Source organism: Myiozetetes cayanensis, unplaced genomic scaffold (genome assembly GCF_022539395.1).
Source record: "Myiozetetes cayanensis isolate MyiCay16 unplaced genomic scaffold, myiCay2020 scf1, whole genome shotgun sequence".
NCBI classification, from domain to species: Eukaryota; Metazoa; Chordata; class Aves; order Passeriformes; family Tyrannidae; genus Myiozetetes; species Myiozetetes cayanensis.
Genome location: NW_026086604.1, coordinates 29768287 through 29912465, shown reverse-complemented (window position 1 = coordinate 29912465; position 144179 = coordinate 29768287). Strand labels below are relative to the sequence as shown.

Sequence of the window (144179 nt, the reverse complement as noted above, 5' to 3'; positions counted from 1 at the left end):
AATTTGCAGATGACACCAAGCTGAGTGGTGCTGTTGACACATTTTAAGTGTGCGATGTCATCAGAGGGATCTGGACAAGCTCAAGGAATGGGCTCATGGGAATCTCATGAGGTTTAACAAGACCAAGGGAAAGGTGCTACACTTGGGTTTGGGCAACCCCTGCTATCAATACAGACTGGGGATGAACAGATCAAGAACAGCCCTGCCAAGAAGGACACCGGGCATGCCGGTGGATGAAGGGCTGGATGTCAGGTGGTAGTTTGAGCTTGCAGCCCAGAAAGCCAATTGTGTCCTGGGCTGCATCTAAAGCAGCATGGGCAGCAGGTTAAGGGAGATAAATCTGCCCCTCTACTCTGTTCTGGTAAGATCCCACCTGAAGTACTACATCCAACCACGGGGTCCCCAGCACAGGAAGGACATTGACCTTTTGGAGTGAGTCCAGAGGAAGTCACCAAGTTGATCAGGGGGATGAAGCACCTCTCCTATGAGGAAAGGTTGAGAGAACTGGGTTTGTTCAGCCTGGAAGAGAGAAGGGCTTCAGGGTGGCCTAATTGCAGCCTTCCACTACTTAAAGGGTACTGATAAAAAAGAGGGAGAGAGACTTTTTATAAGGGTATGTAGTGATAGGCCAAGCTGCCATGGGTTCAAACTGAAAAAGAGAAGGTTTAGATTAGATATCATGAAAAAATTTTTTACTGTGAGATTGGTGAATCACTGGAACAGGGAAGCTGTGGATGCCAAATCCCTGGAGCTGCTCAAGGCCATCTTCTATGGGACTCTGAGCAATCTGGTCAAGTGGAAGGTGTCCCTGCCCACGGGAGGGAGGTTGGAACTAGATAATCTCTAAGGTCCCTTCCAACCCAAAGCATTCTATGATTCTATGATTCTATTATGTTAAGGGAAAAATAACTCCTAAGGCAACCTGTAGAGTTATACACATATATGCAGTACAGGGAAGGTGTGCAACCTCTGTTCAGGTCATCGCCTCATAATTGTGGCAAACTGCCACTAGAGGGAGCGGGTACGGTTCTTTATAAACACAGGCAGCTGCCCTGTAGTGCAGAGGATGATGACCTTCTCTTGAGTTTCCTTTCAAAGTGAAGTAGTTTGCCAGTCTCTTCACTAAAACCTCATGACAAATGTCTGCTGTTACATTTTTTCCTCTTCGCTTTCCTTCGTGGAATAGTTTTTTTTTATTTGAGGTACAACTGGCTATTTCCTATTTTATCTAAAATTCTTCCTGCAATTAGTATTAAAGTCTTTGAAACAGGTTCTGTGTTCTGATGAAAGTACATGGGGTTCTTATAGCTGATCAATGTTTCCTATGGTGGCAATGAGGGCAGTGAGCTATAACTCACTGCATAATTAAACTAAATTTGAGAGAAACAAAGAGAAATATTAATTTCCAGTGTTACTTGAAAAATATAATATGGAAGAAATATATAGAATATGGATGAAAAAATTATCAGTGTTCAGAGCTACAATAGCACTAGTGGACTGGATAGAAAATAAACAGAATTGATAATAAGAACCTCATTATTTCACTTTACTTCTAGGTTTGTTCTTCTAGGCACCAATAATACAAGTGTTTTGGTGAAGTTTGCCTTCTACACTTTCTCTGAAATAAGGGTATCATTCCACAGCAAAAATCCAGAGTTGATTCAGGATCTCCACAAAAAGTTACAAAGTAAAAGGAGCAGGATTCAGAGAAAACTATTTGAAGGAATTTAAAGATATTATGAAAGGAAATTCAGAAATTAGGCTGGTTTCCTCCATGTTTCACTGTATTTTCACTAAAGTATGTATATGTTTAATATTAAATGGTTAAGTGAAGCCCTGACAGAAAAACTGCTAAAGCAATCTCTTGCATGTGCAGCATGGCTTGTTTCTGCACACAAACCCTTCTCAGTGTTGCAGCAAAGGAGGGAACACAAGGGCACATGTGCATTGGTCTAGTTCCAGGAGAGAGCTCAAGTTATGATTTACTGTAAGACCAAATCTTTACTAGACTGTTAGAATCATCTGTGAACATATTATAGTAATGTCTATACTGTCTGTCATACCAATCAAATACTTTACAGATGTCTGTATATAATTTTTATTAAGAAATTGTGAATAATACTTTTGTTGAGATTACACTGTGTCATTGAATGCAGAAATGCATAATAGGCATGAGAGTGTTACCCCACCTCATGTCAAAGCTTCGATTTAGCAAAGCAGTCAGTGACACTTTCCAGGTACTTAAAATTTAGAAGTTCTTTGTCTAAGTCTACATGAACAGGAAAGTGGTTTGTTTAGTTGAAAAATACTGATGAAAAAATAATAAAATTAGGTTTTGCTTTTATCAGTTCCAGAATTTATGAATTTAAAAATCTAAATTCTTTAACAAAACTGTTATATAAGAAATACACACCTATATTTCTGTATCTACGTCTATATATATTGGTTCTAATAAACTGTATGAAAAAATTCAACTGATTCTAAGTTTTTTCAGCAAATTCCATGACGAGGCAATTAAGGCTCCGTAGTATGTAAAATCCAGAACCCAGGTATGTATTTGCTAGACTTTGCTAAAAATACTTGTAGTGATACCAGTGGTAAGTATTTCAGAACACTGCCATATAAACAGATGTTACTGAACAATGTCTAATCATCACCATTGCAGTGGCTTTCAGTCTTGAAGTACTTATTTCCAGTTCCTTGTACAACTTCAAAAAATCATGCAGACAATTCCCAGCTGCTCAGCTGACTTCATGCAAACTTACTACACACTGTCTTCTTTTTACTGCCATCTTTATGTCCTCTTGATGATCACTTTCTGATTGGCCTTAAAACTGATCTTACCTCCCAGAAACCTTGTATTATCAACCAGAAAAAGAACAAATAATACAAAATATTATGTCTAATTTCCAGTTGCTTAAATATTGTCTCTTGACCCTAATACATGATGAAACCTTCTAAGGGACATTGTTATACCTCGATCTGCACATAAGTGTATTATGTGTAAACTTCTCAGGGAAGTAGATTCATGACTGGCTTCTTCATTGCCATAGCCTTTGTGTCTTCCTTTTCATATGCGTAAAATGGGTTAAAAATTGTATGAGTCTAAAGTGGGCAAAACATTTTTATTCTAATGCATTTGTATTTCATGTTCCTTTTGGACAAGTAGAAAGAAGCAAAGAATAGAGCCCTCAGCTAAAGGTGCTCTGTGCTGTGCCAATTTATTCTCATTATAGAAATCCTCCAGGAGAGGGAAATATTATGTGCCACGTAGAGGAAGATGTAGAGAGAACACCTTATATAAAGAAATGAGTTTCAGACTCATCTTTAACTGTTCTCTGGTCGACTATAGAAACTGCCTCCACAACCCTGATGCTGATATGTATTTTCTATGTATGTTATTATCAGTCAGAAGAAAGATAATGCTGAGTACTCCGAGGTACTAGAATTACTGTCTGAGCATTTCACATAGATTTTGTTGCTATTTGTTTTTATTCTGAATTTCCTGTTCAATTTAGTGCTTTGGCATCTTAGTACATCGAACCCTGGGGTGCCTCCAGGCTATATCCTTAGCCCATTCTGCACAAGAAATTAAATGAAACGAAGAAAATGATTGCTCTCAGCCAGCTTGCGCTATCTGGGAAATGGGATTTCCACCACCCCGCTGGTATGAAACATGAAAACAAAAGGTTGACCAATATGAAAGCTAAAGCTTGAATATATTTTCACCTCAACTCTTTTTGTGGAACAAAATGTTCTTTTAGAATTTCTTCTACATATTGACTTATCTGAGTAAACAGCCCCTAGTTAATAATGCAGAACACATGGTCCTGTTTTGATAAGCACATCCCCAGGGATTTATGCCATTCAGTTTGAACAGAGCTACTAGTCATATATTTTTGTAGCAAAACCTGGGCAGCTCTGATGTTAATTTATGGTCAACAAAGACTTTTTGAATCCTTTGCTAATCATTATTAAAATGAAATGTGAAGTACAGTGATTTTAAGGACTATATGAGGTCTACTCAATCAGATAATATTTAAAGCTGTCATTCAGGATTGGGGATTGAAATAATAAAGTCAGAACAATGCTCTGGATCTCATTTGGGTAAAAGGGCAGAGCGCACTGCATCCATTTCAATTCCATATTTCTTAGTACCAAGATATATATCAGGATGTCCTAACCTGGAGATGGGAGTTGCAATTTCTTTGAAAACAGAAGGAAATGTTAGTGATACAACACTTCTGGGCCAACTAAAAAGTGGAGATAAGGGGTGTGGCTGCCATAAAATAGCCCAATGCTATTTAAAGTGCAGTAACATGCAGTAACTAGCAAAATGGGCTATGGCTAATACAGCCTATTACAAGACTCTGCCTAAAATCATCTAAGATTTCACAGCTGATGGACAATGCACCTGATTCAGTGCTACTGTGTCAATGCAAATCATTGCCTTAGAAATGTGACTTAAGGATGTTTATTTTTCACATGAACAGGAAAACTCTAGTAGAAAATGTTAGAGGTGAAGCATTGGAAGTCAAACAAACATTCCCATTGCTCTTGCTGGAACTGAAAACTCTTAAAGAAAGCACATTTACTGTATCACAAACCATCAACAAACTACTACATGTTCCAATACAAACTGTGTTTTATTGCTGTGAATTTTTGTCTAAGTGACACTGAGCAAAATCGAAATCCAAATCCCTCTAGCTTAACTCCTGGTTATGAGAATAACTCTTTTCTTTCTTTCTGATAAATGGGAAGCAGAAAACATGAGCTGGTGATGAAATGGAATGAATAGTAGAAGGAAAGGTGTCAATTTAAAAATAAAAATAAAAGTGAGACCATGTGGAGAGTGGCAACAGCAATAATTATTTGTATAACAGAGCTTATCTATCTTGCTGTGCAGGAATATGAGGTTTCAGAATCTTTCCATTAAAAGAGAAAGTCTCTCATAATTCTCACTATAATGGTCATTGCTGAAAAAAAAAAAACCCAAAAAAACAAACAAACAAACAAAAAAAAAACACCAAACCAAAACAAAACCAAAAAAAAAAACCCAAAACATTCTGGTCCATATATTCCTGTTTGGGTTTTTTTCCAAATATTATTTACTATTCTTATTTATTTTCCCTTCCTCATAATGATTAATAATGTTCTTTAAAGAAAAGATCCATGGAAATTGGTGACTAAATCCTAATATACTTGCTTGAGCTCATCTAGGAAAATTAATGGCAAATCAACATCAGGAAAAATATCAGAATAGTAGTTAATCTTCAGGTTTTCATTTCTTGCAAGCTTTTTGCACAGTCCCTCTCTTTTTTTCAGCAATAAAATTGAAACAGTTCTGTTTTGCAATCTGGGGGTATGATTAGTTCATCTAAGTTCTGACAGCACAAATGCATTTTCAATCTGCAGATCATTTTCGAGGAGAAAAATTAGAATCTGCAGTTTTTACAACTGTACTGATTTAGAAGCAATCTGGGTGTAAAATATATAATATTACTTCTGTTGGGAAAAATACATAAATTCTTATTATTGTAATATTAGCAGTAACCAAAAAAGTTCAAAATTATGCTAAGGACATTTCAGTTGAAGAATTCAAAGTTTCACACTAACCCTGTAATTCCTGTTTCACAGCAGTTTTAATAAACAGTTTTCTTCCTTATACTGTGCTCTTCTGTACCTACTGTGAGAGACAATAGACATCTGGGACTGAAATGAACACTAAGCTGCAGGTCAGCTTGTATATGCTGATTCTTAGGATTATAACAAGAACTATTCCTGAATTTCAGATTGAAATACCCACTGAGATCTCATAAAGAACTATTTAAAGCCTCCACAATAACTTTGCAACAAAAAGGTCAAATAAGAATTGCAAGCAGAGAAGCTGCTGGAGATCCGCAACGAGATTGAAAGTAAGGAAACTGAAACAAGCCAAAGACAACAAGCGTGTTATCAGCCTCCCATCTACTCTGAGAGATTTATAAAAACTTTGAAGGTCCTCTGGCTAGCATGCAACTCTCCCCCTTAATCTCTACAGGCTATATATGTTTAGATGATTCTAGGTTAAAGCAAGTATTCTGCAAAGAAAATACATTTGCTGCTGGTTTTGGTAGTCGAAATTATTATTAATTGATAACACGTCACATTTCATAGCCTCTGCTCACAGAAGCACCCCAAAACCCGGCTAAACACCTACACCTTTTAGGAAGCAAGCAGCCTCCTTACTGCATTCACCTGCCTGCTACTAAGGTGTGATGCAGTGAGCCACACATTCCTGTGCTGTCTCTGTGCAGGTGCTGCACAGTCTCTCTCCAGAGAAGCTGCTGTTTTCATTCAGCGGTAGCTGAGATGTGACACAGATTCAAAGACACGCAAGGCCACACAATAAGGACTAAATGGTCTTTGTAAACTCTGTTCAAAGGAACGTAAGAAGTTACTCTGAGGTATTAGAAAGGTATGTAATGCCATTGTGCCAGGATGAGGCAGCCCTCACTTTTTACAAGCCTGTGATGCAACGATGCACTCATTGCATCATACGAAGATACAAGCTTTCGTTATGAGCAATACAAGCTTTGCTCTAACTAAGGACTAAGTTTTGAACTAAGATCTGCCAGAGCTAGGAAGACTAGAAATCAGACTTACTGAACAAAAGCAAAAAATTAATCCAGACTTCTGAGCTGTTATTGCCATTTTTCATAGTTCATGTTTACATGCAGACAGTGAATTTAGTTTTAGCTAAAACCATGGAGTAGAATTGGATTTTCTTTTAGTAATTTTAATTCCCTTAGTGAACTAATTTAATATGTATTTGTGCGGCTTCCTTCTATCCTGTCCAGAATATTTGTATGTGGATGACCGTACTGCTCTAACTTATTAATATGCAAATCATATGGGGCCATATGGGGCCATAGGGAAACACATAAATCATGATGTTTCTTGAAATAAGCAAAAAAAAAAGGCATTTTCATTTTGATTTTATTCAGGATGTAGTGTGGAGTGTTAGTAGTAGCTTTAATAACTCACTAATTAGGAGATCAAATGTTTTTCTTTGATTTTCCATTAGGAAAACTTGCAAAAGTTTCAAGAAGGGAAAATTTTTCGCAGCTCATGGAAAAGCTTAAACAGTAAAGCCCCTTTCAAAAGCAATTACTGCTAATGCAATTTTACCAGAATCCAGTAGGCTATGCTCATGCTCTGATTTTCCAGCTGAGACACACCTGGTCATCATTCGCTCTCCATGCAAACAGAGGAGTTGCTTTGTTTCACAGATTCAGACAGTTCTGTACAGCTTATTTCCACAATATGAAACATTTGCTTGTTCCAGAGAACACATTTCACGACATTTATTTCTAACACAAATTCCCAACATCCGTTTTTCTAGAAGAAGTGACTGGAAAATACTGTGTCCTAACTGAGTATTATAATAGACATAATTACTGCTGGGATACCAAAAGCAAGCTGGCTTCCTCACTTCCAATTGTCCAAGAAAGCAAAATCTCCCTGGTCAAGGTAATTAAGCTGTCTGTCAGCTTTATCACCTCAGTGACAGGCTCTCCTCATTTCAGCTGGTGTTTGTTAGGTAGGATTTTCAAAGAACAGAAGCCTTGTGAGCCAGCACAGAAAATAATTTATACCTCAGCATCATTTTCTGAATAGATCTTAATCAATTTTACTGTAAGATCACCTATAAATGGGGTCATTCAGGAAAATTAAGATGATTAAGCTAAGGATTCAACTTCCATATGCACGTGCATAAACACTGTAAATATCACGGGGATGGGTTCAAGCGTGAAGCAACCAGAAGCTGGAGTAGTCTAAGGACAGTTTACTCCTGAGTGCATGCATCTTTTCAGCTTTAATACTCTTTAACTGGCTTCACAATGCCAAGCAATTTATGCTAATTTGTCTTATTGTTTCCTTACTTTCCTTACTGTCCTTAATGGTAAGAAGCTCAGACTCATACCCACTAATGGGTGTGTGGAATTTCCTTTGGAACTTTTTTTTCTTCTGCAGTAAGCTTTCAGTTAAGAGGTATCCTAAAGGAAGAATCAATTCTTAAACGCCTCTCTGAAAGAGCATTTGATTGGATTTCTACCTGAAGGTTTTACTGCTTTCAGACGTGGGAAAGAAGTTTGATACTTCATGCTTGCAGACTTTATAAGAAAATATATAGAATAATACAAACATGGCTGTTTTTATGATGGGATAGTGGGCTGAGGTGGTCTTGCAGCCTTACTTTCAACCACTGCTTATTGTCTTATTCAACAATGAAAGGAAATAGAGTAAAGGTTGAAGTCTCCTCCACTCCTTGCAGGACTTCTGCCTTGGAGTAACAATACAAAATACACAAAACGATTTTATAGTGGTTTGATGCAAAATACAAAATTATGCCTGCATTTCTATTGCAGAATTGGTAATGCCAGTGCTGGTTGCCGCCCTGAAGGTCTCTACACAGACAGGTTTGCCTCTGCATGCCACTGCCCTGCACCTCTGCTTTTTGATTCTCAGAGACAGGACAACATGTGTGGTGTCAGAGAATAAGGGATTGAAGATAATCTGTATTTATCCATTCTTTTCCCTCTCTCCTCTCATGTCTCCCCTCCATGAGGTAAGAATAGAGCTTTTGTGTGTATGAGATTAATGACTGAAGGCCAGAAGGGTTGCAGGGGATTTCATATGCTAACAGATGCAGGAGACAGGAGATACAGTGTCACCTTGTCTTTGACACTCACCTCCCAGGCAGCTCCCAGAACTCCTGTACAATTGTGACCACTTGCACAGTAGGGACAAAAAAGTTTAGTGTTACCAAGTTCTGGCATGGGTACTGTGTAGGATTCAAATGGCACTCCCTATCATTAATATCAAAGAAAGGAAATGGGAAGGTTGCACAGTTCCTAACAGCTGCAGGCTAAGGGGAATGGGCAGTGAAGGAGGTGAGGTAAGACAAAGCTGAGTCAGCACCAGGGACGACACCCATCTGGCACTGGTAAAGATTAAGTCATAAAGAGTTTTGTTCAGATTCAAGAAAATCATGAGGAAGAAGAGGATACCCTTCACACATTGGTCTCCTGTCGGGGCAGCAAAGCTAAGTTCTGCAAAAGGGCAAACAAGCAGCGTATGCAGAGTATGCTTTCTCACATCATGAGATGACTGCATAGGTTGCCTTTGAGAATCTTTGAGAATCATTTTTTACTCCTTAAAGGATAGAAAAGAGTTCTGCCAGCATGTGCAGCACTGTTTGCTACCAGATTTAGGCTAAGCTAAACTGTGTTTATATCTCAGAGGGGGACAGATCTTTGACAGGGGGGATAATTCCAACCTGTCTCGCTCCAGGGAGCTGAGACACTCCAAAAACATTACATCACCTCTCTGCGTTGTGGACTGCTAGAAGTACAGTATTGTCTTTGTGATGTATCAGGATGCAGATTTATATTTAATGCATAATTTCAGGGGAAGAACAACGCTAAGCAAATAAAGAATGCTGCACAAACTGAAGCACTCACAGCTGAGCCAGGAGCTGCTTGAAAGGCTTTCAGTATACACCAGTAACATGGCTCAATCAGTACCTTTCCAGGCAATGCTATCTAACCACTGGGTAAAAGGTTTCAATAACAGAGCACTGGCAGAGTATATTGACTGTTTGTCATTGCACCAAGATGTGCACCAAGATGACTTTACAAAAAGCTGTGTTCATATCAGAACAAGCCACAAAATGCCGAGGAAATCAATAGGTCACTTTGCACACCTTCAGAGCCAGTGGTATTATGAGAGTCACACTGAACTGATGGTTATTAACCCTGCAAAATTAAAAACTCACTTGAGTTCACCACTTTTGGTGCACCAAGGGAGGTAAACGTGACCAAAGGACATAAGTTTATAGCAATTTAAGGATTTGTAGCTGTCCTTCTGCTTGTCTGAAGCTGATTCTTCTGAAAGGTAGACAGAGAAAAAGCAGCCTCTTAGAGATTATTGTTAGGTTGTTTATCATGAAAGTTGTAAAAGAACTTTACAATATCCTATCCCTGCTTAATTATATCATATGTCCTAATATTTAGGGACCAGTGAAACCTAAAGGATTCACAGTCAAATAAGGCTACTCTATAGGACTTAAGAAAGAAGATGTTGATGACAAAAATCTTAAAAATCAATACCGTCTGTCAGTTTTACAGAGGGAAATGATATAGATGAGTTCCACAGTGTTGGACTGGAAAAGCTACAAACTCCCTCACTCCTCATTCCATTTAACATACCTGTACAATTTATTTTGAGAATATGCCATACTCAGTAGGTAGAAATGCTAGGGATACATTGTGACATTCAGCTCTGTATAACTTTCTCGTTCGGTAGACTTACTTTCTACTGATTGCCAACCAATAAAACAAATTGCAATAAACTACCTCTCTCTGGCTGGAACCTAAGAGGGGTTAGCACCATGACTGTGAACAGCTGGATGAACTAAACTTGGGCTCAACAAGAGCAAATTGATAGGCATAGGAAAACATTTTGGACAAGTAACCAACACTGTAATAAAATTTTTGCTTGAGGGACAGCTGCTCTCATTTCTTAAGATGGCAGGCAGCCTCATCATGGTTCTGCACTTCTCATTACACCATATGACAATAAACACCATAAAAGTCTTCTTTCATTTATGACCAGCCATGCGATTGGACCTTCTCATAGCAGAATCTGACCTGGCCATGGTTATTAAAATGTCTGTGGCTGGGTTTGCAATTAACTGAATTTGAATGCACTGTGCTGAAATTGGCCTCAGACAGTAGTATTCCCCACAAGCAAAACTCTATATGAAATCATAGGGACCCACAGATTTAAGACCACTCAGTGGCTTCTTTTTTTTTTTTTCCATTAAATTCTTCAAGTGATTTTTCAACCCATCCAACTTTTAGCATCCATAGAATATCTTATGGCAAGGAGTTCCAGAGCTTAAACAAGTAATATTTGAAGCAGTCTTACCCTTATAATTATTTTGAGCCTGCCTTATATTGCTTCTTATGTTCCCATTTTTTGTAGTGTAAGACAATGTTCTGTTGCTCTCTATTCACTTTTTAAATGCTATTCATGATTTTACAGAACTTCATCGGTTCTTCCTCCTGCCTTTTCAGGCTGAACACATGAAGTATGCTTGTTGACCCTTCTTACGAAAAACATTACATAATTTTGATCATCACTGTTTTCTTTTTTTTTCTGTACCTGTTCCAGTTCTACTATATTCTTCTTCCAATGGGAAGACTGGAATTATACCTGTTTTCCAAGATGTGAGCTCCCCGTGGATTTGCAAGGTGTATCAATAATGTTCTCTGCTTTATTGTCTATTTCTTCTCTAACAATTTTCAACACTTGATTTGCTTCTTCACAGCTTCTGAGCACTGAACTGATGTTTTCCTAGAAACATCTGTTCTAACCACAAGGTCTCTTTCGTAAATGATAACGATCAGTGCAGAGCATATCAAAGGAATTTTTTATTTCAGTGAACTAAAGCTTTTATTCCATATCTTTACATGTTGGTAACAGCTGGACTGGTGATACTTATTTTTAAATTCCATTTTTTAAGTGAAAATATCTTATGTTTTGATTTAGTGGAAACAAACAAGATTTACACCGCCCTCTAAAAAACATTAACAATCTTTCATGGTGTAAATGTAAAATAATGAAAGTATGAAAGAGCTGCAAATGCAATTTCTCCTTCATTGAGTGCCTGTATTTCAGAACAGTAAACATAAGGACAGTGAATTTCCAAACAACCACAGAAAAAGCTAAGTGTGTAAGTTGAGTGGGTCATAAGAACTATCCAGACTTTCCATGTCAGCTTGCTGTTCATTGTGAAGTCTCCATTATAAAAAAAGAATTAGAAAAAAAAATAGAATTTTAGTAGACTAATTCTTAACATCTACCAATGACCTGCTCTTTAGAAGTAAAAACCACCATAACTTGAACAGTCTCTAAACAAAACCTCCGATTTCTGCACCACAAAACTTTCTTGAAGGAAGAGAGGCCATCTCATTAACTCATAGAAGTTTTGCTCCTACTTTCAGCACTCTATTCAGAGAAAGTGTCATTAATCAGCTTTCCATTAATATGGGTGGCTGTATCTTGGCAGCAACATTCAAATTACTCAGGGCTCACAATTTAGAAATATCCTCACCACTACATTGAATGGTGATTTATCATTATTGTGAGCAGATGTTAATTAGAGCAGAACTACAGGCCTCACAATTTAATCATATTTTAATGTTTTTTTAAGTCCTATGAAAAATATTTCCAAAAAAATATTTGGTGACAGACTGATGTCATTGAACTGATGCCTTGGTTTTTCAAACTTTGAAGGGTCACCAGTTACGAGCAATGTTTCAAAATCAAATCTCATTTTATAACACTCTGTACCATAACTATGGATGAATAATGGAAATCAATACAAAGGCAGGAACAGAAGCTGTAGAAAATTATTTTGGTTAAATCATTCATTAGTATAATCTGTTATGTAGAATGTAAAGATGACCAACAGCTAGGATTTCTTTTGCCTATATTTTCTTAAAAGAAAAAGAAAATCTTTAATGAAGCTGCAACCAGAAATGTATTTTCATAACTGTGAGCTGAGATACTGTATTTCTTTAAGTACCTATCAATTTCAAACCCAAGTTTGCTCAGCATGAATAAGGCTCTCCTAATAAATCATCCATCCTTTCCACTCATGCATGAAATCAGTGTAACATGCATGACAAAAGATAACAGATTATTACACCAAATCAAAAAAGAATAGCGTATACCTGTATTTTTCAGGAAATATGTTCAAGTAGGATTGTTGTCTCTGATTAACTCTTCTGCTTCACGCTTGACACTGAAAGTTTTATGGAATAAAATTCAGTTTGAGTGAAAGAAAAGACTGAGCTGTGTTAACATGGCATTAGCTCTGACATCATAGCTAGCATAAAGTTCCATGGTTGCCAGGTTGTTTGACTACCAACTTCTGAAAATTAACGAGGGGAAAAAAACCCAAAATACTAAACTGGTTTAAAAGCATTAGAAAGGAAACAGAAACACATTTTAAACTATTTTTGCTAATTACACGGTGGTAGCTGCGTCATTTAATGTATTTGCAAACTGTGGCGCTGCGCTGACACCTAGCGGTATTCGTCGGGCTGCAGTGGGACCCTTGGGGGGACCGCCACGTGCTTGGTTGTGTCCCCAGGAAACCAGCATCATCTTCATCTCTAAGAAATCTGCTTCAAAAACTGCATGAAACACTCTTGGAATGGATGTGTTCACCATCTTCAGCCACATAGCGGCCTGGCTTCATGCAGAATATAAGGGCACATTTTCATATTGAGGAAAACTCAACTGGAAGAGAAAATGGGAAAGCTCACCTGGAGAGGTGCAGCAATGGACTGCAAACCAACAAGGAAGCCCATCAGTAGAACACAAAATGTTCTCTTTCACCTGGCCAATTATTCATGCACATAGAGCAAATAGCCTGAGTTTACCACTGTACAACAAAACCCAGCCTCTCTCTGCAGTCATACACCATAGTCCAAAGTTATGTCTGAAGAAATTAAAGAAACTGTTGACCCAAGTGATGTATATCTCATTTAGCCTGACATCTTCCTCAGATACTTCAGTGTGGCTGATGTAAATAAATCACAGCTCTTCAGTTTTACCAGGCTGCTGTACATTTATACAGTGAAATGTATCCTCAGGTGTAGATCTGGAGGCTTTAGTGATAGGTGCATTATATTCAGCATTTCACTATATTGAAAAGTTTAATAGTACCAGTCTTTACTAAGTTACAAATATTGAAAAAATTATTGTAACTTCTCTAACCTGTTTTCTTCTTTTCGTTAAGCCTTGAATTACTTGGAATTTTCTGACACGACTTACTGGTTGAATAGCATTTGGTGAAATTGATTAAGTATGGATTATGGATGAATAATAATAAAAAATGAGCCCCTGGTGGTCTAGTGGTAAAGGCGCGGCGCTATCACCGCCGAGACCCAGGTTCGATTCCCGGTCAGGGCCACTCCCGGGCAGGTGGAGCTCGTTAGCCCTTAAAGGCAACCCACCTACGTCCTAAGGACCTCGCTGCCACCGTCCAAGCTCGCTTGGCCCCGGCAGATGAACCTTAGGATTAAAGGGTGGGCTCAGTTCCGCGCACACTGTGTCTCACCTAAAAAAAAATCCAATGGGCAGGCTGGAAGGTGTAAAAACCTTCCCCGGATCTTCGCTTGCGAAGACTGGCCATTATATTATTACTATTATTATTTATGGATGAAATCATAAATTCACCCAGTGAATTTGAAGGGTATTTTGCCTTTGAGAGAAAGAGGATCCAACCTTAGCTTTAATTTAGTTACCTGACAAAAGTAATTTAATGATGCTTTTTCAAATATTGTTCAATAAAAATAAAGAGGGCTGATTCGGTTTTCATTAATTATTACATAGTCATCGAATCCCATGGAAGTACTTTATCACATATGCTGGTATAGTTAAAACAGAACAGAACTCTCCTTGATAAGAGCAACCAGAAGACAGACGATCTGTTTAGAAAATTAGGTTTGGAGAAAGTTGTTGACATATCATTATTGTTTGTAGATCTACATCTTTATACAATGAACCCCACAATTACAGTAACATTCCCTATATTATTCAGAAAACTATATAAGCTCATCATGCAGCTCCTGTTCAGACAGGACATTATTAAGCAGACTTCCCTTGCAGCACACATGGAGGTTATTAAGCCTGGGGTACCATTAGGGAGGCTGAGGAAGAAAAAGGGATTTATAGGAGCATTGTACCTTTGAATCAAATCTGTGTGGATATATGTCATCCCTTGTGAGGGCTTCTGAATACATTCAGTAATTTCAGCCATTTTTTAAAAAGGACTGAATTGCCAAAACTATTAATTTCAAATCAGTCTTCTGAAAATCAGAAGATTTTAGGGATTTCTCCTGCCTCTCCCCAAGGGAGATGCTGGCACACTTCTGTCCTTCTGGAGCCTGCCTGGGAAATTACCAGGGCTGACACCATGCAGGTTGGCCTGCAAAATGCTGCCATGAGACAAGCCGGTATGTGAGGAAAGGTGCAGTCAGAGTGGAGAGTCTGAGGAACATGTGAGAGTACAGGTGAAGCAGGTTGGAGTTGGCTGCAGGAAAAGTTCAAAGGCCCCGAGGAAAAGGTCTGTAATGCTTTTTGCTTGTCCCTACAGGTTTCATAAGGCCTGTTCGTTTTTTGAGAAACTCTGTTTGTAACTTCAGATATCAATGGGTTTGATCCACATTGTAAGGTTTGCATGCTAAGAAATGCAAGTGGTGTAATTTTCAGGGCCTAGTGCAGTCAGTTTCTCATGGTTTACTGAAGAAGAAATGACTACTGGATAGACTTGGAGGAGATATCTTGTTCTTATTCTAACTGGAATACCCATAGATCTAAATGTCTTAGGATCATGTATTTCATAGAAAAACTTCAGATGTTGAAATATTTACTACACTATATTAAGTTCAGTGCTCAAATAGCTTATGTAAAACAATAGGTGTTTTACTGAGAAATGGATCATATCAGCATTCACTAAGACAAGGATCTCTGTAACAAGACAGTCTTTTTGGGTTGATCAAATGTACTACATCCTTGATGGCTTAAGGTACTGAGAGTACAGTACTTATAGAAGTACTTTTAAAATACACAATGCCATAAAAAGCTTGGAGGTGGTACATTCTTTAAAAGTGAAGATATACTTTTAGGAGAAAAAGAAAATTCCAGTAATAAATATATTAAAAAATTATTTCTAACTGTTGAAAGGACATAAAAGAAATAACAGGGAGAATGTGTTTTTTAGCTAATCAACAAGCCACACCTTCTTCTATTCTAGTTTGTGCTTGGGACAGATTTACTAAAGCTGAGGTAGGAAAAAAAAAGTGAAGAAAACATTTCTCTTTTGGTTTGTCAATGCTGAAAATGTTTACACCTATGTTTTCAGCAGCTAGAACAATTTTAATAGCATCTGACTGTGAATGAATTTACAGATTTCTAGAACACATTTTTACAACTAAATGACCTGTTTGAGTAATTCTCTGTTTTACAACTGCTGCAGGTAAATTTAGCATTGTTAATAAAAAGTTACAGTTGTCACTTAAACAGAGAAGAGACAATTAAAAATAACTATGTTTTTCTTTGATGATTTCTCTTTTGTTATTGGTGTCTTTAGAAGTGCATGAGGTGACTCACCTTCTCCCACCTTCTCTTGACTAACCTTTGCAATATCTTTTAAAACACCAAAGAAGCAAATGTATGGCTTTGTTCGTGTACAATACCAACTTAACACTCACTGAGATCAGCTGAAAAACTCAGCATTGTATCTACCGAGACAGACTAGCTCACAGATTTTTCTGAGATGTGCAGAAGTGTACAGAGATGATACAAAGATGGATCAAGGTCATTTCTGGAGTAATAACTTTATATACTGTCCTGGGGTATTTTACTACTGAAAGCACTTTCAGATTACAGGCAAAATAGCAGTCCTGAAGACCCTAATATCACTCCGAACACCCTAATACCTTATTTCCTAGCTAAACAAATTTTGTAAATCCATTATTATGCTCTACTAATATACCTCCTCGTGCAAAGTGGGCAAAAACTGCTATAATTTGTTCAGACAAGCAGGCTGAAGGTCAGATCTGGAAGCTGTTCTTCTGCAGACAGGGTACAGCCCAGACTGTTCTGATTTCAACCAAATATACTGGGAATCAGCTGCTGTTGCTCTAAGGTTTGTCCTAAGGTTTTGCATTTGATGGGGTTTTTTGAAGGGGATGTCTGTGGATTTTTTGCATATCAACTTTCCTTTTTGTCCCTTTTTTAACCACTGACTTGGATCTTTGGCTGAAGGTATTGGAGTGAATACATAGACTAGAAATTATACTTATTAATCTGTTAAAATCAAGATTTCTAAGGGCATGGAGATGCCTCATTTTCAATCCATTTTCTTTATGCTACCTGATAAATCCTTTGAATATCTGTCTCAAGCTGTCATTAACCAGTGCTCAGTTAGACTCCTGCTGTGTTCTGTGTATTTTTCTCCCAGCAAAACACTCTGGCCATTGTGCAAGGAGCACTGCCATCCAAATATGTCATATCTCTGAAGATAGTCCATGCCAAAATGAATTTAAGTTATACCTCAACTTAAGAATAAACAGCCTGGATTTTCTTTCAGCAATCTGGTTCCTAAAACTGAAAAGCACTTTCTAAAGCAGCATTTTTTTTTTTTTTTTTTTTTTTTTTTTTTTTGGTGACAACAAGCTGTGGAAACAGTCTCTCATGTTTTTATGAATATCTGAATCTTCAAGTTATTCTTCTTTGACTCTTCTTCTAACATTATGGTGCTCACTCTTCAGCAGTACCCTAGCACGTGGCTTTGCTGGTAACCAAAACAGGTCATTTACAATACACAGTCATAGGAACTGCTAAGTCTGATATATGGAGAGTACTGAAAAACATCTGATGCACTGATTTTCAAAAATAATTGGCTCACATGGTACAAATCAAAGGAAGACAAGTGCTTTCCTTTCACTGAGGTTCCTAACTGATATTAAGAAATATTTAGTATATCTATTAATTCTTGCTCCCAGTATTAAGTGCAGAGAACATTCAAAATCTAGATCACATTTTTTTACATATATCAATGAAAATCATCTCTTTAAGAGTAAGTCAGTTATTTACATTCCTGAATAGTTATTTAGGTTCCCAAGTTCCTTTAAATGTGACAGATTGCAGCCTATGTACTTAAATGGGATGTATTTGGAGAACTATAAAGAACTACTCAGGAATTAAGAGTAAAGACTATTCAGGATATTTGAGTGACTGTTCTATGAGGGAAAATAAAAAGTTTAAAAAGTTCAAATAAAATTCTAGATAAAATTATTGGGCTGGGTCTATGAAAAAGTGAATAGCAGATTGTGACAATGCAGTGATACAATGCTGGGTTTTGCCAGGCTTTTTATACTGATATTTATATTAAATGGACACAAATATTTGTGGTTCTGTGGCTCTAGCAACATTTTTCTCCAGTCTCTTCAGGTTCACTCTGTCTCAGACACATGACTCAGAACTTCTGGCATGTAGAAATCTTCCCAAGTGCCTTCCAGGAGCTTTGGTCTCCTTCCATAGAGTGACTCCACAGGAACGGGTGTTCCTCTCCCCCATCCTTAACCACATTTGAAGACATCTTTACATAACTTCATTCAAAACCTGAAAAAGAAGCTCAGATTGTTCCTGGGCTCCCTGTAGGAGCAAGTTTGACCTTTTCATCTCTATATTTAACTTAAATATTTGTGCAGTGAAAAATAAATCCTGAGTATTTTTACTCTGTTTTCTGGAAATTTAGAATATTAGGTTTACATTTTCCTTAATTTTCTTTTCTTTTTCTTATGACTTGAGGTGGCTGGGACTATTCCATCTGGCTATGCTGCTTGGTTGGAAACAATCAGTTGGCAGCTGGTCCCAAGTGGTTTTCGCCAGGGCTCAGTACTGGGGCCAGTCCTGTTTAATATCTTTATGAATGATCCAGACAAGGGGATCAAGGGCACACTCAGTCAGTTTGCAGATGACACTAGGTTAGGTGGGTATGTTAGGTGGGCAGGAAAGCTCTAAGGAGGGATCTGGACATGCTGGATCGACGGTTTGAGGCCATTTGTGTGAGATCCAATAAGGACAAGTGCCAGGTCCTGCGCTTCAATCACAACAACTCCATGTACTGCCATAGACTGGGGATGGGTGGCCAGGAACCTGCCCATCAGAAAAGGACCTGGGTGTGCTGGTCAACAGCCAGCTGAACATGAGCCAGCAGTCTGCCCAGGTGGCCAAGAAGGCCACTGGCATCCTGGCCTGGATCAGTAGTGTGGCCAGCAGGATCAAGCGCAGTGATCATGCCTTGTACTCAGCACAGGTGAGGTCACACCTCAAATTCTGTGTTCAGTTTTGGACCCCTCACTACAAGAAAGACATGGAGGCACTGGAGCATGTCCAGAGGTCAACGGAGCTGGTGAGAGATCTGGAGCACAGGTCTTATGACAAGCAGTTGAGGGAACTGGGGTTGTTCAATTTGAAGAAAAAGAGGCTCAGGGAAGGTCAGGGAAGGTTTAGATTTGACATTAGGGAAAATTTCTTCGTGGAAACGATTGTCAAGCATTGGAACAGGCTGCCCAGTGAAGTGGTGGAGTCATTGTCCCTGGAAGTATTAAAAAGATGTGTACATGTGGCACTTAGGGACATGGTTTAGCATGGATTTTGTAGCACTGGTTTAATGGTTGGACTTGATGATCTTGGAGGTCTTTTCCAACCAAAACATTTCCATGATTGTATGATTTAAAATATTTTCAGAAAAATGTGAAAACTTGTTGTTGTAACGAGATTCAGGAAAAAAAATAAAATTGGGATGTTTTGGGTTTTTTTCAGGGAATGAAAAAAAAAATGAAAAAACCCCACCAATTTCAATTTTATGGAAATTATGTATTCAGGGTAGCTTTTGAATATTTTAGAGAGAAAATATTTTACCAAAATGCTTTCTTTTTTCATTTTAACCCAGAACAAAATTTGAAAACTGGAAGATTATGTAAAAAACTGAAAATACAGTTTTGACCTAACTCAGGAAGAGATAAAATGAAAGAAGACTAATCACATGCAGTTTTAACGCTTTTTCCTTTTAAGTGTTTTTTTCTTTTTTTTTTACTTATTATTATCCTTGATTAATCATATAATATAATAAGTAAAACTTCTCTATAAAACCAAAAATAATTTCTCTTATTTTCTGCACAGAAAAATCAAGTAGGAAAAATTGAGTACAGAATTTGCATAACGGAGCTCACTAGTGCCGCGTGCTTCATATTTGGGATGCTCTGTGTTCTCTTAAGATCTGTAGTTCTGAGGCCTTTTCAAAAGGTTGACCTGAATTACTAACTCCAACTTTAACAGCAAGGGAGAAATAGTGGGTCTTTTGAAGTTAATAGCCAAACTTTCAAGGTTTTCAAGGGAGCTAGTTTTTCATCACAAATCTATCTAATGTAATAAAATCTAGACCATTTAATCCCTAGTCCTGGAATTTAAGCACTGGACTTCCTTTTTACACTTACCACTGAATAGTTTAGAATTGTAAAGAGAATATTTTTTCCCCTATTGATGTAACATCTCAGGAATTGGCAAATCTAGGTGGTCCTACCACCCCTAAGAGAACTAAAATTTTTTAATGGAAATTGGAGCATAGATGAATGAGCTAACAGCAGGGTTCAATTTTAATGACAGCAACAAGGAATTCTGTAATTAAGCACATTAAGGCAGAACAACCTCTTTGAATTTCAGAACATCTCTAGTTCATGCTCTAACATCCGTTTTTCTTACATTGCTTTAATCCGCATCCTCCCTTCAGGCATCTTACACTAAGGGCTTGACAGACTCCTAGCTGACAGTAGCTGGCATCCTTTTAATTGACAAGGGAGACCACTGTTGAAAGAGATTGGGAAGAGCATTCTCTCTTCCCTCAGGGTCTAAATGCTCTGCTTTTGCAGAACTCCTGCAGGACCTGCGAGCTATAAACTTGACCTGAAAACACAAGTTTTGCAGAATCCAAGAATAGCCCACCTGAGCTTCTCATATGCTTTAGACTCTTTTACTCTGGATTTTGCCCAGTGTCCCAAGGAAAAGAGGTTTGGTATTTTATTCATCATGGGACTGTTATTTCAGCAGAAAGTGAAATAATTCCATTTTCACAAAACAATTAAGCATATATTTATGCCTCACTGAAAGCACATGCAAATTAGGGTTTATCTAAAACTTCTTGTGCATATGGTTATGAGGTGTAAGAACACATCCATATTTTTAGCTGCATCAGGCCCATTGAATGCACCTTTGAGAAACATAAACATGATATAGAAAAGTGTTTGTATTGTTCATAGGCAGTAAGAAAATATTTTATGCCCCATTATACCAAATGTACTCACAAATTTGTCCTGCAGTTTTGCTGGCTTTCTTTGACTAACTTCTACCATATGCATAAAAACTGTTTGGACTGTACACTTCTGGGTTAGGAACTTTACCTTCCTGTTAGTATTCAATGCATCTGGTGCCATGTGAGTAAGAGCAGTGTTTTTAATCACTTGTTCAGCCACTTCCATGATCTCAGTTATTTCACTCAGTTTGCTGTCTATGATTTATCATTCTTGATTGTATTTAGCTTGCTGAATAGCCATTACCTGGTGATCTGCTCAGATTAATAGTATGGATGCTTTCCAAAGCAGACTGTTTGATGTCTGTTGTCAATGTGCTACATTTTTTGTGATCTGTTCTCATAACCAATATTCATGGTTAGGTGCTGCTGACTGAAACATCACACGTGGGGTTCAAGAAAGACTGAACTCCAAGTTGTCAGGGCTATTATAATGATGGTAGAATGATTATGATTAAAGCTAAAATGATATTTCCACTTCTGCAGCCAGTGTTCTTGATTTTATTATTTGAGCCTTCCAAAGAATGAAAATGGATTATCCAGATGATTTTTTTCCCCTTTCTTTTTTCCTAACAAAAATCCCCAACAAACCCAATGCTCTAGTTCCAATAATCTATTCTTTCTTTGCTTCTAAGACAGCTTTCTTTGCTTCTAAAACCACCTTCTGTGGATAAAATTCTAGACAAACTAATGTGGTCAAACAAGCAACTGATAAAGATGTAAGACCCACACTGGGCCTTGTTATTAACAGACTTTTGAAAATAGAAGCCTTGCTGAGATGTCTGAAGCCATTAATGGCACTGATATTTCTCATTATTGGCTTAACTCTGTATCGTATTTGCTAATAATTTTAAATTCCAATACCTCCTTCAATTCAGTGGGGGCATTGAGCTCGTTACAGATTAAAAATGAAAACTAGAGAAACTTCTGAAACAGCAGGAATTATTACTACTCACAATCATTGTCCTTCTTTACTTCCTTGCTGTACCTGTTGGTTTTATTTGCTGAAAATAGAAAAGCAGACCACGTGTTCAAAAAAACTTCACATTTTTCGTCAGAAAGATATGCTCTAGGATACTGTATTCTATGAGGAATTGGAAGCCTTAGGTTTAATACTGGAGAAAAATATACGGAGTGTAGTGACAAGAACAAAATAAATGTTACAAATCACTTTCAAGATGAGATGCACCTATCAAAGAAGAATCTTCTCAAAGGGAAGTGGTCTCCTCTAGCAGCTTATTCCAGGACTCTTAACCTGGACCCTACAGTGTCCAGCACTCGCCTGGCACACTGTCCCCAGCAGAGGACTCCCCAGCACCGACAGACACTCAGCACTGCATTCCCCCCCCACCTACCTGCCGCCAGGACAATATTTGTTTCCTCAACCTGCAGGAAGCTGAATACATAGATAAACCACACTATTTTGCACACCTCTGTTTTGAAGAGCTGTCCAGGATAAGTAATGTCGGCTGGTGTTGTGAGAGTCTCTAATTATTTTTTTGCTCAGAAACCACATGCAAACTAGTTGGCCCTTGCTGTCTCTTGTCATCTGATGTTACAAAGCAATCTACACTGTCTGTGAGCTTCAGAACACATACTGACAAAAGAAGTAGTTTCCCTGGTAACAAGGACCATATGAAAGCTCTCAGAACATATCCTCCCCAGGAGTTAATTTGTTTCAGATGGGAAAGGTGATTACTTATAAGAAAAAAGGGAAAACAGCTGAGCTATTTAAAGATGAAATAGTAAAGAGTAAGCAGTGTTATTTGTTCCACTTCCACTGTTTTCATTCATATGCACATGATATATATGTTTATATATATAGAAATATATACATTTTTGTATGAGCTATCATTGCATAAGTGCTAATACAAGCATGCAATAGACTCAGTAGTAAAGAACTTCTCTGAGGTCTTCATTACAGCACCAAAAGTGAAAAAATAATTTATCAAATGTAAGTTTGAATATTTCACAAATATAGGATACAAAAATACGAAAACACTACAGAACATATGAATACAGGTCTAGCCAAAAGATTAGGATATGCAATACAATGGGATTGTCAAATGTAAAGAAATAAAAAGCAGAATAAATAGTGGCAACAGTCTCAGTAACATTCAAAAACAAAGCTGTGTATGTGAGTATAATGCTCACATGCAGATAACTCTTTCAGGAAACATGCAGATAACTCTTTCCTCTAGCATAACCAGAAGTATTATCGATCTAATGGTCTTCCAAATGTGGAGAGTGGGTTACTAATGATTTATGTCTCACTAGGCTTTTCAAACAAATGCTGTGTGACTGTGATTGAAAGCAAAAATTGCTTGTGCATTTGAGAGCTGGAGGGCAAATGGTGTCCACAACTGGGTATGGTAGAGGCAAGGAATTGTTGCACAAGTAATTTTGTTAAATGTGATCAGTGCAATTAACACTTGGGATGAGCACTGTATCCAGAGTAGGTATTTTTCAACTGCTTATTCATTATATCCACAGAGATCCTTTGTTGTAACATTTCAGTGAATGAGGATTCCTCTATGCTTTATAAAGACCCTTCTCTTGGAAAAAAAAAGTAAAATGAAAGGTCAAGACATTGCTGGGAAGTAGAGCAGCAAATAATTCAAATATCTTTAAGCTGAGAACTATGACTACCTAGACGAGATTATTGAAACCAAAGGGTTTTCTTTGTTGGAATTTCAGAGTTTTTCATCAGCTTGGGTATTTATGTAGGGTTTGTTCTTTTTGATTGTTGTAGTTGTTGTTGTTTGGGGTTTTTTTGTTCGCTTGTTTGTGGGTTTGGGTTTTTTTTGTTTGTTTCCTGGTTGGCTGATATTTTTTTGGTTGTTTTTTACAGACCTGTGGGGAAAAAAGTGCAGAAATTACAGATTTGCCTTGGCCTTCACAGAACACTAAAATTGTTAAAGTTGAAGTAGGTGAAATTATAAAGGTCTTGATCTCTATATGCTTATCAAAACTGTGATTATTTATCTGCTTTTTTTCGAGAGAGTACAGCAGTAGCAATTCCTTCATAAAGTTACATATTTTACTTTTTCTTGTTAGTTCTCAACAGTATTAGTTCTTTCAAGTTTTCATAGACAGTGTAAATTTTTTTTCTGTTTCAGCTAATGAAGGTATGAAAATTAATACCTGCCTGAGAAAGTTATAAAGAAGCAGTTAATAACAATGGATATATTTCAAACCATTTTATTGAGTAAAAAACCTAAAGATGTGACACTGTCTCTTTAACATCTCTGTTCCCGAAACAGAAGACGTGAGTTAACTGTTCCTACAATTTAGCTATATATTTAAAATTTATAGAAAGGAATTCCTATAAATCGTACGTTCTGCAGTGTGCCACACCTCAAATTATCTGGAAACCTGAGCTGAGCTCTGGCAGGAATCTGTGCTTTTCTTGCCGTAGAGTTCTGCTTTCCTGGAGTACGTGTATTCCAGAATTTCCTCATGCTCTCAAAGTGTTTCTGGTTACAAATCAAGACAGTCCTTCTGGTTTTAAAAGATGCGACTGACTTGGAGTAAAACTTTGAGGAATGTCTAGAACGTCTTCTCTCAATTTTAAAAGTGATTTAGGCACACTAGTCTAGAGATATATAGAGTCACCAAAAGATTTCCAACATGCCTGAGAAGCTAAATATTCTTCTGCATGTACCCATACTTGGGATGAACTGTTCTATAATTCAACTCTCCTAGATCCCAATGTGAGTGATGTCATGGTTTAGGAATGGTATTCCCCAATTTAGTGTTTCCACTGAAACACTCCAAACCATGTGCCACTCACTCACTCTCCCCTCACCCTCCTCCCCTCTGCTGTTTCCAGTAAATTAAATAAGAAATAAACCACAACAGCAACAATATTAATAACAGAGCATAGGAGAGAGGCAAATGATTCACTCTCAAGTGCTCACCACACAGAGCTCAGCAATACCTGACTATTCATCACATTCCCCTCCCCGCCCTTCCCTGCCCCTGACGTGAGGTAGTATAGGATAACCTCCGGGTCCTAGCTCTGCCCCTCCTGGCTACTGCAGAAATTAACCCTGTCCTGGCAGGAGCCAGAACTTGAGATGTCTTAAACCTTTCCATCAGCTTTTCTGTCAAACTCTTTCTATCTGCACAGACGCTGGTGATGGATCAACCACCTGGGACTGAGTTTGTTTTCGTATGAACCACTGTAGACACTTTGAAAGTTTAAAATATTTCTTTCTTTTTTCCCCCCTTTTCTTTACAGCACAACCCCTGTAATATCACATAGTAAAAGTATTTAGAAAGTGTATTGGCTAATGTACATGAAATGAGACACCTGATTTCTGTCTCCTTCTCAGAGTCTTTCTTACTACTAAAAGTCCTTGAATTCTCTCAGGCTTGTTTTCTAGGGAAGATAAAATCTCCCACATGTTTATCTTCCCACTTTAGAGTCTTTGCCACTACTAAGAGTCTGTGGATTGAGGAGCCCAATCTCCTTCAAGGAAGATAAAATCATATTGTCATTTTACTGCTGTACTTTCTTTTTCTGAAGGGCTGCCTCCTTATAGAAATGACCTCTCTCTTCTAAAATAATTTGTGACACATTTTTCATTTCTGTTCTTTGCCTGGTAATTTCCATTCCATGGCTGCCTTCTCTCCCTCACCCATTACTTTTGGACAAAGAGTCATTAAAAGTCAATTATGTAATTAGTAGCAACCTCATTGCCCTGCCAGTTATCATGGAGGAACTCCTTCCTGTTGTCTTTGAGGTTTTATTTTGCTGTAAAGTGGAGGTTCTAAAATACAGATGACAATATCATAAAGGAAGATGACAAATTAAAAAAGTAAAAATTAAAAATAAGTGACCGCCACTATTAGTATGGAAATATCTTTTGCTCTCACACTAAATATTAATTATTCTTGTTGCTTTTGAGGATTTTTTTCTGTCCTAAATAGGTGTCTTTGGGGATTTTCATATAGTCCAAAGAGAACTGAGACATACTATTGAATTAAAAAGTTAATTCATACTCTGATATGAAGCAATGAAACCTCATGGCAAAGAAAATCCTCTATGTTAATATATAAGCAGAGCTTTTTGTTCCTCTAAAATCGATTCAAGATGCATTTTATCCAATTTTTCCAAGGGGCAGAACTAGAATATATGCCATTAGAATAGCTGTTGATACCATAAAGCCATCAAATAAAGAACATAATTTCAAACTCAACAGTGGAATCCTGTCACAAACTAAACACTCCATCTGGTGCCATTTAACTGAAATAACTTCTTCAAGGCACCACTCCCATGAAACATACAAACTTCAAACAACATTATTTTACTACAAATGTGGGCTATAAAACTTGATAGAAAAAAAGGAAACCATAAAGTCCTCAAGTTCCCTCTGAGCCTGAGCTAGAATCCAGATCTTCCTGAATTAAGTCACTTTCAACATGTTGCAACAGACTGACGGTCCCAGCAGATTTAGGTTTTATTTTCATAATTCATTCTCAGTTTGGCTGGGAACAAAGTAGCCACCTCCACATTTTTGGCAAGAAAACTTTCTTGACTGGAACAAAGGTTCACCTCTTCAATGGGGTGTTTGGTGAGAGACCAGGAAAAAAATAATATCTGATTTCCCTTACACTTGACTTCCCTTTTTTTTATTTTCAGGCTTTAGTAAAAACTCTCTCTTCCTCCTTCAAATCCTCCAGTCCAGCTATAATTGCTTTGTTAGCTCCTTTTTGATCCACTCACATACCAAATATTTTATGTCTGCTTTACAAATATTGTATTTTTAATGACACCAAAACCTGTGAGGTTTGGAAGTAATTTTTTGTGCCTCAACTTCCCAGTTTACTAGAATCATAAATTCTTTTACTCCCAGGAAGATTATTATGCCAACATCATAAACCTGCATTTTATTTTTCAGCATAACAATGTGTTTTCTTTTCTTTTACAAGACTTAAAAAATTCATCAAAAGACTCTGCTCAGTATATAACTCTTGTCTCTACAATGTCTTTTCCTTGAATATTTTTCTATTCTAATTATGTATCAATGCTGTAGACCCTCTCCTCCCACTAATCAAATTTAACCTCACCACAGCCAGCATGATACTTCTTCCATTGTAGATTCCCACATATTTATTAGTATTATAAAGAACTGGGAAGGGATTGCTACAATAATTCAGCCTTCATAAACTAAATATGACTGCTGTTCCTGCACTAACCTGAAAGAAAGCACAAGAGATTTTTGGTGCTAGTTTATAACTGTAAAAATTATTCTGTGCAAATTTATTTTTACACCAGTCTGAGGAAAAATGAGAAATGCCTAACTACTCAGATAGCAAAACTCACAGCTTAAGGACGCGGGATCTCTGTAGACTTCTACAGAACACCACAAACATACTGCCACCTACAATAAATTTCCCCTGACACAGATCATCTGCCTCATTTCCCTCTGAAATAGAAACTGCACAAAAAAAACTAATGGAAATTCTCTGGCTTAGGAGACTAACTTAGAGAATTAATGGTCTATTTGGAGCTTGAAAGAAGCCACGTTTTACCTGAAAGTCATGAAAAAGAGTGGACTTGAAGAGGAAGAATTTACAGACTGTGCTGGAAAACTACATGCTTTGAACCCAAATGAGAACAAAGAGCTACAGCTTTCACAGTGTACTGTTATCCATGACATTAAAGTTAGGGATGATTAAAAAAAAATGTATCTACTGAATATGGTACAGACCAGTGAAAAAATTCAAGCAAAAACCAACAACAGCAACAAATTAAAAAAAAAAAACTTTTGAGAAAGTTGCAACAAACTGAACAGAGAGTTTTACATTACATTACTGTTCCCAACTTTATCCCACACAACCTATAATAGAGTAAATTTGTTATTAGACAACTCCATGGTGCTACAGGGGAATTACATATCATAAAAAACTAATAGAAATTTTAATAGTGGTGACGTACCAAGGCCAATTTTAAAATGCTTATAACTGTATTTTAAATTCCATAGTACTTGTAAGGATATATCTAAGGCTTTAACAGAATGAGATGCTGAGGGAAGCTCTCAAGGGTTCCTGGGAGCAACTTGTTAAAATTCTGTCACCAAATTGAAGGGAAATTGAGATTAATTTTAAAGCCTCTAATGCAATTCCTACTTTCTCTGGGTAGAAAAAACCATCCCCACTAGAAATGATTGGTCCCCAGTAGTCATGAAAACAACTAACAAAGAGTAATTTATTTTGCTTTTGGAATGCCCAGCACTAGTCCCAATTACATTATCAAAAATGTCTTGGGGATAATATAACCAAGGCACCTACAAGGTCTTTATGTACACCCTTGTTCAATTACATGAGCTGAAGCTTATGCAGTTGTATCACTAGAATGCATATGCTTTTGTTTCCTTGATTGAAGGAAGACTTGTGAGGATTTTTTGTTTATTTTAAAGAGTAAACATATCAATAGATTTTTCTGGTATAGCTTTCTTCTTGAAGCATGAGGATGTAACTTTAACAGAAGCTATATGAGAAAATGTATGTTGGTGCCTGATAGACGTAGAATGAAAAAATTAATGCATTACAGCATTAATTCCTGGATGTATCTTAATACGTATTGTTTTCCAGATGATCTTAAAGACTTTGTGATTGACTTGGAAACAACTTTGTGCTTTCTTTCCATTTTACTCTGTGCACTATTATGCCTTTTACCTATATGGAAGGAGCTCCTGTGTGAAAATTCAGACTCCATGCCTATAAACACAGGCACTTAAGCAGTTGAATAGTCCCATTGCTTTCAGGAGGACCACTGATATATTTGAAGGGAAGTATTCACATCTGCATTTGCAAAAAAGCAGTTTAATGAAAGTGCCATGGTCAATGTGGATTAGCTTTATAAATTAATTTCTGTTCCAGAGAAGAGGCTGCATTCTATCTCTTCCATAGCAGTGGTATGTTTACATGCTCTTTTTTCTCGGCAGCCATACAATCCTAGCTGTGGACAGACCTTATACACCATTCTAAACCTTAGAAATCACCGTGGCTTTTGCAGGTTCTGTCAATATGAAAACACTGGTGGAGGATTCATATTTTTCCAACACAATTTTTTTGTATCTTTTGTTTTGAACTAAGGTAAAGTGTGAACATTGAAAAAAAATTTAAAACATAAGCAAGAACAAATAGTTTAGAGGAATACACTACCAAGGCAAGACCAATAAAATACCTGTAATAGATGATATTCTAAAAAGAAACCCTGATTTCTAAAAAGAAACCCTGATTTCTAAAAAGAAATATTTACTCTTAGTACAAAACTTACAAAGTATACCCTGAAGTTATTCATCAGCCAGTGTTAAGTTGCCCTGCATATTGAGAGAAATTTAAAAGGCCACTATAGCAGAGAAAACTAAGTATTCATCTTGAAAGCCACTGAAACTGTTTTGGTAAAATTAGGTAGCCAAACCCCAAAATGTTTATTCACCAAGGGCATTCTAAAAGTATTTCCTAATGTAGTACTAGTATGCCTCTTTTTAAAGGCAAAGGACACAATTTATTATTTACAACAGAGGCAAGACAATCCGTTTGAATAAATACTTTAACATTAAGCTATGTGTTTTTCTCTGTAAGAAATATATAGATGCGTTTCACATAGAATTTCAGTGGTGGTTTATTCTAATACTCACACATTGCGACAGAGCTCTGTAATTTGATTCAGACAATTTCCATGAAGATGTAGTAAATATTCAGATTTTTCAGCTGTACCCACCTTGAATATCAATAACAATATGGCTTTTGGCTTTAATAGCAGCAAATCAGTGACATGTTACAGCTTATACAAATGAACATACAGTAGCTGAGAAAACAGGAGCTTAGTCTGAATACTCTGTCAGCCTGAACTCTGTCTTCTTACCTCTCTACATTAAAATACATTTTTAAGTACATGAGTGCATAGTACTACTTTTATTAGATAACTAATAAGGCAACAGACAAGACATTTTTTGAGAACTGTTACCTTTAGGTTGAGTGAAAGCATGAACGATTTTAGTTCAAAAGGCAAATTAATGAAAATAATAGAATACTTCTATCAGGGTTATACCTTTGTCGCACCACAGTTAGAGACTTACCACATTTAACTGATCATATAGTGGTACTAGCACTGCCTGATACGTATATAACATATAAGCAATGTAAAATTATTTCATTTTTCCAATTAAATTGAACAACTGTATACAAACCAGGAGTTTCCAAAGCCTGAATCTAAGTTTATGCCCATTAAAATCAATAAGATCTCTGTAAGAATTAGATTTTACTTGAAAAATATTATGCATTTTTGACTATCCCACCTTTAATCCTTCAGATATTTTAATTGCACAGCTGGTGCATTGTATTTCAATCAATCTACATTTGTTAAATACTCTATCCATGCTCCAAAGCACTGGCATAATTCTCTCTGAAATCAATGTGTAGGGGGGAATAAACTTTTATTCAGTTATACAACTGATAACACTGCACCATACATTGCCACAATACATCTCTGTTTCTGCTGGTTTAAAGAAGGTTAAACTATGCTAAAACAGAGTTCAGATGTTCACCATATGTAAAAAAACCCTTCAAAGTAAATGATGTAGGGCAATGGTCAGTCCTAAAGAGAGCACAATCTGTAAACATCACTTGAACAGACCAAGTTTTAATTTTACAGATTAAAGAAGCTGTGACAACAGAAACACAAGACTGGGTTTTGTGCCAGTTCTCCATAGGCTTCAAAATCATCATATGAAACACTATACTCTTGAAGCCATTTTTTTGAATTTCAGAGGGATCTTTGTCATTAGTTTCAGAATGTAAGTCATAAATACAGCTGATGCACGTGATCTGTAATTTGTAATTCCAACTTTCACCAACATCTTTGTATATCTTCACATTTTTTCCAAAACTGGCAAATCCCTCAGTTCTTTAAAGAAAATTGCACATATGCAAACAGTCAAATATCAGACCTATATAGATGGTTTTTAACAGTAGTTAATAAACATTATATATTTGGTACAAGCTACAGATAAGTGCAGCATTTTAACTAGCATTTATGACCAGTGGTCTTAGTTGGCATCTATGATCACATCAAGGAATGTGGTTTATGGCATGAGATGTATGGCATAAGCATCCTGTCTCCAGACACAAAAGTATTGGTGAAATGGTGCCTCAGAGATAATAAATGACAATTAGCAACCTCAAATCTTAATCAGAAAAATGAAAATCAACTAATCAGAGGAAGATCCTACTGCTATCCTGCAGTTTCAAACTCTTTGAAAGCATATGGGTATTTCAAATATGTGCATACATGCATGTATACATCTATGCAAAATACAGAAACTCAGGTTGTGACATTCATAAAGAAATACAGCAAAGCTGTTATAAGTCCTCTGATGTTGCTTAGCCCAGAAAATACACCTGTTTCATCCTAATATAACTGAGATAATTTCTTTAGTCTGAGAATTTACGGCTGTCCTGCAGTTGAAGTTGCCCAAGAACTAGAGAGTAGCCTCTAAAATTGGGGTTGCAAATCCTGTGTACAGATGGAACTGTAGAATTTTAGAATTAATGTCACTCTCCATTACATTTAAAATTTATGTCTTCATTCAACTGACATGTATTTTTATAATTAGTCCTTTGTCAAATCACAGCCCTGACAAAAGAATTAAGAAACCAAAGGTGAGCTGCTATGGACTTGAAATTTGGCAAAGTACTCTTAAAATCACCCTTAGGAAGATGTGAGATGATATTACTCCATGCGGTCCCAAGTGACCACTGAGAGATTTGTTATTTTCACTTTAGGCTATCCCCTTTTTCTCTGCAGACTGAATTTTAAAGATGAAAACAGTATAGTTTAAGGACAAAGGTTCAACCTGAACATCCAGTTTCCCCGTGGGTTTCAGGGAAATAGTATTTGTGATCTTGTGCCTAAAAATGAATTGAATGTAACACAGCAGGCAGTGGGTAACACAATACTGACATTCAAAAACAATTAAAGTGGCCCCAGCTTTATTAATAACAAGGGAATATTCTGTTTTCTAAAACAGATGCTTTAGTTATACCACAGAAATTTAATACAAAGCAGTTGTTATAGAATCAAGGCATATAGTTCATAATGGTGCAAATTATTGATCATTTTCTTGATTTGCTTTATTTGATCATTCACCCATAGTCTTTCAGAGGCTATATTAATTATTTAAGCCTGAGATATGTGATAATAGCTAATTACTCATTAATACAAGTCACAGGAACAGATCTTTTGATGGGAAGAGTAGATTTTATCCCATGTACCAAAGTGAGAAATTAAACTAGATAAAGCCACAACTCTTTAAGGTATTTGGAGGCACATGATTTCACAGACCAATGAAATTTTATGTAATGGAAATTCATAAGAAGAAATAAACAAAATAAGAAAAAATTTCTTCTCATTTTCTTACATATTGCTTAAGCAAGATTGTGGTTGGAAGCTGGAATTTCTGTCATGTTTCCACAGATACATTCTGCAAATATATTCTTACTTCATTAAAAGAACATTTCACCCACTAACATATCCAAATTACATTCTGTCCTGCTGTTATGCTTCTTTAAGATAAGTTGGTATTTTCAAGGGACAATCAAAATATTTTGGTAGGTTTGCTAGCACTTAATTTAAAATGTAGCTTGGTCTATGCAGACCTTTTATTTGCATAAGACCTGTGTCACTCTCCTCAATAATTCTCTTTCTTGGCTTTTTTGTCTTTCACATCAAGCATGAACTGTCCTTGGCCTTCAACTTGTCCTTCTTTGTTATCCCATTGTAGCCTGTCTCAGCCTCTGGACTACTTTCTCATAGCTTCTGTGTACCTGTTTGTCCTGGAATCAACCCCATGTGCTATTTATATTAAATAACATAACTTTTTTAAATTAAATTTTTCTGTCAACTAATGGTAACTAATTTCAACAAAGAAGCTGTCTGCTCAAATGGAAACACAGCAACATTTTGGGGTGGATCTGTCTGATCTACATATTTAGACTGTGAAATCCGCATGGCAGGAGCTATGTCTCCATCTCTTCCTGATTCTGTGAAGCAACACAATGTTGGCACCTAGCAAATTTGTAATAACAATAATAAGCTGTATTTTGCCAGGCATGATCTAATGATATCCTTTCTAGGTTATGTGGCAAGTATCAGAGACAAAAGGTACTTTTTTCCTTAAGTGAGGATGGTTTCTCAGAAATATTCACATTTTAAATGGTAAAAAAAAGTAATTTTTTTTTTTCATTTAACCAAACTTATTTTTCAGACTAAAGCTGTTTAAACAATACAGCTGACCAAGCTGACCTGATTCTCACCTCAGATAACTGGCAAAAGAGGCACTTTCAAATCTGGGACTTCAAAGTGTTCCAGAAAATTCTCACAAGGACTGCTGTTCACATTTATAGGTAAATTAGACATTAAAAAGGACACAAATGAGCTCTAAACACAGGGAATTCTGAACTTAAAGTTAAAATAATGATAATTAAATCATTATAATAATAGTAAAACTATTCCTCCTTGATTCTCTGGCTTTGTAACCTTTGACTGCCTTGGACTGTTCAAGATCGTAAAGTTAAGTACATCCATACGTATTTGGAAAACTTAGGCCTAATTTTATGTTTTTTACAGCAAAGAGTTCGGCTTTTTCAGTGTTGAGATATCTTTTTCTTCCCAGAACCCAAACTCCTTATGTGTAAATCAATGTTAAAAAGTATTAATTATTTTCCCTAATTTGGTGTTAATATGTGGTATAATCCAAACCTTTAAAAGTCTGTCCTGAAAAGCTTCCACATATCAATGCTGGAGGCACACAATACCTGAGGAAAGGCTGCTCATCAAGTGTTCTTGCTTTACTTTTGAGAGTGATGCTTTGCTGGTTCCCTCTGTCCCACCACGGCCACTCAGAAATCCGCTACACAGCCTGCCCTGCCAGCTAGAGAATCTACACCATGGGGTGTGTGCTGGGAGAATCTACATGGGTAGGAGAACACTTGATAGAAGAGGTTATAAGGCCGACAGCAAAAGCAGGGAAAAACTGAAATGCCACTTTGTTGGGCCAAGGATTTTGTCAGGTTTCATGTCAATTGCACCACCTTTTGTATTATTTGTAGGGAGTTAATAACAGATGCCATTGGTACATTCATTGGTACACAACACACATAAATTTATTAGGTAAATACTTTAAGAATAAAGACATAGGGACTGTCCTGACAAATAGCAGTTTTACTCTTGCCTTTTAAAAATTGTTAGGTCAGTGAAACAGCATGTTAAAAATCCCTCTCTAAATATTTTATGTTATTGCTTCAGAAGATTGCAATAATCATAGAGAGCCTAGAGCTACCAACCACCATTATCATCTCAGCATTGCAGCAAGTTTCACAGCAACGGATTTAATAAAACCAAATCTGTCAGAAGTATTTTTAAGGAAAGCATTGACCGGGCATATGTTTTCAGGTAACTCTTCCCATCCACATACCAACTGTTCCTTCATCATGAAAGTATTTTTTATACAGCTAGGTATTTGTATACATTTTAGCTTTCATATGTATATATGTATATATGTATATATGTATATATGTATATATGTATATATGTATATATGTATATATGTAGATACTATACATTTTAAACATAAACTGAGAAACATTTCTTTCTATCGAGGAAGGCACATATTTTACATCAGAAGCAGTGAAGTATTAAACAAAACACTTGAATAAGTGAGCCTTGGCTCACTCACAAATATGTGAAGGATGAGCCTGATCTTGGAACTTTTGCAAAGCTTACTGAAGGCAATAAAAAAATCTTCCGTTCATTTTTCAATGTGCTTTTTGCAAGGTTTTTCACCCTTCAAGCATGTTGTCCTTAGACCCATAATGAAATAATTACGGTGCTAAGCATACTTTGTATTTTGTTCTGAATCAACCGATGAGATATGAAGAAGTCAGAAGAGAAAATTATTCAGAATGGTTAACTGAACACTAATAAGCTGTGATGTTTTTGGGTTTTTTTCCTATTTATATCCAGAATTGTATACCCCTTCTTATAAACTCTCCCAATAAATTCCAATGTCAGGATCTGATTATGAATAATAAGTTCATCCAGTGGATTTTGGATTGAGCCCAAAATCCAAATCAATAGTTGGAGCAGTCATAAACATGCAACAGAGCTTTTTTTTAGTTACCAGTGATCTCACACATCAACTGAAATGATGATTAATGACAATTTCTTATACTAATATGTTGAATACCTGCCTATAGAGCATCCACATTACAATGTATTACTTGAGCACTTACCTGGACTTTTAACTGTTTCATAGATAAAGGGGTTGCACATAAGCTAATGACCAACTATCTTCTGACTGAATTCTTCAAGGGTAAATGGAGCAAAAGGAGCCAGTGTTACAACTGGAAAGAACAGCAAGTGTCCATGGTCAGTGTTTATAAAGAAAATAAGCAAGCATGCAAAACTGTAGGGTACTGCTCCCTGCTGCTCCTGGCCCTGGTCACTTGGGCTCTTCTGCAGAAGTCCCTGCAGATCCTTTATGCTGGACAAAAAAATAAATTATGCTGAAATTCCTGAGAATGTCCTTTGTGAAAGTTGTGTTGGCTGGCTTCTCTGGTTCACCAAACCACCAATTAGCCTCTGACAACAACCTCAAGAACCCAAAAGGGGGGCGAGGGGTAAAATTGTTTGGGCTGTTGTGCACAGACTGAACCAATCAGCCTCCTGATCTGTCTGTCCTCAAATTGTATAGACACCTTTAAAACTGAAGTTGTACTATCCTGTGCCTGAACACTTTGTAAAGGCGGCAGTGTTTAAACGGAGAAAAAGACTGAGCTTCCAAATGAAAATATTTAATTTTTGCAAACATTATTAATTTCAATGGGAATCTTATGTAAGTGGACCTAGATCAGGCCTCGAATTAGGCAAATCATATAATGAGAAATGGCAGCAGAAAATGAATGTAGACAACAGAAAGAAAAGCCTACAGGAAAAAATGAGTGGAGAAAGCTATGTTAGAAGAGCACAATTTGAGAAGCAACAGTTTTTTAAAAACTTATATTCATTAAGAACAGATTAAAAATGGATAAAAGACTTAAATGGGAGTTTTGATAAAAGATCTGATGTTGTAGGAGGTTGAGTGACTCCCAAAAGGAAAATGACCTCTCATTAGTAGGAGGCAACACGAGCAGAGGGAAAAAAATGAAAGGGCTAAGGGCTAGACAACAGAACACGAATCACAAAAAAAAAAAAAAAAAAAAAAAAAGGGAGAGTAACAGAAAGGAGGGATGAAGAGATGAAAGCATGACCGTGATGGCTTGAACTCTGGGTATGACAGGGAGCTACTAGGCTGCCTCCCAAGGGGAGAAGCTGGGCATCTAGTGCAGGGAAATTACAGGAAAGTGGTTTGCATAAAAGGTAGAGACAAATACATAGATGAAGACAAAAAGGAAATTTAAGGGAGACTTTATTTAGAAATTTAATGATTCAAAATGCAGCTCAAAATTTTGCACACTCGGATGTTTATATATAAACTAAGTTTATCAAAAAACTAGTTTCTGTCAAAATATTTTCCTCAATATTGCTTAAGTAGAGACTTTTTTCATACTTTAAAATATAAAAATAAAAATGAAGGTTGTCTAAGCAAGAGGAATTTCAGGTATTACAAGATATCTCAAAAATGAAAGATTTTATGAAGACAAAAGTTTATAAAATAATAAATCCAGAAAACAGTAAATATTTTGTAACTTTAAAAATAAATGAAAATTTCTGTAATTACAATGAATTGTTTTTCTAAAGAAAGCCTTCCTTTAAAATAATAATCAAATCAAAGAAACAAGTCTCTCCTTTGTGTCCTTATAAATGTAAGGTAAATATGAATTCCTCATGTTACTAGTTTTAGGAATACTACATGAGCTAATAATCCACCTTATTAATTTGAAATTAATTTTATAATTCAGAAGAGTCAAGTGTTTGTCTGCAATTTTAAAAATAGGAATGTACTTCATCGTAACTGGAATGTAACTTATGAGCACTGAATCAAAACGTTATCACTGTCATGGACTTTCCCCTTCTGTGAAGTATGGGTAGATTATTTTGATGTCATTCCTCCATCTCTGCTACCCAAATTGCAAGTTCCTTGATGAAGGGAGTCTATCTTGCTATTTTTCTATGGAGTGTCAGGCAGAATGAGAATTTAGTCTCACCTGCAGCTTCTAAAATAAAAATTATTGAAAAGAAAACCATGAACATTCTGTTCAAAGCTATCCACAGATGCCATATTCAAAAGAGCTATGAATGGCAAATATTGACTCAGTGTATTCCAGATAAATTAGAATAAACCCATTGTCCTGTGCAACATTAGGATCAAAAAATGTCACAATCTCATAGTAAGACATAAGGATCCATTTTTTCTTCAATCCCATAGTCTGGAATCATTCCTAATCCTAAATTGTAAACTTATTGTTGTCATATCTTTAGATGTTAGCCACCTCAGCACATTTCAACATAATTATGAGTTGTGATATTGGTATTTTAACATGCAGTATATCTGTATAATTGCAATCTATATCTCAGAGCTCACTTTTCAACTCCTAAATTGAACTACAAACCTCTCTGGTACTGTTTATGGAAAATTCCATATGTTTTTAAGACTTTTGACCTAGATTACTTAATATTTTCCAAACAAGAATTTCCCAGGCTTTACCAAGAGACTTGTTTTGGGAAAAAAAACCACAGGAAATAATAATAAAAATACATTTCACTGTGGGTTTTTTGTTTGTTTGTTTTGTTTTGTTTGTTTGTTTGGGGCTTTTTGTTTCTTTTTTTGAAGGTAAATATCTCATAATACAGAAAAAAAATTTTCTGACAAAATATTGCCACTGTACCAGACAGCCATCTCTAAGGTGAGAGTTGCCAGTATCCTTTTTTTTCTAAAAGTAACATATGAACTCAAATAAACAACAATTTATGATGAGGAAGTTATTAATAAATAAGCTAAGCTATATGAATAATTTTATATGGACACGGTAGCAAAGAAGTGCAATGACAAGGAAGACCTAATAGTTTATGGAACTTGTTTTCTTTATCTTTCTGCAATCCTCAAAATTATTTTTCTGTGAAGGACAAATACAAAGATAAAACCAGGGTCATAATATAAGAAATGCATATTAATTTATAATGTACTGCTTAATGGTTTCAGTTGATGGTAACAGCAGGACTTAGAGCCTTGTGAATTATTATCAAAAGAGGTTGGCTTTTCCGCTGAATATGTGCATGAACAAGCAGTGGTACAAAGCTGAAGAAAAATCTGGAAGTGTCTGATCTCAGGTTACTAGAGTTCTTTTCTTTAAAGTCTTACTTGACCTTATGACGGCATGTGAGCAAATTAGATTTAGCTAATGCTGTTCCCAAGAGCTCTAATTATGGCTCATATGTATATTCTGCAAGTCATTAAAAAAATGCATTTTAACAGCCTTACTGTATACTAATTTGCATGCACATCAAAATAGAATCTGTACAACCAGAATCTGTAGAATGGCTTTAATTCTTCTGAAGCATTTAGATGTTTCATAAATACTCGTAACTATTATTCATTGTTGACATGCTTTTCTTGAACTGTCTGAGCAAGGATAATTTACATTTGTTTTTGGAAGTGGCCAGCACAGATAACTGGTCTGCTTAAGAACATCTACTAACATGAAATATAATTCTTCAAAGAAAATAGCTGAACCAATTGCCCTGGGTGTGACATCTATGGAGGACAACGAGAATACAGTAATGAGAATGGCTTATGCTTGCTATTCCTCATTCACTCTGAAAACTTGTCATAAAAATGGATTACCTGCAGTTCTGTACCGTTTGCAATTCTCATTGTGGTAATAAGACATTAGAAATTTAATGTTTAATATATCCCGTGAAATACAAATAGCATATAAAGATGTGAAGATATCAAAATCTTTGCTACCTCAACTTGTTACCTTTTATTGTGTTTATATTCCAGGCTGACAAATCAACATCACTTGTGATGCTGTCTACTGTTTCAGGTTTCTAGGAATAACATTACATGCTTGCAAGAACCATAGACATCTTCCTGGACAAATGCAAAATGCCCTATTGAAGGTGATAAACATCTTGCTTGGCTGACATTCCCCTGACCTGGGGTTACCTAGCTGATGCTGGGGATGTGTTGTTGTAATCATGGCCTAGTTGCACTTCTCTTTTATTAACTCTAGAGGAAATCCTGAAGCTGATGAGTGTTTCTTCTAATGTGATGTCAGTTCTTGGTTTTCAGTGACCACAAGAAGACCCTCAGCAATTTGTCAAGACAACTTTGTATTTGGCTCATTTACTAATGAGAGTTCAGTATTCCAGACTGAACCCAATCAAACCAGGAATTTGAGGATATAGACCAAAAACATTCAAACAGGATGCTGCATATTACATCTCAGCTGCATATTACATCTTAACTTACATGGTATTAGACTTGATTGGCCATACCTTAAATAGATACTCCAAAGCTGATGGAAAGGACCAAATAAATGAGTTGGAAACCCATCTCTCTCTCTCTCTCTCTCTCTTTCTCTCTCTCTCTGTGTACCTTACGAAGGTTTGCAAGTTAGGGTGCTATGACTTCTCTCACCATTAGTGGATTGCCTATGAATGCTCCAGTAAAGACAGTTCTGTTTATGGACTGACCCTGCATTTACTCGAAAGACTGTTGAATTGACATTAGTAGGAGTGGGACAGCCTATAGCCATCAACACCTGTATTTTGTGTGTGTTCAAAAAGCCTTGTAGTTACTGAGTTTTCTGAGCTCCTCAGTTCAAGCATAACTTGCCTGAACAACTTCAAACTTTAAAAGAAAAAAAAAGTAAGATAAGACATAAGAGTAAGGCCAAAAGGAGTCAGACCAAAAGAAGCTTTTCTGTGGCAGCTAAAGAAAAGCATTGTAAATTTATGCTAACATTAAAAAATGTGCCACAACATTATCCAATAGAACCATTTCCCTAATGTAGGAGTGTGTGTAATCCTTCTAAAAATGTCATTAGAAGAGAATTTGTCACTCCAAACTGCAGTTACATTTACAGTAGAATATTTGTATAAGCTGTTTGCTGAAACACGTCTGATTCCTCAGTAAAGAGAGAAAAGGCAAGGAACTGTAGCCTGTATTTACCATGGCACACACTCAAGATAAGCCTTAAAATTACTTTTTTGGTGTCCAAACAGTGGGGTTTCCCCATCAAAAGGTTATTTGTTATAAAAGTGGTTTATTTCGCAAAACATTGAGAACATTCACTTTTTAATTAGAGCAGCAAACTTCTGATGCCAGAGTTATGGCATTTTAAAATGCTTCTTTTCCTGATAAAAATGAAAAAAGTGCGGCACAACCTATTTCATCCCCTGGGAATTCCCTATAGGTCAGTTACATTATGAAAAAATAAACCAGAAATTGTAACACTGAATACACCTTCCTAACGTCACGAGGACTCTTTTAATATGTGTGGAGTTCAGCTCCTAATAGTTTTTCTTTGTTTACTCTCACAGTAATTTAAAACAGAAATTTTAAAAATGTGTTTCATTAATTTCTTTTCCTTATATATTCATATCCTAATTTTTAACTCCATTTTTATTTTTATTTGGAGTATATTTGTATTTAATGTTATTAGTTAAGTGTAAGTGGGTCAAATGTCAGTGTCTTTTTTTTTTCCTTTTTCCTTGAAGGAGTGGGACCTTTGATTTTACTAGATATTTTAATAATTCTTGCAGCTCCCAACAGGATATTCTGCTGAATGATTGCAAGCTAAAACTAATTCAGATCTCTTCAAAATAATGCATGATCAAATGACACAGTTGACATTTTAAAAAAACCTACTAAATTAAACAAGATTTATTGTTTCTCAAAAAAAAATGAGGTGTGACTACCTTCAGTTTTTAGGCACAACCAATCACAATCTACTTGTCATTTCATGTGATAAGACCCAGTAAGCCCATTAATTAAAACAGCCACAGAGCATCTGCAGCACTTTTAAATAAGTGCAAGGTCAAAACAGTCTTTATGGATCAGTATTTTTGTGCGAAGGTCAAGGGACTCATTACCTGCCCTGGAGTCCTCTGTAACTCGAGAGTTTGCTCTCTTAGAGTGGGTTAGATGCGTTGGTTGCTGTCCAGACTGTGTTTATTTTTAGATATTGAGGGTAATGGAAGTTCTGCTTTAAACATCACTATGCCTGATAGTGTAACATTTTCCAAGCCATGTAGGCGATGTTCCTTTGTAATGTTTCAATGTTTGACTGTCTCATCTATCTAAAAACTGCCATAGATCACTGCAGGCTGGGCTGCTAGGGAAGATTTGTTTGCCTGGAAGCAGTATGGCTGAGCTAGAGGGCCTTCATATTGAGGCTAAAGAATTTCTTCTGGAAAAAAATATGGTTAAACTACCAAAAGCCTGTTTTGTTTTGCAGTACGAAAAAAAAGGCCACTGAAGTTTCTTGAAATTCATTTTGGGTAGCATGAAAGAAATTTAAAGACAAAATCCTACAAAAAACCTTTCACAGTAATACTCTAGAATAATTGGAGTGGAAATAAATTTAAAGGAAGTTTTTAACATAACAGGATAGATTGATTATTTCCCATGGAATTATCCATCCTCCCTAAACAGGTTGGATTATGAAACTGAGAATGAGTTTTGGAAGACACATAAAAGCTTCTATTTGTGAAGAGATAATAAAATTAATCAAGGCAGTTTCCAAAGGAATAAAACTAAAACAATAATGCAAAGGGAAAATAAATCTAAGTATTCTTCAGCTGATGAGAGTTTTAAGGTTCTCTTATCAAAAAAGATGTGTAATTGAGTTCTTCATCAAACCTTAAAAATGGAAATATAATAAAGAACATTCGTGTACCACTTTTTAGGTCTGCACTGGACTAACATCTTGAATAGTGTGTTCAGTGTGAACACGTTCCAGCAGTACTTGAAAAACTAGAAAGAAAATATAATCAGAATGATTGACCAGTTGAACAGAAATTATGTAAACTAGGACTCTTCAGCTGGGAAAAGACAGTTGAGGAAGGCTGTGATAGAGGTCCATAAAAATGAATGATGACTAAATCTTTTACAGGCAAAGAGGAAGCAGCATGCAAACAAATTATTTTAAAAACAAAAGGAGATGCTTGCATAAAGAAAATAATTAAACTATGGAACTAAACACCACAAATGCTGAGGAGCTGAAAATTATAAAAGGCTTCAAAAAAAGGACCAGACCACTTTCCCAAAGGATAGGTCCATTAGTAACTAATAAGTGTGATGGCCTATGCCCACCCTCTGTGACAGTTAGTGATATGACAGACAGAAAAGCTAATGTTACAACAAAAAATGCAGAGATCATCCCCTGCAGTATCTTTCCCAGTCCCTTTCTTCAAACCTGTTCTTATGGGGATTACAACATTTTCAGAAATGCTCTGAACAGCCATGACTTTCTGTAAAGTCTCTTTCTTCTCCACAACAGGACTTGCAGTCTTCACCTGAGGCATTTAGCCCATTCCCTCCTGGTGTGCTGACATACTGGCATATTATTCTAGCTCAGTTCTTACTCCTGGTCAACAGAATATATTTCTTTTGCCCTGTGAGAGAGCTTTTTTGCCATTTAATTTGCGTTGACAACAACAGCATTGCTTGTTGGGCATACTTCAGAATAAGTAGGTGGCCCAGGGAAATGTTCAATTGTAGAAGGTTTCCAAGATGTAAAGGATGGAAAAAGTAAATAACTGGGGAGGAAATGGACAGAACTAGTAGGGCAAGAGAGAGTGTGATGCCAGTGCAGTCCTTTTCCTCTAGTGCTCCTCCTACTCTGAAGGATGATTTCATTGTGGCTCAGTTACGGATGTTTTAGCCTGTGAATGACTGATGAGCAAGTTCTGAAACGCTGGAGATCTCCAAGATCTCCAAGGAAGAATGCATGCAGCTGAAGATACAGGGGAAAAAAATAGGTAGAGTTTGTTTATTCTGGTATAAATAGTCTTTAATTTCGCATAATTAATAATTTATAAATATAAATTCAGTAAAAAATAATGAAGTCGGTTTCCACTTACTGCTGAAGGTCATAGGACAAAGGTCTGGGGAGGGTATTTTAAGAAGGAAGTGTTATGAAAAACTAGAGAACATCATGGAGGGATTTAGAGGATAAGACAGGTTTATGATGCAGGGTCTTTTCAGTCCATGGGTCAGTAGGCCATGAGTTTCTCAATCTTGGTCATAGGACCTTTCATGGTACAAAAATTTTCTATGCCATTTTTTAAATCTCTTGGGGGGATGTAAAGGGATTTTGGGTCAAAATCTTCTCAGTAGGTAAGACAGTGGAAATTGTCATTTAAAAACAGCTTTCATGTTCTATGAAGGTCCTGTTAGGAAACTGGCAACTCAGCACTGTCTGGGACAGACAACTCATATGTTAATGTAAAAGAGCTACTTTGACATAACACATTCCTTACAAGCAGTGGAAGAAGGTCTGCATCAGTGTTTTCTGTTACAGAGAGGATACAACATCATGACCTATGCACCCATGACTGAGGATAGCAGTGCTCATATTTCTTACTACAATCTTTTTTCTTAAAGAGAATTATTTGCTCCACAAGCAGCTTCACCTATAATACCACGAATATTTTATAAGGGCCTTGAAAAAAGTATGTTCAAGCACTCCAGTGTGTGTTATTACAGGAGATGGATACTTTCAAAGCTCTCATCCCCATCCCCTTTGTCTCTGACTACTTCTTCCCACACTACATTTCAGTGTGTCATATCAGTTATGCCCACAGGATTGTTCATGAGGCTGCTTTGTGAAGTGGATCAAGAAAATTATTTAGATTAAAAATTGTGCTACAAAATGTCCTCCCTGACAGGAGGGAGACGGAATTTTATTACAAATGTTTGAATAACTGGTAAAGTGCCTATCAATATTCCTTTCCAGCACTGCTTTGTTCCTTATTTTGTATCTTACAAACTTCTTACTAGAAATGTCTAGGTATGAGTTTACATTGATATATGGTTACAGTCTGTTGGACCTTAGTTTGCCATAGACATTGCTAAAAAAGATGGTAATTTTATCTTGAGAAAAGCTGGAATTTCTAGCTTTTAAATGCCTATAGCTGATAAATTCATGACCTCTAAAATACATCAAGATAAACTTCTATATTTTTTAAGCTGAATGCTACAAGAAACAGCAGACCATAAAATAAACTGACTAATTTTAACATTAAATATTAAACCAGGAAATATAATCTGGATGTAGAGATTTTTCCATACTGACATGATAAAATATAACTCTCCACATCAAAGAGAAAAAGGTCTTTTTTATTGAATATGGTATTTTATAGTGTTTGGATGTATAAAAGATGACAGCATCAGTGTTTGTGGTAATTAGCTGGCATCATGCAATTAAAACCAAATAGTAATATGGCCAGCTCTGTCAGGGTACTTCTCTGGGACAACAGTGCACACCATGGTGTATAGATTCAGATGGCTCTTGGACAGTGAAGCCAGAAAATCTTATTTACTTTCAAGATTTTATTGCACACAGTTAATAATCAATAAAGCAGACAGTATAGTAAGGTCTCAGAGATAGTTTGAGACTTAATTTGATAAAGCCTGAGTATTTAACTGGAAAAACAAGTCAAATTATACCTCAAACATTTCAGAATATCAAGGATTACATTAATTTATATGAGAGTTTAGACACACATTAAGCAAAAAGAAGTTTCCTAACCTCTTTACTAATACGATATTTGCCTACCTTCACACAGCAGTGTGGAACTCATACCTTCCTATTTTTTATATGGGAGATATTTGTTTAGTTATATCTCAGTTTTTAGTCTATATCAGCTTTGAATTTTCAGCGGGCATCATCACTAATGAAGTGGTATAATGGTTATTAGAAATACCCATAAAATGTTTTGTGCGTCCGATGATTTTCAGCTATGTGTTTATAACACGGATAATTAATAATAGCAGAATATTTTCTGGAGTTTTTCAGCTAGGATAGGATAATAAATCTGTCACAATGCATCCTGAAGCGGAATACGAAACATATGGTGAGATACTAAAAAAAGTGGGGGGGGGTGGGGGAAAAAAAAAAAAGAGAGAACATGTCAGTGACCACAAAAACATTGATTTCCTGGTGTTTCAGAAATAGATTTCCTGGTGTTTCAGTGGGATTGAAGGCTTTTACTTCAGGACGAGCATATACATAATAGTACCACCAAGCACTATCTGCACCACAGAATAGTGAAACAGGTAAATTCCAAACTCAGAAAATCTGCCTGAGTAATTCCATTTCATAGAATTAAATATGATTGTTCTTACAACCTGTGACCTCCAGGAGGAAATCACCTGCAAGACATTCCAAGTGGAATCAGTGGCTACAATACTGAATTTATGAAACCATCCCACCACAATGTCAATGATTTGAAAAGCCACCATTGTACACAAACCATGAAGATATCGCCCATGATGAAGAAAAAGTATGTCCACAGCTCTCACCAGAATACCTGGTTATTTTGTTCCCAACCAAGGAATATTTTAGGTCAGCACCTGGAAACTGGGCTGTAATTTTACTTTATGTTGTGTGTTGCTCTACACACAACCTATTTATTACAAGGCTCTATTCAACAATTTAATACAAAGGCAGCACCAAAAGCTGGCATTTCTGTGAACTGACACAGTCTGATTACCAAGTAAGCGGAACATGCAGATTGATAAAATTTTAGAATATCAACAAAACACATATTTTGACTCCTATTCCTTCTTAAGCCTTGTGTTAGGCTTCATTTCTTTCCTGTGGATCACCAGAAAGAGGAATCTGATCCAAATAGGAACTTTCTGGTGAAGATGGTAGCAAGACATTGCAAAGGTCAACAACTCTGCAAAGTCAGCATAACCTTCCACCTATCGATTCTGCAAATCAAGAAACTCACAAGCTACTGCAAGTAAATCCAAATCCTATAAATATCAGGAACATGAGGGTTCTAATAAATAATTCCTGTCAAAGTTAAGTCTATAAACAACTTACTAAAACATGTCAAACTGTCAAACACTCTTTATATTTTCAGTCCCATTTTCAGTGTACGAGATAAAACAAGGACTTGCTGATATCACCCTACAAAAGGCTGCTGAACATACTGGTGCCTTTCCAAAGGTCCTTAAAACTTTGGAACCAAAGGAAGGATCTGGTAAATTTCTTTACAAATACTCATCTCTCTGGCAAGCTACCCAAAAAATATACAGTTTGAAATTTATGATCCTGGAAGCAAGTAAGCTCTCAAAGTCATTATATTTGACTGTTTAGTGCCTGTCATAGCTTGTTAGAGGGCTTCCTCCTCAAGCAACATAAACCAATCTTGGAAACAGCTGTCCTAATAGAGCAAATCAGAGATCAGATTTAGTAACAATAGCTCCAGTAAGGTAGTAGCATAGTCCACTTTTGCTGAATACAAGTACTGAAATAAATTCAAGCACAGTTGCACTAGTTATGTTCAACTGTCAGGTTTTGCAAGGAGGAACGTGTGGCAGTTAAGCTTATTTCTATGTTTTCAAACATCCTTAACTTGCACACAACTATTACACTGTTGGACACCATGCCCAGCAGTAGAAAATCTGCATGCTTAATCAAAGTTCTGAATGAAGGACTTCCCCAAGAGCCACTACCTCTCAATCACCAATACTCTACCTAGAGCCTCCTAAAAGTTAAAGTCTGCAAATGACTTTGTACTTGCAGTCGAGTTTGGTGTCTGCTCTGAGATCAGAAGACATTTCACTATGATCCTCAGAGAATGAGAATATATCTATCCTAATAGAAAAATTAGACAAGAGGCATATCAGCCCTGAAGAGAAATAACATTGATCAGCTCACACATCCATGGAAAATTCTCTGCCCCTCCAGGGACAGGGTGGATGCATTTACTCTACCTTTTGGGAATGGCCTATTTCCCAGTAACCACTTATGCAAGCATATCCAGGCATTTATCTGTTATCTGACAGGCAAAGCCCTAGTTGGCAAAAGCTAAACTGTGCCAATGAGTTTACTAAACACTAAATAGCAAGGACAGCTGTGATACAGTGCTCAACCTCATGCTCCTACCCTGTTTAATTCCACAGCATAAATGCAGGCTTCAGGACCAACTTCATAGTTTAGAAAACATAACTTCAGCTTTCTCCCAGACAAGCAGAAAATCATAGACAGTTAAAATAGGTAGGAATTGGTAGGAAGTCATAAAAAACCTCAAAACACCTTTCAGGAAAAGAAATTAAATTCCTGAATCAGAGAATAATTCATGTTGGAAGGGACTTCAGGAGGCCATCTAGGCCATCCTCCTGCTGTAAGCAGGGTCAGCATGGAACAAGAACCAAGTTAGACTTGCCAGCTGAAGTGTGTTGGAATCTGACTGAAAGCTGCTCACAGCTGCCAAATGCATTTTGAGAACAAGCAAAATACAAAAGCCCAGACGTACCCGTTAGAAAGTAATGGGAACTACCTGGGGTAGCACTGTATGTACCCTGAAGATTTTAAAACAAGGATTTGTCCTATCTACAGCAGAGAACTGCTCATCTGTTTGATATAAGAGCCCTCATACATAGTTGATCCTCCCTGAAATAAATAGCTCTTTGAGAGTAATAAGCAGTGCATTAAACTCAAATCCAATTCCTTGGCTTTCAATACTATTGAGCATTCTGCCATCCAAATATTAAACATGAAGCAGCTGCACTATAAGAGTGCCAGAAATTTATGGTCAATAAAGATCTGCCACTCGAGGCTAACGTAAATGAGGAACAAGCAATGTGCCTAAAATCCAGAAAACTGTTTTAAATATGTGTCTCAAATCTTTGGGCAGAACATAAAGATCTCACATCTTAATGGTATTTCATACAGATATCCAGCAGTATCCTAAGTAAGAAATGAATTTTTAATCTCACATAATAACGCCAGAATTTACCTTAGTTTGCCAATAAACATCTATCTAAACTAATTTGCAGCCAGAAAGTCACAAACAGCGCACTCATCTTCTGCATAAGCAAGGATAAACTTTTAAAGACAATTTCAGAGAACTTAATAATTCTCATTACTAAACAATTCTGGATTGTGCAGTGATGTAGGGAATATCAAAGAAATTCAATAGGTTCCATAATCTACAAATGAATAAACCGTGGTGTTGTTTTTTTAATGCCCATTGTAAGAGAGAAAGAGAATGTCAATAAATAACTCTATAGATAGCTTTTATTTTATAATTATTGTGTATTTCCAAATTACGTATAAGGCTTTTTTAGTAATGTCTGCATTTAATTTCAGTGGGCAATGGATCTACTGTTTTCATAAAGATTCTCCCTTACTCTTAAATGAACAAGAAATGTATGCTAGAAAATTTCTATCACTTCTATCAGAGATAATGAAAGCATGGGATGAAAAAAAATAATGTGTAAAAACTTCATTCAACCTGTGAAAGTCAAAGGCCCTGTTAAAAAGTTAAAACCAAAAAGGACTAGTGTTCTAATTTGTTAACGGGAATTTAGGGATCATTTTGTCTTTCCAATGAAAGAATACTGTAATACTTCTACAAAAATGTGAGAATAATCATTTCCATTAAATCCTTTGTAATGATTCAAGTTTTACAAATAAATCTGAAGAAGTTACAATTGGTGAAAAAAAAAAGTACACGTTGCAAAAAGCATAAAGCAAACCTCATCCCAGAGTTATGTGTGAGGATCCTGAACTCTTTTGTTTAAGTTAACTTCTTTTCTCAAAGTTGCCTATGCTTTGGGAAGGCAAATTTTCCATAATATGCAGATCTCCTAGACTGATAGCTATGCAATGCCTCTTAATTTAGGGGTTAGCAATAAATAGATTTGTGAACATTCATCCATACCATGTAGCAATCTTCCTTCATGAAAATAAGCAATGTAACAATACCAGAATGTACCTTGAAATGTTAATTTGGAATTGTTATCAGAGAATTTTCTTTTCTTCATAACGAGATATTTTTTAAAATTATTTTTACTATATCTCATATAGAACACAGTGTGTAGTTATCATGTACACTACACAATTGTGTATTTCTGACCCTGATGCAATCCGTCTAATGTGGGCTAAATTTTCCTGAGAAATTTCTTAATGTGATATTATTTATAGCCATCAAGAACACCACAGGGGCTTTTTCATAATTAAGTTTAACATAGTAAGAAGAAAAAGGCCAGATGGCCATCTAGTGCTCACTGTGAGAAAGGCAAGTGATCAAAACACCCTATTTGACAGTGATTTTGCATATCTCCTTTAACACTGAAAATATTTTCAGTCAGAGTGCACATTATTTCTGCAAAGCTGAAACCTAAAATTCTGGCTTCAACACTGAAACCCATAGTAAACAGGCTCATTTCCCTGCTTTGATTATATCCTTGTGTCTAGACTTTCACAGCATGCTCAGCAGTATGGAACAGCTAGAATTTTCAGGCTCTCTCAGGTGTTGCATGATTACATTGAATTTTAGTAGCTGTCAAGAGCCTAACTCCATTTGGTTATGTAAATAATTCCAGTTGATATGCTGATACCTCAAATTACTATTCATAGCATCTTAGAATGATTTGGGTTGGAAAGTACTTTAAAGACCATGTAGTATGAACCCCACAGCCATGTGCAGGGACACCTTCTGCTAGACCAGCTTCCCTGGGAAACCTCTTCCAGTGCCTCATCACCCTTACAACAGTAAAGAATTTCTTCCTAATATCTTATCTAAACCTATCCTCCCTCAGCCTAAAGACATTTTCACTTTTCCTAACACTGCACGGTCCTGTAAAAAGTCTCTCTCCGGCTTTCTTGTAGGCTCCCTTTAGATACTAGAAAGGCCAGATAAAGATTTCTTGCCTTCTCACATGCACAGGCCTCTGAAGCCTGTTACTCCACCCAGGCTGCTCTGCAGGAGGGTTACGCCGAGCAGCCATGCAGATCTCTGCCACGCAAATGCAACAGACGCACCCTGGAATGTGGGGTCCAAGAATGTGCTGCAAGTCTCAGGTCTGGTCTTGCTCCGAGGACAGATTCATAGCCATAGCAAAACAAGATAAAGGCAGATGTAATAGGATTCTTCAGCTGCAGTATGACCTGGTGCTGAACCAGAGCAAGTATTTACAGATCTGTAAGTCAAAGTTCTATGGCTGTTAGTACGTGTCAGGGTGGAGCTATGACAAACAATTTTTACAGTTATATGGTAATGTTTGCCCAAACATTCTATAATGTATTCAGTGGAAAAAATTCACATTCCACCACAAATAGAAACTGTTTTGTTTCCCTCCAAGGCAAAAGAAATCTTACTATTGACTTTAGCAACATTACATTTCTTATTAACTCATTTGTGCTCATACATATTTATCATACTACTTGCTTTCACAGAAATGCAGAAATTATCATAGACTCATAGAAAACGTTAGGTTGGAAGACACTTCTGGAGGTCATCTCTTCCAACTCCCGCGACCAGGTGAAAAGAAGGGAGAAGCTTCTGACACCAGGGTACTGACAATATCACTCAGAAACTCAGGTTGAATCTCTTTTGCAAAATGACAACATTTTTAATACACTTTCTACTTCAGCGTGTTCTACCTGTCACTGTGTGATTCCACATAGAAAACAATGGTACTGACCAAAATGCTTCAGGAAAACTGACAACTCTTCCTGGGAATAGAAATCTTTCATGAAAGCTATTTCTAAAGCATCTGAAGATGACAGAGCTTAACATCTCATCAGTACATGTTCATTAGGAATGGCCCTTTTGTGCATAGTGAATTTTAATTAACACTACCTTTGTCCCTGCAGGGGGTACTGACAATGACAGCTGAGTTCACTTGCTTGCTGCCACTGGGTAAACACCACGATGTCTGCCACCGACATAGATCTCCTCTGCTCTCACATATGTGGGTTCTTGTCCTACCTCTGCCTCATTTGTTAATTATGGCCACCGAGAATTATGCCATCAAGCTTTATTTGAAGGTACTTCCAGCATAAAGAAGGAAGAAATTAAGTGACATTATAGTTAATGAGGCACCACCTGAGCCCTATAGCAATTTCTACAAGCATAGGGGATCTAGTGGGCTATTCAAGAATGTAGAAGAAATATCTGAGGTGATTTAATTCATTAAACAATTCCCTAGGTTCTCACTAAGTACTACATATACACAGGTCACAGTGTTCTCCTTTTCCTCTTTCTAGTGTACAATTAATGAGATGGCACACTGAGGAGTGGTTGGATTTGAATGTAAGAAAAGATGCCACATATGCAAATGTCCTGAAGGAAGCACAGATGGGCATTCCACAGGAAAAACATCAGTGTAACCTTGCACTACAGTATTTTCCAATCTAGGTAACTGCATTTATCCCAGATGAGAGAATATTATACTAAGACAAAAGGGAAATCTTTTAAAAACTATCACTATCTCAGGGGCTCGAAACATATCTTCCAACACTATCTACTGAAAGATATAAGTCCCTGCAACATTTTAAAAAGTTCTGTCACACTATCCTCCAAATCTTAACTCCTATCACATTTCAAAAGATCAGATTCAGTCCTAAGACAGCTGGGAAGAACAGTTCACTGTAAAGGAAATGGTAGGACTTGATTATGATAGGAATACCAAAAGGACTTTAACTATGTATAGTATATCCAAAATACCATCTAGTTTTTGTCACTTCAATATCTAGACAAGGGATGGTGTAGAAAGCATAGATAACACTGTGGCCTATTCCAGACTAATCTCTTTGATTTCCTCCCCATAAAGCCATAAGAAAAGAGGTAGGACTATTGATGCCTGTTTTACCTAGACTCCTTAGTAAAGACATAGTCCAAAGGCCTAAACTTGTTCCTGCTAAATACTGCATCAGTTGTACCTTTTCTTCCCGAAAAGACTGACATGAGAGACAAAACACTTCACCTTCCCCATAGAGGACAATGTTCACGATAAGACTCTTTACTGGGGGTAGAAAGCAGAAAATAAGCTCTTTGCTGGTTGCAATTACATCACTGACTAATGGAGGACAAAGGGGAATTTGTTTTGTGCAGTCTGCTATGGTCGTAAGACCTAGGCACATCTCATGTGTATTGGCAGTCAAGCTCATGCCAGTTGCCAGTCCTATGTGTGTCTATACATCTAAACTAAAAAGGCAATACAATGAAGATCTCTGTACCAACACCCCAAAGTAGCCTTGCTGCTGTTGCCAAAACTACCTGCATGTGTAAAGGGCAAAATCCTGATGTTTCTCATGGCCACACTGCAAGTGGGGCACAGAGAATGGTGGCCTGCCAGGACACTGAGAGGAAAGCTGCTTTGAATTTGTCCTCATGGCACTAGCATGTATGTATATGAACCCAAGTTCAGAAGAAGGCAAGTTCTGACCCAAACAAGAAGCTCCTTCAACACACCAGATGGCTACGGTAGATGCAACTCTGGTTCTCCTATACTCCTCCTCTGCACTTTGATGAGAATAGCTCCATGTCAACATAGAAATACAGAAATGCACATATAAAGAGATACAACAGAGACAGGGTCCATTTTCATTGCTCTTCAGATGTTTCACTGTAGCTACATTCAAGGAAAGAAAGATCCTTCAACCATTAAAGGGTGAATCCTGGTATGGTCTTAGCTCCATATCTGACTCCTTTCCTTATTCCTACTGTATCAGAACGGTTCATGATCTCTGTATGTGTGTTTGTACTCTACACACTGCTCTGAGACAGGGAATTATTTGCATATTTTCACAGAATAATAGAATGGTTTTGGTTGGAAGTCACCTTAAAGATCATGGACAGTTTCCACTAGACCGCATTGCTGAAAGCCCCATCTAACCTGGCCTGGAACACTTTCAGGGCATTTTGCTTGTAGACAGGAGGGAGAGAGGCACAGAGACACTTCTCTCTTTGGTTGAGATCCATGGCAGAGTGGATGAGTGAAAATCTTTGCAGTCGCAAGGCCCAGAGTACCAATACCTTTCAGACTTCTGGCAAATACAAACAGACTTGATTAGTACTATGGTATGATGAGAAATTCATAAATTAAAATATGCTTGATAGACTAAGGGAATTATCTTCCACTTACCTGTTTGATGAATTTTCTTCATTTTCCCTAGAAAGCATAAAGCTTTCAAAATCTTACTACAAGCTTTACAGAAGATTATTACATTGGATTTAACTTTTTTAGTTGTTTCAAGGATTTTCTTATGTATTTTGAACATCTATTATATGCCATTTTGCAAATGAAGCAGTGTAGGGGATAGGAGACAGGACCTACACTTGCGTGTCTATGATGGCCATCTACCTTCTGTCAATACTGATTACAGTCACGTGTGGTTGCTCGTTGAAAATGAATTGGAACTCCAGCTCTGCTTGTTAACTGACAGCAACTGCATCAGAAACTACCCTGACAACTGACATCGAAGTTGTGATGCCTCAATGAAATGGGTGAAAGAAGAAGTACCAGACTCCATTCTTATCCTTCTGGGACAGGGTTGTATCACCAGATAATTTGTGGAATTACATACTACCCATAGTCAATGACCAAATAAGGAACTTCACTTTACAGGATTGTCAATCTATCACCTTTCAGGAGTGCTAAGTTCACTTAAAAAAATTACCTTTAGCAGAAAAGGATGTTATTGCTTTTACTGAGGTCACTGAAAGGGTAAGATCCTTCTCAGTGATGCTAATGTGAAGGTACAGGGGTGACATGAGTTAATTGCTCAGTTACCACTCTATTATTGATTTATACTCTCCTGACATTTACAGAGAAATAAAATAGAGTTTACGTTTTACACAGTCACAAAATACAAGCCACATAAACTACTGTAGAGAGCTGGAATTCAAATTGTTAAAACTGTTACATGCAAAGGAATGAAACTGAGAAAAGGTGTAATTTCTCTCTTTTTCCTTCTGTATAGCATTAAAACTATAATTAGGGATTTTGAATTAAAACAGGGAAAGGGAATTTATCTACTGAAAGAGTTTACTCTTCCTATGTGCATACACAAATACGTATAGCCTCTGTGACTAACACAGCTGTTGTAATTAAGGTTCCATAAATGTATTTCAGTTATACATTTTTATATATATTCAAGTGTCAAAAATAAGATGGAACATGAATAGAATTGGTCTAAACTTACCTGCTTGAATGATGGCAATAACTCTACATCATGTAAATCTTTTTTTTTCCCCTTGAAAGAGCTTCTTTTACCAGCCTATTCAGTCTGGTAACTCAGTTTTGTCCCTTTTGTCCAGTTGTAAGTCAGGGTAAGAGACTTTTTGGAAGCAAGATTTGTTATGAAGTTTCATCCGGTATTTTCTTCAGTTCCAGAATCACAGAACATGCTGAGTTGGAAGTGTGAGATACCGGATTTGAATCTCACTGGATTATTTTATCATTGGATCAGAATCAACCAGCTCATGTGTGTGTTGGTGAGGGAGCCAGGTCGGAGTCCATGGTGAGGTCTGCAGCCTCACCGCAGCCTCCTGCAGGTTCGTGGAAGCCACATGGTAGGGCTGCCAAACAACAGGGCTGCCTGATCGCCCGACCACACTACACCACCCCCTGGAGCCTCTGACTGGCTGCACCACCCCAGACTGTGGCCTGGAAGGCATTGAGTGGTCAGTGCCAGATGTCCAGCCTGGTGTCCCAGTTTAAATGAGACAAGGGTCTTTTGCTGAGGATGAATTAGGAGGAAAAGACCCAAACTTCTCTTTCCAATTATAAATCCAAAATTAAGAGGCTCCGATTGAAGGAAAACAAATTATGGAAAAGGGAAAATAACAGCCCTTTATTAAAAGGTATGTGTGTATTAACAGGAACACGGGAAAAATAAAAAAAAAACCCCAAGTGAAATAACTAAGTAATACTCCTATACCCACCAATAATCCCCTTTAAGAACAAAACCGATAAACCGGCAAAAAGAAAATAGTTCAATTTCTTGCACCCTTTGGTGCAGTTCCAACCACAGTCAGCAGGGGGCGCCGTCGGGTCACTGGAGATGCAAAATTTGTAATGTCCTGTACCATTCACCAGGTGGCGCTGTTGGGTCACTGAAGGTGTAAAAAACTTGTAGTGTCCTATTGTAGTCACCAGGTGGCGCTGTTGGATCACGGGAGGAGTAGAACTTGTAATGTCCAGTGCCCGTCACCAGGTGGCGCTGTTGGAGAGGGGTGGCCACGTGGCCAGACCACAAAAATACAGCAGCACGTGGGTTCCATCTTGCCTTTTCTCTGGGGACCTGCCATTGTGTGTGAAGCCCTGGACTTCCATAGGACTCTTCACTGGTAGCTATGGCATTCTTTTATTCTAATCTCATTATTTACTCCTTTGTTTTCCTCTTGATGTCTGTCTTTCTTAATTCTTTTCTTTATTATCTCCTTAATCTCTTCTGGATAACTTTAAGCTGATGGGTTATTGTCCCAGTTTAAATAAGACATAGGTGGTTTGCTGAGGATGAGTTATGAGAAAAAACCCAAACTCCTCCCTCTAAGCAATTATAAATCCGAAATTAAGAGACTCCGATTGAAGGAAAACAAACTATGGAAAAGGAAAAATAACAGCCTTTTATTAAAAGGTGAATGAACGCTGAAGGGGGATAGGGAGGAGAAACCCCAGGCAAGAGGCTTTTCCTTTTACCCCCTGCTCCGGGGGGGAGCGTGCCCTCCCCCTCCTCCACCCCACAAGGTCTCCACAGCTCCGACAGAGACCACAGGAGACGAACTGCTGGCAGGGTGAGCAGGCAGAGAGAGTTTATTGTTTTGGGTAACTCCTTAAATAGCTTTTGGGGGAATTACAAAGTGACCAGTGGGAGTCCAGGAGGTCTTACAAACAACCAATTACAAGAAAGGGTTAACATCCAATAGATGAGCTTCCAGTTATCTCTTAGGCATTACAAAGATACAGGTAAGGGATCTTGGGAAGGAGAAAGGTTCACACCAAGAGTTATACCACCATTTTGGAAGCATGTTCACTTTAACAACATTACAATTTCTACATCCTTTTATATACTGCAACAAAAAGGTATATATATATTGGCAGAAACAACGAAAAAAACCAAGTAAAACAACCAAACAACCAAACGCCTATACCCACAGATAATCCCCTTCAAAACAAACCAATAAACAAGCAAAGGAAAAAAACAGATAAACAGTTCAGTTAGCACCCTTTGGTGCAATTCCAACTACAGTCAACAGGGGGTAGTGTTGGGTCACTGGAGATGCAGAGCTTGTAGTGTCTTGTACCAGTCACCAAGTGGCACTGTTGGATCACTGGAGATTCAGAGCCTGCAATTCTCCATGCTGGCCAGCAGGGGGCGATGTGGGATCACTGGTCTCTGCCACATGGTGGGGGGGAAGGAGGGAAGGCAACACCCTGGGTATACCAGAGAAACAAAAAAAAACTGGGCCTCCCTTCCCTTCCCACACACTGGGAAAGGGGAGAGGGAGAGGGGGAAGGGAAGCAAAAACAAAAAAAAAGAAAGTTCTCCCAATGAAAAAGACAACCCAAACTCAAAACTCACTCTGTTCAGCTGATCTAACTACTCTGCACAGTCCTCTCTCTCTCTCTCCCCGATGTGCACAAGGACCACCACCAGGAGAAAAACCAAAACTGGAACAGAGAAGGGAAAAAAAAAAACACTCCAGCAAAACAGCTCCTCCTGATGAAAAATCTAAGCAGGATCTGTAGCTGGCAAGCAGCTGAGGGCAGAGAGAACTACCAAGCTTCCACTTCAACCTTGTTCCAGCCACAGCCAGCCCACAAAACTCCTCCCCCTGTTTCCCAGGAGATGAGAGAAAAGAGTAAAGAGCAGCCCCTCATCTCCCTCATTTCCTAGGAGACTAAGTTCTGAGCAATTAGCTAGCTGGGCCAGTTCTTTTGTATCTCTTAAGTGCTCACTTGATAGCTCTGCACGCAGTGGGCAAGGGGAAGGGAAAAAATTCCTGCCTAGTTACCAAGAACCAGCTAAACCATGACAGTTGTATTTTACTAAGTTGTAAGTTAGTGTGTACTGCATAATTCAATGAAATACTTTGTCTTGGTTGTATGTTACCCCTTTTAACTTTAGCCAAAATGCCTATTTTCTTACTAAATTAAAAGAAATCTCTTAGGAAATGTATGTAGTGTGTTCTCTCTATGCAACCTCAAGGTATTAAGAACTGAAGGATTTGCAAAAACTAAATTTTGGAGCCTTAAACGTAAGTAAAATGCCTGGGCAGCATGTGGTTTGACCTGGGGTCTTACAGGAGGGAACCCACAAGAATCATCAAGTTCAACTCCTGCCACTGCAGAGGGCTGTCCAGTTATAGGGCTCATTTAAGTTTCAGGTTTCTGAATAACCTGCCCTGTTTCATACAAGACTTTATGATGAATGGTATCAGGAAGAGATACTTCCATAGAGAAGAAAGTCTGAAATTCCCTTCATCCTACACATTTCCAGCCCTGAGGCTCCAACATAATAACAGAAGATGAATCTGGTGTACACCAACAGTTCAGATGCAACACAGGCCCTGGTTCCAGTGCACATGGTTTGTATCAAGCACCTGAAAAATAGGCCTTAGGTCTACTTACACATATGCTCTGTATACTGAATTCCTGTGCTAGACTTGTGTAGTATGCTGCTTAGTCTTTAGGGAGTCTGAGGCCTCTTTCCTTTATTATGAACCTGGCCTTCTCCCCAGAACTTCTATTTCTCCCAACATGAGGAATATCCATTACACCAGGTACATGAACAAATAAATGGAACACAGACAGCCTAGCAATTTGGCAAAATATCACACAGTAAGTCTACTGAGAAAGCAGAGGAAGTAGTACATCTAAACAAACGTGTAAATATGTATACAGATCATCCCTCAATGACAAATCAGCTGTTTTGTGATGATAGTAGTGTAGACAACAGAGAAGTAGCTGTTTCCCAAGGACTTCTTCCTTGGAGAATCCAATGTATTCTACGATGGGGAGAGAATTTAATTTCCATGTACTCTTCTCCAGCATGCTTATTTTGGTTAACATCTTTTGTATTGAAGAGGCAAACCAATAACTCTTAAAACATCTATTTTATAATGAGTTTGATGCATTTCATTTCTTCTAACCAACACATCAGCTCGACTCAAATGGTTTTTTTCTTTCCTTTTCTCAGGGACATAGATACTCTCAAATTCACTCATTTTAGCATGCTATCGAAGTACACATTTAAACTTTCTGGCAAAAAAAATAGTCTAAGTACTTCACTAAAATATCCTACTGCCAGGCTGGCAAAAATTTGCATCAGTCTTACCCATTCCTTGAAAGAAAATGCCTGTTTGTACAATTTGGTATGAGAAAATATACTGAAAGTTAACAGCATTAATTTATGCAGTGTGATACGATTTATGGAGTGTGGTTATTTTTATGGTGACCCCAGTATCTTTCCTGAGATTTGTGACTAAATTTTACAAATTATTTAATAGATAAATATCTTGTCTCTTGGCAACCTTTAGCAATGTTTGATTTTACACTTTCTCTATTAAGTTTTTAGCTTTATGCAAAATATTTGAAAAAATAACAACTTTAAGTTCATCATCTAGAATATAAGAATGCCCATACTGAGATTAGGCTCTAGATTAGATTAAAGGAAGTCAGTATTGTATCACATGAGTCCCACCAAAAATGTAAATGCGGAGTTTTAGATCCATAGTTATGTTAAATAGCAGTGTTAAACTCACTTAAATGCCATTCTTCTCCATTTTTATTACCTTTGAAATAAAAATTGACATATTATTAACATGATTATGAACATGTGTGCTGAATGCTGATGTGCTCTGTACAGAGTATGAAGAATATACATGGATCACAGCTCCACCTGGGATCTTCATAGCTTCTGTAGTTATACAAGCTTATAAAAGTCTGAGAGACATACAAAAGGGCCTGTCCCTTCTGAATCTGGTAACTTCAGAACTTGAAGATAGACAGAGGTTCTCCCTCTTGGGGATGAATAAAGTTATAGAATTGTTTGGGTTGGAATGAACCTTCAAGATCATCTAGTTCTTGTATCTTTAACATGTCCAACACTGTAGTCAATGCAAAATACAGCCACTCACCTTCTGCTGCAAACTGCCAGCCTCCCTTTGCATCGGTATTTTGAACATTATATCCCCCCTCAGATCTCCTATCATAACTGCATGTCTAGTACTGTTAAAATCATCTAACAGGAAACAAGCTGATATTTTTAAGTTAAGCTGGGTCGTTTTGACATGATTGGTGGAAGATCTAAGGAACTGGCAGCTTTCAGCTAGGGGGTGGACAACCTAGGAAGAAGTACTCAGAGTAATGGTGGGACTGGCTGGGCCCTTCAGCACTCCCCTGGCTCTGGCCCTTCAGCCTCAGCTCCCACGGTCAATACTTGGGCCTTTTGAATTAAACACCTGAGCCACTTGTTTTTGAGCCAACTGTGTTGAATCGGTTAAAGTGTAACCAGTTAAACTGAAACTATCCGGGAGGAGCTGGCTGGATCTTCCTAAAGCAGCGCTTTTCTCCTGGTGATCTATGAATCACTGTGGTTCGTGTGGATTGAGGAGGATGTGAGGGGTGACTAAGAAAAGAAAATAAAACTAGGAGTACTGCCATAAGTCTGTAACTCACTGAAGAAAACAGGTGGTGATTTGTAAAGGAAATACGTTAAACCCCCTTCATTTTAAACAATTTAAAACCCAAAATGGGCTCCAAAACTATTCTGGAATTTTTTAATTCAGCGCAAAGTACAATGCATTCGGGAATGTTATAAAATTATCTGGTAAACTGTAAAATTTAAGCAAAGTTGAATTGTCTCATCTCTGCATCTGTGTGAGCATAAAAATAACTCAGAACACTTCATTTTAACCATCATTATTAACCCAGACAAATGGAATTTCTTAAATGGTTCATTAGACTTCTAAGGTGCTTTTTACCTGCATATATGACTGAAAACATAAGTTTTTATCAGTTGATGTCATGAAGATTGAATTATTCCCAACTCTTAGCAGAAGATGATTTCCACACTCCATGTCTACACTGTCAATACCAATGTGTACAAACAGTTTAGTAGTATATGTACTCTGAATCACTCACTTATCAGTAAAAGATCATTTTCTTTTACCTTGCCTACATTTTGAATTCAATCTTCCCTAACTGAAGCAATGAGTTAGAACTACTTCGTGTACAAATTATGTATTAGATGCACACTCATCCTGTTAACCTCTGCTCTAGCCAGTGTCTTTGCTGGGTTCTCATACCAGTATTACTTAGATCTCTTTCAACAGCAATGTTCTATGCTTACCTATACTACAGTTTCAAGGTATGTCCAAATACTTTTATCTTCTAGTAGTCTAAGTCAACCACCATATACAGATAGGTGTGTCAAACACAGATAGAGAAGTCTTCACTTCAGTAAGGATCTCCCAGGCAATCAGCAGCAGGACAAGAGGGCACGGGCTTAAGCTCTGCCAGGGGAGGTTTAGGTTGGATATTAGAATGAAGTTCTTTACAGAGAGAGTGATCAGGCATTGGAATGGCCTGCCCAGAGAGGTGGTGGATTCACCGTCCCTGGAGGTTTTTAAGATGAGGCTGGATGTGGCACTGAGTGCCATGATCTAGTAATCACAGTGGGGTTGGATCAAGGGTTGGACTTGGTGATCTCAGAGGTCTCTTCCAACCCAGTTAATTCTATGATTCTATGATCATTTAAGAATAACCCATATTGCACAGAGCAAGTGTACTGGATGTGGCACCATAGTCTAGGAACCGTGGTGGTAGTGGATCAAGGGTTGGACTTAATGATCTCAGAGGTCCTTTCCAACCCAGCTGATTCTATGATTCTATGACTAGCAGATACATATCCAGAGTGAAACTGTCTGGCATATAAAATATTTTGATCATTTTCATAAATAAGCATAAGGTATATTCTAAATCACATTACAGGCATCAGCTAATGACATAAGAACACACTTCACACACATAGACCAAGAAACAAATCCTTAGAAAGCTAATCTGGCATTAAATATTTTTTCTTTCATCTTTTGTTCATGCATGCATCTCTTGGCTGTATTTTGGGAGGAAAAGAAGCCAATCACGATTTGTATAGAGCATATCATAAACATGACCCAGTTAAGCAACAAGATCAAAACTGTATCTCCAAATATGCAATTGCTGTCTTCATCTGGGGAGTCATTTTCATTATATTTGTTCTCATTACATGAGAGTAGCATTTGTGCTTTCAAGTCTTTATTCCTACTTTAGCCTGGCAGGACTTTTAATCAGAAAAACAAACATAGTGAACATGATTCGTGCTTCCACATATTCACTATGGTTGTGTTAGACAACATCCAAGATCATGTGGGCTTCCCACCCTCTATTTTCAGGACCAGAGCATGTGCTTTTTTCCGGGGAAAGAATTGCTAGAATCACTGACATGAGTGCGATGGAACAAACAGGATGGAGACCCTGCCTCTTACATCCTTATTCAGCAATATTTTTGTGGGGTGAAAGGGTCAAGGGCAGCGCGGGATGGGGGGGGGGAGGGACGTGGGGATGAACGAAGCATTGGGGCAGCGTGAAACCTTCAGGCTGCCGATCCTTTCCTTTCCCCCTGCGGAACGTGGGACGCCTCGCTTGTGACACTTGGGACACGCTGGCAGGATTTCGCTAATTTTCTCGCCTAAAGGCAGGCACCACCGGCTGCGGCCGGGTCCGCAGCTCCTCCCTGTCTGCCGCCGCGGGCACCCCGCGGTTGCGCTGCGCCGAGGCCTGCCCGTGCCCTGTGGCGGCGGCGGCGGGGGCGCCGCTAGGGGGCACGGCTGGGTCTCGCACGGCGCCCGCCGCCCGCTCCACCTGCGGCCCGGCCCGGCCCGGCCCGGCCCGGCCCTGCCCGCCGCCCTCGCAACGCCGTAGCTCCCCGGCCCCGTCAGGCAAAACCCCCCACCCCCGCCTCCCTCCTCGCTCCGCCGCTAATGAGGGGAACGGCCGGGGGAGGGGGGCGCAAATCGTCTTAAAAGAGAGGCAGAAAATGACCGCGGGCAGCCGCCACGAGGCGCGTTTTGTTCGGCCGCTCTGGCGGTAAACTCGTGTAATCTGCAGTCATTAGCATAATCTTCAAAGATCTTTAGGGGGATAATCTTTAAAATGCCTGGGGTGCTCGCTTGTGAGGCTCCTAAATAGGATATCGTCGGAGGACCGGCGATGCCCTTTGAGGTGTCTTTCTTGGGATTCGAGGGGTTCCTCTCCGCCTTCTGCTGCGGCGGACAATAATGTGATCTCAGCCCGGATGGGGGTCAGGAGAGCACTGCGCCGCTGAACCTCAGACCTGCTCTCTGGCGGGCTTTTAATTTACGAGGGAGAAAGGCATGTATTTTCCCTCGAAGTTTACTTTTCGTCAAGGGTAATTATCTCACTTGCATTTGAACTCTTCGGGGGACTAGAATGAGTTTCCAAGCATTCGATTCCTCTGCCTTAAATCTATAGCTCTTTTGTGTGAACATCCTGAGCTCTGGAAATGAACAACCCAACCCGCGGTTTGCAGAAATGTTCATTGCAGTGAAGGGCGTGTTCGGAGAACACAAACAGCACCCACAGATAGTTGCCAAGGGCACCTAATACATCTTTGCATTACGACTTGAACCAGTGTGCCCATATCTCCGAGTTTTTATTGCACGGATCATAAATGATTGTAAAGTCTGCAAATCTTTCATGAAACCCTGGCAATTAATACTTTAGCCAGGGAACCTCTGTTAGAAAACAGAGTCTCTAATGCAGCCCCTGAAATCGGTTCACAGCCGCGTGCTGCCGGCGTAATCTCACGATTCAGAGTTATAAGAGGTTTACAGCTTTTCTTTTCCTTTTGAACAATGCACTTTCTCTCTCACTCTGTTTTTCGAGGCAACAAAACGCAGAAACCTTAGTACCAGAATTTCAGGTGCTCTCTGCTCAGGGCGAGGGGGAACTTGAACACTCGATACCAGAACCTGCAAAATTAGACCGCGTTTCCCATTTATGGTTTCAGGTAACCACATAAAACTATCAGTTTCTTTAAACCGGTTTGGTCCTGATCGTTTCCTGTATTGCGCTTTTAAAGCCAGGAGCACCCCGTGACCCTAAGTGACTGTAGTTCCCGGCAGCCGTTTAGATGGTTTTTGAAGGCACGTTGGGGTCCTTTATCAATTATTCGTGATAACAAAGGACGGGCGCTTGGCTGAAGATGGGAAAGTTTTTCAAGGGAAGCTCCTGCGAGGAGAGAAATGCCCAGTTCCCCATAAATGATTTACGAAGGATGGATCAGTAACAGGGAAAAAGCAGCCCAGGGGAGCGAGAGAGGGCACGCAAACAGTTGCTTCACCCGCGGGTTAATGATCCCGGAATGAAGCGAGCGGAGACCGGGCGGGTTGTCGCGATGGGCGGCCGCCCGTTTCCGACCCCAGCCCCTGCCCCGGCTGCCGCAGAGGCAGCTCCGCCAGCTCCCCTTGTTTTTTCCCCAATAAAATGCCCGGCGAGGGGTTGACAAACGCTGCTGGGAGCAGATCGGGAAGGGCAGACCCTCGCAGATGTTGCCTGCGGGAGCGTGCCGGGCTGCCCGCCCGGGGCGCGGGTCGCCGGCCCCGCTGGGACGAGGGGGCTGAGCCGGCGGCCGCACCCGGCGGGCAGCCACCCAGCAGGTGTCTGCGGCCACAGCCAGAGGCAGCCAAGTGATTAGAGGGGCTTCTCCAAATTGGCACAGAGACTATACTGTCTGGGGCTTCCCCCTTGAGGTCAACGCCTGGAAATAATCGTTATCTCCTCTGGAAAAGGCTACGTAGGTTTACTCCTGTCCGTCTCCCAACACCGTCTCCCAGTCCTGCTCCCCGGGGAGAGAGGTTGTGAGCAAAAGGGGCATCTCCTGCCTCTGATGGCCCAGCTGGTGCCTTCAGGGATCCCGGGCAGAGGGTCCCCGCTACTGCCCTAGTGTCTTGATGCTCCATCCTCAACAAAGGGGGGGATGATTGGAGTCACCTTAGAGGGAAACGGGAAGGGCTCCCGGCCACGGGCGCCGGGGCAGCTTACGGCTACTGCGGCTCTTTGGGCGGTCGCATGGTTTCATCGTGGAGGTGACATGTGAAAATGCTGCTTCAGAGGTAGCACTGGCGCCGAGGTGACCGTCAAGGGACTCTATGCTGCCCCCCACTCTTACTCAAAAACGTTGTTGATAACTAAAAGAGGCAACCACTTCATAAAAAGCATTTAAGGAGACGCTGAAGTCGAAATGAAAACCACTAGTTACATTAAGGTTAAATCAAACGTGGCCTTATGTGATGGGAAATACGCGCGAATATTCCCCTCACAGGAAAAAAATTCCATTTACTCTTCTGCAAGCTATTTGCTTTCGGCACGAAGCAGTACCTTTCCCGCAGAAAGAATAATAATAACGTTTGTATACGCTGAAGGGATTGGAATCAAAATGTCCTGACGCCCCCTCCATCAAAACTACCTGCATCCAGATTCAAGCGTAGAAATACAGTTGCTACAGATGACCACATGGCTTTAAGGTGTTAACTTTATTCGAATTAAAACAGAGAAGAAACTCCAACAGATCCTCGTTATTCATCTAAGAAAACTGGTTATTAGCCCTCGGCACATGGCCGAGATTCCTAGAAGAGACGTAAAAAACAACCCTCCCGTAAGTGACAGTCACTTTTTAAGCCGGTTGTATGTGCCTGCGGATTGCTCCGAGGCGCGCTGGAGCCAGCAGCAGTAACGTTTATTTCATTGTCAGTGCTGCCCTTGCCTGCAGTATTTTATCTGCGGCAGGAGATGGGCAAGAACACCTCAGGAACAAGTCTTCCTCGGCCACTTTTATTGGCCTTTTAAAAACCGCGTCTGAAATTACACCGGAGGGCTTTGGATGTATTTACACCTTCCTTGTGGCTATCTGGGCAATTATTTCCAGTGATTATTAATGTTTCGTAATGGGGGGGGGGGGGAATTGTCAAGGAAAATTCTCCTTGTTCCCTCCAAGGGACAATCGAAAGCCCCTAAAAATGAGATCCAGAGTTTTCACGGGCAAACTCTGGAAATGAGGAATTGACCATCTTAACGAGATCCAACAGCATGGCAAGGTACCACCGGTAAGAAAGTAGAGGAAACCCGCTGATCTCCTCGCTGGGGAAACCAATCAATCACCGGCCGCTTTCAGAGACTGGAGGAAGAGAACATTTTTCATATTTTTTTTCCAACCTCCTTCCTGTGTAGAGCCCGTGCAGTCCCTCTCCTGTGAGAGCGTCGTTAAATCACTGCCACGGGTGTGCGGGTACAGGAGTCAGGCGCGTTCACGCGCCCACAGTGAGGCAGTCCCTTCCTACGGGGACTTTTGTCACTCTTACATGGAAACTTCTGCCAAATATCCTCCCTTCATGCCGCTGAGGAGGCCCCCCCCGGATAATATTTGGAGTGGCAAGACACTGCCTTGAATTATTTCCCTTCTTCCTGATGCCTCCGTGGGTGTGAGCGGGTGGTATCATAGTCAAGACGTTAATTATTGTTTCGAGACAGTGAATGTTTAATGTTTGAAAACAATGGCAATTATTATTTTATAAACACTTCCTTGTGTCACGACCTTCCCGGTGCTAAGAGGCCGGCGAAGTGTCTCTAGTGCAGGGAACGCCGAGTTTGCAGTGGAACCCCCATATTTGGTCCCATTTCTTTACATAACTAGGCACCGAACTGAAGAGGGGGGGCTTATTTTCCCCCGTGACAGTTTCAGTGGAACAAAGAGAGCGACACCGGGAACACCTGATGTCTGGGCGCCCGCAAATCTGTCGCTGCCTGCCAAGCACCGTGGGGCGCTGAGGACTGCGGGTGGGAGGGTGCGTGGACGGCCCTGCGGACGGAGCTTGCCGTTCGCTCGGGCCCTGCGGAGCTCCTGGGCTTGCCTCCCGAGGCAGAGCAGGGCGGCCCGGGGGATACTTTCCCCGCCCTTGGCACAGAGGCGGCGGCACCCTGGCGGGGTACGGCTTGGGGAGCAGGGCACCGGCCGCTCCCCGTCCCGGCGGCCGGGGGCGCTGCCGCGGAGCCAGCCGGGGGCAGCAGGGCCGGAGACCAAGCCCCGCCGCAACTCCCGCCGGGCGCTCCGGTGGGCCGGGCCGGGCCGTGCCGTGCGGGGAGCGCCGGGCCCGCCCGCCGGCGGGGCGCGGGCGGCGCAGGGGCAGTGGCTGGCGGCGGTGGCAGCAGCTTTCAGTTTTCATTGAGGCCGCTGGTTACTGTTTAACGTCCCCACCCACGTTTCAGTTTGTTTAGTAAATCGATCTGATGCTGGGGTTGAGGCTGCTGCCCTGTCGCCATTGAGCAAAGTTAATTCCCCCACACACAAACTCTCTCTCCTCCTTCTTTCCCGCTTCAGCATATGGTGAGGACGGTGTCACCGCATCAAACAAGTCGCGCAGCCCAGCGCCGGGACGCCCGCGGGGAGCCGGGGGGTGCGGGGGAGGCAGGAGGCCCGGGGGATGCCGCCGCCCTGAGCTGCGACCGCGCCGCCGGAGGCCGAGGGACGGGGCGGCCCCGCCGGTAAGTTCCCGGGGGCCGGCGGCCGCCCGGTGACAGCCCCGCGCCGCCCGCCGCGCCGAGGGGCGGACGCGCCCGGCGGGGAGAGCTGGTGGCCAAGCGGACAGCAGCCAGTTCGGGGGGATTTTATTTTATGCATTCCTTTTTATTTATTTTTTTTTTTTTAATTCGCCTGGTCACGTGTCCCTGCTGTCGGCGCCCGGGGCGCTGCGGGGAAAAGCACCGCACTGGGCGCAGCCCGAGCCCCGGGGCGGGGTGTGTGTGCGTGTCTGCGTGTGCATGTCCGTGTGTCGTGTCCATGTGCCGTGTTCGTATCCCGGCCGCCGGGGTCCGGCGCAGCCCAGCGCCGACCCCGCTGCCCCTGCCCCGCCACCAGCCACATGGCTGCTTGGCGCTGTGCTGGCATTTGGGATTCCTCAGTAGCCCAAGTCAACGGCTTTGCGCCGGGTTTAGGAACATCTCTTAAAGGCTTTTTTTGGTTTTGCCTCCCTTACTGATTTCTCTGCCCCCGCCCTCATGGTGCAGCAGATGGGTTTGTTATTGCAGGGCTGTGCTAATAGTAGCACTTGGCCAGAGCTGGACACCTTGGCAGAGAAAACCAAAAGTATTTTAAGGAAAAGTAATTCAAAGAGAAAAATTCACACATGAAACAAGCAAAGCAATACAAGGGTAAGTTTTGGAGGCGGGTCCAGTTTTTACAGTGCTGCAGGTGCACTGTTTGCAGCATACTTACTAGGGCACCTTTAATGAAAGCCAACTTTTAGCTGTTGCACCTGTGAGTTGAACGTCTGTTCCTGTACACTGAAATGGGAGGTATAGTCAAGCATTTTGGAAAGCAGACAGTAGGTTGCAACGATATCAGTATTTTAAAGTAACTTCATATTTTCAACAGTGAATCCTATTCCATAATAAACTATGGCTGTATTAAATTGGACCTTCCTTTGTGTAGGCCTTTTCTTGTACAGTGCTACGCGTGATTTGATATACTGTGATTTTTCATCCCTATTACAAAGATAGTGGAGTAATTTAAAGTATCATCTTTGTTAATTGGTGCTGAGATTGTTAAACTGAGTTAGTGAGTAAGACTTAATATGCTGCACAACTTTCAAAACCCCCGAGTCTCTGGTGCGAGTCTCTTTCTCTGAAAAAAACTATAAAGTGCTATGCCATTTCTCATATTTTTTAAGAAGTTGTTACATCTTATATATGAGACAAACATATATATGCAGGTGGTTTTCCCGTATTCTGAATGCTGTTTTAGGAATTTCATTATTTTCCTGTTTTCTTCTTACAGTCATATGATAAAAGCAAAAGGGACAAAATGTTTAGTGGTAGTTTCAGCCTCTGAAGCATTGTGAGAAAAAAAGAATTTTAAAAGTGTTATTTCCATCATTCAGTACACTGTGCCTTGTCCCTCTCTCTCTTACTGAAGGTCACCAGGCTGCCAAAGTCTCACTTTATATATATGTTTTAAAAAAAACCCAACAACCAGGTGTAGGACAGGATCAGGATGCTGTTATTTTGTTCATGGAGTTACCTTTGGTTTTAGCAGCTAATACATTTGGACTCATTTCCCAGAATACAAACTTTGTGTTTCCTTAACATAAAGAGTAACTTTCTTTGCAGTTTATCTCATACAAGCAGAGGAATAACTCTATTCCAAAATTTTGGTACTTAGTTGCAGTAGCGTAAAACAAGCAGAGGTCCAGTTTGCATTTACAAAATGGCTATTATACATACTCTTAGGCAGTGTATTGGGAAAAGCTTTGGGTGGCATGGAGCTACCACTTCCTTCTATCCTGCCTCCCCAGCATGGAATAATCCGTGAGAAGCAGTGAGAAAAATGGGTTTCCTTTATCCTGGCTGTAGTGACCGGTTCCTTGGATGGCCAAGTGGTGTTTGCTGCTAATTTGTGAATATAATTAAATCATCTCTGGGCCAATTCCCTAACAGAAGTGTTCTAGTATAAATATATCTTTGCTGCTGCTTTTCCTCAAGATATGGCCTAGTAATGCTTGATCAAGTTGAATACCTGAATCAAATCCTGTTTGATTCTGCAGAGTATGCCAAAAACCTACAGTAGTGCAAGAACAGAACTCAGTCCTTGTGCTCAACATTGCTCCTGTTTCAGACTTCATGGCAGTATTTATATCATGGGCATATGGACTCAATACTACACAAGCCCATCTGTTAACCTTTGGCAGAAAAATAGGGTCTGGCATGTCATCAGTATTATCTGCAAGTCTGTGTCATGTACGTTAATTTCCACTGGCTACAAGAAACAAAACATTAAATAATAGTTATTTTTCTTAGTAGGTCATTAATTAAAAGAGGCTTCCTGAAAAAAAATCAAAATTAGTAATGTGGTAACCCATGTGATGGAAAAAAAATCACCTTTTTCTTTGTTAGGTGATTGAGTCTATTATAACAAATTCATGACTGATTTAAGACTGCATCATTGGTATAGGGAGGTTCTGAGCTGAGCATATTGTGCTTTTGCATCTCTGAAGCAGCAGGGGTAATGTGCTTCATATATTAATTGATAAACAGGCTCTTTCAATATGGGGGTCTCTCTGCCTCACTTTTCAGTGATTTCAAAGACCCTTTTCTTGCTTATGAGCTTTGAAATATTCTCTGATTTATTTGGTTTGGGAGTTTTTTTCATTTAATGAAGGTGTGTAGCTCTTCAGAAGTCTTCAATTTCTGTGTTTAAAATTTAATATTAAACCTGAAAATTGCCTATATTGTGTCAGGTAGATAGGAGGTATGTCAGATTAGATTATTCTGGTAATGTAGATTGGTAACGTAGTCTGGTTTAGAATATAAATAAAGGTTTTATTTCTGTAGTAAATAGTTACCTGTTGTATGTGTTAATATATTCTGTAATAAAATTTAATATCTCAATGAAAGTATTGCAACATAAAAGAATATAAGGTTGAGGGAAGGTAAGGCTCTTAGGTTTTAATGGATCTTAATGAATGATGCATTATGTATCCTGATGAGAAAATATGGAAAATGCTTTTCAATGGATTAAGATGTTTGAATGTCTTGCAACAGCTTTGATTGAATCAAATATTTTTCATTTCAAATTCTCAATTTTAAAACAGCACACTCTAAAAATCAGGTCAGAATGCTATGTGTAATGTCAGAACTGAGATCTGTCAAACTGAAGGGCTCCAACAACATTTTCAAACCTTTCTCAATTGTCAATTTAAGTTAATTGAAAATGAAAGGTCTCGCTTTCAGGATTGGGCCATTTAAATAGAAGCCTGCTGCTTTCATTTTGTAGAAGGGCAATCTCCCTCCACATACGTGTTTTTAAAAGGTTCATTCATAATTCTCTCTTCACACTTCTATTGGAAATGACAGAATTCATTATTTTGAGTTCTTGAACTATTTTTCTGCAACTTGGGTGATGAATTGTATGAGATCTAGTTCATAACGTGGCACGGCAACCCACAAGATTTAAAATTCTCAAGGCTCGATTTGTCTCTCTCTGGCACTCGGCTGGCCCAGGCAAGGGAAGCTTCCGTGTGCATCTTCTGCTTCTTATAGAGCAGGAGATTGGGATTTTTTTTTATTTAATACTGATCAAGAAAAAAACTCTCACCCTTGCTTGGTAATTCACTCGAGGTATCCAGGCAACAAGGACATACATTACAGTCAGCAGTATACAAGGTGCTGTGAGAATTTTCCTTGCCTGCTGTTTATCTGGGAATACAACTGCAATAGACCTATACAAACAGCGCTGTTTCCACTGTCTATTCCTAGCATGTAGTTTGCCTGTAGACTTCTGGTTTTTTATTTATATTCAGCTCTCTGATGGAAAAGGATTTCTTGATGTGTATCTATTTATGCCCAAATACAGGAATTCGGCTCAGGTGGGAGAGCAGAACAGAGCCTCCATGAAATGACAAATACGACTCAGCTTGCAGTTGATGGTGCATCTGTGGCCATGCTGCAATGAGAATCCCCTTTTTGAGAGTCATTTTTGTATGAGGTTGCTAGGCTACACCAGCCTGGGTTGTACTTGGCTGAGACAGTAGCGATGTTCACCAGCTACTTGCTAACCAAAAATAGGCCTCACTGGTTACGGTGACTAAATTTCCCTTTTTCATTGTTAAATAAAACATTTTTTCATTAACTGCTGGCGTGTATCAACGCTGGGCACTGAGTGGGACCAGTTCATACTCTCAGAGCTGGTCTAGATGTTTGAAGATTTCTCACTGTAGTGAGCATTTTAGCTCATGTATCTCCTGTGCCTCCCATAGCACTCTCCTTTCTTTCTTTCTCTCTTTCTTTTGTTCATTCTTTCATTCTTTTGTTCTTTTGTTCTTTCTCTCTTTCTTTCGTTCTTTCATTCTTTTGTTCTTTCTTTTTCTTTCTTTCTCTCTCTCTTCCTTCCTTCCTTCTTTCCTTCTTTCTTTCATGGATGGTTATGATGATAAAGATGATTCTTATTGAGACCACCTGTTTCAGACTCACAGCCCAAAGTGTCTTGCAGACAGGGTCTTATGCCCTACAGGATAATAATGTTCATTCCTTTTGCAAGGAAATGCGAGACTGACATTACCTTAGCTGACGAAATTGCCTCAGTAAAGGTCTAGACACTACTCAGAGAAGTGAAATGGGTGACCATGCTGTGATTGCACGGTAATACACACTCACGGGTCCTTTCTCAGCCCCTAATAGGTGTAGGCAGGTGTTAGCTGCTTTAGTTTCAAGGATAGGATTGTGATTTTGGAAATTGGTAGGATTTTTTTCACCAAATTGGTAAATACTTCACCTGATTATTACTGCTTACTCCCAGATACTAGACAAGTTGAAAAGTCTTTTCCGCTGGACTGTTTGGTAGCAATAGTGACCCTATTAGGTGGGATAGAGATCCCATACATTGACTGCATGTGGAGTTTTGTATGGTTTCTGGGCAGTTTCCCTTTGATTCATATTTCTTCTTTTGTCCTCACAAAAATGGAAGTAGGCTTTTTAGTTGTGAAGAAGGAAGCAATGCACCGCTTTTACTGCTGGTTTTGATTTTTGGGGTAGACATTATCTATATAATGGGTATGCATTATTAAATATCATTCTTACCTTTTGTGGGAGCAGTGATAGTCCTGACTTTCATGTCCGGATCCAAAGCATTTCCAAAATATTTACATTTTTAAAGGGGCTATAATGTCTTCCAAGCCTATTGTCTCTCATGCTTGACGCTCATGCTTTAGAGTGTCTTACCCTGTATTATTGTTTATAACTTTCTTTTTTGTCTGTTTATCTGACTCTTTGAGCTTCAGTGACTCGTTTTGTATTAATATTGAACATGCAATTTTAATGCGGGATTTAGAGAAACTTAGAGACAATGCTTTTTAATTTACTTCAGTTTTGAAGAGACAGAATTTGCCTCAACATAAGTTTAAGACAGAACTTTAGATTTGATCGTAGTAACTTATATTGCTATGCCTAATTTCAGAATCTTCTAGATAAATTGTAGGGATACAAACTAGTCCCTTTAAACATTTGTTACTGACACCTAAGCTTGTATGGAAAACCACATTATTATATCAAAGATGAAATACTACCTGCAAAAATAAAAATAAAAGGAAATTTCCGCTGGAAGTTCCCCAAAGAGCAAAACATAGCTTCAGGATTAGCAGAAAGAAGTTTTAGTTGTAAAAATCCAAAATTCCAAAATTCATTGAGCTAATGTCAGGTGTATTAGGCTAAGGTTGTAAGTCAGTTTTTTTTCTTTGTTTGTTGGTTATGGCTTTTTGTCTTTTAAAGTAAGCCAAGATGAAAAGAACTTATCTCAAATAAAAAGTACTTTACAAGTCTGTATCTCTGTAACTACTCATATATTATTGAGAGTAAAACGTAAGAAGGATGAACCAAAGCCTCTGTGCCCAGGAATTCACAGTCTGTACTACATTTAAAAATGTAGGTGCATTCTCTACTTGGAGCCCCTGGTGGTCTAGTGGTAAAGGCGCCGCGCTATCACCGCGGAGACCCGGGTTCGATTCCCGGTCAGGGCCACTCCCGGGCAGGTGGGGCTCGTTAGCCCTTAAAGGCAACCCACCTACGTCCTAAGGACCTCGCTGCCACCGTCCAAGCTCGCTTGGCCCCGGCAGATGAACCTTAGGATTAAAGGGTGGGCTCAGTTCCGCGCACACTGTGTCTCACCTAAAAAATCCAATGCGCAGGCTGGAAGGTGTAAAGACCTTCCCCGGATCTTCGCTCGCGAAGACTGGCCATTATTATATAAAAGCATTCTCTACTTCAGAGATCACAGTCTGGTTTGAGCTTTGGAATTAATGTAAGGTCCATCCTCTCAGCCAGATTTTTCAGGCCTCATTCAGATGCCCTTGTTTGCATGTAAGAGCCGAGAAGATACAGTGCAGGTTCGCAGATGCAGGCTGATGCATTTTGCTTCCATTGTAAGACTCGGCTGAAAAAAATAAGGTAGCATAAAGCATTAGCAACTCTTGCTATTCCACTTAATCTCCCACCTGTCCTAAAGGTCACTGTCCCCATAACAAAGGTGCCAGGATTAATACGTGTGCTTGGCCCCTGTTAAGATAGTTGTTTAAGTGGCCAAATACGGGGATGTGCGCATTGATCGAGTGGATGTTGAACTTCCCTGACTGAGGTCTGCATGTGTGCCTGCCTCTGCTGTCCCTGTTGAAAAGAACAGTCAGCCAACAAAATCAGTAATTTATTTTCTTGCTAAAAAGAGTGAGCTTACTAGTAGGTATTTAATGGTAGGGAGGTATATAATGGTAGGGGTATTTGTTTGCTTAAAAATTTACAGAGGGCAGCTTATTTCTCATATTTAACATCTCGTTGATTAGGGCTAAATAGAAGAAGCAACTCCACTAATGCAATCTTTCCAGTAGCAAGTCCATAGAGATCTTTTAAATAATGGAGTAAAACTTGGAATCTTTCAATTAATGGGCTTATATTTCAAGGGCAAGGAAATGTTAAGGAGTTTGCAGGCTCTGGATGAGACAGGGATTCAAATTTCAACAGAAATTTTACCATGATTTTTGATAGAACTTAATAGTGGAGTTTTTGTCCTATTTTAATCCAGTAGGTCAAGTAATTTATTTCCCAAGATGAATTTAAAGCTGAAATAGGGTAAAAAATGAAAGACTTCTCAATGATAATTCTCAAGATTCTATGGTTCTAGAGAGTAAAGGACTATTCTGAAATTAAATACATGTATGAACTGCAAAAACCTTGGCAGGTAGAAAATGAGCACAGCTTTGAATGGCCTGAAGAAAATATCTGTGTGATTGCAGCAAACTTTGTAACCCTTTATGGTTGGTCTTCTTATCCATCTATTAGCTTTAAATTTTTAAGTCAGATCTCTTGCTTTCTGCAAAAGGATAAAAAGCAGCACTGTGAGAAGTTCAAGCAAACAAAGTGCTTGTTAAACCTCAGCCATATAATGAAGGTCATGAAGGAAAAACTCTCTTGGTACATAAGTATTTTATTAGCTGGACAAAGTAGCATAGTTAAAAAGTTGTAGGGAAGCTGCTGTTTAGAACTTAATGGCTTATCAGACACAGAAAGACAGCATGCTCTCAGAAGTTTCTATGAAAATAGCTTTGTCTGCTTTTTCTGGTAATTCTAGGAGGTCAAAGTAATAGATTAGTTTTTTTTTTTAAGTTTAAGCACTCTGCTCTACCTCAGACCAGTACAACTGGAAGCAGAAACTTAGGGGAACCCTGTCATCAACCCCACTAATGGTTTAGAAACCTGGAACATGGATTGTGTGGTGGAGTTCTCCCCAAAGGATACATCTGTTCACCACAAGTGCAGCTTGTAATCCTGGAAAATCAAAGATACTCAGTTGCTCTTAACTACGTAAAGAATTCAAGATGTCCAAGTCAAGGTATATTTTTTCTGACCCTAGAGTCGGTGTAGTTAAAATAGAATTATAACAGGAGCTTGTGTATGTGCAAGGGTATTTTCTTGCTGGGAGTGCTGGGAGCTACTTATAGTGTACCTCTTTACATTTTTAGATACAGCATTTGGAGAGATATAAATATATATTTTCTATATCGGCATAAACTCTGCAAGTTGCTTGCCTTCTTGCCCTGATAAAAAACATGTAATGCTCTTATTAGTATGTGACATAGTTAGATTCCTGTTGAAAATCAATAATCTTCCCATAAAGCAAGTCTTACATCCTTTCTTAAATTCATTTAGAATCATTTTGTATGCCTCATTAGCCTTGTAATTTAGGAAAGAATAAAAGAAAAAGAAAACCAACCAGCCACCTAATATTAAACAGTGTATGTAATTTAATTTTTCCAACCAAAGGGGATGTTTATGACACTAAATATATCTACTGGTCTATAAATACCTGTGTTTATAGTTGAACAGAGCAGTAGTTCTCAAACCGCTCCATCAGACACTTAATGATAATACACAGTGTGCCGTAGGTAGTATTATGCCACTGCTACCTTTCTTCTTTCATCTGCTATAATGCTGTCATGGAAACTAAATGTACCGCATTGAATGAATTCCTAAAATTCTTAAAATTCTGTTATTAGAAAGTGGATGGTCAATGGGAATAACTACAGAAATTGTTTTAAAGACAGACCCTAGACTTAAACACAGTCGACATTTAAAGCAAAAGGTATTACGTTCCTAAAAGACACCATGTGATACAGAAGAATATTGTGGACTTCTATGGAAAACTTTCAGTGAGCGTATCCGAAGTTCTTTGAGCAGATTGTGGCGCGAGAAAGACTCAGTAGCTTTTATACATAGTTAGATACCTTTAATGACACCAAATCTTTGAAGTTTCTTTGTAATAATCCCTTGGAAATTACACCAAATGAAATAAATGGAATGGGGTTGATGATGACCTACAGAAAAAAAAAAAAAACAACAACAAAGGAATTATTTGAGTTAGAAAATATATTGAATGCGTCGTATGTAATGAATATGTGAAAAAATAACATTCACTGTTTATAAGTACGGCAACATCTACTTTATCGAGTGGTAAAATGTGCAGTAATACCAAAGCAGATGCAACTGCAATAGATATAGTTTTAAGAAGAAAGTGAAAAGCATTTAAAAACTACTTTATTAAACAATTCTTAGTTTTTATAAAGTAGATATACTTCATATATTTATATTTATTTCCAATCTGCAGTCAGTGTTTAGGAATTTTGAATTAAGCAAAATCTTTGCATACTTAAATTTATCTTTTAACAATAGTCACCACCAAAATAAAGGCAGAAGCAATATATTTGTCAGTAGTTTGTAGGAGTTTTTTTAATGTGTTGTTTTTTGGTTGGTTGGTTGGTTTTTTTAATAGATCCTTAAAATAATATTTAAAATAAAATTGGAATAAATGATTGAGTAGTCTAGGTCTTGACCAACACATTTTTTTCAGGTTTTAGGAATTTCACCTGTAACACCTTGGAATGATGTCCAAAGTGAGAACCTTTCTGTAGACTGTTACTTAAATAAAAAATTAAGGTTTAGCAGCTGCATTAAGCAAAAGAATTGACTATAATGAAAGAAAGAATCCCACATATTTTTAAATTTTCTGAGCAATTTCTTCATGCCTGTTGATGCCTGTTGATTGAACCTTTATGCCTGTTCTGTTAATTTCAAATTTCTACCTTTCTCTAAAGAAGAACAACTATGCATACTTTTATTTAAGAAAACTGTAAATTTTTTAACCTCTATGAAGTTAAAGCTTGACTTTTCTCGCCATATATGTTTTCTCCCCTTTTTGGTATAGCTGTGCAATTCCATCAGAATTGTCTCGGTGTAGCTGAATGAAGTGTGTGCAAGTTATTTATAGACATTAGAATTAATAATTAAGAATAGGGTGCAAAGATATTTTTTTCTGAATAAGGTCTGATTATGTATGCCTTGGGTTTTTGTGTGTGTTTGGGAGTTAGTTTGGCTTTTTTTTTTTTCCTTTTGAGTAGCCTACAAGCTTTTGCTAAAGATATAAGGAGAACAGTTGTCAGGGTATTAAATGTAGCCTTGTTGGTGGACAGTCGCAGCATGAAAAAATGTGGCATACCATGTTCTTTTTGTGTTACTGTAGATTTCTTACAAGTAAATTATTTGGAGAGAGAGGGGGTTAGTCTTGGAGGAAATTTATTCTTATTACTGTAGCTTTTTCTTGGGTGAGGAACAGGAACGTCATTCTCTGTGTTATGGGCGTGGATCACAGTCTGTACATCTGTAGTATGGGAGAGCTTGGCTTTAGGGCAGAAACAAATGTAGCTGAGCTGAAAACAGATGAAAGTCAATATGAGGAATTCGGTAAAGATGTGTATGGGATGCATTTCCAAGGGCTTTGTTCTCCCATCTCAGGTTCGGAAGGGATGAAGAAAAGTGACTGGCTTCCAGCACCTGGAGTTGCTATGGCTAGGAAGATCACACGTCAGTCATAGCAACTACTGAAGATGGTTGGACTTTTAGGTGGAAGTATCTTTGAAAAAGGACAAGGTCTGCAAAACTTTCCATTGCTAGGTCTGGAATTCTGAGAAAGCTGGTGTTCACAAAGTATTTGGAGAAAAAGAGCACATTCTAGCTGTGTATCAAGGAAATTTTTATATGCAGAGAATGTTTTGGGAATCAACAGGCTGCTTGCAATTAGATGAGAAATGGGGAGAAAAAACAGATTGATGCTGAAATTATGAAATATGGAAACAGTTGGCAAGGAGCAAAGAGAAGAGGTAAATAATGAAAGAGATGCTTTGTTTTGGCACATCTTAGACTTTGGTGTTTCAAGCCACAAGGAAGCATAGAACTTACTTGAACAGCAGGGGCGAAGGAGAAGGAGGCCTGTTAGTAAGTGTTAAAGTGTCTAAAAATAAGCATCACTGGAACTGCTTTGCTGGTTAAGATTATAGGTGACTGATGACCGCAGGTTCAGTGCTTAGTAAGGTGATGACCTGGGAGAGAAAACAAGAGGGCTCAGAACTGACCCTTGCAGTAGTCCTTAAGGGAAAGATTCTCTGCTTAGACAAAAGCAAGATGTTGAGTTATGAAAAATCAGCATTTTGCAGATAAGGTAGTAGCAATAGATGTAGGTTACAAAGAGAGTTGAGGAATTAAGAGAAATGTGTATGCACTACAAGGTGCGTGTACATATGCATGTTAGAGGTTCCCTTTTAATATATTGCAACTTGTCAAGTTCATTAATGTCTTATTTTATACCCTGTGCACTCTTACGGAATCACACCAGAGTAAACCTGATAAGAAGGAGGTACTACCCTGAAAAGTCACAGAGAACTGCCAGCAGTTTTTCACTGCAGCCTTGCGTTTGAAAAGCTGAAACTGAAGAAGTGAAAAATAGCTTTATTAATAACATTTCCTATTTGAAGATGAATAAAGAATTTTAAATACAACTTTTCAACAAAATTAAACTATTTTAATAGTCACAGAGATTTTAGGACCATTGGCATCAATATGCTAATATTAGTACGATACTGCTGTCATGTGGCATGTGCGAATATGTGCATCAGTTCTGCACACTGTTTTGGATTTCTCTGCTGACTAAACTTCAGCTAATAGTGTTACACCAATTTAAAAATCACTGTGATAGAAGGTAAAATGAATTTCATCATTTTCATTAAACATATTTTCATTGTGAGAAACTAGTTTTTTAATTCAATGCTAACTCCCTTTGCATTTTGTTCCATTGAGGAAATTTTATGGGCTTGCCTGTCTTGTACCTTAGCAATGGAACAGTATGGATACAGACAATTGCTTATTCATGATTGCAAAAATTTCTTACAGCCACTATATGACAAAGTATTTTCTAACTGTAGAGAATCCTAATTTATTCTTTGCTCAGGTCTTTTAACTTTAATGTTAGCTCACAGTTCGTGTATAAATATCTGCTACATAAGTGCTTTATTTTTGGTGTTTTCCAGGTATTTGTTCAAAGGAAAAGCTTCATAATCCAGTCCTATGAGTTACAGCTATTACAGCTTACTTGGGGAAGCTTTAGCGGGTGGTACTCTATACAAAGCTGTTAAATTCATATCAGCAGAAGAAAAATGCATAGAAAGTTGAAGACAGAAATTGCAAAGCTTTTAACAGGTAGTATAAGAAAATGCAATAAATGTCCTAAATTTTGAAACAAAAAGAAATTTGTTCCTCTCTAAGAGTTTTTTCAACTCTGAGATCCTCTGCAACGCAGTGCTTTGTGTGAAGGTATAGCCGAGGTAAACGTAAAGGTTTTTCTTGCCTTCCTGGTCACTCAAGCTGTTAAATGGCTGAGAGAAAACTCAGATGAGCACGAAGGATTTCTCGGTGTTGCTATTACAGAAAATAATTACTATTTACAGTAATCATAGTTTAGCAGCAGTAATTCCACCAGATATGCGACAGTCTGTGTCCCCAGTTATTTGAACGATAAAATTTCAGCTGTTTGTATTTCATCTGAAAATCACTTAAGATCAAGAAATGTATTTCAGCCAAATCAGTGATTAACATTGACACTCCAATGTGCCTGAAAGGAGGTCTTGTTTTTATTAACACTTTCTCATTCGGCAGTGAGAGAGGTGATAGCACCTTCCCGTAGTTCGGGTTTACTTGATGAAGCAAAATAACTCACAGACCTTGTGAGAATGGGACCCATAGGATTGCTTGTGGTCCACTTTCTCATTTGTGATTTTCTCTTTTTCATTTTGTTTGAGATTGAATTTGAGAGAGAGCTTTGTTCCGGACAGTAGTTTATGGCAGTGGGCTGAAGAGATGAGATTTCACTGAATCATAGAACGAATACACAAAGAGAAAATATGTGAAAATTGAAATGACAAGGTAGAGTAGCTTGGTTGTTGAGGTAGATAAAAATAACTAGGTTCTCAGGGAAATGAGGTGGGGATTTTTTTCCTGAACTAGATTTAGTTTGAACAAGAACAGTTGAGATGGAAAACCTAGACACTATAAGAACTGGATAGAAACAACAAAAAAAAAATTAATCCTACTTTTTCTTGTAACTTTGTCTTGGAGTATCTGCAATGGTGTGATTTCAAAGAAAGCAAACCAGAGTCCATCTATTGACAGTATAATGCTAAAAGACTAATAAATAGATTTGATTAGAGTGGATTTCTTTTTCCTTTATTTACTATAAAGAGGAAAATCTGTGTGTTCTGCCTTTTTTTTTTATTTTAATCTATAATAATAGTATATTTATTTTACTTCCTTTGGAATCACTGGGGCAAGTTGTGACTGATCTAAGACGTGAAATACACCTTTGTGAACAGAGGAATAAAGTTGGCTTGATGCAATCATGCTGCAGCATGACAGAGATGTGCGGGTTTGCATTAGAAAAGCCAGGAGTGCTAGCAGGGCTCTCCAATTTTCAAACTGCTACCCCCTCCTTTGTCATGTGGCTGGAAGAGAGAGAACTATTTTTGCCTGTGATTAATAAGGATTTAATTTCAGTAAAGCTTCTTGTAACTGTTTTACAAAGGCTCAGGGACAAAGCAGCCATTGGTAGCCTTGGTGGCACACAGAGGAGTTCGCTGCACCCTAGGGAACGTGGAGCTTTGTCGTGAGCAGAGCAAGCCAGGGCTAAACCCCCCAAACAGGACAGTGTTTCTGACCTTTTTATGTTGTTGCTTTCAGTACCTGAAAAAAAAATACATTACAGTCAAATCTCATTGACTTTGAACTTTAAAGGACTGTAATCAGTTTGTCAGGATTTGCCAGTTTGCTAAGGTTTTCTGGAGAAATGTGGATTTTCATATTTATTTGTTTGCTTTTCAATTTCTATGTTACTTCCACTAGATCCCCGTGTAGTATTGTGCACAACTACCCTAGATAATTTTTTTTCGCTCTACCAAAATTCTTACTCTGGCACAAAATAGCCACATTCTTATCCTAGCACTTTCTGCTACCAATTACTTCATCAGCAAGGAATGCTTAACATAGTGTGACTGCACCGAGCTCTTACTTCTCCTCCGTGAGCAAATGGTGACGCTTTACCCTACAGTTCCACTCTTCTGTTTTGCTACTGCATAAGTCTTACACTTTCAGTTGCCTCAATTTACAAGTTTCTATGGAGCTGTGGAAAAATACATGATGGGAAAGTTTAAAAGCCAGTAGCTTTATTTGCTGATTTCTAGCACCCTTCATCTGTGGTTCAGAACGGACCCCAAACTGATCTGTACCGTTGCTGGTTTTCGTATATTACACTCGTGCTTGTTGGCCTCACGAGGCTGAAAGCCTATTGCTACCATAATAAAAAGGTAGCCTTTGCTCTAGGATCTTTAGCGCTTGCTAAAGTATTATCAGGAAAGTTAATATTTCTACTGTGGACCTAGCTTACACAGCCCCTTCCCTTCTTTGTCTTCCAAAATAAATCAAATTGGACTGATTTTTCACAGGTACAATTTTCCGTCAAAACCGTTATTAGATTTTGAAAAACAGTTTACTCAATCCACTTTTACGCCAGAATGACAATTTGTAAAGGAGGGAGAACTTTTAATTTTTGAAAGTATTTTAATTTGTTGGTGGTGTTGTGTTTTTTGCAACATTCCACACTTTGTGTGTGTCTGTGGGGGGGGTATATGTGTAAGATTAATTAGCTTTGAAAACTTTGAAAGTGCCAGTACCTCTGTTTGGGGAAAGTTGATAGTTAGATGCTTGGACACATTAAGTAGATGTATAAGAGGAGGGTAGTGCACACATTTGACAGACATTAGAATATAATCAAGACCTACGGTATCTGATGTCTCTATAATAAATAGAACAAACATGGAAAAATAGTCCAAAGCCATATTTTTTAATCTGCTGATGAGATTTTACCAGTCTGTCCCCCCACACTTCTTGCTGCTGCCGTTTATACGTGGTTGAAAAGAACTTAGTTGAAAGTGATTTTAAGTCCGCTGGGGACAGCTGGTTATTTGTTAAACAACCAAGTGGGACTGCCAAGTTCTTTCCTTAAAAAACATGAAGTTAATTAGTCTCCACAGTAAGAACAAAAGGGTGATTAGGCATACTTGATATGAGTGAGAAGAATGATTGTCATAAGAGATAGATAAGTTGACTAGGGTAATACTTCCATTAAGTTCACATACTCATTCTTATGCAGTATAAGCAGCATAGTTACAAACAGCTCTAGTACCTTCCCTAAATCTTCCTGTCCTTAGGAGAACACTGCTGCAGTTCAGATTGCACTGAGGAGGCTGAAAGCAGCTGCCATGGTACTTTCAAAGACAGCAGATGGGATCCTTGGGACGTACTGGTGAAGGACCATGATATTCACAGTAAAACTCTTTTTGGTTTCATCCCAGACAGCAGGTAATAAGCTATACCAGAATGGTATTTTCAAGCATCCACCATCACCACAGTTTTGTATCAACTGTTTTTTGATTAAGCACCTCCTGTTTTGTTTGACAGTTAAACCTTGTGAAAGTAGAATGTTACTGTTGGTTCAATTACAAATGTTTCCAATATTTTAACTTAATTTTCTGTGTATATGTATATATACATGTATACATACATAGACATGTATTTTATGGGGTGAATATATATATATGTGTGATATATTACATATTTTAGTAGGATTTTCACATTTCAGTAGAGTTGAAAATGTGTGTGGTGGTCATTGTCCAGTAATGAAGGAAAATGCAGCCCTTGCCCACAAAACATTTGATGAATGTTTTCAACTGACATAAGCAATTGTTTTCTACAGTTAGCTGGTCTTCATTCTTATCAAAACTGTGGGGTTTTCCAATGTCAGGACACTTGGTGGGTGGATACTTCTCAGAAGAATAAAGGACTTATCAGTGTTTGCTTAGGATCTATTACATTCTCAGCCATAAAAGTAGCTATGCTGTCTACAGCACTCATAAATCTTCACCTAGTCAAGGCTACTGTCTTTCGTCATGCAAGTTTGGGTTTTAAAAAACAAGCATAAATGTTCTTCATTCAAAATGATCATCAAGTAATTATAATCTCAAAAAACCTAATTTCTTCATTGCTGGTTTTGAATAGTTCCGTAAATTCAGTTTGCAAAATTGTCCGAATTGCTGATCAGTGCTGCCACTAAAATCTCTTTATCCTTTCAAGGCAAACATATTCTCAGGCAAATTCTCACCAGAGGGCACTGTTACACATGCTCTTACAGATCATTTTTTCTGGTGAAAATAATGTCTGGTCTTGGGGAAAAATGGTGAGTTGATGTTAGATTTTGATGCACACTTTTCATAGGGGAGCTGTTGCTAATAAGGTAGTTCGAACTGTTTTGGTCTCTTTATCTAGTTTTTTAAGCTACATTTTTCCTATTGAGAAGTGGCCATTGCTACCAAAGATGACGTTTCTGTGGACAGTCCATCGTTATGTGTGTGATTAACTACACTATTCCAAACTATTTCAAAAATGTAATTTAGAAAAACTGATTCTAAACAGCCCTGAATCTTTAGATTTCGACTGAAACAGTAGCAGAATGGCAAAGACATTTATCTTGTTCCTGTGGATTTTTGTTGAAGATAATGGAGAGGTAATATGAAGTAATACCGGTAATTTAGCTTTAGATAATTATTATATCTGATGTTTATTAGTTAAAAGCATATACTCAGGCAGTATGGTTACACAAAGAATCTCTGCATCTACACAGTTACACAAATTTGTATTTCTATTTCGTGAATAAAGATAGTTTTGAAAATATCAAAGGAAGTTGAGTTGCCCGTTCTCTTAAGAAAAATCTTATTCCAATGTCTTTTCTCCTTGATGTGTCAGTTTTTTACTTTATATTTTTAATAGGAAAAAGTGTTTCAAGTTCCGTACTATCTGTTTGGGGTTTTGCATGTGGTTTTTTACTTTACTTTACATTGGTGTTTTCCAAACCATCCTTAAACACTAAAATTTAATAATATACACCACATAAAAATAGACCTCTTCAGCAAATGAATGCTGTTGACTGTGCTCTGGCATCTATTATTTGTGAATTTCCATGGCTGTTTGATCACAGAGCAGATTTCTTTGATTTTACCTGAGCCGGTTATCACTGTTCTGTTTGGCAGTGGCTGCAGCGAGTGATCTGCCATCGAGAACCCAAGGTGACTCGGTGACAAGCAGTGGGGTGGTTCCTGTGGTGGCATTGCAGCCATTTTCAGGGTGTCAGGAGATGGGGAACCAGAATTCTTTTTGCTCTACTTAAGATGGTTTTTTGTCTCACCTCTTTAACTTTTCCCCAGTAAGTTCTTGCAGATAGTATTGGTAAAACTGGTGTTATTTTCATGCTATTCACAAGTAGGAAGGTATTTGAAGGTATTTATTATTTCAACTGTCTTGTTACAATTTGTATTTACTACTCTGTCTCACTAGTCTCTGTCTGTCACCCTGTGCCCCTGCATCAAAGAACCATGGAAAATGGTAAATACTATGCCTTTTTTTTTTGTTTGGTTTGGGTTTTTTTGTAGTTTATTTTGTAAAAAGAGTTGCAGATGAAATTTGCAGAACTGTAGTCTGAACTCGATAAAAAAAAGTCTAATAAAAAGAACTTCTGCAGTGAGATGCACACTACATAAACTTCAAGGAATCAGTAGGTACAGGGATAAAGATTTGTTATTGACAGAGATGTGCCTTAGTGGACATCCTTGTGGTGTGTGCTCCCTGTGTCCTGGTCTCTGATTATCTTGTCTTGAGAGAGCAAGCAAATACCACAGCTCCTCTCCTGCCAACAGGGTTAATGAGAAGGAAGCAAGGGTGCCAGTGCCCTGCCAGACCTCATCCCAGTGCAATATGTAGCAAAGCTGGGGTATGTCAGGTTCAGGACCTTTCAGTGCTTTCTGGTTGTGATTTTAGACATTGTCACAGTATAGTTAATGTTCCAAGAAGCCTTTGGCAAATTTCCTCAGAAAAGCATGTGAAGAAGCAAAGCTGTCGTGGGTTATTATGGAAGATTTTTCCTGGATTAATGATTGTTTAATAGAAAACAAAGGACAGGGCTAGGATTAGGTTTAAGTTTAGCTTTGTAATGAAAGGAAATTTCTAAGGAAGTCACACATAGACTTGTCCAGATAAACAGATATTCAAGGGCCTTCTGTTGTTCAATATATCCATCAAGACTTACTGAGAGGAGTTGATTCATGAAGCTGCAAAGTTTGTAGTTACTGCAGACCTGCTGCCACTGGGTACATCTAATGTGTATCCTTATCTTAGGTATTGGATATGGACTTGGTAACCCATTTAAATAGTTGAAAGAGAGCTTGCAAAGGAACCCTTACACCTCATTTTAGTGTCAGTCAAGATGTCAGTCCTGTGATACTGGACAGGTTTCTGTAACTATTTCTTAGCTTTGGGTAAGGAGCAGGGTATTAAGGAGCACTGACGCTTTAGTTCTTCTCTTCACAACTTCTGCACTGGAAATCCTAATAAATCAGATGTGTTAAAAGAGTGAAACAACACTGAGTTCACTGTACTTATAAGAATGTCACTTTCTTTTCTATTGAGTGATTTGTAATTTCTGCTGATTTTTCTTCAAGCCCCTTTGATTATACTTAGTGCAGCCTTGATGCAGCGCACTTAAATTGCTGTATCATGAGATTTGCTAAAGTAAGTCACACATGAATTGTAGGCCATTATCTATCATTAACTCATCTAGAATTTCATGGCGGAGTAAGTGCTATGTATAATGTGTTTTCTCAATTGCTACTGGCTGTGTTGTCTTAGTATATCAAAATATGGCTGGTGGTAGAGTCAGATGCAGTTTAGGTACATGGAAATCAGTTTGGGAGGAAAAATTATTTTTTAAAAAATTAATAGTTGCTAATATTTTAAATTATTTAAGTTATTTCAATTAATTTAGAGGTATTTAAATTAAGATTTATAATGCATTTGTTTTAGAGTTGCGAGTTGCATATGGTGCCCATGAAATTCATATCCATGGAGAAGAAACAAACAGAAAACCAAACTTGGGCTCTTTTTTCAGGATATGCCTACTACAAAAAAGGCATTTTCAGGTTATGTAGTTGATGTTTTTACTTCCCAGTACTTTGTTCTAGAAAAGAGATTTCATTTTCACTTGAAACTCAGCCCTGAGAACTGCCTGCTAGCATTTATGATTACCTTAATCATTTGCAGTCAATTGCCAACAGATGAGCTCCAGACAAAAAAACTCAAACGGTTCTAGTGAATACAAACTCTTATCCTACTACTCTAGGGAACACTTAGAACTGAGCTCAGATTTTTGTGCATCAAAAGGTGCAATTAGATGTCTAGTGAAACACATTCTACCTATCTTACATGATGTCCACCGTGTCATCTTGTCTGCCAACAAAAAGGAAGAGTGATGAAAACCATTATAAAGAGGTGTGGTTGCTAGTTCTCTTTCCTTTTGAGAATGGTGGTACAGTGAATACTGTTAATGTGTGTGTGTGTGTAAGAGAAGTTTGGTTTGGAGAAGTTGCTGCACAAGATACCTACTATTATTCAGCCTCTTCTAAATGCTGGTGATCCTGTTCTTCATTCCCTCTGTTATTCTTTCAGTTGAGAATATTCTTCATCATGCTGGTTCCCGATAGGATGAGGCCAACCCTTATCAAGAACCATGGGTTCTCTAACCATATTTTCATCTTAAGGGACCTGAATACTTCTGGAAAATCTCTGCAGCTCCTTTTAGTGAGGATGTGTGATCTTCTGTTGATTGTGTTTTGTTGATAATTCTTATTTCAGTTTGTCCACTGATAGTTTGTTGAGAAGATGAATTGTAAGCAGGTTTATGATCTCTTTGTTCACCACTTGCAGTGTTTAGAACTGGTGGGAACAGAACATTCTCTGTGAGAAGAACACTGGCAGACTGGTATATCTCATTGTTTCTTCTTGTTTCTGTTTGCTTCATCTCATCTCATCTCATGTCATCTCATTTAATTTCCTGGAGACTAGATCCTGCTTTGCTCAGTGTTTTCTATACATGTCTTCCAATAATTAACAGACTGTTTCCACTAAAATTAATAGAAGCCTATAAACACATTAGTGAATATTTTTGTAGCATAAAACAATTGCAGAGTTTCCATTTTATGGCATAAAACAACTGAAAAAATACTTTCCTGGTTTGACTAAAATTTGATTATCTTTTATCAGACTTCCAATCCAACCATCATCCTCAGACTCAAGTGAGCTTCTGTTTCTAGATCCATGATTATTTCTAGGTTTGAATTTGTCTTTTCTAGTTCTACCTTTTCCTACAAGTTCTAGTTAGCTTTCTTCATTGGCTTGTTTACAAGAAGTATGCTGAATGACATTTTTTAAAGGGGTTGTGTTCTTTATCCCTTAGTACTACCTGGGAGACAGCACATATTGCTATTGTTTGAGATATAGTGCTGCTTTATAATAATTTGTTTGTGGATTTGCTTACCAAGTGGTATACTTTATGACTGCATTCAGTTAAATATTGGAAGTTTATCGTGTGATCATATTTGTTTAACATAATGTTGATATGTTGGAAAATCAAGAACAGTGACTTGATAAAGCACTGACTTACTAATGTTTCTCATAGAATTAATACCACTTGATTTTACATACTTCTGATGAGCAATGGTTTCAGTGATGAACTTGTCTGAGTGAGAGGTGAAAGTCTGTGTTCATTAACTCAGGAAAATAAAAGCCTAATAAGATTGAAAGGGGTAAGGAGAAAGAGGACTGACATGAAAGGGTAACACAATGAAAAATTTCAGGGACTTGAGTGACTTGTAAGGTGAGACATGATTAATCTCACCCAGAGGTTGTAAAAAAGCTGGTTGATCATTCTGCTCCTCACTGGTCACAAGTTCCCAAAGACAAAAAAGATTAATCTTGTTGGCTGACTGGGCAGGTGGAAGGCACTGTACTGCAACTCTGGACCTAAAATTCAGTTGGGTAGAGAAGAAGTAAGGAATTGGCAGAAATAAATGTACATATGAACCTGGGTTCAGTTGCATATAACTGTTGTTAAACGTAGACAAATTTTTAATTTGCTAAAGTTTTAAAGGACTTTAAAACTTTAATTAAGAATTTTTCGTATTTGGATAAACTAACATTGTCTTCATTATGAGAACTTGCTTGTTCCCTTTATTTTTTTTCATTTTTCTGTGTGATTGTTTTATAGATGCTTTTTCAGAAATTTTTTATATATTAATAAAATTTTGGACTTATCCTAGTAGTTATTATTCTTGTCAGATCTCTCTGATAATGTTACTGTAATGACTAAAGAATTAGTATGGTGAACGTTTACAAAGTTCTGAAAGTTTTCTTAAAATTCCATGCTTAAGTCTGCTATATTTGTATAAATGCATATTTTACAACTTTTTAAGTTATCAGCACATTTCCCTAGAAATAATGGGATTACATTTAAACAGGACTCTATCATAAAAATATCCCTAAGCCAAACTGCATAACCTTCTCTTTCTAGCTCTCTATATACACAAAAGCATGCTATATATGTATTGAAAATAAAATTGTAATATAAATCCATAGACATTATTTTTTCTATATATTTTGTTAATTACTCCATTAATCCAGATATATTGGTATTGATTTTCATTCTGGAAACTAAAATTGTAAGTATTAATGTGACTATATTTGCTTATCCAACACCTCAGTGCCAGCTTTTGCTATTAAGATTAGGTAAAGTACATCTTGGCTACATTTTAACTATGAGTTCTTACAATAGTTTAAACTTGTAAGTAAACACATCACAGTGTATATATAGGCAGTGTAATTTTTTTTAAAAGGTCATCTGTGCAAGTCAGATACAAATAACTTTTTTTGTTGCCAGCCATCTTGTTGCTACTATTTATGTTATGAAAGTTCTATTTAAATATATTAAAAATGTTGTCATTTTTTATTGCTGGATAATTCAGACCCCATTAATAACACTGTTTCCTTATTTATTTTTAGCTTCTTTATTCAGAAATGTCTTCTCAGTTTAGGGAGGCATTAAGTTGACAAAAAGCTGCATATGTTTTTCCATCCCTCTTCCAGTTGCCTGACACTTTGTCAAGAGTGTAAAATTATGTATCAGAGACTAAAATATGGATTAAGAAAGACTCAATCATCCTGAAAGGGGCACTGTTTTGTTTTGGTTCTCTCCCATTGTTTTCTTTTTTTTTTTTCTTTCCTCCTCCATGTGTCCATGTTTTGTTCTCCCCTCCTTTTAAGCAAAATGATGTGATTTATCACAGTGCTTTACTTTGGATCCTAGCTCACTGAAATAATTCAACACATAGCTCTTTTTTATTGTGCTTTTATTTCAGCAAGCCATTTTTTTGCACAATAACATACTGTTTGGACGCTTGAAAATTCAAATGAAAAGGGGAATTTTTACTCCAGAGTAGTTTTGGATCAGCTTTTCTGTGTAGATAATGCAATTTATAGAATATTGCCAAGCAGTATATGTTTTCTACATATTGTATATACTTGTTTGTACAAACACAACTTGTTGCATGTTTTGCTTACAATATTAATGCAGCATATTGCATGTTATGTAGGTCTAATCACATTCTGAGTAGTTGTTACTTTATGGCTGGGCTTCCACATTTGTGCAGCTCATTCCAATTTGAAAAATGACAGATTCCCAGAGCTCATAGCAGAAAAACAAACCACTGCTGAAATCTGAAGAGCAATCTGTCTGACAAAAGGCTAACCAAAAGAGTGAATATCTGGAGAAGATGGAGACAGCAAGAGAGGAACAACTTAGGCAACAGGTGTTTCATACAGCAGGGGAAATGCAATTTAACCCCTCCCCCCAATTACTTTAATGAAAAATCCAAGCCTTCTTTTTCAGACTAAGAAGGGAGTGATTCAAAGACCAGTCCTATTCAAATTGTCATAAGAAATGTATAACTGCACTTACAGGCATTTTATAAACTTCTGTTATGAATGTTTTAAAGGAGAAAAAATAAAATTGGTCTTTTGACCATGACTGTAACTGTGACTATTACCAATCACTGGACTGTGATTGGTCCCCATATTTTTTGGGTAGATTATTATTGGCTATTTTTAAATCACAGTGGGTTCTTCTGAAGGACAACTTCGATTTGATTGTTGTTAAGTACTTTAAGGAAAGTCCAATTTGCCATTAGATTTACAAGAATATAGTTAGATTTTAGATACCTTTCTTACCACTAAGCATATATCTACAGTCCAATAACAACAGCCACTGAATATCATTTGATGTTTTCAGCTAATTTGAACAGTAAGGCTAAGGCATGCATTACACATTGTAACACAGCCTCAGTACAGCTGTGCAAATTTTTCATTGCATCTTCCTCACATCCAAGTGGATTTGGGCTGAATTTTCAAAGCTTTCTGTTTTGTTTTGGTTTGGTTTGTGGGACTTTTTCCTGATAAAAGTGATTTCTTTTTTTGCTTGCACAGTTCATGTGAAGCAGGCTTTAAAACATTGGGCATAAGTCTGAGAGTAATGATAACTATGGGTTTGAGGCAGAGGAGAATTAGGAGCACTCCCAGTATCAGTGGGTGCAAAGGTCTGTGTTATTAAGGACCACAACTAAATAAACATGCTGGGATATGATTGCTTTATTGCTTTTTGCTCATTTTATATCATTTTATTGCCATACTAATGACTATAGAATTAGGTGTGTAAGGGAGTTCTGAAAATGTAAATCTAATAGAGGTATATAGAAAAGCGTGTGCTTCCCATAGAGATTCTAACTTCTCCTTATCATGGGTGATGGAGAGACTAATTTACCTTGCATGGATAAGTGAGGGTAGGGAGAAAGGAACAGAGGGACTTAAAGAACAGATCCATTTCTAGGTTTCATCCTCACTTTAGTACCCCTGCTGATTTCTATGTGCTTTTATAGTGGCCCTAGTGGGAGAGGCTGTGTCATTTCATGTAGTGCGTTTTTCTTCCACTGTTTGCCAAATGGTGTATTTCTGATGCAGGGCCTATGCATGAAAATATGCACATGAGAATTAATTTTATATATGCTGAACTATTGTATAAAGTACTCTAATTTCTGATATTGCCAGAATCAATCTGGCATACTGGTGTAACTGTATCATGTATGAGCACAGAAAGTACTGATGGGCTAATAATTTTACTGCTTCCTATTTTGCATGCACTGCAGTTTACAAGATCAATAAAGAATGTAGTACCTCAGCAGACTTACAGTTTAGACTGTAAGAATCTCTGTTCTTGACTAAAGTCCTGTTGTATCTAAATAGAGGGAGTTAGCTTCATCCCTGGTGTTTAGAAGTGATTTTCTGTGTTGTCATTTTCTTTCAAGGGAAGAAACGAAGTATGACCCATAAGGTTTCTCGTAATGTAAAAAGCAAAGCAGAGAATGCTGTCTTAGCTGAAGCAGGTGGATATTTTTGAAATACAAAAACCTAAGAATTACGTGCTTTTCTTTGGATTCTAATAGCATGAAGTTATATTTGGGATGCAGAAAATAAATTGTCTTTCAGAACTTTATGAGTGACTCGTGTATTTTATTTGTGTTTAAGAGTTGCTTTTAAAGGTACAGAATACACATATATAAGAATGTATGGAATTAATAGGTAATTTGAAATAAATATACATAAACCAATAAATAGATAGTGACTGCCTAGCTAAAGCTTAGCATTTTGAAGTGCAGTTCACCCAAGACAAGTAGCAAGGCTGCAAGAGCTATAAAGTTAAAGACCTCAAGGCTACTACAAAATACCCCTTTGTTTCTTTCATGCCTTCATCCTTTTTGAAACTCTCTCTATGTAGTCAAATTAAAATTGTTTTTCTTTCAGGCTTTTCTACTACAAATCCTGTTTTACTATGTGGTTTATTCAGTACCTAAACATTAGTCATCCAAAGAGCAGGGGATTTTTTATTCATATGCTTCTGTGTCAACAGAACTGCAGTTTTAAAAACCATTTTGTCTCCTATTCCATATGTAATCCCTCCAGATAGTATTTCAAAACACTGTATAAATTCTATGCTTTTTTGTTCTACAAGTGGAAGAAAATCTGGCATCAGCATTGTCTGATGACTTAAGCGTTTTCTTTAATCTTCAGAAATACCTTGAGTGAAAACACTGTATTCTCAACCTTTATAATCCAAATAAGAATTTTATTTAGAAGCATAGTTGGTTTGCATTGCAGGTAGCTTAGCATTTATTTTACTGGCTGCAGGTATTACCTAGAGATGAGGATGGGAATACAGCCTAGGAAATCAGCCTTTCCTCATCTATGTATGGAGAACTGAAGCTTCTGTGCTCTGCAGTTTTCTGAGTGTAATTAAAGTTTTGCTACACGCTTCACCGATCTCCTTGCTTGCTAAAGGCTGTATCATTGGCTGTCCTATTTCAATATGCCACTCACTCAGAAGTTGATGACTGTTTGGAGATGCATCAGTTGTAAATATCACGTGCTTCTGAAAGCCATATAAATAACTATGAAATTGGAGAAGCTGGTGATAAGTAGATGGAACCAAAACCCCAAAAATTTTTCCTAAGTGATATTATTTTGTCCACCGAAGACTCTGTGTGCTCCTCATCAGGCAGGTGTTCCCTCATCATATCTTACTACTTTTTCTCCAGTTCAGATTTTCCAATATTCTTCTGGGAAAAGTTGAATAAAAGACCTGTGAACCACTAGTTGTTTCTTTCTTTTTTAAATTGGTATGCTTTAATCAGTTAATTAAGGACTTTGTGACTCCAGCATGTATTGACCTTAAAGACCTTGTCCTTGAAAGGTGATGGTTTTTTCTACTGCTTTCATTACACGTTGAATAGTTGGGTATTCTTCTGTTTTGGACCTTAAACATACATAATTAAAAAAAATATTTTTCCCTTTTCCACTTTCTAAGTGAATTCTACCTTGAGCATTTTCCTGAGTCCCCCAGTGAGCTCCATGATTTTTGTTCCTTTCTACTTGGCAGCAACCCACATGTTTTGAATTCAGTCACGCTTGGTTCATCACAATGACTTTTTTGCACATTTATCATGTTTATTAACACTACTTTTGCTCAATTTGTGCAAACATCCTTTGGACTTGTTACAATTTGATTTTCTGTCAAGAATAGTTCCAAAGAAGAGAAAATGATGGGCAGAGGAAATGATGCTGGTGTATGTCTTATTTGCAATTCTAATAACAGCTTTGTGAATTTGAACACATTAGTAAAGAGCACTTCACTCAAGTGCACATTACTGCAGAACTTACTAAACATGCCTAAGAATAATGCTACTCCAATCTTGGCAAATTAGATGGATAACATAATTTGCAGCAGTTGTTAATTACATATCAGCTGCAATCACAGCATAATTCTGTTAATTGCTTATCACACTGAGGTTAACTTTCTGTCATTTATATTTATTTAATTTGTAATTATAATAATAAACTTGATATTGTCCATTGACCACTTTTAAAAAAATAGTCACGATGTTCAGCAAACATAAGACAAGAAAAGATCTCCTGAGTCACCAACTTGGCTGGCAATGCCAACCTACATAATACCTTTGATAAATTTCTCTCCATGTCTTAAAATCAGTTAGGTTCCCTAGCTATCCAAATGGAAGAGGCTTGTTGCAGTGCCTTAACCCTGACATGTTTAGAAGCTTTCCACTTGCCATCCTCAAATTTATACCTTTGCTCTTGTGGCAACATTGTTTTATTTTCTAAATAATTTTCCCCCCTATGTTGCTTGATTTATTTGTAGAATAAACTCCATCTCCCCCTTCACTTCCCTGAGATGGGCAAACAAACTCCTTTTAGTCTTCTTCAGTAAGATCCACATATTTGTGCCCTGAACGTGGCTGGCAAGCCATTGGTGCTCCTAATTCCAGCTGTAATGGCAGCCTTTAACTCCCCTCCTTGTGCAGATGGAAGCAGAAATGCCATTCACTGTCATATGAATGACAGATAGGAGGAGGTATAGAAGAGTTCTGCTGGCTCTGGGAAATTTGTCCAGAAGTACTAATGGAATTGATTGACTGGCTTCTTATTCTGGCTAAATGAACAGATATGGCAGTGTTTTAATTAAAACTGTTTGAGACAGCTAAGTCAGTCTTTTCAAACCAAGTCCATCACGGTAATTTAATTTAATTTATGTATACATCTATACCATCTATAACGCTGCTGCTGCTTTTGAGAACACACGCAGGATCACTCTCAAGGAGAAAAGACAACGCAGAAAGAATCGCGTCTCGTCTGTGTCACCTGGGGAGTCTTTCTGCTGTGCCTTCTGCAACCGGACTTGTCTATCTCGCATTGGCCTTTTTAGCCATCAGCGCGCTTGTAGTAAGCGTGGGTAGAGCCCTTCTCAAATCTTCGTTCGCGAAGCCTAGCCGTGATGATACACCTAAAAGATAGGGAATGCTGTAGTAATGTAGCCTGGGCAGACTAGGAAGATGTTGTGATTCTTAGTGAATAAAAATTGGATTGAGAATTTTGGCACTGGGGGACAACTGGAGAACAATCCTGTATTGGGGAGAGAATTAGAGGACTGGCTGAGAAAAAGCTCTGCTGTGAAGAACCAAAGGGTCTTGGTAGAAAGCAAGCAGAGCATGAGCCAGAGGACCAACAGCATTCTGGGCTGTATTAGCAGGACCAAGGGAAATTATTATTTCTTTTTACTCAGCACTTGTTAGATGGCATCTAAAATATTCCATTCAGTTTTGTCCTCTCCCTCTCCACCCTTATGGCAAAGACTGTGTCTTCATGTCTTTTTAGTATTCAATGATTCTGAACACTTTGGAGTTCCAAAGTAATTATTTTCTACCACACTTCCTAGGAATGGTTGGATTTCATGTTTCTTTTTTAGCTGTTCCTTCCAAGATAACAGTAGACAACAGTGCTGTAGTTTTGTTTCTTTTTTTTTTTTCCTCCAAGAGCAGTGAGCAGATCAAATGAGACAAGTCACATCAGTCTTCAACTGGAAAATATTTGTCAGGTTTCTTATCCCTAACATTTATTATGTGTAAAAAAATGTAACAAAGAAGTTTCAGTGTTTGAGTTGTACTTACTCAAAAACCCAGGAAAACCCAAGTTTTACCAAGAGGTCACATCTTTATTAGACCAATCAGGACTTCCACTTCAAACAGCCAACACTGATACTCTCTTTGGTTCAGCTGTTGTGCTGATGCTCAGTAGAGCAGTCAGTCACTACAACTGCTATACTCTGACTCTACACCTAACATCACCTTTGAAAGAAAATCATGTTACCTCCATTTTTCCACTCCACTGCAAATTCTGAAAGTTTTCAAATGACTTATTTGTTCTATGTGTAATAAAACTTTAACATAAGTGGTTGGAATACACCCAGTAGTAACCTTTCCATCACCTAAGTGAAGTCAGTCTTGGTTTCCTTGCACACCATTGCTACTGACTCATCCTTCCTGATTCCTAAACAAATTGTTCTTTCTGATTAGGATATTCTTTTCTACTGCTTCTTTTTGAAGTTGAAAGACTAAATTTTCAGAGAAAGTTACTTTCACCATTCTCACTAATCAGATAGAGATATTTAAATGCTAATGTATTTTAAATGCTGATGTATTTACAGAACTCACTTGCCAAAAGTGGACTGTCACCTTAGATATTTTCTCATGTGTTTAATTAAAGCAGTGTTATCTGGAAAATTAATATTAGGTGTTATCAGGGTATTTAATCAGTAGACAGTACAATTCACAGCTGCTTTTGCTCCATAATCAGATAAAAGTGCATATATTTTTTTTGTAAAAAAAGATTGCATTGTTTTAAAAAAACACCAAAACTTTGGAGTGCTACAACTTTTATGTGTCCTCTGAGATAAATGCAACAGACCTGTTGTGATTTCTCCTTTTTATTAACGTAGAGTGCAGCTTGGATAAGGCAGCTTAGCTTCCAGTGACTGTGTGTACACTGTGCAGTAAGTGCATCACAGTTCTGGCCCAGGAGATGCACTGGAATACTGTCCCAGCAGGGTGGGGAAGTGACCTGTCTCTTCCACATATCCTGTATTTCTGGTTGCCCAGGCCAGAGAAGGTATCAGCTAGGAAATGAGCCCAGGTGCTTGGTGCATCTTCTAAAGGAAATTATAGAGTTCTGTTCTCTGGTCACAGGGATCTTGGGTACACATGCACTAATCAGAGCTGCAGGCAAGACCATGCAGGACAACCATCCCACATTTAAGTATGGTAACTTGTTTTTTCACTGTCTGTTATGAGGAATATTCTTCATCTAGCTTATTTTTGGGTTATGATACATATATCTCCATTTTTATCAGATCTAGAGATACCTGAATCTGATTCTGTTAATCCTCACTTGGCATAGTGTGTTATTTTGTGATTTCACACATGCCCATTTTTTTTAAGTTGACTGACTCTTCTTGGAAGCTCACATCCTCTGAAATGTATTTTAAGTTGGTGAAAACATTCATTATTGATCTAGGGGATTAAAATATTATGAATTTGTTTTAAAATGAGATAAAGGATATTTTTTCTAGTATTTATAAGCTGTAGCAGTTGTTCTAGATGATATATTTTCAGTATGAGAAAGTACTTCAATGGAGAGTGCAGGAGGTGGGTCTCCATCCAGGGTCTCCACCTTCAGCACTCTTCTCAGATTTTGGGAAGTCATTTGCATAAATTCAGCTCACCTAACTCTAGGTGTCTTTTTCTGAGCACTTTGGTTAGACATCCAAAGGGAAGAAATGATAGTTTTGAGATGTGATTCAGTTCAGCCTACTGTTGAAGATAAGTTTGAGGAATCTGGTTAGATGTAACTGTTTCTGATCACTGTGTACAAAGGGAGTTTAGTTTGTATGCAGGTGACTGTATTGCAGACACGTGGATTCAAGTGTCATAAACACTACCATTAGTTGTCCTTTGCCTCATTTCTCTGTTCATTAAAAGGGAAAGATAGTTTATCCCTCTCTCACAGATAGGGAAATAATGTTATTGACTGCAAAGTTCTCAGTCAAAATGATGGAGCCTACCTACCTCAATACATTAAAAACAAGGAATACAGCTGTATGAATATTGTTGATGTCCAGAAAAACAGTCAAGACCCAAGTGTTATCTCTAATATTGAAGGTAGGCTTGATCATGTAACCTACATTATTGCAGTTACACATAATTTTTCAAATTACATTTTGATGATTTGCATTGAGTTTTTACTCAAAACTGCACCTATGTCCATTTATCAAAATTTCCTCTTACTTGCTCTAAAGATAGAGACTAATTACAACCTTGCAGGACACTTCTCTCCTATTTTCTATGCCAGTGAATTTTTCTCTGCTCAACTTGATCAGTGGCTTTGCTAGTTAGAGAGATGTAACCTACCTTCTTTTTCTAATGTTTATCAACAGCTTTTAAAAGGGACTTGTACTGATTTTGAGCTTATTAAATCACTCTTTAAAAACTGTTGGGAGCAGACATATTTGTATTTCTTTGAAGTCACAGTGTGCAATGTTCTGTTCCTACCTGGGAACACACCTAGTGAGTTAGAAGTAGAGACTGGAAGTGGCCAATTGAAGAGCGAATCTGTATATGTACAGCAAAGCACAGACTTACGCTCCTTCTCCAGAGGATTCTGCTTTGTGCTCACTGGATCTGAATTTCCTGTGCTTAGAATGTAGATGCCTCTGCCCTTAAAGATATCAGGTATCTGAGACCTCCCTTGTTCTTCGGACGGCCCCTGTTTGTATTTTCAAGGATATACTGTTGTTAGTTTATGTCTACTGAAGCCAGTAATGACTTTATTCTCTTAAGAAATATCGTGTAATTATTTTAAGGAAAAGAGAAGGCTTCATGGAGACCTTAGAGCAGCCTTCCAGTACTTAAAGGCAGTCTATAAGAAAGATGGAGGGGGATTTTTTTACAAGGGCATGGAGCGATAGGACAAGGGGGAGTGGCTTTAAGCTGAAGGACAATGGGTTTAGGTCAGATGCTAGGAAGAAATTCTTTACTCTGAGAGTGGTGAGGCACTGGAACAGGTTCCTAGAGAAGAAAGTTGTGGATGCCCCATCCCTGGAAGTGTTCAAGGCTAGCCTAGATGAGACTTTGAGCAACTTGGTCTAGTGGAAGGTATCCCTGTCCGTGGCAGAGGAGTTGGAACTAGATGATCCTTGATGTCCTTTCCAACCCAAACCATACTATGAATTTATGAAAATCAGGGTATTTTACACGCTTGCCTTTCCAGGCTGTGAGTTGTTCTAAAAACTTCATATTTATTTGATGCCTAAAATCAAGTTATTTTGGTACTTTAAGGAGCTGACCCAAAATATGGTTGAAACAGATTATATGCATTTATGCTTTCATGTTGTTCTTTTGTTCAGGTAGTATTTTGAATTTTGTGTTCCTTTGTCATACTTTCGGTTTAAACTGGTAGTGTTTAATATGCTGTGAACTTCTCATTAACTGATTTTTGTAACAATAAAAATGAGAGAAGTTGTTAAGCTCAGCATAACCATGCTAGTGTCTTGGAAGAGTTAAGTCAAGTGTGTTGACACAACGTTCTTTCTGTGGGAATGTGATGAGTCAGTTCATGCTCTGGTTAAAAATTTTAATTTTAGACAGAGTAACTGAAAATAATGGCAACTTGTCTGTTATTTAATTAGCCTTTTACGCAGGACCAAGAGTTACATAGTCACTAGCATGGGCAGAAGTGTACTGAGGTTTTTTTTAAACATTATGTAGAATACAAAACTCATTCAGCAGGGGATAGAATATAGAAATTAGAGGGCTTGTTGTGATTAATGAGTCACACAGAAAGGAAAAAGATTCTAGGCATGCTGAAAAAACAGAATCCCGAACAAACCTTGCCTTGATACTGGTTAACCTTTTTTTGAACTCTTTTATTGTGTATGACAAAGGCAAGTGTGTTTATCTCAGGGAAAAAAAAAAATCTCATTACATGGTATTTCTCAAGATAACTCTGGATAAATTGTAAGTCAAATTTATCTAACTGGCTATATAAAGCATTTTTTATGAGCAAGTTTGCATAAAACCTGCCAAGAACGCTTATTAAGAAATTACTAATCACCTGGGGATGACTGAACAGGAGTGCTTAGTCTTGCTTATCAATATCTTGATGGTTTGGTTTTATCTTATACCTGAACTCTTTCCTGTTTACTTCTCATTTCATTCTGCTCTCCAGGACAACTCTCTGATTAACTTTCTTGTGTGTAGCTGAAAAAAATAAGTTACCTGATTTAAGCAAATAATTAACAAGTGTCTCCTTTACCTGTAACTCAGCAAATCTCACCACAAAATTCTATGCTACAGAAATCCTTTAAACCTTCTAAACTGTCAACACTTCATGGCTATTGTGAGTTTTCAAGAATAAAATAGAAATATTAAGTGCTAAATAGTAATTCACATACCTAAGAGCAAACCTGATTTGTTGCTGTGTAAAAAGCAAAAGTATCCTATTTTTTATCCTTCCTCCCCATAAAGATGCACAATTTTCTAATGGTGCCTGCCAACCTCAGATAGGGCTAGCAAATTTACTGTAAATCTGGACACAAAACAAGCACAGGAATGAATTGAACTGGCAAAATACTGATGTACTATTAGCTCCTGGGGAGAATCTGCACATGGACAATACAATGTCAACAATTACTAAGATCCAATATGCAGGAGGAAGAGCTTCCCCCTGTCAATTCAAGAGGCATATCCAGCTGTCACAAAAAAACCTGACAATAAATTCCTGTGTGTACATACTTAGATACATACATATGTGTACATAAAACAAGATTTTAAATCTGCATAATATTTGATATTTACATATGTTTCAGTCTACTGTGGACATCCTCCTGGAATGGCTAGATAAAGAAATATAACTACTCTGTGTACTCAGTATTTACCACCTAACTCTTGTACCTAGCGTACTGTGTTCTGACTGAATAGAAACTTAAAAAACACTAGACTAGACTAGATTAGAATAGTATAGACTGTTTCAGCTGAAAGGGATTTACATTGACCATACCATCTAGTCCAACTGCCTGGCCAATTCATGGCTGATCAAATTAAAGACTTGATGGACATTGTCCAAATGCCTCTTTAACACTTGGCAGGCTTGGGGTATTGACCACCTCTCCAGGAAACCTGTTCCAGTGTTTGACTACACTCTTGGTAAAGGAATGCTTCTTAATGTCCAGTCTAAACCTCCTAAACCCTGACACAGCTTTGAACCATTCCCACTTAGCCTATCCCTGGATATAAGGGAGAAGAGATCAGATGTGCATCTCTCCCTCTCTACTTCCTATTCTCAGAAAGCTGTAGAGAGCAGGGGTCACCCCTCAGCCTTCTTTTTGAATGACTGTTGTCAAGGTTCCACTTCACCATTAGCCATCCCTGTAAATCTTCCCTTAGAAATGTGCTGCTTCAACAGGCACCATTGTGGCCTTGACTCTTCCAGCACCCAGACACAATGTTCTCCATCAGGGCAGTTGTACAGCTGGTTCTTGACATTTAGTGGTGGCCCTTAGGCAGTGGTTCATGTTTGACCTCTTGGCTACAAGATGGCTTTTCTTTGACTATTTCATGCTCTTCAGCAGTGGTATTATTCAGTGAAAGGCTGTCCTATGCTAAGTTGAAGGCTGAGAAATCTCAGAAGAAAGTTACTAGCTGCTGTCATACAATTATAGGTGTAATCCAGCTCACCTTAGTTCAAGAAATTCACTGCAACATGAGAGTAATAAAGAAGTGAAATAATAACAATAGCAAAAATTGTCCTGAATCTGGAAGGTAATCAAGAGCTGGAGAGTGCAGCTGCAGAACAACCAAGCACAGGTACACCATGGGTTTCACTAAACCACTGACAAACAGTAGTGCAGGGCAGCTGCAAAATGAAGAAGATATATGCAGACTGTGGGTGAATACAATATGAGAATCATCCTCAAAACACCTTTCTGTTAAATAGAGAGTACAACTAAGGATTTGTGAACTGGAATGTGTCTTGTACTTTGTGAGATGCTACCCGGGTCACTCACTGTTGTGTGTGTGCATGTGTAAGTGATAAATAAAATCAGATAAACCAGACAGCTTTGTTTACCTTGACCTTAAGTAGTGGATGTAACATCTTCTCTTTGCATATGACACCATTATATTAATGTTACTATCCTAGTAACCTATCCCTTCAATGACATTGTGGTATATAAAGTGAATAAGTAAATCATTTACCCTTTTAGAATAAGATATAGAGAATTATATTTGGAATAGGGAGGGAGAATCTGAAAGTGGGGTGTATCCTCAGTGAGTGTAAATTATCTTCAGAATTATCCTGCCGCCACAATTCTTCAGGCTCAAAATATTTTAGAGCTTTCATAGTCCTTTGATATTTCTCCTCAGGTACTGATAGGACAATGACCAAGGTGCATGCAAGATTAAAATTGCAGCTGATAGAATTTGGAGTATTGGATCTATTACTCAGCTTTGAAACTGTGATGTAGACTACTTATTGACATCTTTGTAACTATTTTGGGATTATTCACGCTTGAAAAATGTGCTTTATGGTGGGTCCATAGTATTTGACAAGTCAGAAGCCAGGCATGTTCTTTGTTGTCTATATTTATTCACATTCATGACTGCTGAAGTTGTAGCCAGTTGTTCTGAATGACAAATCAGTTTTGAAGCCAAAAACATAAAGACAATTCAGACCTCACAATAATTGTCTGTTCCCTGTTATGCCAAAATGAAAAAACCTAAAACTGACCCTCATCCTAACACATTAAAACTATATGTGCTGTATGATAGAGTGGAACTCAACGTAATGAATGACCAATTTAAATTGAAAAAAGAGGCAAATTCAATATGTACAAGAATCTCCATTTATAGAAAGCCTGGGGTGGTCTAAGTGTCTAAAAATGTGTGTAATGAAAACAGGCTTAGCCTAGATTTCCCACAAAGATCTGTACTTAGGTTTCACCTGGCATGATTTGTTGCAGCTAATCAACCCCTTGCCTATAAGTGTCCTGTGAAAACCTGTTCAGTTCTGGTACTGGCTTTGCTTTTCTAGCATTTTATTTAACCACTGTATTTTTTAGGACAAAGTCAAAAAGAAAGATGCAAGATGAAAAGGCACAGAAACATCTAAATGGCATAAATTTACTCATTAAATCTCATAATTGGTTCTGGCTTTGAGAAGTGAGTGTGAGATGATGCCTTTGGTCACTGTAGTGGGAGCAGTTTTGCTATGCATTTGCTCTCATGATTGACAAATTGTTCTGAAAAATCCTTTCACTTTAACCAGCTTAAAAGCAACTTTGTCCTTGTTTGGCTATGAACTTTTTGGAGGGGCGGGGGGAAAGGGGTGTGACAACTTGCTGTAGTATTTTAGAGTTGTTTCCATCATGTTAGTTAGGTCTTCAGCTCAACAAGGCTATTTCTTTTCCAAGCAGCTTGGGAATACACATTTAAACTTGAATACACATTTGTGCTTAATCACTGATTTTTAGATCTGATCCAACTCTAACATTTTTATTTATTTAGAAAAACAAAAATCCGGCAATCTGTACCAAATAAAGCAATACCACAGTATTACAAATCTTTCCATACAAACACGTCATAATTTTATATGTTTTAGAAGACAAGCAAACATTTCCGAGTCATTACTCACTCATGAAATACGTGGGGGTGGATGTCAGCAGAACTGATGGGATGATGACTGGCACTGTTCTGCCTGGCACTGAGGGTGTGTTACAAGAGAGGGAAGCTCAGTCTCTGGTATTACAAGGGTGTGTATCCTTGTAAGCCAAAGATGAGATTGCCCACAGGTGTGCTTAAAATTTGCTCTCTGCTTCTTGGGTAGCAAGCTTTTGGCAAATAAACTCTCTGACGTGGAGATCTTTGTCCGATTTTACAGTAGTAAGGAGGCATTCTGGCTCAACCCGTATGGTTTCATTAGGGTTGGTTAGTACAGACTCCACGCGTACCCTTTCCCATGTGTGCCACCAGACAAGAGGGGAAACAGATCAAAATGTGTGTTTTATCAACATGCTGGAAAAATATGCTAGGTTATTAACAAAAATAGGATGTCTTCCAGGATATGCACCACAACTCACAGTACTTGCAAACCAGGAAATACTGTGAAGATGTGTTCCTTATTCAGAATACATGGGAAATAAAAAAACTTTTAAATTAAGGCTTTATTCTGGGCATCTACATTGTTTAGTAAGCTGGAAAGATAAAAGGATATATTGCTCCTTAAAAAAATGCAAAACACAAAAACCAAAACCAACCAAACAAAAAAACCCAAAAACAGACAATCCCAAAACTGTTTCAGTAGTGATAGTAGTTTGAGATTTATTTGTATTTTCAGGAAGACTTTTATGGAAATAACCTTGATTTTACTAGCTTGTGTTTTATTTTATGCCACAGTCAGAAAGAATGATTACTTTTAAATAGAGAGCTGAACAATTAACAGAGTTAATAGTCTTAAAGATAAGATAGGAATGCTTTCTATATGTGATCCTGAGGTCATCAGATTTAAAGAAAAAAAGCAACATAACCATATGAACAAAACTATTATTGTGTAGCTTTCTCTTTCTTCACAGTTTTTTGCAAAATTTATTTTGAGAAATCATTTCTTACTCAAATTTACATTATCTCAAGGTAGTGTTTCTCAGTTTGACTAATTACAGTTTTAAAACTTTTGCTTACCTTGGGCTGATAACTTCTTGGCTGTCAGTAGTAGGTGAGTTGACTTAGAACATCTCATACTACAAACTGCAGTGTCATTCAGAATTTGAAAAACAGCTCAGGTGTGTCCAGTTTGAAAAGAAATCTGCTGAGTGGGGATCTAAATACTAGTGAACATTGTAAAACTTGGACTGACATAGGACCAAAAGATGTTCATCATTAGTGTCTTTCATCAACTGCTCTGATTCCAGGACTGCATTCTAATCCACCGAAGGCTGAAAGAAAACATATTAATATTTTACTGTAGTGATTTAGTATACATTAATTGTTCATGATGTACTTTATGATGCTAAAAATCCCCCAGAAAGCAGATTTTTATGAGTGCAAGATTTGACTGTAAGAAGTTTCCTTAGCAAAACATGAAAAAAATAGTATAAAGAATGTCTTTCCTACAGCGTACATTTTTCCATATTAAAAAATCAATTGAAATGAGTTTTTATATGACAGAAGTATGAAGGGTCAATTCATTCCCTCTCTTTAGCAGTCACTAAGGGACCTGTTTTGGCAGTACTGAAGAAGTTCTACTAACAGCAGAGGGAATAGCAGGATTTGATCATGTCATATATGATATCTTCCATCTTCCATTCATTCCCTTACTTTAAATTAATTTATATGCCAGACTATTTTCAGGACTGGAGTTTTGAAATAAAAATATGCATTAGATGTGTTTGTAAGCATACCATTTTGGAATTAAAAAGCCAGAGACTACTATAGAAAATCTTATAAAAAGTATGTACTGAGGAATAAAAGATAATTCTAGTTAACATGTAAACCTTTTTATATTTTGTTAAGTGGCATATTAACGCAATGAATATTTTGTTATGTAACCAGTAATTAGCATTGTAACAAATACTGTACAAATACAACAGATTGTAGTAGTAAATGCAACAAATTCTGCTACAGAAGAAACTTTTTAAACTGAGCCTTCAGTTAATATGAAACTATTCCATCTCATGAAGAAACTACAGTGATTTCCTAAACAAATATTGGCTGTCAGCACAACAGCTTTTCATGAATCCTAATTTAATATGCTTCTTTAAGAAAAAGTGTTAGTTGTGGTTAAAAACAGTGAAACCTTGTACACTTCTAGTACTGTGAAATGATACCTTCTGAGTAAATTTTTTTCCATGATTGTAGGCATAAAGTATTCTGACATTTCAATCGTATCCTTAAATATCTTAAAATATTCCCATTTTTTGTATTATTTGTCTTCTGTCATGTATAGAAGTATTTGTAGTCACATTGATTGTTAATAAACATACTATTCTTGTGAAGGCAGAACATTTTAGGTTTACCCTTTTTTAAGCAGTAACTTCTACAGTTTTTTTGATATCTCATTAAATATAATAATGGATGAATGGTTTAAAGGAAAAGGAGCAGCAGCAGGTTGAGAAGGACAGCTCCTGTGGAGACCCTCCAAAATCTGCAGAGAATTTGTGAAAGCAGTAACACAATTGTAAATAGGCTTTGGTTTAGGGATAGCTCTGTGATTTATACAAGAATCTGGTTGTCATATTATGTCACTAGACTCTGCTGGAGTTAGGAGAAGAACTGGCCTGAGACTGTATTTGTGTGTCCACAAGGAGAAAGGATGATTTGTGCCTCTCAGGTTACCGTGGGCACGTGGAAATTAGAAGGATGACTTTTGAAAGGCTTATTTCTAGGTCTTTTCCTGTAAATTTTCCTTTTTCGTTAGTAGCCTGTCATAAATTACCTTTTTTTCATTTTTTTTTTTTTAAATCAAGGAGTTCTTTTATCGTGTCCTTTTACAGCTATTTTTACTGAACAGCAACTGCAGACACTCTTTTCCATTCAAATAAGCATTTCAATGCTGTATGTACAGTTGCTGGCTCTTTTTAATTAGACATAACCTGGGCAGTTTTCCCATATGTGTAATCTTTAACGTAACTGTTTTTCAGCAGTGTAAAGGGTATTTTTCTGTAAAGAATTTATTGAGAAATGATGTTTGAAATTCTGCTATCCAACATTTAAAAGCACCAGATTAGCAAGTGAAATTCAGCTGTTCAGCTCTATATTTGGCACAGATTCAAACAGCTTTACAGGAGGGTTTTTAACTAGGTTTGTACACACCATGTGTACCAACTGATGAGCTGTGGACCTCCCCAGAGATTCTTCTTTACAGAGAAGGTGAATAATATTTTTTTTCCCTTGTGGATCTGGATGGTACTTGAAAACACCCTGCTGCCATCACATCTCATATGAAGAAGGGTTAGAGCAGGAAGCCACTGTCTGAGTGTGCAGGGTCCAGTGCCTAGAGCCATCACAGCAGCACAGTGTGTGATGGAGGGGATTTATGAGCTGGCCTTGCTGCAGACCTTGTGTGGCTTGAGGTCTTGCTTAAGGATGCCTATGCAGTCAACTCATCACTGCTGTGAAAGAATTCTAACAGCTGTAAACGTAGGAGGTTTTACAGCTGTCTGTTAAAATATGAAGTTGGATGATTTGGGTATAGTTCTGAGATATCCCATAATCATATCACATTTCCTTATTCTGAAGAGAGCAAAATGGCGTAGGAACCTACAGTCTCCATGTAGAACAACCAGAGCAGTTTATTTAGAACTGTTTGTTCCACACATTGACAACAAAATATGTAGCAGGGACAGGAAGCTTCCTGCACGTCCTTGGGTTCACGGAAGAACTGGAACCAATACAACTCCTGATAAGGTTATTTCATAAAACATTCCAAGATTATCAGAAGGGTTGCACTGTATCATAAAAGAAAAAAAATACCTAGGTGAAATACAGCATACAGAAGCAGTTTTACAGCTCCTCCCATTGCTGCACGTAAGTGACACAGTTATAGTTAACTTTGGATTATCAATCACTGTGAAACAGAATGGGAAGGCTGTACATTTGAGCAGCTTTTTCACTGGTTTTGCATTCAATGATGAGGCTCTCAGAACCAATACTAGACATGGAAATGGCAAACTACAGTGAAGTTCTAGATCCGACGTACACGGCACTGGAGTTCGAAACTATGCAGATTCTATATAATGGCAATGGTGAGTTCTGCTCTGTAAGGCAAAATCAAGCCAGTTAACAGAAAAAGTGAAGTTTAGTAATGCTGTAAGGTGTTAGTTAAATGTTTCATTAATGGAGCATTTGGGGGTTGTTTTCAAGCTACAAATCTGCTCTTTTACACTTCATCGCTAACTTTAAGTTAGTAACATTATAATTCTTTAAGGAAAATAAAAGAGAAGTTATATGTAATAAAGTAGATGAACTGTACTGTCACCAGTCAGTTAATCAAAGGAAGAAAATGGTGAATTCAGCAGTTGTTTTATTTACTGTACAACAAATTAATAACTAGTACTGACAGTTTGGACATGGAAGTATATTTCATATATCACTTTCAGAAGAAAAGGACAAAATTGTCCAGAGGTTTGTGAAAAAAATTAGCTACTGTTTCTTGATGCTTAGTTTGTAATTGTTAGACTATTATTTTATTTAATTAAGTGTTAATCTAGACTTTCTAGATAAGTGTATATATGAACTAGAGTAATTTAAAAAAAAAATCACATTTGCTTTATAGAGACTAATGTTTAGCTGAGAAAAAGTATTTGCATTTGGCTAGTGTAGCACTTCAACTTCAGGCAGAATTTTTAATTACAGTTTTTGAGAAGTTGTACCAGTAATTTATGCTTGAAATAAGAAGCACACCATTTCATTCTGCCGTCATTGAGTACTGGCCAAAAAAGAACCGATATCTAGTGATTTGCAGTAAAAATATTTAGCACCTGCATTTCCACATATTCCTGCCATATAGAACCTAATTAAGTTCTTATTGTTGGGCTTGAAGTTTTATCTGAATTTCTGATGTTACATTACAGCAAGCTTAGTAAACAGAAAGGTATACTTGGTTATTGATTTAGGAAGGAAAAACAGAACTTTATGGCCTAAGTGATTTTGGAGCTATCAACAATGATTATATAACTTTTAGATGATTTCTCTGTTTTTTGTTGTAATATGCATGATTTCATTGGTCATTTGTGTTTTTGCTGAATAGCACCCTTTTGGATCTGTTAATGTTAAATAAAATGGGAAAGCAGATTAGGGAGGTTGTGCTTGGTTGCATTATGTGTTGGCGATAGAGATGGTTAAATTATTCACTGTAAGTGATTAGCTTGATAGTTATTAATTATTAGGTGTAGCCTTTTTCTGTTTAGAGTTTGTTTTGAGTTTAGCTTAAGTACTTTCTTATAGAATTTGTTAAACCATTGTCTTGTTGTTACAGTGCTAGTCTGGAACTGAAAGCTGCCTCTTATGAACCTTCCTATGTATCTTTTCTAACTGTCTAAATTAATTAGGAACATTCAGAAAAGTTTAACAAGCCACATTCAGGGAGTGCAGTTCTGTTGAAATCAAAGAAGTTTTCAACATCAGGTCAATTTCCCAGATATATTGTTTCAGAATAATACCAAGGTAAATAAGTATGTGCTTTTACATATATATATATATATATGTATATATATATATGTACACACACACAACTTATAGTGCTGTAAAATATTTCATCATTACATTTAAATACTGTATTTTTAATTATTAATTACAGAACTCCAAAAGAACGGTTTTATATTTTTCTAGAGTAATTCTGTAACCTATTTATGAAAATAATTTTCCAGTCATGACAAGCCTAATTTTAAAATAAAATTTTTACAGAACTGAATTCTTACTTTTAAGATTTCATTTTATTTAATTGATTTTTAATATAATTCCTCCCAGTTACAGCTCTGTAAAGCAAATCAATACAAAAAGGTTGTTTCTCTCTTTGTCTGAAAAACTTAGTTTAAATTGTAAACTCTGCAGGACACAATGAAAATTTTATAATATATTTGTGTTACACATTTCAGTTGGATCTATACAATAAGATTAATATTATCTATCAGAATTAAGAGTTTTACTGTTCAACCTGTTTGCTGTTCATGAGCCCATGTACTCGACTTTTGAATCCATGTTTGAATAACTAATTAACGTGTCACGATTTTCTCTCCTGGACAAAACAGCTACAAATGCTTAGGCATATATCAAACAGTTTTCCTTTCATTTAAATCAGAAACAAACCAGAAAAAGATATTTTTCAATTGTTTCAACATGTCTGTTAAACATTGTGACTCAAAAAATTAAATATGTGTTTTGATTTCAGATGAATTTCTTCAGTAGTGTTTACCAGAAGCAGTGACTAATTGTTAATCATGCAGATAATATTCTCTGTGCAACAATATTGTCTGCAATCTTCCTGTCAAAAATATCTTTGAGGAAATAATACTTAGACAGTCCTCTTAGCATGCATTTTTTTTTTAATTAAACATTATGCAAAACCGTTTGTTTGTTTGTTTAATGTCACAAACCTTTGTATGAGTTGCCAGTAATTGCCTGCTCATATGAGAAGTGATACATGAGAGTTATCACTGTTTTGGGCCAAAGTTCCTCTTCACGTTAGTAGGAATGTATATGTAATTGTACATGCAAAATTACAGTTTAATTTTGAATCCTTCCATTGGAAAGAGTTTAGAATAGAATTATTTGTTGCTGTGAACTTCATTAATTCTGTTAACATCTCTGTCGCTTCTAAAGTGTATATATGAGTAAGAGCCAGATGCAATTAGATAGGTCGTGCTATATAAATCGTAAGTGTCAATTAAAAGAGAAAAGACCAGAAAAAGCCTTCATTTAGATACAATTTGTTCACGTTCTGGTTGGTGGAAGTCTTGTCTGTAACTATGTAATACTGTTCTTCCCTCTTGTCAGACAGTTCAGGAGAAGCTGTCAACATGAATGCTGCTGACAATGGGGTCAGCAGTCTCTGTGCAATATGTGGAGACCGAGCGACTGGAAAACATTACGGTGCTTCCAGCTGTGATGGATGCAAGGGATTTTTTAGACGCAGCATAAGGAAAAACCACGTCTACTCGTGCAGGTATTTCAAAAGTTCATCTAGAGGCACTAAATTAATGAAATTAGGCAAAAATTATATTCAGAGTTTTTCAGGACTTTGCCAGGGTATTTCCTGCTTTATCTTAAGGGATACTACTTAATATTACACATTCCAGATACTATATTCCAGATGTTGGTTGATATTGTTTATCTTTTATTTATTATTACAAAGGTAATCTCCTTTGTAAAGGAGATTTTAAAAAGAAAAAAAGACAAATGAAAAGTGCTCATATTTTCATTGCAATATGAAAATTTTACTTCATAACTGTTTTCTAAGAATTCTTTTCTTAGGAAGGTAGCTTCTGAATAGAAAGTCTAAGATTTATGAGTCTTGTTTTAAGCTCTGTGCAAACATATCTTCACATATCCAGATTTGTGCGACACATTGCTCTTTGATCAAACATTTCCTCCCTGTCAGTCTGATCTGCTAATTTCCAAATGGTGGCCTAATTATCACACTGCAGGTCTGTGCACCATGTTTGACCATTACTCTTGTGCATGCACAAGATCATAAACGATGAGTTTTAAGCTGTGCATAGAACAGATGGAAAACTGTGAGTTTAGACAGATCACTGAAGGCACGTATTGGGTTTTCATGGCAAGGTTTTGGTAGCAGGAGGCTACAAGAGCGGATTCTGTGAGAAGCTCTTGGAAGGCATCCCCTGTGTCTGATGAAGCCAATACCAGCTGGCTCCAAGATGGCCAAAGATGAGCCCATCAGCAGTGGTGGTAGTGCCTCTGGGATAACATATTTAAGAAGGAAAAATAATTATTGTGCAGAAGCAACTTGCAGCCAGAGAAGAGCGAAGTGAGAAGGAATGTGAAAGGAATGACTCAGCAGACACCAAGGTCAGTGGAGAAGGAGGGGGAGGAGGCACTCCAGGCACCGAAGCAGAGATTCCCCTGCAGTCTGTGGTGAAGGCCATGATGAGGGAGGATGTCCCTGTGCAGCCCATGGAAGTCCTCAAGGGAACAGATATCCACATGCAGCCCATGGAGAACTCCCTACTAGAGGGTATGGATGCCTGACAGAAAGTTATGACATGTTTGGAAAGACCACGCAGAGCACGTTCCCGTGGCCTAACAAAGAGAGGAGCCCATGGTGGAGCAGGTTTGCTGGCAGGACTTGAGATCCCACGGGGGACCCATGCTGGAGCAGCCTGTTCCTGAAGGAATGCACTCTATGGAAAGTAAAGCATGCTTCCTGCACCCAGGAAACATGCTGGAGCAGTTCATGAAGAACTGCAGCTCATACTGGAGAAGTTCATGGACAACTGTCTCTGTTGGGAGGGACCTTATGCTGGAGCAGGGGAAGAGTGTGAGGAGTCCTCTCCTTGAGGAAGCAGCAGCAACAGAGACAACATATGATGAACTGACCACATCTCCCATTCCCTGTCTCCTTGTGCCACCTCATGGGGCACAAGGAGGAGAAAACTTTTTGTAAAAACAGCTTTTTAGTAGTAGAAACGTTTGTTACAGTCTTCCTTGATTGCATAATACTCTTAAAAGGAAATCTCTCCCTTACAGACATACCATAGTGATATAGCATAGACATACCTCCTAAAGTGGTGTGGCAATAGCTGGCATAAATGATTTCAGGAAGAGCTCTGCAAAAGACGGGTCTGTTTATCTAACAAACACATGCAGATCAAAAAAAAGGCAGACCTAAACGGGGAGAGGGGAAGAGAGCTCATATGCATTCCCTTTAGGCACATCTGTGTGTGTACATGAGAGCCTGAATAAGCCATCCTGCACTGTCATGCTCTGTGTGTTTCCTCATGTCTTTGTTTCATTGTGTTAGTAGAAAATGTTCCTCTCATTTCCTTTTTACGTTACCACTTGTAGATACCACATGTAGTTTGTTTATTGGTATCTCCATAAGACACCAATAAAACGTTGCCAGCCAAGGGCAGTGGTTTTACAGCTAAGGGGCTCCTCAATGCCAGGAACATTTGGCATTTTCCTTGATTGGCCTTTTCATTTATTTTTGTAACTTTTCTTCTTTTCTTTTTCCACTACTGTTTGATGCAGCCAGTTACTGACATATCTTACAAATCAGTTGAGGTGTAAATGATGCATCTAAGTCCAGAATTTTCCACACTTGCCATTCCAATGCATATATGTGTCTAGATGCACACATATATTCCTGGAAATGGATCACCTCTCAAAACTGATAAATAAAAAAAAATTAATCAAAACAACTGAAGATGAAATTCTGGTTGTAGGCATTATTCTGACAGGTCAGGTTAGTTGGTTTTCTTCTTTGTAATCAAAGTGCTGCTGTATTAATGCTACATACATTTCCCTTTTCTGTCTCTGATAGATTCAACCGACAATGTATCGTTGACAAGGACAAAAGGAATCAATGCAGATATTGTCGTTTAAAAAAGTGTTTTCGAGCAGGAATGAAAAAAGAAGGTAATGGAGTAATTTACTATTAGATATACAAAGTAAAAGATTCTGAATGAGTTTTAAAATATAATAAAAATTCTAAAAAACTCCAACAGAATAATTCAATGGAAAGTCTGCTATAATGCCTTCATGATGGAGAAATGCTTTTATATTGAGGTGAAATATACATCTTCTAATTTTCAGGTGGGTAAGCAGTTCTAACACTTTGATCATAAGCAAGTCCAAGGATTTAAAGTGAATTTGCAACTATTTAATCCAGGAATCCTGGCACCAAAATTCATTGATTTCTACGTACTGAGCCATATGCTGGAAAAGTTTGAACTGTGAGATTTTAGTTTTAATTTTTCATAAAATTTCTATCTGGCATTTTTTTTCTACCCTTAGTAATGACAGTGCTAATTTACTGGTTCTTCCATTAAATTTAAATGTAAGAAACATTTAAACCAGAGGAAGAACGTGTCACAGTGATCCTCCTATCAAAGTGGAAGGACTATAGGACCACAGGAGCAGAGTGATAGGGAAAGAAGGGTGGTGGTAATATCAGAAGTATTGTTGTTGGGGCTGTTACTTCACTTACAATTATGATGTAGAAGCAAAAGATGTCCTGATCTGTTTCAAATGCGCACTCAAAAGTGGTTCATCGCAGCTTTGCTACCTTTTTTGTTTGGAGCATGATGTATCTGCCTGAAGGCCAGTCTGAAATGTGAGTGCTCAGTTCTCCTGTACAGTAACAAGGCTATCATTCTTTTACTCTTTACATAGCTTTCCTAAGATAAAGCAAGCTGGTTTTTTAGGCTCTTAAATATCTGTACTGTAGTACTGCTTTGCTAGTCATCAAGTTATTGGTATGAGATAAAATGGATTTTTCTTCTTGAAGCTGGATGGGGATATTCTAACCAGTGTTGCACAGTGTATGAGTGAAATAGGTTTGCTAACTCTTACAGATCTCCTTTAACAAACTTTAGCGTTTGGGAATTTGAGTCATTAAAATCAGTAACGTATATATATTATCAATCTGATGTGAAGAAAGGGGGAGACCTGTGTGTCCACAGCTGCCCTAAAACTTTTGCAAAAAGCAGAGCTTTACAGACTTTCAAAACCTGGAATTAACGAAATTTATCTCAGAAGGGACATCTGGAATTCATCTAGTCCAGATCCCCATTTAAAGCAAGGCTAGCGTCTAGGTTTGGTCAGGTTGCTTGGAACCCTGTCCAGACAGATTTACACAGTCCCTGAGGGAGGAGATTTGACAGTCTCTCTCGGCAAGTTCTTTTAGTTCTTGACCAGCCTCATTGGGAAGAGTTTTTAATTTATAACTAATTGGAATACGTCTTACTGCAATTAGGGTAGTGCCCATTGTTTCTTGTCCTTTCACTATGGATTTGAAAAGAATCTGACTCCATTTTCCATACAGAAATGAAGACCCCCACCTCCATGTTGGTCATCTCTTTTCCACATAGACAAAGGTGCTCTGCATCACCTTGTGCACTTTGTGGATTACATCTCCATAGGCCTCCTCTGGACACTGCCTAGTTTACCAGAATCTTGCATGTGCTGAGGAGTCAAAAGCAGAGACATGGTCATTTCCTTTAAGATGCTAATGCAGTCCAGTGCATGACATGAAACTTCCAACCTAATTTACACTGTTTTGCTCTACTTTGGTCCCACTACCTCTAACACTTTCATTTTTTCATTGCATCCAAGCCATGTTTATTTGAGGCTTCCAAGTGCTAAAATAATTCAAAACACTGAACTGCTTGTGTGTTGTTACATACCTTTTCACATGGTCAGAGCATGTTTCATAGTGTAAGAAGTGTAGCATAGTCTCTATGATTGTTTCTCCTCTTGTTTCTAACAAATATCTTTCTTTTTTGCAAGACAAAGGTAAGAAAGGCTTCAGTTGGTGAAAGCCATACAAGGCCTCTTCAAGCAAATATTCCACCTTCCTCATGGAGTCTCTGTTTAAGGCAATTTTAGCTTGAATTGACAGAAAGGCTTTAGCCAGACAGACAGGCTAGTCTAACAATCCAAAATTATGTATAAGTAGGAGAAAATTGAAGCATCCACCTATGGTTCTCAGTGTGCTCCACCGGTGACTTTCACTACTGATTTTCAGAATATCTTACTATTTTTGCAATCCTAATCAGTGCTGACATTATTTTAAATATCTCTGTAGCACTTTAACTGCTGAAATTCAGTGGATGTTTTGGTATTCTTTTACAAGAGGTTATTGGGGTTTTTTCCTGTCTACATGAACATGTAGCACTTTGTGTTTATCACCACACAAAATTTCTTACTGTGACCTTAATAAAAGACTGATCAGTGAGTGTCCTTGCAAAAAGTTGGTACACCTCTGGAATAAACTATGTGCATTGTTTGGATAAACTCTGAACCCATTCGGTGCATAGAATATTTTTTTTTTTATTGAAGCCTCTCTTACTGCTCCTAAATTCTATAATGCAGATTGTTTCCCATAAAATAGCAAACATATCTTTGGAAATAAAACTGCTGCTCTTAAAAGATGATGAGATTCCTTGTGCAATAAAAAGATTTTGATCAGCATAATTCTTTTTTTTTCCCTTTTCTTTTTTTCCTTGACCTAAGCTTGGACATGATTTAAGTTTTAGAAATATCTGACTGATAGTTTTATTTTTTCTTATTCCTTCAGTTCAAAAGTATGCTCTGTTGCTTCATAATCCTTGTGTGTGCTGAGTAAGGATTCCTTATCCTAAGCCCTTTTAAATGCCTTTCTTTGGACCCTATTAGACAAAACTTACTATCCTGAAACTTTTTAACTGAGTAATTTTTAATATTTAATATTCCATAAACTGGCTAGGAATGTAATGTCACTGAGAAGGAGCATGAGATTTAAGTTTCAAAATTATCTTACTGTTAGATTAAGTTCATGATTTATTCCTCTTTCAGGGTTTCCCACAGCAGAACAGGAGTAGGGCTTTCATACTTCCTCAGACTGAGATATTTTTTCAGTTGTGGTGCTATTCCTCTTGACCTGTTTGACAGTCTGGAGATGTCCATTTCTGCCATTATGATAAAAAATACTTTACTTATTAAATTGGTTGAAATAACAAAATGAGAACGTCTTCAGGTTCAAAGGAAGAAAGAGGTTTTACAGTAATAAAGCCACTGAAAAAAGTGCTGATAATTCACTATCTATCTATAATCAGTTATACATACTTTTTTCAGGCAGGTAATGCACAGATAGAGACCATGAACACGTATCGTCATCCTTCCGCATTACTCAGAGCTAAAAGCAGATCATTCTCTTTGAATGTCATACCTTTCAGTTCTTAGAGTTATCTTCTGAAATACAGTAAACTTCTGAAATTATACTGTGTGTCAGTTTTTACAAGTCAATAAATGAGATGATTATTCTTTTCCAGCTGTACAAAATGAACGGGACAGGATAAGTACAAGAAGAAACACTTTTGATGGCTGCAACATTCCTTCTATTAGCACATTGTCACAAGCTGAGACACTCTCCCGTCAGGTACTGAGATCTACCACAGAATTATTTAGTAACTTTAAGATGGCTTTTACTAAAATTAAATACTTTTCAGTTTTTTATTGTATTGAGTATAATTATTGAGATTACTTTCTTCTACTTCCAAAATGCACCGAGCTTCCTGTTCCCAGTGAAAGAATCAGTAATAGAATACATTCTTGAAGCAAAGTCAATAAAAAAAATTCTACTTTGTCCAGGACAATATGTCTTAGGCACCTTTCTTAATAAAGCTTTATGGTTCTTACTGCTTTTAAATCAGTTGCTGTCTTAGGCAGCTTGTGGCATCTATCTATCCTTGAAGCTGGCTTTCCCATGAAACATTAGCGAAAAAATTGTCCAAAGCCATTACATTCAAAGGGGTGTGGACACTCATTTCCTTAAATTCTTTTGAAAATCCCATTTTTAATATCCTTAGACATTATAAGTAAGGCAAACAGAAATGTTCCAACTACAGAGGCTATCCACATCTTGCTTTTGAATTTTCTTTGTCTCATCTGAACTTCATTTTCTCTTTTCCTTTTTTTTTCTTATCCAATCAATTGCTGCATGGAACAGTCTCCAGTCCTTTTCTGCAGCTCAGATAAATCATGGTCATTGATTCTGCATTCTTGCACCTCTTACTAACTTGCTTAGAATTTAACTGCCACCTTTATGATTTCATGCTGACTGATTTATACATCCCCAAATGTTTTGTAATCTCATCCTTTATCAGCATCTCTCTTAGGTTGGAACTGTCTGTAAAGAATTGATGCTGGAATTACTGGGTGATATGTCTTTGGCACATATTGCATGTCTGGGCAGACTAGATGGACATAATGGACCTTCCTACCTTTCATACCTATACACTATGAAAAATATAGCTATTTTTACCTCCTTAGTAATTTTTTGAAGTTGCTTAGTGTGCTTTTTTGTATTACTCTCTTAATCATTTCCGACTGGTATATGCAATTCAGGAATAAGAACTGTTAAACAGAATCACATCCTCAGCTGTTTATGGCACAAAGTTCTTTTCAAACAGTAGATTCCTGGCCTAAAACATCCCCTTGTGTACACGTGTAGATTTATTTTACATCCTGTTTGGTAGGACAGAATTAGTTCCACTGTGTCGAGCATATATGAAGATACAATCTAGGCCTCAGAGTCCAAAGGACTACATTAACATGGTGGAAAAGTCAAGTAGAAGTACTTGTTTTTCTCTCAATTGAGTAGGCCTGTAAGATGAGTTCAGTCCTGAGGAGAGACTTGGAGGAGGTAGTGTCCCAAATCATTATCCAAGTCCTTCAGCTGTGAAATGAGGAAGAGGGTGGCATTCATCCCTTTTGAAAGTTTTGTATTAAATAGAGCAAATTAATTATTTTGTTCCTGAATATCCCTTACAGGGGGAAATTGTCCAAGTACAATTTTTCTCCTACAGACCCAGGAGAGGCTTCCAGGATTATGTAAATACGAAAGGGGCAGGCTGGACTCTCACAGGCGTAAAGGCATCTGTCCCTGAAGGTTTTCAGGACAATTGGGATATAGTGTTAAATTGTCATGTTCATCAAGTCATTAACAGGTACAAGTTCCACTGGGAAAGTTTTCATCTCAGTATAAGAAAGAAATTTTTTACAGTGAGAATAAGCAATTACTGAAGCAACCTTTTCAGGAATGTGGTGGAGTCCTCATCTCTGAGGACCTAGATAAGTCCATCATCTAGGCTTACTTTCCCACAAGGCAGATGAAATGATCTGTCAAGATCCTTCCTAACCTGCACTAGTCTATGATTGTGTGAAGTCAGTGACTGCCATGTTGCACCCCAAAAATGAGAGGCAGGTTAAATCAATAGAGAAAAAGAAATAGGAAAGTTCATATCTTCATATCCTTGTGAAGAGATGAAATCTTAATAACTCTGTGGGAGTCATCCTATGAGTCCCCAGCAGAAGTTCAGCAAGTAATTTTAGCATGGAGTCTATAGTTTGTAATGTAAGTTGTAATTTATAAAGATGCACAGGTTTGATTAAAAGATATTAAAGAAAGACAATGTATTAACTTAATGAGTCAGTATGTCCAACAGTTAAACAATCTGACTCTTCTTTACCTTCTTGTATTATCTCCTAGTTGGTGCATGGTGGGATCTTTCTCAGGTAGATCACAGTGTGACCTGCTACCAGAAGTGTCTTCTTTATACTTTTGAATAATGATCAAGATCTCTTCTACTCTTCTGAAAAAACAATGAAATGTGTTGAGTTTCTTTACTCTCTTTCTGTACTGAAGGTTTTCTAGACTGAATCACTCTGATAGCTCTCACCTGAATGATATTCAGTATTTTCAACTTCATTTTTGTAGAAGAGATGCCAGAAATGGACTCATGATTGTAGTGTGGATTTCTCAAATGCTCTGTCTACAAAAAACCAATACCTCTAACCATTTTCCTACATGATAGCCTTTGAATTATGTGTCTGAGGAGTTTTTCACCTGCCTAACTGCTCTAATTTCCCTGAAAACAAATGTTCAGCTTGTTAACTGACATTAATATCTAAGCTGTTTTCAGTGTTTTACACTACTCAATTATGTAGGAAGCACTGAGCTTTAGTTCAGAAGTGCAACTCCTTTTGACTACCCCAGGATAATGGGATTTCACTGCAGATCCCACTGTGGGTTTTAACATGGATATATGAATGAAGGGGAACTGAGAGGAAGTCAGCCTAAATAGTTTCCACCATCCTGACGTGTGTACAGGTATGCTATTGGAAGATCAAACAATTATTTTTTTTCCTGAGGAAAATAATCATACTACATCATTTCCTGAGTATGCTTTCAGTAATAAAACATAAAGGGAAAGTCAATTTCATGCAACTTGTACAGCGGTGGGATTTTGATTTCATAGTGGTGGGATATTTTTTATTTCTTTTCTTTTTTCTTTTTTCTTTTTTCTTTTTCTTTTTTCTTTTTCTTTTTCTTTTTCTTTTTCTTTTTCTTTTTCTTTTTCTTTTTCTTTTTCTTTTTCTTTTCCTTTTCTTTTTCTTTTCTTTTCTTTTTCTTTTTCTTTTCTTTTCTTTTTCTTTTTCTTTTCTTTTCTTTTCTTTTTCTTTTTCTTTTTCTTTTCCTTTTCCTTTTCTTTTTTTCCTTCCTTTCCTTTCCTCTTTTTCTTTTTCTCTTTTCTTTCTTTTTCTTTCTTTCCTTTTCCATTTCTTTCTTTTTCTTATCTTTTTTCTTTTTTTCTCTTTTTCTTTCTTTTTCTTATCTTTTTTCCTTTTTTTCTTTTTCTTTCTTTTTCTTTTTTATTTTTTTTCTTCTTTTCCTCTTTCTCTTTTTCCTTCTTTCCTTTTTCTTTCTTTTATGTTTTCTGTTTCCTCTTTTCTTTTTCTTCCCTGGTATGATAGCAGCTATAAACTGACCTTACCTTCTGACCTTACCTTCTCAAGCTTTGCTTTATCTTAAGTTGTCTTTCTTACCTGGCTTAAGAGCAAGCCTGGTTTTGTTCCTTTCCTTGAAAAGTCATTAAGAATTTGAGGTTTTGGCTCAGTGATTATGTAAAAGTGTCCCACTTCAAGCCCAGAAAGATATTGCTCTCTTCCTATTTCACAGAACACTGTTCACTGCAGGTGGTCTAATGCACACTCATATCCTTTACATTTCCTCTAAAGCGTCTCAGGCCTCTGCCTATACTCCTGCTTCATCATTACAAACTGTTCTCCTTCGGGCACTAAAACCCCCCTGTTTTACCTTCTAAAGTTAATGATACTTATCTTTTCACTAGAAGAGTATGCTACCCCTTTATCACTCTCTTTCTCTGCCCTTAATATTACTACATGGCCCTACGAGCTCTCCATTTTTTCTGAAATGAAGTAAATGTCAACCCTTTTAAAAGAAAAAAAAAAAAGAAACCACCTCCCCTCTACAAATGATAAAAGCTCTGGTATATTTAAAAATAGCATTTTGGAATGAGAAGGTATTGTATCATGATATGAATAATTAAATACTGCGATGCACACTGGTAATAATGAGAAATAAAAATTTATAATTTACATGCAGACTAATGGTCCATGTGGTCAAGGAATATCTCAAGACTATCCATGATTACTGCTATGATTTTTTCTTAAATATGCTGTTAACCAGTGAAAATGCAACTATATGAAATTTAACATTGTGAATTTTTTCTCTCATGATGACCAGATCTCAATGTCCAGTCCTGGCTCTAGCACTGATATAAACGTTAAGAAAATTGCTGGTATTAGTGATGTCTGTGAATCTATGAAGCAACAACTTTTGGTCCTCGTGGAATGGGCTAAATATATTCCAGGCTTCTGTGAATTACCACTGGATGACCAGGTATAAGAGGATGCCAAAGAGAAACCTTTAATTACTTGTCTGTTGTCTGTTACTCCTGTGATATTTAAATGTCATGATTTAACATTCATTTTTTTGGTCTGATCAAATAGATCTGCATGCTAGACCCACCATCTTTTTTTTTTTTTTTTTTAAGTTTTGAAATAACACCACCACATAAAAAATATTAACAAAAAGAAGCAGCAAATCAGCATATCTCTTAAGCGTTTTGTTCTTTCTGTAGTCTTTTGGAGGCAGAACTTTTTTCTGACCTTGATAAGTATTTATTTCATGTTCACCTTTCATTATAATATGGTAGCATGTTATTTAATTTGAAGCAGGGCTTCTCTTCTTGAAAAAAGTAAAAACCATTAGAATCTTGAATAAATTCCAAACGTACTGGTATCAATCCCTAGCAAATAATCTTTCATATATTACAATGTACTAAAATTATATTATATATAATGACTTTGGGTAAAAAAAGCATCAAACCTTGAAAATTCACAAGGATTTTTATGACAGAGGTCTGATCTATCATCACATCTGTAATATATCCTAATATATCACTGGCTTTCAGAGTAAGTTGTGTTGGCACACCCAGAACCAGTATCCTCGTGTTGTGGTGAGCAGTTCTCTCACCAGTGGCCTGGGCAGGAGGTTAATTGGTTGCTTGGGATCTCTCAACTCCAGTCCACCAAAATCTGATACATCTTGAAAAGTTCTATGTAACTGGAATAATGTAAATCTTCCTTTTTGTCTCTTCAGTCTCTCAGTTTTTCACAAAATCCTGCAAGAGGAGTTAGATTCATCCTTGGTTTTGATACTCAAACTGAGTCATTCCCTCTTATATTCTTTGTCAGGAATATGAACATATTTCAGGCCACAGGAGACCCCCCAAAATAGGAGTTTAATGATGTCTTTACAGACCCACAGAGTATGATATGTGTGCACAAGCTCAACATACTGGAATAAGTTAAAACTCTGTTCATGTGAAAGAAGGAAAATTTTAAGTGCATTGGTTACACAAGGGCAACAAAAACAGCAAAAAATATTGCTGCTTTTACTGTTAAGATGGCATGAAGGGAAAGGGAAGGTATCAGATGTCATAAAAAAGTTTCTGTCTTCATTTAAAAAAATAAAATATCATCTTAGAAAAACAGGCTGAAAACACTCTTGCAGTGCTTGAAGAGTACATGTTGGGAAAAACTCCTGAACGTTAAGTAGCTTATAAAAGTAGGGACAAAGATACTGAGAGAGAAAGCAAATACAACTTTTTCATTTGTGATAGCAAATTTCTAAGGAGCATTGTGCATTTAGTAATGAAATAAAACATCTGGTTTTGAACAAATTCTTCCTGATCTGGGAGTCAGCCTGATTTACAAACCATAAAGGAGGCCAGAACAGCTAAGTTAACTCACTGAGAACCAAAAATGTCTTAACATACCTAGGTGCTGTTTGCTCATAAAGTATTGGCTTGGATTAGAATTACTTGCCAAGAGATGGGTTCCTTGAGGTATTACAGGCCATCGCTGAAGTTTCAACAAGACATTAAAACCAAAGGAAAGTAAATAGGTGACAAAGAGTAAACAAATAAACACAAGTGCCTTCCCAGTATGAACCAGGATTCTTCTTTGTTGATCGTACTGGCTATTTTAACATATCTGGCTTTGTTGTGGAAAACGCTCTTTTAAGTACCACATAATTTTTGGTTCAAGTTGAGAGAAATGAAACACTGATAGTGCCAAATTCACTGTAGCAGTTCACTCCAGCCCACTGGAGTCTTTAGTGTCAACTTAAAATGACAGAGAAAACTTTGCAAGGCAATACACACTAATAAATAAATGCAGGTAGTGTATTTATTGATAAGTATTTTTCAGAGCCTAATGTTTAAAATCTGGACCGAATGCTAGAAGTGACAGAGAATGACAGTTTAATTATAGAGTGCTGTTTTTATGGTGTTAAGATTTTTACATTAGAATCTTAATTGTCTTAAACGTGTACCTAACACATGGTAATATGCATTCTCTTTTCTTTTGCTCTTATTGGAACTTACTGCTTTATCATTTATTGAGTCTGCTGTTCTTTTCATGAGGTTGCCCTGCTAAGAGCACATGCTGGGGAACACCTGTTGCTTGGTGCAGCAAAACGGTCCATGGCGTATAAGGACATTTTACTTTTAGGTAAATATTGGTTTTGTTTTACTTATTAATGATGATGTACATTAGCAACCATGTAATCACTTCAGTGGAACAACTGTTCTGGCACAATCAAAGCAATGCATTCTCTGAATGTTAAATGGCTATTAATGACATAATGTCACATGCCTGTTACAGCAAAAGCAGGTGGATAGGTGAGCTAATATTGGATACTAGAAACCAAAACTTAAGGGAGTTCCTGGCAATTTTCTCCTTACATTAGCATCCTTTCTGCACCTTTGTTCCTTAAAAAAACCAGAACAAAACAGCAACAAAGAAACCTTGTCATAAACCCCCTTTGTTTAAGAGAGCAGCAGCCAGCCTGTTGCACGTGTACTAAAATTTCAGTTTTCATGAAAACCCATTTATCTGAAGCTTTCTCAAGAGTCCTTTGGACGCAGAGAAGACTCTACTGGCTAGAATATTGGATAGCCTGTTCCCTGCAACTCACTTTCCCAAGAGCCCTCTCACTGCTGCCTTGACAATCACCACATGGCCATCATGTAAACAGCACACCTGCTGTCCCTGACGTGTGGCAGATGGGCGCATCCATGGCACGGTGAGGAGTCACGCCTGCAGAAGCATATTCCTGGTCACTTGAAAGGGCTCCTGCACTGGGTTATATAGAGAGAACATAGAACATTTCCCTAGCTGTTAGGGAAAAAGACATTGTTGCATGGTGGAAGCGTGTCTTACCTTGTGTCATGCAACAAAGAGGCTCAGTTAGCGGACGGGATATGCGCCTGTATGAATAGGGACTCGATGAGGCATTTGTTAGCGCTGTTTGAAACAGTGCTCTGCCACTCTGAAGTGTACTCTGCTGAACATTTAACACGTGCAGCATTTGGGCTGTTTCATGAGAAAGTGTGTAGGTCATCTTGGGCAGGATTTTTGATGTGAGGTAAGACTATATGGAATATGGACTCAAACAAGTCTCTTCACTGGTGGTGTGGAACAAGGACTTTTTTAATACTTGTTTTCCTCGTCTTTGGGCCTGTCTTTTCACAGCTCTAAATCAGCTTGAATTTATTTTTACACCTATTATAACATTAAAAGGACAAGAAGGGCTTGGTCTGGAGGTATTTCACTAGCAATCCTTTCAAGATAAAAGCTATACAAATGGCTTTCTTAACATAGTTCTTTCTCTAGATACTGTTTTACTGACAAACTTAAATAAAAAAGAAATATTTGCAGTTTTATTGGGATTAGTGGTAATAAGGAAAATAATTAAAAAATAATAAGCAGAAAATTATATTCACTGTCATGAGTGTCAGCATATACATCAAAAGAAGAACGATTTGAGACTTCAAGGCTTATTTCTGGTACTTGAGGGCAGGTATCTGTAAAGTTTATGAGTCCTTTTGGCATGAATCCCTTGTGATATAAGCTTTTCTTTCAAAAACTACTTTGGTGGCTTTTGAAAGCTCTGTGACTTTGCCAGTGTTCTCCAGGAGGTGAATTAAGATGCCATGGTGGAGACTTCTCCAAGGGGAAATGTAAAATTAAAGAAACAGGGAAAATTATTTCTTTACTGAAAATTTTATGAAACTGCTAAATTTTATTAGGAGTAACAGAAGCACCTGTTAGAAAAAGAAGCATTCCCCGTGTCTTCTCCTATGTATTGACAAATCCTTCATTCAGCTTGGGATGTATTATTTTAGCTGGGGAAGAAGACATTTTAAGATCAATTCACTATTATAGTTATCTCTTATGTAAAGATAAAGGTCTGCTTGCTCTATACATTTGTACATTCAAACATGAACCTTGGTTCTGTGGACCAATCAGTAACAGTACATGTTGGCATATTTGCATGTACAGATTTTTTACTAGGTGACAGCTATAATTTGCACATATACTCTGTTTGGAAAGATCAGTTTTGTATAATGCAAATGAGGGTTATTACTTAAAAAAATTATTAACTTGAAATGTGCTTTTGAGAATGGGCTTCATCTAGTATGTTACATCAAAATGCTTATATTAATCCACATGTTGGTGTTCTTTCTCTCTAAGGCAACAATTACATAATCCATCGCAACAGTACTGAAGTAGAGATCTGCCGAGTGGCCAATCGCATTCTGGATGAATTAGTTCGACCCTTCCAGGAAATTCAAATAGATGACAATGAGTACGCTTGCTTGAAAGCAATTGTGTTTTTTGATCCAGGTATTTTAACAAAAAAATCTCTCAGGATTTTTTACACATGATTGTACTGAAAGTGATTTTTGTCAATGTAGAATCTGTTCATGTTATCTAGCTCAATGGAAAAGAATCAAATGAAAAAAAAGTAAGATGCTCCTTCCAAATCATAATCTGCCTTGATTATAAATTTTTATCATTTTTTAAGATGCAAAAGGCCTGAGTAATCCAATGAAGATTAAGAATATGCGGTTCCAAGTCCAAATCAGTTTAGAGGATTATATTAATGACCGTCAGTACGACTCCAGAGGAAGATTTGGAGAACTCCTTCTTCTACTGCCTACACTCCAGAGCATCACTTGGCAAATGATTGAGCAAATACAGTTGGTTAAACTATTTGGAATTGTTAAAATTGACAGTTTACTTCAGGAGATGTTACTAGGAGGTAAGCTAACAATTTTCTAAATTTACTATGTTGTATTATATTGAATTTAACATGCTGGGATGTTGAGGGAATTGTGATGTTATCAACCACTCTGACTCACTGTCTGAGCTTTGGGTCGTGTAATTGTTAGCCAAAGCTTTCTTGTCTTGGCAGTTCATCTTGTTAACTTAGTCCTACGACAGATTGTACCGTGTACTTCTCAGTCACTGCTGGGTTGTCCTACAATTCCCTTCACAGATGAAAGAATCCATACAAATATTTCATGAAATCCACTGTTATTGCAGTCAAAACAGTGAAAATAAACACAGTGCTTAATATGGTTGAAGTCTGGTATAATTGTTTAATGAATACCCGGAGGCAATTATTCAAATTGCCAATCAAAATATTTGCTCTGTGGAAATGTAATTACTGAAGTCGTAGTTGCTGGCAACAACATGCTCTTTTGAATTGATATATGCACATGTTATTTTTGCAGGTACTTCTAATGATGCCAGTCATCTGCATCACCCAATGCATCCTCACTTAGCCCAAGATCCATTAACTGGCCAAACTATCCTCATAAGTTCAATGTCTGCTCCTGTACATACAGAACAGATTTGTAAGTAATTGCGAGTTAGCCTTCTGTCATAAGATTTCACTGTTTCATTTAAAAATATTAATTAGAGTGGTGGCCTGTCAGTGCTCATAGAGTTATTTCATCATCATTCTTAAATTAAAATAATGGTGCATTAAAAATGTATGTATATAAATGGTGTTAAATAAGAGACCTTGACCTGAATTTAATCTAATTTTAAGAATTCAGCACCATTTTGATATATAATTGTTTTTACATGCACAATTTTTAATAAACTAAAAATTAAAATATCCTATTTCCCTAGCATGTCAAATGTAACTGAACTCCCTTTCAGCACAGTAGTATGCATATGCAGAGTAGGCCAGACTATAAAAATATCTAATTCTTTCTGTGCTCTTTTTCAGCAACTCCAGAAACTCCATTACCTTCCCCTCCTCAAGGCTCTGGGCAAGAATACAAAATGTCTGCAAATCAGGCTTCAGTCATTGCACAGCAGTCTATTTTGAAACAAAAACCATTGTGATAATGTTTCTGTCTCTGTCTTATCCTTTCTTCCTTCCTTCCTTACTTCCTTCATCCTTCCTTCATTCCTTTTTATGCACTAGATAAATTGGTAGGACACTTGCACATTTAAAATCTCAGGTTGATAAACAAAATTATTTCCTCAACAGCCACTGCTGTGGGTGTTCCTTTAAACACCTCATGATTTAGAAAGTAATGCTGTTCTGACTGCCACATACAACTGTAAGTGTGGACATTGCAGTCTGAAAAATTTGTATAGAGGTTGATATTATTTTTAGATCTTATAACTGCACAGATTCATGTTTTTATTTCCTGTTTTAGTTGTTGTCTTAATTTTATCGTTTTAGATGTGTATATATATTTTTTTTTTTTTGTGACAGAACTGGTTAGTGCTTGCTTAGCTGTGAATTGTAGAGAAGAAAAAGTGGGTTAATCAGGCAAAAGCCGAGGTTCCACTAATAGTAAAATGGTAGGCTACTAAAAAAGCACAGGAATACAAAAAAGTAAAGCATAGTTAATGGACGGAAGTGCACAACTCATTTTAAAAAATATTGATTTGAAAGGACCATCTCTTCCAAGTAAAATTTCAACAGAAGTATTGAATCCTTCCTGCACATCTGTTTGTATGAGTCAGAGGGCCTGTCGTGGGCGAATATGCTTGCAGGCTTTCTAAAATCTGTATAGACAGTAATGCCTGTATCAGTCAATTGGACAGTGCCAAAGCATTTACATTGCTAAATAGTTAGAACAAGGACTGGTATGCTTTTTGGTCAGGACTAACTGGTACTCTCCCCAAAAATTTATGGGCACACTTTGGGAATTAGACCAGTCTATTGACACTTTTCACCAGGTGCTTTGGATACAGCCCCCCTCTTTAGGGGCACAGAGAGGAATATAGGCAGAGCGTGCCATTTGACCTCAGGACTGGAGTATAGACTTTGTGCTGTTTGTTTAATTGTGTAAGTGTAGCCATTGGGTTTATTTACCTAACTGGCTGGTGAATGCATGTTTCAGCAATCACTAAACTTCACCTACAGAGATGTTGTAGTGTAGCAGCTCTCTGTCTGGAGAGGTGTGGCTAACTCATTGAAGCATTAATGTGCCTGAATTCAGCTGCAGGTGTTCCTGGTTTGAGCCCATGGTATTTCAAGCCAGAAGACAGCCAGCACACAAAGTATTCATTCTCCCAGTTTTTAAGAGTTTTCAGAAGCTTGGGATGAATCAATTTTCTGTGATGAACTTCCTTCTCCTCTTCCTCCCATTACAGTTTGGGAGGATCCAACATTGACTAAGTTTTGTGTCTGGAGTCTATAACTACCCATCTGGATTTGGACCGTCTGTGGATTTGCACAAAGTGGACCTTGTGACAGACACATGCTCACTTGGATATATATATACTCAGTTACAATTTGTGAAAGTAATCCAATATGATATATTAAGTGATACGTTGTTCATACAATACTGACATCATAAGAAAATTACCACTTTGCACATTTTATTTATTCCAGACAGCAGTGATTTTGTTTTAGTATTTTAAAGTAAACTATCTTCCCAGAAGATACGTAAGAGAGAAAGAGACAAAAAAGATAAAGTATTGCACTTTGCTGAACTACTGCAAAGAGAAAACATAGTGGAGTCAGAAATTCTTCAAGGTGAGATTTTGATCATCCTGAACAACACCTTCACTAATCACAACATCCAAAGATGGTGTAGTTACACCTCTGGCTTGTAAAAGTTGCTCAAACAATCTGCAGTGATTCTTCAAATACATTCTTGTAGGCAGGAAATGCGACACAGTAAATGCTGAGCTGACCTGAACATTCAAAAGGCTTTAATGAGAATACACTACTACCACGTAGATGCTGTGTTTCTTTGTTATTTTAAAGTCGTTGCTTTTGTAAAGTCCATGCTGTAGCTCTTAACGTTTACCTTTTGCTTTATAGATGGTTTTTCTTTTTGCTGTTTACTGTTTGTTTTTTTATCAAGGCATTGCTCTTTTTACAAGTTCCTTTTAGCATGAGTTTTTATGACAGAATAAGGTACTGAAGTTTTGCCATTAACTTTAGGGGTATCCAGACTGTGCTATTTTTACAAGTTCGCCACCAACACTTTATGGTGAAACACAGAGGTAAAGCATGTGTGAGAGATACAGAGCAGCCCAAAAGTTTACTGATTGGGCTCACTTTTGTGTACTTGTCATAGAAAGAGTGTTGGACTCAAGGTGGATCTACTTGAATTTAATGGGTCAGATTAATGAAGTTAGTTGCATAAACATGGCAGTATTGATCTGACTAAAAACTTTTAACTGGAAATAAAAAGTAGTCCCCAGGTTGGCTACCCTTGCCTTATATAAGAGATATGCATAATAGCTTAATGGATTTATTTTTCACACTGTACTTTAGATATCAAGTGTACAATAAAATGTTTTCACACACTGCCAAAATGTACTGGAGGAAAAATATACTTTAGCGTTTTGTCTGACAAAAAGTTGTTATCTATTTTGTATGATATATTACATTTTGGAATAAGAACACCACTGTAATTTATTGGGAAAACCTGATTTATTTTATAAATGTAACGTTATTTTTTTAAACTTAATTATGAAAAATCAGAAATGATTAGCTTTGTTAAATATTAAATTATAATGAGGTATAACTTTATATGTTTGAACTCTGATACCAAGTTCTTGTGTTGAGCATTTGGAATTGAAATGGTTGCTGAAAATATTTCAAATGGACTGTTTTTCATCAAAGCTTAATAAAGAAAAACGAATGATCCAAATGACACATTTGCCTTTTGGTAAATTTTTTTGCTATTTACATAAACAGTGTGAATGCTTTATATTGCTTACATTATGAATAATATATAACTAACATACCTTCATCTATACAGTATTCACAGCATCACAGAATGGCTGAGGTTGGAAGGGACCTCTGGTGGACATATAATCCAACCCCCCTGCTCAAGCAGGATATTGAAATCATATGAAAGAATATGATGGCAACATTTTAGTTGATTCTGCTGTAGCATAGCAAAGTATACATAGGTATGGTTTTCAGTTATTAGTTCTGACTGAGAAAAAAACTGAAGCACATGTTTAATTCCATCTATGTTTAAAAAGAACCATATGTTCAACAGCCTTTCTTTTTACTGGACAGGGATACATTAACAAATCACTGCCTTTCGTTGCTTTAGTGTAATATTATTTAGGCAAATCCAGGTGTAGTTATTTATTTTGTAGACAAAGCCTTTGATAACTGTAGAAACAGTTTACAATACATTTTTTCTAGATAACCAGTATCTCCTCAGCCATGGAAATTATGTTTAGTTGCATGTCTCTTTGAGTAGATTTTGAATAGAGTTGTGGTTGGAGGTTGTTTTCAACTGGGTGGTGGTAGTACCCCAGTGATTTGGGCTGCTTGCTTTTGCCCTCATAGGCTCTACTAGGGGTGCAGAGCTGCAGGGCAAAGCTGCCACAGGAGGAAGAGGAGATTCCATTTCTTGAATGCTGGAGGTCTTCAGGTCCCTCCGAGGAACCTGTGTCAGTGGCTGATTACTCTAGATGAAGGAAACTTCTACTCATGAATGCTGGCTGGGGTGTAGGATGTTTATGATTGTATGGAACAGAAGAGATTTTTTTTTTCAGCCTACAATGGAGAAAATATGGAAAAACCCCTACATCCTTAATGCCGTGAAGTGCTGACAGACTCTTCTTCAAGGATTTCCATAAATCAGCTTTACAAGCAGCTCCAATAGGTGGATCAGGAGTGTATATCTTACAGACAGATAAACTAGCTTTCAGTTCTAATCACTGTCCAGAATTTCTCCCAATTAAAGAATTCTGAAAGTGAGCAAAGATTCCTGAGCTCCAGGAATCTTCTGCAACAGAAAATTTAACCTTCTCAGAATGTAAGAAAATCTTTTATAGCTCTTGGTTATATACTTGGCAGGTCTGTTTTTACCTCAAGCATGTCCATCAGTCTGTGGCTTTTTATATGTCTTTCCGCAGACTATTTCTAGTTGTGCACCTCGAACATTTGGGCTACTTATGCTAAAGTATATACTAAGCAAATATTTAGGTCCACATTTTAGGTAAGTCTTTCAGAAATCTTCTGTGTTGGTTTGCAATTCGTTTTTACATTTTTCATATTGGCCCTGATATAGAGCAATTAGCTTTATTCTTTCCCTTTATTCTCCCTGGGAAAAAACAAGAAATGGAAAAAAGATTATTTATCCCCAAATTTAAAGTCCTGATGCACTTGTGCTTCCCTGTCTTCTGTGTTTTTTGTAATATAAAAAAATAGAGAACATCATCAAGGCATCAATCACTGCTTCCTTCTGCTTCCTTATTGTCTTATGGCAAATCCAAATGTTTTCATGAATTGGAAAGTCTAATAAAAAAGCCCTCTATAATGTCAAAAGCTAAATTTGATTGCAGGGAGGATTAAAGGTGCTCAGTTTCAGGAATATGTTTCCAAAAATTCATTTCATAAAAATTGAGTGCCTGATTTTTAAACAAAATGCTAAATATTTCTATTAAAGGGTAATAAACTTTAAGACAATGAAATATAAAGATTTTTATATAAAGACAGTGAAATGGAACTTCCATTTTGTGTCACAAGATACAATAATTTCCTTTTGAATACCAGCATATCTAAACAGTTTCTAAACAGGATGGGTAAAATCTCATCAAGAGAGGGGAGCAAGCATGTTATACCTAAAGTTGTCCTTATGACAATGATCTCTATGCCTTAATGTTGTGGTGGAGCTCTGATTGCTACTGACATTATCTGGTAGTTCATCTGAGTCAAGTGTCAGTCAGAGCTGCCACATCAACTCTAGATTTACTGTTGGTCCGGAAAGGGTTGTCACCCTCCTCACTAACAGCAACACCAAAATCACATCGTGGCAGTACACCCTTGCACCAGCACAGAGCTCTTAATTACCCAAAGATTTTGAGCCTGAGGCCACTTTTTCCCTTTGCAAGGGTGAATGTCACTGATGTCTAACACAAGGTGGTGAACAGCAGCAAGTGTAGAAGATTTTCCTTTAACCAGTCTGATTGAGGAGCAGTTTCATCTAAAGCTTAGTACTGTGCTCTGAGAGAAGAAAGCCTAGACATCTTCAGTTTCAAAATGGCTTTGGCTTTAATCTGAGTAACATTGGCTGTTCTCTTTGAGTCTGCTTGTAGCAAGAGTTGAGCAGTTGAGAACCTCACGTGTCTGATTAGGCTCAGTGGCGTTATGGGGTTTGGCCTCCCATGTAACCTCCTTTGCAAGTTTGTTAGTGGGTTGACCAAACAGAGCAGTTGCTATTTCAATTGTAGAATACTGAATGTCTTCAAGGAAACATAATCATAGAGATGGCATGGGCAGATGTCTCTGGGAGTGTAATTACCTTAAGAAGTTAAAGGAGATAATGATGGGTGAGGGAAAAATATTTTTACCAGTGTACATAATAAGGTGTACTTCAGTCTTCCAAGGGAATTCAGTGAAAGGAGGAAAGAAAAGAAGACACGCAAAATTGGCTAATGCTGTTCATTCCATGAAAGGATTATGAAAACCTCTACATTGGAGGTAGAAGATTAGACGGCTTTGCTCAATATAGTTTGGTTTGTGTTTCAGTATATCACCTGTAGATTGCAAACTTCATACTCAGTTGGAACAGATGATTCATTTACAATTTTTATTAAGCTGTTCATGAAACATATTCCAGCAGTTTAAAACACCCTCAGGTGCGCACTAACAGCTTGTTGGCTCTTGAAGGGCTGCTGTACAGGGAGGCCTGGACACATTCTGCATCACTGCTTTGGGACCCTTCCTCTACGTGTTATTTAAACACATCCTTAATCAAGTGGCAGTAATGCCATGGGAGTGAAACATGTCCTTCATGTAGCCTATGGCAGTGCTTACATTCAATAATCCTGTTTTATCATCATGTCTTGTGTGCGACACAGCTGAACTTGCCAGTCGCATCACCTGCACTAAATGTGCAGGTGTCCTGACCAATTTTTTTGGTAGCAGCTCTGCACCACTCAGGGAACGCTGCAAGACACTTAGCACCCAGATGATGCTTTGATGCCAGCAGAGTCACCTTGCCAAGTGACCATGGTAGCAGCTTCCCATTTTGCTGTGTCATGATCTGTTTCATGCTTCTTATAGGCCAAATGAGATGAGGTAAAACCTTGGTCAAGTTTTAGTTGAGTGCAGAGTCAACATTTCACTTTGATACAAGTTTGGAGGAAAAAAAAGGGTGTTGGATCTGGGGATGTTCTTATCTGTTATCTTCACAACAACCACCTGATATGCAGAGTGTTTGTGTCACCTGTTAAAATGGTCCCTATTTCTTGTCTTCTTCAAATAAAAAAAGTAAAACATTGGGTTACAACTGCTGTCTAGCTAAAAGTATGACAAATTCATTGAAAAACAACTTTGAGATCATATGCAACTTTCTTTTTTAGTCTGTGCATTTTGCTGTTTAAATGGAATGGTGCAGCTTATGTTACATTTTGATCAGCAAGCATTTTTTTTCTCCTGTTTTTTTGACCCCTCTCACAATTGAATGAATTTTCATGAATATGACTGCCCAACAAAGCATCCCGTTTTTCAGATGCCTGCCTTTTGTAATTTAAATAATGCAAGAATATGAACATAGAGATTTTAAATTAAGAGGCAAAGGCAATCTCACCAGAAGAGTTTATTCAATATATTTCCAACATCATCTATTTCAAGATATAATTAAGATTACCATGGCCCAAGTCTAATTTGCTGTGGTTTCCAAAAAGTGGAGCAGATAGCAATTGTAATAGAGGACAAGAATTTTCTATATAAAATTTTTCATTGTCACATTAGATTTTTTAATGAGCATTAGTCTTGATCAGAAATGTAATAAAACAGAACAATACTCTAAAATATGCAGACAGATGTATTATAAAATAACAAACTTTATGTATTTAATTTATGTACTGTGAAGTACACTTTTCTTTTGCAACAAGAACATTAATATCCATTTTTTATCTCAACACCAAAATCACTATTTAACTGTAGCATGATCTGTCCTCTATTTTCATGTGGGCTTTCTAGCAGGTTGATTAAAATTGCATTGTGTGATTAAATACATAGAGGCAGATATTCCATCCCTGTGACACTGTGCCTCTTCAGAGATTGACAGCCTGAGGTGCTGCTCATTAACCAACAAATAATTTGAAAATGAAAAGAGGGATGGAGTCCTTCTGGAGGGCAGGAGAAAAATCCACATCTCCCTAATCATAAGGAAGACACCATAGGAGCTTTCAGCTTTTGACTTGCAGGAGACACCTGCTTAAGGAGAAATTTGCACTTTGAAGATAGGGGTAATAGTGGGAAAAAAAATTCCTTAAAAATGTGGTGCTGTTAGTCTCAAGGGTACCCCGTTACAGAGGATAGATTCAAGAAGGTTTGATGAGCACAGAGGGCAGTCAGCCAAGGAACTAACACAGCACTATTACCTTTTGCAATGGCTCAGCTTCTAGAGGTATATCAATATGTGAAAGTGGATCTTTCTTTTGTCATGGTCAGAGTAAGCTTCAAGGCGCCATAGTTAACAGAGATCCTTCTCAAACAATGGAGCTTATACGCAGAAAAATAAGATGAAATATTATTTTGATTTGGAAATAATTTAGCTTATTGATTTTTTATACTAGTCAATCTTTCTGGTATTATGAGTGCTCTTTTCAGATTTTAAATGCTTGGAATTGACCATGCTATTGTCAGATGTCATCCTCGTGTTCTGCTTAGCAGGGGGGAGTGAGGGCAGTGAATGAAGATATTAAAAAGTCAATAAAAACCCAAACAGTGGGAACTCTCAGATCCAAAAATATACCTTCATCAGCACACTAAATAGACTGATGGGACCTACTTCAACTAAAGCACGTGAATAGAACTATTTGCTCAAATCACTCTCTTCAACCCTAATAATATTGTTTGCTGGTGATAAAGGTTTTTTAGTGTAATAACTATTAATTGCATTGCCCTGTTCTCTCTCTCACCTAAATCTTATCTTTCCCAGAGTAAGAGTCCTTATTTATTTACAGCTTAATTTATATTGAATCCTGTGCCTGAGAATCCTTGAACCCATCAAGCTTACACCACTTGTGTTGTCACACTGCCAGCCCCATTTCATGTGAACTCAGGCTGAATTTCCTGGAGCAACACCACCCCCCTCTCCATCACCACCTACTAGAATATCTAGAAAGGGAAACAGCCGCAGATTTAGAAGGCTGCAGAGCATCTTGTCATTTCTGTTACTTGCTGCTGCTGAACTCACTACCTACTGTGTGTGACCTCTGAGCACGTTAGTGGCTGCACGGTAGTTCGTCACGTCACCGGGAGACATGCAGTGAGATGAAGATCTATGTGCTGCCACTCATTTTCTCTGTGAAAGCCACATCTGGTTTGTTATGGGGAGTGTTTGGAAGGATGCAAGCAGCACAGTTGTTTCATCCCATTCTTTTGTTTAAGAAGCACAAATGTATGAGTCATGCTTTTGCTCTTTGCACTTCCTTTCATTCATAAATACCGATGATGTATTAGTAAAAATACAACATTTAGACGAGATCTTAGCTGGTGCATTTCACTTTCTCTATCACACACCTTATCATTTTTGGCCATATTTATCTTCTAAGACCCCTCAATTTCATTGCAAGGTAGTTTAAGATTTTAATCTAAGTTTATGATGTGACTGTGGGAAAGTAATGAGGTATACTAGTATTTCCTTAAATGAGGCATCATTGCAATCAATGTGTGCTACAATGCTTTAAAGCAACTCATCTCTGAAGTTCTGCAATTTGGGTGCAATGGGTATTGCAGGTTAATCCCCAGTACACACAAGCCAATTCACCAATTTCAACCTTATTATTTCCTGTCACTTTGTTTTAAACTACAGCCAGAGCAGGGCCAAAGCTGTGCCCATTGTCCACTGTCATTCGTTTTATATATGGAGACACTGAGAGTTATTTGTTGACCTTTGAAGTAGAATGTCAAGCTCCTTTAATATTCTTTCATTTCAGATGATGAGGAATACGACTGAGAGTGCTTGGTCAGTCCCACGTGACTCCTGTCCTCCATGGGAATGAGGCTAAGTGGCACAAGTGACCCCAAATGTAAGGGAGCAGCTGAGTGCCTGCCCAGCGTGCCTGTAGGGCTGCATCACCCAGTAACGGAAAAGGAGTTACTTTCTCATTCTTTTTTACTGTGGAATAAAGATAGCTTAGCCTCCACTAAAGCTGCTACTACCTTGGAATGATTCTTATCCACATGCTAGGCATTTTGCTTCACCATATGAAAGATATTGCCGTGCAATATTATTAAGCAATACAGTGTCATTATAGTATTATTGGAAGGAAAATTTTACTAAAGGCCATAGCAAGTATGTAGAAAGATAACACAGAGGTACCTCCAAAATGCCAGGCAGGGGAAGGATTGTAGGAAAATTTATTTCCAAAGTTGAGAACACTAGACTTAAAGAACATTAACCTTCATGGCATTTCAAACACTGGGTCTGGGGAAAGACACACCCCTTGTTCTGCTCAGGGTTTTATCATGCCTGGTACCCCATCTGTGGGGGTCTTCAAAGATGTCTGCAAGGGCTTATGTTTTTCTCATACCAGGGAGAATTTCTCTGGAATGCAGGAGGAGAAAACATATAAAACTGTCTCTGGGAAAGGTACCTCTTCCAGGCAAGAAAGTCTTCCTAAGCAAAATAAGCCCTGATCTCCTTGTAATAAATCTTCTGGATGGTTCTTCTACCCTTACAGCAAGCTTGCCTTAGAGTTTGATCACGCTCTGTTGGTATGAGTAAGCAAACTTGAGGAAAGATAGGAGGGGTCCTATTACCTCTGTTCGTACAGAAATCAGGAGTATCCGGGTATCACTCACTAATATAGTGCGTAAAAGTAAGCATCTCCCTTCAGAAGATAAGGTAGAGCTCTTCAGACTAAGACATTTGAGATACAATTTAAATAACCCACTTAGCACTCTGACCCAATCCAATAGATCACTTAAGGAACGCTTAACTACAGAGTCATGGCTGACTTCATTGGAGCTGCTTATATGCCTAAAGGCTAGAGCACTCTGGCATGCTGTGCTGTGTAGGGACAGGCAGTGTGCCACTGCGTGCCACTCTGTGGAACGGAAAATACTGCAGTGCTGGAGCCCATCATACAAATTATTGCTACTTCAGCCACAATATTTTAAAAAGCTCACCCACTTTCAGCAGAATGGATGTTTTCTCCTATCCACAGGAAACAATGTAAGAAGACAAGTGTAGACGGAGCTGAGTATCCTCTATGAATTGCAAAGGCTCCCACCTCCTCATCATTTGAATACAAAATTAATCACAGATGGAAATTTCTGATTTTTATCCCTGTACACTGGTTTTGAAGGGAGCGTGCAGCTCTTTCCATCCACACCTAGAGGTGTTGGCCAACAGCTGACTACTGACTGAACATGACCCAGCAGTGTGCCCAGGTGGCCAAGAAGGCCAATGGTATCCTGACTTGTGTTAGAAACAATGTGACCAACAGAACTGGGGCAGTGATTGTCCCCATGCACTTGGCAGTAGTGAGGCCGCACCTTGAATCCTGTGTTCAGTTCTAGGTCCATCCCTACAAGAAGGATATTGAGGTGCTGGAGCATGTCCAGAGAAGGGCAACGAAGCTGGCAAAGGGTCTGAAACATAAGTTTTATGAGGAGTGGCTGAAGAAGCTGAGGTTGTTAAGCCTGGAGAAAAGAAGGCTGAGGGGAGATCTTATCCCACTCTACAACTACCTGAAAGGAGGTTGTGGCTATATAGGGGTCAGCCTCTTCACCAGGCAACTGCTGATAGGACAAGTTGGCCTATGGCCTCAAGTTGCTCAAGGTTCAGGTTGGATATTAGGAAAAATTTCTTCACTGGAAGAGTGGTTAAGCATTGGAACGGGCTCCAAGGGAAGTGGTAGAGTCAGCATTCCCAGAAGTGTTCAAAATATGAGTAGACATGGCACTTTGCTATATGGTTTGGTGCATATGGTGGTGTTCTGTCAAAGGTTGGACTTGATGATCTTGGAGGTCTTTTGCTACCTTAATGAGTCTATGATTCCATGATCTGCGTGAGAAGTATTGGAACCTAATGTTCAGCCATCAGCACAGTAGAAGCTTTTGTCTGATCACAAAGCTGTGCTCACAAGTAGAGTTACACTCACATCCGTGCAGCAAGGCTGGAGACTGAATGGACTACAGAGCCTGCATTATGTTCTAACATCTTTAGACACACGCCCCTTCAAAACGGATCTAGCGATGGGAACTTTGTGCCATAACTAATACATGAATCTAAACTTTGGCATCCATCTTCAAAGATATTTTGTCACCTAACTAATACAGAAATCAATGGAAACTGGCTACCTAAATAGTAATTAAGTGTGCATGTATATTTGAGGACCTGTGCCTTTGATCTCAAAATCTGTCAGTCTGGCTCATTACAATCTGTACATTTATTTTAAAAAACATGTGAGTTATGAATTAAGGATAAGATTAATTAATAGTGGCATTAACTGTAGCAAAGCAGAGACAGATTGCCCTGACAGAGAAACTAGAAGGGATAATGGATTTAATGGCATGTGTTTTAATGGAAAAAAATAACCTATTGCATGAGCCTGTCATATCTGAAAAAAATGTGGCTACCATTTGCAGTTCATATAGGGACAAAAAGGTTTATACACTAGCAGTATATAAATCACTGAAAAGAGTAAGTTGAGATCTTTATAGTAGCAGTGATATATTTTCCCTTGTGGAAACCCTAGCCCAATTTTGTATCTACAGAATGTCTCTCTGGCACAAGGGGCTGACCTATCTCAAACACTCAGTGCTGGGGAAGAATGCATCCTGTGTGGAGACACCCAGCCTCTCTGAGCAAACACCCATTGAGAAACAAGCATGAAACCTCTGTCTTCATTTACTACTGGGTAACACAGGGATCTCATAATTTAGCCTACGAGGCTGCCATGGTTATAATTTAAAGTATGTTCCCATGCATGGTAAGGACAGAGGACCTAAATCAAAAATGAGAATTTGTCCAGTGGCCAGTGAGCTGGAAAGTTAAATGTTCCTAGTGCAGATGTGTCTCATGTGGGAATCCACGTGTGCCTACCACTGAGCTGGCAACTAAAAGGCAGAATACGATGTGGCCGTCTTCTTCATCCCTTTTCTTGACCAGGCTGTGGATCTCCATGAGGACACTTGATCGAGTTCAGAGACATTGAGGCTAACATCCCAACTGCACTTGTTCTGCCATTTCAAAAGTTGTGAGGGGAATAAAAGAGAAAAGAAAAGTAAGGGTTTGAAATTATAGTAAAATGAGCAGTCTTGGTTTCATGTTCCCATGCCTTTTGATTTAAGGCTCTGGATAGTGAAAAGGTGGCTAAGGAGCAAAGTGCTGATACATGAGCCAGGTCACCAGATATGATGGCTAAGTGCGTGGTCCAATTTGTGGATGGAGAGAGGGAATGCACAAAAAGAAGAACTCTTACCTAAGCCCTCCCCATGTTCTGGGCTGCTGGGTTCAGGGCCAGCCCTCAGGCAAACATCAGAGCAACCCTTAAGCTACCTTGCTAATAGACATATTCCTCTGCAAGTGCAAGATTACTCCCAAAAGAGTGTTATTGACTGCTTCATTCAATTTGGGTTTAAATGATTCATGTACTAATTGAACTTCTACTACTTTCCAGCTGAAATATCATTTGACCTACCTGTTATGGAACTCAGTCTTATTCCAATGTCCTGACAATTGTCATTGTGTAATTGACCACCAAAAACCAAACTAGTGGCTGCAGAGCAAATTCTGCTGATTGAATTTGCTGTGTGAGAGTGATTGGGTAAATATAGCGCTGCAGTTGATTTTTTCAAGCAACAAAACTGCAGAATGTTTCAAGGCACCAATGCAAATGGGCAGAAACCAGAACCTATGACAAATTGGAAACAATATTCCCCAGTGATTTACTTGTTCAAATGCCCTGCTTCATGATAGTAATAGAAAAATAACAGTATATGATCTTCTTCTGAACAATTTGCTAAACCCCAGAATACTTGAAAGATGAGGTAACAAAGGAACAGGAGGGTGATTTAAATGATCCCTGCCAGAATCACTCCAACAAATATTCAGTTGACTGGTAGGGCTGTATTTCCAGTAGGTATATACTGGCTGAAAGAACATCTTCATTTTACTATATTTGGACACCTCATCTTTACAAGCATTCATTTGTGCCACAAGGTGTTTGCCACAGATCCTTTTCGTTCCAATACTTACTTATCTTTTCCCAGGGTGTTGTGTTGGTGTCCCAAATGGTGATAAAATGTAGAACAACTAAACTAACCTTTAAAATCTCAGAGTGCAGGGACATGACCCCAGTGTCATCTAGTGATTGTCCTGAAGAACTGAGGGGACACTTGTTGAAATAACTAGGCAGAAACCTCAAAGGACTAGAAATGCATTTTCAAAATGTCCTGACATCCTCCTCTATTCTTTCTTCAGAAAGAAAGGTCAGATCTAGATTTGTGCAAGAGTGTATTTGGCCTTATACATTCTGCCAGCTTCAGTGTGAACTTTAGTGTGAGCCTATGGGTTTCAATATGAGACTGAGCTCCAGACCTTGGCCCTTCTCCCACCCAGAGGAAATGTTCATCTGACCCTCCAGGTCAGATGGGAGCTGGACATGTACAGGCCACAGATTGTTTATTCCTCCTCTAGAGGATAGAGGTCAGGAAATTATCTGGCCACAAATGCTTAATGGCTGCACAACTCTAGTTTGCATGTGTTGCTCAGAGAGATGATCAAGGTAAAATAAAGATTACGTTAACTGAAAGATAAACTCATTGAGGTCAATCAGCCTAAAGCACTGGCATTACCAGGAGAATCTGTTGTTCTTTGTATTATGTCTTACACAACTGACAAAGAGATAATATATACCCTTCTTCTGAATAAACCGTATAATATTATATTGAGTTTTATGGGCATATTAATCTTAGCATCCACACCAAAGGAAAAAAAAAACTGAAACACTGCAGAAGTTAAATGAACAATTTTGAGCCAGTTCGATGGTCTCTTCTTTTTATTATAACACACATTCCTTTCATCAAAGAAAATCACATCTTGAAGAACTGACTCAGTAGAATACCCACCTAATTGTGTGTTTCAAAAAGATTTAAACCTGGGATTAAGTGATCTGACAAATTGGAGCTTTATATATCACAGCATTCCTGAGCATGCTAAGAAAACACTGGAAAAGGAAAGTAGAAATATATTTGGTCTTCCAAAAAGACTTTTTTATTCTATTAAGTGAGTCAAAAGTTATAAGGCTGAAAGTAAGAAACAGTTTTGGTTTCTTTTTCTCTCAGTAAAAAGCAAAAAAATAATAGAAATATGAACAAAGGAGAATTTCAGCACAGTTAAGAGGACAAGTAAGAAAACAGTGCTCATATTTCTTGGTGATATGAAAATGGGAGCATAGGAGAGGAAGAAAACTGTAACTATTATATTTGGAAACTAAGTTAGTAAAACTTCAAAAAGTTTACCCTGAGGAAAAAGAGGAACAGCTCATCAGAACGTGTTAATTTTTCTATAAATATATTTGTCTCCCATCTCACCTCCATGTGATGGCCACTTTTCATCTCTGAGACTCATCATGTTTGTTAGATGCCTGCCTTGCTGGCCAGCACTGATGGGGGGGTCCCACAACTGGGAAGGGCTGTGGCAGTGCAGTGGCCATGGAGTGTTGAACCATACTGCAGCCCAACACTCAGTAGAACCCTTGTGTATGGCACAGTCTTTCCTACTTTAACCTTTGTTTAATATATTCTTAAAAATTTTATGCAATTGTAACCATTAGGGAATTCCAGGACCTGAAGGATGCTTACAGCTCCTGCCTCCAGTTCCACAGTATTTTTCTCTGACTTTGTTCATTAACTCAATGCCACTTTTGACAGTTCCTATGTTTCATAATATATTTCTGACCAAAGATAAACCAGAGATTTTTAAATTTGCTACTTTTGATATTTGACTTATTCATGTTAAGATGTCAGATGGATATTAATAATCTAATTTTTTTAGGTTACAACCCAAATGTTTCATAAGAACTTCACAGGCCAGAGATTTGTAGAGGAGATTAATAAGAAATTGAGATGCCATATTTCTAACACATAACCCTCATGCACATCAACACACAAAATAACCCACAGCTCCAATTCACTTTAGTGGGACAAAAGCAATCTAAAAGAGAAGTAAAAACTTCAGCTTTCTAGAAAGAATTGAGCTGTGATGTACATTGATGTTCAGACCCTTCAGAATTATATTTTTTGATAAAAAAGGTTCAGTTGCAAAAGTTTTAGACATTTATTTATTTTAAGTGTGTATATTTGTGAGATTATTTAAATAAAGTATGTGGTAATGTTGCATACACATATGAGTTATATTTGTTTATATTTTTATATTACGTTGATCAACTGCTGTATGCACATAAAGGCTAGCACAAGGTTTTAGGAATTCTTAGCAGATTCAGCTTCTTGGTTTTCTGTCAACTATATAATAAATATTGAATTATTCCAGCTGCTTTATCAGCCTTAGGAAAAAACTGCCTCTTGCAGTATAATTTTACATCTCATGTATACCCAAACTTAGATATCCAAAATAAGATAAATGTGTCTTCCTCCTTCCAAAGTTGTAGAAAGATATACAACAATACTCTTGGTATTCAGGAGGGTATATTAAAATGCAAAAAATCTTGTATTGGTCATTTGATCTTGCACACTACAAATACAGTAGTTACAATATCTGTGAAGATCTAAGCGACCATTTTACACTTAACTTGTACATCTTAATTAAAAAAACAGATACAAACGGTTTTTAAAATTGTAACCAAAAAGCTCACCAAGAATTGCTTTATTTTATCATTGAGCTTCGTGGCCAGTTTCCACAACTTGGACTTTGGGGAAAAATCTGAACATTTAAGGTATAAAGAGAAGAGGGCAGGCGACATCTCACAGAATAAAAAGCTGACACAGCAATAGAGTACAAATATAGCAAGATTCAAAAACGACCTTCAAAAATGTGTCATAGAATAAACTTATAGATTATTAAAACATAAAATCCCAGACAAAACACAAGTTTCTTTAGATTTCTCTCAGTTATTTTTAGCATTGGTTTTTGGTTTGTTTCCTTGTTGTTTTTCCTTAACTTCTGATGTGCTGAGGAACTGGTATCTCTGTTCCTGTCCATCCCAACAAGCAATAGGTGCTCAGAAGGTCTGAAAAACAAAAACCACCTAATTTCAAAAGGGAAACATACATATTGATGCAAGTAGAATATGCTATGCCAGGAATTTGCTGATTTTATAATAAAATAGTAATACAATTACATAACATCACATTAAAACATTGAAGTAAATGATGCTTTAACAGTGAATTTGTAAGAAGGTAGACTTTAAGAAATCAATCTCAGTTCTGTGATAAGCCACTATTTATTATAATAGATGAGGCACAGGTTTATATAGACAGACAATTACTGGTGATATAAAACCAATCCAACAGGCTTTACAGGATGCCCATTTTCTTGGCAGATATTGCAAACCACATGATTCCCAGAATCTCTGTTATGCATTCAGTACCATCGTGTGAACAAAATATTATTCTCTTAAATGACCAGAATCCAGTCTAAATGAAGAAGGTTTTAATACCTTGTTTCCTCTTCTTATGTTGGAAATTAGTCCATGAACTACATTCAAGTCCTCCTGTTGTATTAATTATTCAAAAAATACCATTATTTTTCTGAGAAATCAGGGCATTTTTCCTAGATATAAGCTACAGGGGGTCTCTTTAGGCTGTTTCCTCCCTTACTTCTCAAGTATGTAACACTGAAAGAAGAGTATGTGAAGCAGTCTTGCAGCTCACCAGTGCTACTTCTGGACTGATAGGAAGTGATGAGGTTTTATTTCAGTGATACTCCAAGGACTGGTTAGACAACAACTAAGGAGCCTCACATCTGTGCAGAGCAGTCTGTTGCAGTGAGTCAACCTGTCAAGAAACATTTTCTCTGATTATTGCACTGCCATTTTGTATTCTGTTACTTTCTGCAATCTCAACATGATGAGGGGGAAAAGCTCTGTAGGAACAGTCAAGAAAGTATGGAACTTTTAAAGTCTGAAATTTCCTCTGAAGCTGGACTCCACTGTTTATGTTCATATCTCTGTGAAGTTCTTCCAAAACCAGTATTTCTAGCACCTAAAATAATTCACACAGCTCCTAAAACTGAGGATCTGCTTTTAGTCATCACATTAGAAAGCTGCTGATATACAACCAACCTTAGTTGGAATGCTTTGGGACAGGCTCAGTGAAAGTGAAAAACTGAGAGGTTGTGTTAACCTCACTTGCAAAGACAGAGTCACACAGAAAGGGCCACTATGTGGCCAAACTTTTATGCTCTCCTTCTGTACATTGAAAGAGACTTCCTAGAGATTTTTGGTACTTTAAATGAAGATTGCTAATTTAATTATTTTTTAAAATTTATTTATTATTTAGTCAAAAGCACCAGAAGACATTTTTACTGCTGTCATAATTCTGGAGAACTTTTCTTACAGTTTATATAAATATACTCACATTTAGGTGCAGTTAGTATTATTCTGTGAATTAAGCCATTTACTTGAGCTCTTCTGTCTGTAAAGTGTGATTATTTTCAATTAAAGAATGACCCAAACAGCACTTGAGACTAAACTGAAATGTTTTATAAATTGTGTATATTTATTTTAACACAATGCAATATTTTTTAGATAAAAAGACTCTTTGATCCATATTCAGTGCCCCAAAAACTAACTTTCCTGACTTTGATCATACAAAGACATAGAGAAGATATTGTCAGATATGAATACAAAAGTAAGAAGAGTGGAAAAATGAATGAAGTGACATAACACTGGTTGAACTTTGTTGTCCTTGCTGTATTATACCAGAAAAAACACTTCTTACTATTACAATGGAACAGCTCAACAATTTTCAGGCACGAAGACTACTTGAGGGAAAATTCAATAAGTAAGTTAAGAATACCAAACTGTAATCAGACCTTAGGGAAGAAGCAGTATTGAAACACAACTTTTTTTGACAGTTTTGAGTGTAGCTCTGGTGGTCTGTTGCAAAAACTGTCAAAACGATGATAAGTGGTCTTGGGAGTCTAGTTTTGATTCTTGCACCAAATAATCTGTCTGCCTTCTTGGTATTAGTGCTGTTAGCAATTTAAGAAGTCTGCTTTTTGAAGGAGAAAAGATCCTAAAATGGAAAAATTACTATGCTGAATGTAGAGTAATTACTTTTCAAGACATTCTCATTTAAATCAATAGGATTGACTAATTAAGACATCTAAGCTGAAATCAATCGGATCTGACGGCTAACACCTCCCTGTAGCAATAAGCTAGAATCAACAATTTTGCATCTATACTGATGTGAAAATTAACCAATCCTATTTTTGTTTGTTATTCAGTACTTAAGGTTTTCCTGAACAACTAATCCATTCCATACCTTGTGTATTTCCCATACTCCAAAATAAAAGCTGATTAAATTCTGCCTTGCACACTTGCAGTGCAAGTGCACACTTGCAGCTTGTTACAAAAGAACCTTGATGGACCTGATGTTTGTGTTCTCATTCTTAAGATGACAGTGGATCAAAAAAGGCAACTAAAATGCATGTCATGGCCAGGAACACCAAATATGGAGCCAGAAACCCAGAATGAGATAATTCTTTCATCATGGAGATTTAATGGGAAAGTCTTGGGGTTGATAGTATCCTGACAGTTCTTCCTCTGAGAGTTTTCTCTACCTTCCCTCAAGTTTTCAGTTTTTCTTCAGGATTTCTGATGATCTATGCAAAGTCTGTGCTA

At 37.8% G+C, this 144179-nt stretch overlaps 1 protein-coding gene across 3 annotated transcripts; it reads left to right on the top strand.

Moving 5' to 3' along the window:
• Positions 1-66518: 66518 nt before the first annotated feature.
• Positions 66519-128001, top strand: HNF4G (hepatocyte nuclear factor 4 gamma). 3 transcript variants are annotated; one of them, XM_050323044.1, is made up of 10 exons: positions 66519-66594; positions 108954-109122; positions 111463-111557; positions 114953-115059; positions 119230-119385; positions 121475-121562; positions 123588-123740; positions 123922-124158; positions 124634-124756; positions 125137-128001. In XM_050323044.1, the coding sequence occupies exons 2-10, from the start codon at positions 108977-108979 to the stop codon at positions 125253-125255; spliced, it is 1224 nt and encodes a 407-aa protein (XP_050179001.1). In that variant the 5' UTR covers positions 66519-66594; positions 108954-108976; the 3' UTR covers positions 125256-128001. The 3 variants fall into 3 exon arrangements, with proteins under 3 accessions (XP_050179001.1, XP_050178991.1, XP_050179010.1); XM_050323034.1 differs by lacking the exon at positions 66519-66594 and adding an exon at positions 81763-81882; XM_050323053.1 differs by lacking the exon at positions 66519-66594 and adding an exon at positions 107607-107624.
• Positions 128002-144179: the final 16178 nt, after the last annotated feature.

Bases quoted from the DNA above. Each gene is read 5' to 3' on its own strand.
- HNF4G (XM_050323034.1), top strand. From the start codon at position 81,837: ATGATATTCACAGTAAAACTCTTTTTGGTTTCATCCCAGACAGCAG. The intron at 115,060-119,229 runs GTACTGAGATCT...CATGATGACCAG, and splicing joins CTGAGACACTCTCCCGTCAG to ATCTCAATGTCCAGTCCTGG. The intron at 121,563-123,587 runs GTAAATATTGGT...TTTCTCTCTAAG, and splicing joins TAAGGACATTTTACTTTTAG to GCAACAATTACATAATCCAT.